General features: G+C 50.6%; 2 protein-coding genes and 1 non-coding gene across 6 annotated transcripts; 2 read left to right on the top strand and 1 right to left on the bottom strand.

Annotated features, from left to right (window-relative positions):
• The first annotated feature begins 14834 nt into the window (after positions 1-14834).
• On the top strand, positions 14835-14941 carry LOC118677818. Its single transcript, XR_004974544.1, has one exon. It is a non-coding gene; the product is annotated as a U6 spliceosomal RNA (small nuclear RNA).
• Positions 14942-18297: 3356 nt separating this feature from the next.
• On the bottom strand, positions 18298-38237 carry ZBTB21 (zinc finger and BTB domain containing 21). 4 transcript variants are annotated; one of them, XM_036351400.1, is made up of 3 exons: positions 35763-37738; positions 24094-25691; positions 18298-23496 (listed from the first exon to the last, which is right to left on the bottom strand). In XM_036351400.1, the coding sequence occupies exons 2-3, from the start codon at positions 25676-25678 to the stop codon at positions 22502-22504; spliced, it is 2580 nt and encodes an 859-aa protein (XP_036207293.1). In that variant the 5' UTR covers positions 25679-25691; positions 35763-37738; the 3' UTR covers positions 18298-22501. The 4 variants fall into 4 exon arrangements, with proteins under 4 accessions (XP_036207293.1, XP_036207291.1, XP_036207290.1 ...); XM_036351398.1 differs by lacking the exon at positions 35763-37738 and adding an exon at positions 37745-38237 and having other exon boundaries at positions 18298-25691; XM_036351397.1 differs by lacking the exon at positions 35763-37738 and adding an exon at positions 37845-38237 and having other exon boundaries at positions 18298-25691.
• Positions 38238-71868: 33631 nt separating this feature from the next.
• On the top strand, positions 71869-125337 carry UMODL1 (uromodulin like 1). Its single transcript, XM_036351383.1, has 22 exons — positions 71869-71944; positions 75618-75860; positions 80249-80410; positions 81605-81726; positions 83789-83975; positions 85614-85754; positions 92740-92994; positions 93662-93774; positions 95241-95460; positions 98432-98569; positions 99668-100237; positions 101249-101506; positions 104412-104524; positions 107024-107237; positions 108668-108805; positions 110337-110674; positions 115058-115203; positions 115669-115905; positions 116175-116334; positions 118689-118773; positions 121846-122047; positions 124208-125337. Exons 1-21 carry the CDS (start codon positions 71869-71871, stop codon positions 122025-122027), a joined length of 4098 nt encoding a protein of 1365 aa, XP_036207276.1. The 3' UTR covers positions 122028-122047; positions 124208-125337.
• The last annotated feature ends 14690 nt before the right edge of the window (positions 125338-140027 follow it).

The following is a 140027-nucleotide window of genomic DNA, read 5'->3' as shown; positions in this document are numbered from 1 at the left end:
TCCATGGGGGCCTGGAATGGTCCTGCTGATCATTTGCGTGACTTACTGAGACATTGCTCATGGTGCCTTCCTCAGAGAAAAGCTGCCGTCTGCGTAACGCAGACTCCCCAGCTCAGCATCCGAAGGGCCGGGAGCAAGAGCCCGAGCCCGAGGCTGGACCACAGCCAGCTGGCCCTGGCAGAGGGCCTGGGATAGAGACGGAAGTCACCATCCAGCAAGTTCCTTTTCCCAGCAGCATCGCTGCACGTCCCTGTGGTGGGGGCTCCCACAGGTGCACCCCGAGAGGTGGGCAGTCGGGCACAGAAGTCATGGCTGTGTGTAACAGACAGCGTTGGACTTGCTGGGCTCACTCAGTTTTCATGGCTGCACACGGAGGAGGGCTTTTAAAGGTGAGGAAGCTGAGTTCAGAGAGGCTGAGTCCCTTGTCCAAGGCCACACAGCGGGAAAGTGGCAGACAGAGTCTGACCCCAGGGGAACGCTGACCCAGATGGAATTTTGTAAAGCAAACAGATCCTACTGAAAAGACAAACATGTTACAAGGTGGAAATGAAGGGGTCGCATTTCTCCTGTCCTGGAGCAGAGACCTGTCTAAGAAGATGAATTGCCTTTTGTGTTCTCAAGTCCAGGAGACACAAAGCCTTTCACAGCAGAGGGGAAGGAAGTTCACTAGGGTTCACTCCAGGGACGTGTATGGAACTTTTGCTGAGTCCCAAGCCTTTTCTAAGTAAGAGAGATGAGTCCCACCCCAGTGCCTGCCCTGGAGATGGCCGGGGGATCAGATGGCCACCCTGCATGTGCCCCAAGGAGGGCCCTCCAGGCTCATCCCACCGTAAGAGTGAACAACCACCAGCAGGCCTCAGTGGATGAGCGTCGACCTATGAATCAGGAGGTCACGGTTCGATTGCCGATCAGGACACATACCTGGGTTGTGGGCTCGATCCCCAGTGTGGGGCATGCAAGAGGCAGCCGAACAATAGTTCTCTCTCATCATTGATGTTTCTCTCTCTCTCTCTCTCTCTCTCTCTCTCTCTCTCCCTTCCTCTCTGAAATTAATAAAGATACATATTTAAAAAAGAGTGAACAGCCAACAGGTGCCCTCACATCTCACCATGAGGAGCCTGAGTCATGCTGTGCTGCAGAGTGGTGGCAGGCAGGGTCACAGGCAGGGCTGCCAGCCTGCTTCGGGCCAGCCCGTCTGCCAAGAGCCTGCCCTGAGCCACCCTATGGCGTGGCCCCTGCAACTCAGTGCCCACGCCAGGCAGGCGGAGGAATGTGACCCAGATGGCAGCCTCCCTCCCCGCCAGGTGGCTCAGTGAGGCCACCCAAATGATTGCCCAACAGCGAGGTGGTTTGGCAATTTTGCCTGCACCCCAGGCTGGGACCGGCCTGATGAATGAAAATACTTAACCTCGTATTTTCTATATGCTGAAGAAGCTCCTTCAAGGAGGCAGTCACCTAAATTGTATGTTTTCCCTTTCCCCGACATAAAGAGTGCTGGCCCTGCCCTTGTCTACTGATCCCCGAGCTCCCACTGTTGGAATCAGATGTGTCTGCCGTGTAGATGCTGAGGTTGTGGGGATTCCTTTGGTGGTGGTGGGGTGGGGGTTGTGGGGAGGGGGCTGGCGGGAGAGCATGCTGAGGAGGAGAGAGATGAAGGCAGGGAAGACAGGTTGCCATCCCCCCCCCAAACCCCCTCCCTCCTTGTTGGGACTTGGCTGTGGCTGCATTAGCGGCTCCAACTGAGGGTGGCTGCTGTGGGACCCTCTTGCTGGGGCCGGACCCCTGGGCCACACGGAGGGGCAGGGGCGCTGCTCCAGGCTTCTCAGATCCTGCGGGATGCGCCTGTTGAGTGCCATGGGTTTGGCCATTCCTGTGCCGACTTGAGAATAACGCAGGCTTGATGGATGGCTCAGCCAAGCCCTGTGAGCAGAAGGGAAGGTCAGAGCTCAGCACCCACTGTGGGGCCCCCGCCAGGCACATTCCGAGTGAGTAACGTTTGGGCCTAAGATTGTCCTTGGCGTTATGTGTCATTTTTTTTTTTTTAAGCCTTGCTGGGCACAAGGATAGAATCAACTCAATATCTGCAGGGATATTTAGCCTGTTGAACAGCTAAAGGAAACGACAATGAAAGGGCTCTAAAAATAGCCCAGCAGTAGCCACCTTCCTGCAAATAATTAATGTGCTCATTACAAAGGATTATTATCTACTGCCCTGGCTCGCCAGGCCGTCCAGGGAGACAGAGGGAACAGTTCTGCTGGTTCGGAAAATACCAAAGCCTGGAAACAACTGATCTAGTGATTAAGAGAGAAAAACACGGATGCCTTCTGCTTGCCCAGCACTTTGCGAGAATCCCTGTAAAAGGACACCCCCCAGGGACACCTGAGCCCCGGCTTCCCTGCCTGCAGCACGGCCCTGTGGGATCCAAGGGAGTTGACACACGCACTCGCTGCAGTGTCATTTCTCACCGATTCTGACGGAGCCACCCCGCCCTCCAACCAGGCCACTCAGGGTGGGGGGTGTGACTGTCCTGTGCACAGGTGAGGTCACCAGCATTGTCTTGATGCATCATTTCCTGGCAGAGTCACCTTTGGAAGCTCTGCCAGCTCCCGCTCAGAGAGCCCTGCTGAGCCCGAGCCCAGGGAGGAAGGAGCCAGCAGAACAGGGGACACCACCTGGAACCCCAGTTCCCTTCCCCATCCAGGTCACTCTGGTTCTCCATGAGTTAAGGAGCCACAGCAATGAAGCCAGGCGCTCTCAGGAGGGGAGCAGCCCCGCCCTTGCCCGCCAGGCTCTTCCCCAGGTGACAGGAAGGAGGCCACTGATGGGTCTCAGGGGGAGAAAAAGGTCCCTCTGCACCCCGCCCTCGCTGTTTTTGTGAGCACGTGATGGTCCTGCCTTGTGTTTGCGTTCAAAATGCCCAGCTCCTTCGTGTAGATCGTGTTCACTCCATGCTTCTCCGCCCAGCGAGAGGGAAACCAGCTGCCCCGGGAACCACCCTGTCCCCTCACGTCTAGGAAAGCGAGAGCCACACCAGCAGCCTTTCCAATCCACGGCCAAGCTTCCCTGAGCCCTAGGGGCCCTCAGGGCCTCCCCTACAGGCACAGGAAAGGGAGGGCCAGGTAATTTCCGGTATGTGCCCCCTGGCTCTGGGGCAGATCAGCCTGACAGGCTGGTGGCCTTGGTCACCAGAGAGCAGCATTTAAAGCCCTGGGTTGCAGATGATGGGGAACAGGCGGAATGAGATCCCACAGTGCACGGAGCCTTCCAAGGGAAACCAGAAAAAGAACGTGCCGGGACTAAAGGGTGATGTCGGGGAAGCTGGTCTGCTTTTGTTCTAACTGCATGATCGCAGGAATGCATGCAAACACGCCTGTACTAGTAAAAGGGGGTGTTAGGCTGGGAACACGGGGCATCCGCAAAGCTCCCCTGCCAGGCAGTGTCACCATCTTTGCATCCCTTGCAGCTGCCAACCCAGGCTGGCCTTCCTGGACACAGCCATTACGTTGTTTCTCATGTACTTTCAAAGGTGTTTCTTGATGTCTGACGCAGAGAAGAGTCAATGGGATTTCAGAATCTCATTAACCCACCCTAACTAGTTACCCGGTGCATATTAACCCATCCTAACTTACTAACCTGGGTATATTAACCCATCCTAACTTACCTACCTGGGTATATTGTTAACATAAAAAACCATAGAAACCTGTAAAGAATTCTTTTGAGTTTATTTGAGCCAAACTGTCCACATATGCCAAGAAGCAGAACCTCAATGAGTTGAGATAATGTTCCAGAGAATGGCGGGTTACATCTGTATTTATACATTGAAATCAAAGAAAAGGGACTTGGGTGGGTTACATGAAATCCATTGGTGATAGACCAGAGAGGCGGGAGAAAGCAAAGTGGGGGCAGGGGGGGGGGAACCCCTGGGATTGGATAAAAAGTAAAATGATGGACACATACTTAGGTGGGTGCAGGAACAATTAACATGATAATAAAGGAATTTGTGGTATCTGTCCTGGCACCCAGCACATTAGGTTATGCCCCAGGGGGTCCAGAAAAAGGGAAGTTACAAGTTACCCAGACATTTCAAGGTTATGTTATTACAGATGCAAAAAGACAGATAGGCTCAGTTAAGGTAAAGGTTGACCTAGTCAGTGAAGATACCGGCCTAGGATGTAACTACCCACCATAACTGCGTTTAGTTAAAGTTTAATTTCAGACCATCCTTTGTGGTTACTTTAGGTCACTGAGTTTGCAAGACTGCCATGCAGGCCTCCCCTGAGCTTGTCAGGTCAGCATGTGGCCCCTTTCGCCCACAATATTAACCCACCCTAACTTACTAATCTGGGTCTATTAACCATCTTAACTTCCTAACCTGGCATATTAACCCATCCTAACTTCCTAACCCAGCATATTAACCCACCCTAACTTACTAATCTGGGTCTATTAACCCATCTTAACTTCCTAACCGGGCATATTAACCCATCCTAACTTACTAACCCAGCATATTAACCCACCCAAACTTGCTAACCTGGTATATTAGCCCACCCTAACTTGCTAACCTGGTATATTAACGCACCCTAACTTCCTAACCTGGTATATTAACCCACCCTAACTTCCTAACCTGGTGTATTAACCCACCCTAACTTGCTAACCTGGTATATTAACCCACCCTAACTTTCTAACCTGGTGTATTAACCCACCCTAACTTGCTAACCTGGTATATTAACCCACTCTAACTTGCTAACCTGGTGTATTAACCCACCCTAACTTGCTAACCTGATGAATTAACCAACCCTAACTTCCTAACCTGGTATATTAACCCACCCTAACTTGCTAACCTAGTATATTAACCCACCCTAACTTCCTAACCTGGTATATTAACGCACCCTAACTTCCTAACCTGGTATATTAACCCACCCTAACTTGCTAACGTGGTGTATTAACCCACCCTAACTTCCTAACCTGGTGTATTAACCCACCCTAACTTGCTAACCTGGTGTATTAACCCACCCTAACTTGCTAACCTGGTGTATTAACCCACCCTAACTTGCTAACCTGGTGTATTAACCCACCCTAACTTGCTAACCTGGTGTATTAACCCACCCTAACTTGCTAACCTGGTGTATTAACCAACCCTAACTTGCTAACCTGGTATATTAACCCAACTTAACTTCCTAACCTAGTATATTAACCCACCCTAACTTGCTAACCTGGTATATTAACCCACCCTAACTTCCTAACCTGGTGTATTAACCCACTCTAACTTGCTAACCTGGTGTATTAACCCACCCTAACTTGCTAACCTGGTGTATTAACCCACCCTAACTTGCTAACCTGGTGTATTAACCCACCCTAACTTGCTAACCTGGTATATTAACCCACCCTACCTTGCTAACCCAGCATATTAACCCACCCTAACTTGCTAACCTGATGAATTAACCCACCCTAACTTCCTAACCTGGTATATTAACCCACCCTAACTTGCTAACCTGGTATATTAACCCACCCTAACTTGCTAACCTGGTGTATTAACCCACCCTAACTTCCTAACCTGGTATATTAACCCACCCTAACTTGCTAACCTGGTATATTAACCCACCCTAACTTGCTAACCTGGTGTATTAACCCGCCCTAACTTCCTAACCTGGTATATTAACCCACCCTAACTTTCTAACCTGGTGTATTAACCCACCCTAACTTCCTAACCTGGTATATTAACCCACCCTAACTTGCTAACCTGGTATATTAACCCACCCTAACTTGCTAACCTGGTGTATTAACCCACCCTAACTTCCTAACCTGGTATATTAACCCACCCTAACTTGCTAACCTGGTATATTAACCCACCCTAACTTGCTAACCTGGTATATTAACCCACCCTAACTTCCTAACCTGGTATATTAACCCACCCTAACTTGCTAACCTGGTATATTAACCCACCCTAACTTGCTAACCTGGTGTATTAACCCGCCCTAACTTGCTAACCTGGTGTATTAACCCACCCTAACTTGCTAACCTGGTGTATTAACCCCCCCTAACTTGCTAACCTGGTGTATTAACGCACCCTAACTTCCTAACCTGGTGTATTAACCCACCCTAATTTGCTAGCCTGGTGTATTAACCCACCCTAACTTCCTAACCTGGTGTATTAACCCGCCCTAACTTGCTAACCTGGTGTATTAACCTACCCTAACTTCCTAACCTGGTGTATTAACCCACCCTAACTTGCTAACCTGGTGTATTAACCCACCCTAACTTGCATAATGTAGACTGGCACAGCCGTTCTTTCTCGGGCGTCCACTAGGTTTTTCCTTTTTAACTGTGGCCTTGCCCATGTTCGATTCTGTATTCTTCCAGCTTTGATTTGGTCTGTAAATTTGATCAGTATCAGTATGACGTCAAAGACTTCACTCAAGAAATGGGGGTGAGCGCTGGTTGCGGCCTGGGAAGAGGTGGTACAGGACAGTCACCAACTGTGGCCTGGATCCTCAGCCTCCCTTCCTGAGGCTGGTTCTCCAAACCAGAGGCCTCTTACCATGAATATGTGTTGGGTTATCGTTCTGACAACCAGATCCACAACGAAAATGAGGATATTTATTTTCATTCACTTGTCTGTTCGTTCGCTCATTCAGCATCCCTTGGGCTCGCAGCCTGCGCTGTGCCAGGTGCTGCGTCCCAGGCCTGAGCCACCCTGAGGAGCTGCAGTCCCCACTTCCAATCCTTCCGACCCACTTGCCTCAACTCCGCCCTGGCACCCAGCTGTGCCCGGGGGGAGCCTGGCAACACTTTGCCTCGGTGGCACCAGGTGTCGCTGCCCTGGGTGTCTTTGTCGCCTCCACATGGGACTGTCACAACATTCTGGAACACAGGTAAACCTTGAAATGACAGGCATCAATAGGCTCTTGGACAAGCCTTGAGCAGTGGTGACAGGAGATGAAGGGCAAACACTGCCTTCTCGGTGTCTCCCCTCGGAGGCCTCTCCACCTGTCCGTAGAGGACTGGGCAGGAAGGGGCCCTGGTGCCCACAGCATCTCCCCTGTCTTGCTCTTCCCAGCCCCCACCTGTTCCCTGGAATCGCTTCCAAAAATAGACCACGGGGGGGGGGGGGAGACGCTGTTGTTCCTTGGGGAGCCGGCTAAGGCCTCCCTGAGGGGCTCATGGCGGCCTAGTGGGACAGACAAGGTTACCCCCAAACCATTAGACACCAAACAGGGGTATTTCACAAAGCGTGGGGGGAACAGAGGAAGGAGAGCCCCAACTCTATTAGGGGGCAGTTGACCTGGGCCTTGAGTGTAAGCAGAAACAAACAAGGTTGAAGAGGAAATGGGGGTGGGAGGGACAGGCACTCTAGACCTCAGGTTCAAAGGCCAGGAAGCACCCCCCGCTGTGTGGGTGGTTCTGGCTGGATCTGGATAGATGGTAGCAGGTTTGGTTGGCCTGAGATGAGTTTGGAAATGAAGGCAGGGCCTGGTCAGAAGTGGGCTTATAGAGAGTTAGGTTTTGTCCAGAGGAGAACTGTCGGAGGGTTGGGGCACAGGCGGCATCATCAGTTTGTGTGTTGCTCAGAGCCTGCTGGTCAGGGTGGGCAGGGACAGGCGGCTTCAGGGCCATCTGGGAGCTTGTTAGAAATGTGGACTCCCAGGCCTCACCCTGGAGCTGAGGAGTCAAAACCTGCATTTAAATTAGAGCCCGGGAATGTCAGTGCGCGTTGACATTTGAGAAGACTGTCCCAGGACACTTTGCAGTGGGGGTGGAGGTGTGGGGGCGTAGAAGTAGGGGGTGGGGGAGTGAGGGTGGAAGTAGAGGGTGGGGTGGAGGTGGGGGGGTGAGGTGGGCTGGATGGAAGTAGGGGGTGGGGTAGAGGTGGATGGGATGGAGGTAGGGGATGGGGTGGAGGTGGGGGGTGGAGGTAGAGGGTGGGTGGAGGTGGGGAGGTGGTGGGGTGGGGCACTGGAGCTCAGGGCTCTGCTGTGAGACTTGAGGAGGCAGAGGGCTCGGTGGCACCTTAAGGAATCTGGCAGGGTGAGACAGGAGGAACACCGGCAGGTCTCACCAAGGGTGGGGTGACATACTTCAGGGAAATGTAGGGTGAGAGCAGCTTGGAGGGGTGACGGTGAGTTTTGATGGGACAAGCCACACTTAAGGTGCTGGCGAAGGGGCTGGAACTTGAAAACCAGAGGTGTCCACTGGGAGCTGACCTGAGTGAACTGCCGGCTCGGGGTCGTCACTGTTTTCTAAATCTTTGCAAACTGGATGCTGAATGATCCCGTCTCAACTGTGGTCAGGGATCAATGTCCGTATTATCAGACTAAAATTTTCCGTGTGAAAAAGCAGGGTATTTACACTTTCTCCTTTCATTGGCACCTTATCAAGATCCCAGGGTGTGGCCCCCAAATAGCACCCCTCTTCGTCACCGGGGTGCTAAGTTGGGAGTGAAGTATGAGTGAACAAGAGTGCAGACTGTCACCATCAGGACCAGTGAACTGAGCTGACAGCCTCTTAGCTGAGCTGGTTTGTGAGCTGAGCCCCCAGATCAGGTAGATCCAGGCACCGCCTTCCTAGTTACACACCTGTTCCTCAGGAATCTGCCAATCACAGAGCCACACCCCCTTCTCCAGGGGCAGCTTGGGAAAGAGAAGGGGCCACGGGAGGCCACGAGCCACGTTAATGGGTGCTCCATCTCAGGAGGGAGATGGGTTGGGGAGATACTTTCCCACCACATACCTGTCTCTGCTCACCTGGCTGGGGACAGTGATTCTGTTGTCACACCTGCAGGCTCTCGGGCATGTTTATGTGACTCCCCTGGGCCTGAAGACCTGGCCTGAGTGCAGTCCGAAGGGCTCTTGTTTGGCTACAGGGCCCCATCCTGACCTGCTTAGTGAGGTGGGGCCCCAGAGCAGCAGGATGGGTGCTCTCCCTCGGTCCCCCAGCTCCTGGGTCCCCCAGCTCCCGGGCCTCATTCAGGGACAAGCTGGAAGGTCCCCGTCTGTCTCCATCTGGCCCTGTGTTCTCTGGAGCTCTGTGGAACCTTCCTGGAGATGAGGGGGTGTCTCTGGGGTCCTGGTTTCCACTTCTCCATCCCCCACTGTGTCTCTCAGGCAAGTCTGTACACCTCCCACAGAACTGCTGCTCTGAGCCACCTCCCATCATGGAATTTAAAAATATACATATTTTACTAGTATATGTATATAAGATATATCGTATATGTATTAATACATAAAAAAATAGAGAAATATGCTAATTAACCATGACACTGTAACGGGCTGACCGGACAGGAGGGGGTTGCGGTGCAGCATTGGGGGTGGGGCGGCAGGGGCCTCGGCGTGCCTGTGCTGGGGGAGGGCCTGATCAGCAGCGGCCGCGGCTGCTTCAAGGGCCAGAGAGGGAGGCAGGGCCGGACCCGCGACTCTAGGGTAGGCGGCGCCACGCGATTTCAAATAGCGCACTGGGCTCCTAGTATATATGTAATTGATCTCAGAGAGAGGAAGGGAGAGGGAGAGAGCAGTAGAAACATCAATGATGAGAATCACTGCTTCCCGCACCTCCCCCCACTGGGGATCGAGCCTGTAACCCAGACTTGTGCCCTGACCGGGAATGAAATTGTGACCTCCTCGTTCATGGTTTGACACTCAACCACTGAGAACACCGGCCTGATCTTTCTTTAAAATTAATTTTTATTTATTTATTTATCTTTAAATATATATTTATTGATTCCAGAGAGGAAGGGAGAGGGAAAGAGAGATAGAAACATCAATGATGAGAATCGTTGATCAGCTGCCTCCTGCATGCCCCCTAATGGGGATCAAGCCCACAACCAGGGCATATGCCCTTAGCTGGAATCGAACCTGGGACCCTTCAGTTCGCAGGCTAACACTCTATCCACTGAGCCAAACCAGCTGGGGCTAAAATTAATTTTTAAACAGCCTCACTGCTCCTGTGTGGGGCAGCAATGGGCCTTGGCTGGAAGCTGTTCTCAAGACAAGAATGCAGAGCCCTGGGCCTTCCCAGCCCTGGAAAGGCAGAACTGCATTTTCACCAGATGCCCCTGTGACGTGCATTCGGATCTTGGCTGCACACTAGGATCTGTAGAGGCATCGGAAGATACAGAAAACTCTCTCATGCCTGGAGCTCACGCAAGGGTTTCAGATTGGTCTGCAATGGGCCTGGTATTGCTCACTTCCTGTTTACTTTGGATGTTTACTGAAGTTTAATATGCATAAAGGAAAGTGCACAAATCACGTGTTCAGCTCCCTGAGTTTCCCCCAATGGGCCGCACCCCTGTAACCCAGATGAGGAATCAGAGCGTGACCAGCACCTGGGAGCCCGCAGACTCCCTCCTGTCACTAGCCTCACCCTCCAAAGGTAACCAGAAGCTGACTTCTCACAGCCCCGGTTCTGCCTGTTTTGCTCTTGCTGTAAGCCGGGTCAGACGGCCTGTTCTCTCCATGTGTGGTTCCTGTAGTGTGGTGTGTGCTGTGGTTGATCCATCCCTTGCTGTGTAGAAGTCCCCGATGTGGACACACCACTACCCTTCTGTTGCCCATGGGACTATCGTGAATGTGGCACCTGGGTTTCTTAACGGTTCCTGTGGTGATTTTAATGTCCAGCCAGGTTCAAGAGCCACCGGCCTGCACAAAGCTGCCACACCTGTTGGGAAGGAGCGTGCACCTTTGCAATGGCACACAGTAGGCACCTTCTACCTAGCATGCTTCAAAATCCCATACTCCCAGGAGGGCAATGTTCAGCATAAAAAATGTGGTCTGCACAAACAGCTTGGGCACAGTGAGCCACTCTTACCGGGGAATAGAGAGAACCCTCCCCAAGTCCAGGTTCCCAGACACCAGCCAGGGGCCAACCTTGTCAACTTTCTAAAGCAGCCTGGTTATAGGGACACTCTTCTGCACGCTCTGCCCCACCCTGCAGAGTCCCAGCTCAAAGTGACAGCCACGCTCAGTTCCCTACCCAAGGCTCAGGGTTCCTACTAGTAGATAGTAAGGCCAGGAGCCTCAGACAACCTGCTCCTGAGTTTGTTAGCTTCTTAGGGGCAGGCTGGGGAGGGTGCTCAGGAAATCCCCCTACTTCTTATGGAGCTGGTAATTCATCAGACAATGTGTCTTATTAAAAATCCAAGTGCTCCAACCGGCTGGTATGGCTCAGTGGTTGAGCGTTGACCTACGCACTAAGAAGCCGCCGTTCTATTCCCGGTCAGGGCACATGCCTGGGTTGCAGGCCTGCTCCCCAGTGTGGGGCGCACAGGAGGCAGCTGATCGATGTTTCTCTCTCATCATTGGTGATTCTCTCTCTCTCCTCTCCCTTCCTCTCTAAGAATAAAAACATATTTTTGAAAAAAAAGATTCCAAGGGCTTCCAAAGTAGGAAATCTCCTTGGAGCAACTAATTCATCACATGTCAGAAATGAAAGTACTTTCTATTTATTTTAAAGGAATTAAAAAAAAGCCCAATAGAATTCCTAGTCTGTTATTGGGCTAAAAAACAAACATAAACTTTGGGAGGCTGTCATCCACGGAACAGCTTTTCTAGCAGAGATTTGGACGCTCAAGTTTCCATCTCTCTATCTGGGGTTTGTTTCTCTTGGCCGGTGTGCATAGCTGCCTGCCTCGTTTCTTCCTTTAATCGGGGCTGACTTATCCTGTAAGCATGGTGTTTAGGGCCTATGGTGCTTTCAGGGAACCACAAAAATGTTTGGGGTTTTTTAGGAACCACAAGAGTATTTAAATTTCCTTAAAAACCAGAAAGAAGAAAATGTGCTTCTGGGTGGAAGAACATATTTTAATTTTTAACCCAGCCTGGGTTGTATTTTTCAATGCAGTTGTAAAATAGAACTAACGTACATATTTTAATGGAAGAAAGTTTCCCCAAAGTGGCCAGGGCCCACAAAAATTATAACGTGCCCTGCCTTTCATATATTTAAAAATATGCCACTTATTGGGAACATAGTGTTTCTAGTGTTCCGCCCTAGCACTGGCACTGAAATCCGGATATTTCTATGAGGAAGACTTCCCGAATTGTATACAGTATAAGACTGTTCCTGAGCCCTGGGACTCTATCAACTGTACCTCCTGGGACCAATCAGCATTGGTTCCTCGGGAAAGAGCCTCAGCTCTGGATAATGTAAAGCCTTTCCTTAGTAACTGCTACAGCCATTTCCAGCTGTTCTGTGAAGAAACCCCCACCAACAAATTTATACCCCTATAACCATATATATATGAAATCAGGAAACATTCCCTGGGTGTTTCTAAAATATGGGTGTGTGGGGGCTAGCAGCAGAGCCTAGCCCTCCTCAGAGACCCAACAACACTTGGAGTCAACTTTTTTTTCTTTTAGTCTTTATTGTTGAAAGTATTACATAGGTCTTCCTTTTCCTCCCATTAACCTCTTCCAGCCCACTCCCATCCTCCCCCCTGCCCCAGGCCCTCACCACCCCATTGTCTGTGTCCATGGGTTATGCATATATGCATACAAGTTCATTGGTTGATCTCTTCTCACCCACCCTCCCCTGCCTTCCCTCTGAGGTTCAAGGCTGTTCATGCTTCTATGACTCTGGGAAATTATTTTATTTTTAATGAAAGGGCTAGTAAGGTATATTCTACCTTATGTTCTTTTCTTTTACTGAGAAATCAGACAAAAAATAACATCAAACATTACATGCTATTTGCTAACCTATCTCTGGTCACTGATTTGTGAACAGAAACTGGTCTTCACAGATCTCTGAACTCAACTTGCTCCAGCAGCTGCTGATCAACATATGCTTGTGAGGTGACGACATCTGAGGCTGGAGAAGGACCACCTGATCGCAATACAGGGAACAATCCCAGGAGCTCACACAGTGCCTGAAATAATCCGTGGGGAATGGGTAGGAATGTGGTTTCAGTGATGGAGCCATAGATCTCAATTAAATGCTACTTTGATACCACTTAATACAGTTTAGGAGCAAAACCTAAAACGATAGAATTGATTCTCACTAAGTTAATTATGTCCCCCAAACAAACCTCCATAACTTTTTAAAAACTTTTTTGTTTTGTTTTGTTTTATTAATCATCACCAGAGGATATATTTCCATTGATTTTCAGAGAGTGGAAGTGAAGGGGAGAGACAGAGAAAGAGAAACATCGTTGTGAGAGAGACTCATCAATTGGTTGCTCCTGTAGGCACCCTGACCAGGGCTGGGGATCCATGCAACCAAGGTACATGCCCTTGACTAGAATCGAACCTGGGACCCTTCAGTTTAAGGGCCAATGCTCTATCCACTAAGCCAAACTGGCTAGGGCCCTCCAGAACATTTACTAGTATAGGGATACAGAAGTACCCAGCACTCAACAAGGTAAAGTTCACAATGTCTGCCATCCAAGAAAAAAATTACAGGATATGCCAAGAGGAAGGAAAATGTTACCCAGAATGAGGAGGAAAAAAAAGAAATTGAAGCCATCCCAGAAACTGAAGAAATGCAAGAATTAGTATCTGAGGAGATTAAAGGTCGTTATAACTGTATCCCATGTGTTCAAAAAGCTAGAGGCAAGAATGAACATGAGGAGTATAGACCTAGAAGATATAAATAAGATCCAGCCCTAACCAGTTTGGCTCAGTGGATAGAGTGTTGGCCTGCAGACTGAATGGTCCCAGGTTCGATTCTGGTCAAGGGCATGTACATTGGTTGCAGGCACATCCCTAGTAGGGGGTGTGTAGGAGGCAGCTGATTGATGTTTCTCTCTCATTGATGTTTCTAACTTTCTATCCCTCTCCCTTCCTCTCTGTAAAAAAATCAGTAACATATTATTTTTTTTTAAATGGCAATAATTAATATATATATTTTTTAAAAAAGATCCAAACCAAACTTCTGGTAGATAGGTCTAGACCTGTGGTCAGCAAACCACAGCTTGTGAGCCACATGTGGTTCTTTGGCCCCTTCAGTGTGGCTCTTCCACAAAATACCACGTGCGGGCACACACATACAGTGCAATTGAAACCGTGGCCCACGTGCAGAAGTCGGTATTTTGCGGAAGAGCCGGTATTTTGCGGAAGAGCCAGTATTTTGTGGAAGAGCCACACTCAAGGAACCAAAGAGCCGCATGTGACTCGCAAGCCGCGGTTTGCTGAGCCGCAGTTTGCCGACCACTGTTTAGACCAGGGGTGGGCAAACTTTTTGACTCGAGGGCCACAATGGGTTCTTAAACTGGACCGGAGGGCCAGAACAAAAGCATGGATGGAGTGTTTGTGTGAACTAGTACATGTTAACACTGCTGCTGGTGAAGGAGCGGAGGGGAGAGCAAGAGAACCCTCCGCTCTTTCGGCTCCGTGGGCCGGATAAACAGCCGAACGGGCCGAATCCGGCCCGCGGGCCGTAGTTTGCCCACGGCTGGTCTAGACAATCTCTCTATATAAAAGCCTAATATGCAAATTGTCCCCTCGGAAGTTTGATCGCTCACTATGATGTGTGCTGGCCACCAGGGGGCAGTGCAGAATGAAGGAAAGCCCCAGCCAGCAACTGGAAGGCCCCGATTGGCCCTGATCACCAGCCAGGCTTAGGGACCCTACCCATGCATGAATTTCATGCATTGGGCCTCTAGTTCAAAAATAAATGCAGGTGTGTGTGTGTGTCTGTGTGTCTATTCTTTCCCTCTATGCCTGCCCACTGAAGGGACTGGGAACATACTTAATGCCAGTATGTTGGTTTTCAAACAGTATTCTCCACTAAAAGGAATCATGTTCCTTGGCAAAATGGCTAATTTCAGGGCTCTGGCAGGGAAAGAACAAGATGAGTCTGGAATATCTAGTGTAAGAAAGTAAGAAAATACTCAAAGAATAAAGGGGACTTGTGAGCTCACTTCGGCAGCACACATACTAACATTGGAGTGATACAGAGAAGATTAGCATGGCCCCTGTGCAAGGATGACACGCAAATTGATGAAGTGTTCCATATTTTTAAAATAAAGAAATACCAGGTTAAAAAAAGCGGGGGGTGTGGGGGGGAGGGCATGTCAAAAGTCAGAGAAGTCAGTTCTCACTGGCTAAATCGAGGACAATTCTATATAATAAAAGGCTAATACGCAAATCAACCAAATGGTGAAATGACCAGCTGCTATGATGCGCACTGACCACCAGGGGGCAGACACTCAACGCAGGAGCTGCTCCCTGGTGGTCAGTGCTCTCAACCAGAAGCAGGGCTCATGGCTGGCAAGCACAGTGCCGGTGGTGGGAGCCTCTCCCGCCTCCGCAGCAGCGCTAAGGATGTCCGACTGACAGCTTAGGCCCGCTCCCTGTGGGCTCCTGGACTGGGAGAGGGCACAGGCCTGCCTGAGATACCTCCCTCCTGCAAGTGCATGAATTTTGTGCACCGGGCCTCTAGTTTAAGAATAAAAACTTTAAAAATGATGGCAACTGATTATAACCCACAGAATGGGTTATGAATTCATGAATCCACAACACTCAAATAGGTGAATAAATTAATATATATATATATTTTTTTTTGCAGTTAGAGTCCACAATAAAGAAAGCATGGAGGTATGAGAAAATCTCCATTTGGCAACGACTATAAAAATAATCCAGTCAAGAAACATTAACAGATGCTAAAATTCGTGGGTAAAATGAAGATGAGGAATGGATAGTCTCAAAAATACCTCCCCACAAAATATTAAAAAGGGCGAAAAGCCTCGTGGAGAAATCTGGCAGAAATGATCTTAGTGGAATGATCAATAAGGGACAACCAGGTGTAGTATGCCACCCATAGGTTGAAGTACAAAAATACAGCCTCTGTGATGTTCTGGTACAAAAATGCATAACGTTGGTCCAATCATGTGGAAACAGCAGACAAACTCCAATTAAGGGATGCTCATAAGGTGACTGGTCCATAATCTTCAAAATTACCGAGGCCATGAAAGTCAAAAAACGACTGAGGAATTTTCCAGATTGAGGGGACGAGAGATTACAGGGCTGAAAATGGGGAAGTGTGGGAAGAGAGGAAAAGTAAGAATATGGGAGGAAAACCAGCCTGTCACTACTTTACACACATGGAACACACATGTGCACAATGCTTCCCAGGTAGTGAACACTGTTAGCTGTTACTACGATACTAGTAATAACTAGTCATTAGCTATTACTATTCTTACGTTTACTGATGAGTTTATCTAGACAACTTGCCACACTGGGGGTGACATCATGGGCACCTCAGTAGTGCCAGCGACACTCACACGGCACGTACACACCCAAAACAAGCGCATGGCATTTACAATCCAAAGGACTCGCCATCTAAGACCAGCCACCTGAACATTCCATTCCTCCTCGAGTTTACTGGGAACCATATACAAACTAAAACACTCTCTGGGTCTCTCACTGAGTAGCTGAAGGAAAATCTGGAGAGTACCAGGTTATATGCAGGTATTCAGCAAGTTTCCTTCTGATAGTAGTGGAAAATAAATGGGCTGGTTGTCTCTCGCCTCTGACAAGAGTTCTTTGCTGCATTTATTTATCAAACACTTACTAGGCCCAGCCATGGAAACACAAAGCTGACCAACAGTCCCTGCCCACGGGCCAGTCCCGTTCTTGTTGGATAGACCACAGGTTGGCAAAATGGAAGCCACAGAGTGACTGGGCTATCCCAGGGCTTTCTGGGAACACATAGGGGCACTACTTTAGCCTGGAGTGGGGAACGGGCGAGTAGGGGTTGGGAAATAACTCCTAGAAGAAATGATGCCGCCAGGCTAAGACACTCAGCTGGGCAAAATGCAGGTTCGCACTACCATGAGGTCAGCCACCCAACCAAAGGACCCCACTGCCAAGGATGGGGGCCCATGGCTGAGCATGACACCTGAATCCATGCAAGTAGGGCTGCACCATGCTTTATTTTCAAAGTGCTTCTATGACAACAGGGGGACATTTTTCTCCAGACATAAGCCTTGTACAAAGAATACCTTCCACTCAACTCCATAGTTCATAAGAGCTGACATTAACAGAGCCAAGACTTAGCCTCTCTGGCTAGGTGAAAATATCACCCGCTGGACATTGCCTTGCGTGTGGGCCCAAGACCCAGGAGGATGTGACAGGAATGCAACAATCTCAAACTTGGAAAAGCTTGTAATTTACTAAGAAGGGGCAGATGTAAAATTTTAAGACAAATCTATTTGGTGGAAATGGAATAAGAGGGCTAAAGGAGATTCAAATAAAGAGTTTGCCATTTATTCCTGGTGAACTGTGTTCAAGAAACTTTTAGCCAGTCGCTCCCCAGAAAGGCTAGTTTAGGGTATCAGGCAAGGAAACCAAAACCATCAGAAGAGGCAAGTGCAAACCTGGGTGGAGCAAATCGGTAAGGACCATCTGGTCTCTCCTTCCCTATTTCCACAGCCACTGGCCATCAACCGGTAGCTATGATGCACACTGACCATCAGGAGGCAGACGCTCAATGCATAGGCATGGAAACATGGAACAGACTGATGAATCTCAGAGGGAAGAGAGGAGGGGGGAGGGTGGGAAGAGATTAACCAAAGATCTTATATGCATACTAGAGGCCCAGTGCACAGATTCGTGCACCAGTGGAGTCCCTTGGCCTGGCCTGTGGGGATCGGGCCAAAACCAGCAGTCTGACATCCCCTCAGCAGCGGTTCTCAACCTGTGGGTTGCAAACGATGAAAATACATCCTGCATATCAGATATTTACATTATGATTCCTAACAGTAGCAAAATTATAGTTATGAAGTAGCAATGAAAATAATTTTATGGTTGGGGGTCACCACAACATGAGGAACTGTATTAAAGGGTCACGGCATTAGGAAGATTGAGAACCACTGCAAGGGGTTCCGGATTACCAGAGGGCGCAGGCCAGGCCAAGGGACCCCACTGGTGCACAAATCCATGCACCAGGCCTCTAGTATACCATAATGAAGTTAATATATGCCCATGTAATGGAAGAGCCACCTTAGAAGGAAAAAGGATGCTACAACATGAAAGCCTTATAAAATTAAGAAACAGTTTATCACTTGATATGAACTTTTTTATGCCTTTACCGCTACATTTTGTAAAAATACTAATTTGAACAGTAAAGAAAAAGGTGCCCAGGCAGATTACTGCTTATATGGTTTTAGTTATATTTCTGGTGCCCAAATTAGTGAAGCTTTAGTGCAATCAATTCTACAAGTAACTTGCAACTAATGGGGAAAATTAAATCTCTTACAACTTGCAGGTGGTTATTCATATTAGCCAATTAGATGGGTTTTATCTTCACTTTCATACATTTAAATGCTATCGATCATTAGCATCAAAGTCTAAAACATACCAATGAGACTGAGACTCCAAACAAAATACAGTACAAATTTATTGACTCCCATCATTCTTAGTCAAGATTTAAGCAAAGTAAACAGACAACAGAATTGGATACGAATAAGCAATGGATTAACATTCCACAGAAATCCTATTTGACTATGAATTTTCAGTCCAAAAAAGCTTATTCCTAAATAAAATCAAACAATGAATTATTCTGCTAAGGATATAACAACAAAATACACAATTACAAAACCACATTTGTTTTTCTTTCAACAATAAGCATATATTTAATAAAAGTTTTGAACAGTCTTGGATTAATGTCAATAAGAAATGATCACTTTTGGAAAATCAATATTAACCAAGTATGTAACAGGAAAATCTGGATAGCACTAACAAATGACCAAAGAGCACTGAATTCAATTATTTTACAGATTTACAGCAGAATACTTTGGTTCACAAATGACTGCCTCTATAAGGAATTTTTGAAAAGCCTTACATTAACTCATTTTTCTCCTCCAGATCTAAACGCTGACGGTTCGGTTTCTTCCTAGTTGCGTGGAAATGCCGTAGCCAGAGTAGCACTGAACAAACATGGCAAAAATTAGACAAACATCAAACTTCTTAAAGTGCTAAAGCCACAAGGGAAAAACCCATCTTTAAAACTTAAAAAGGCCAGTGTTAAAGAACTTATTAAAGAATGTGTTAGCATTATTTAAATCAATGCTTTTCACAATTACTGCAAAACACTGATACATCAGAAATTGATATAATGTTCCAATATTAATTAGTGCAATTTATAAAGAGATGTTATGAATGACATCTAATTATTTTTTGTAGTTAAGAAAAGGCAAATAATTTCACTTCCCACAGTTTCAGATTATGGAACACACACACACTTAGAGGGAACAAGGCCAACTTTAGATGAGTTAATCCTGTCTCCCCCTCACCGTGGCCAGTTGGCCTGTGGATGAAACACCCCTTACCTCCAGGGAAGGCCATGTTTTATTCTTGTCTGTGTCTGTTCTCAGCACCAGGGGGCGCTGTGTGTGGATTAGAGTATAACCAATTAAGTGCTGGGGCATATTTTTAAAGAGAAGGTTGTTACGACTTGTTCCAGATCAGAAAACCAAGAACCACTTAATCTCCCCACAAATGCACATGACATCACTGTTGAATCATTAGCTGAATATTTTGATAAAATTATAAATACATACAAACCATAACCAGTTTTAAAGGTAAATATTCTATTATTCTTGAAATATTACTATAAAAATGTGCACTAATGTTACCTCCATTGCTTACCTTAATAAAAACGTGTTTTATGATGTTCCTCCCTCCTTCCCCAACATGAAGAAAATGATTCAATAACAAGTTCTCAGATTAACAAAGAATATATTAAAACATCTTACATTCTTTCCACAACTGCATAAAAAAGCAGACATCCTGAATACTTACAAGGAATAATGAACTTTCTACACTTCCAAAACTAATTACAATCAGAAAAATCTTTTTTCAAGAATATATTTGCTAGCTAAAGAGTTGCAACAATGAAAGACCAAGTCGTCTTACACCGAGTATTTGACTACTGAGATATTCTTTAAAAACCTGTTTACTGAATAAAGCAATAAACTTGTCTTTCATTATTTTACTTCTTAACGCTTAAAATAGTTACACGAGTGGAAGCATATTTTATTTTTTGACCACCAAAATAAACTCTTTCCGCCTAATGCTTTTAAGATACAGTATAAAAAGTAATAGAAAAACCAGAACTGCATTATAAATGTTTTTGGTTCAAAATTTTATTTGAAGTTTTACGTTCCTTGCCTAGACAAAAATGTGAACTAACAAGACAAACCACTGGCAATTCTTAAAATCTAACAGATTCGCAGCGCCTATATTTAGATCAAAAATATCTTACTGGTCAACTTTATTTAAAAAACCTCAAAAAAGTGGCATAAAGGTTCAAGTCCTAGGATACTGAATTTACAATGCCAAGATACTGTGTGTTGTGGATTTATTAGATACTCAAACAGCCATAAGTAATGATTACTCTGAGGGAAACTGTCTTCTACTAAAGGGATAGATCCCAAGGTGTTCAGAGTAAGAAATACCACATCATACAGGGAATGAACTCAATGGACAATCATTCATCCTAATGTTTGACATTAAATTATATGCTTTAGTTTTGTCTCTAAAATGCAGACGTAAGAAAATATAAAGATTGTAATAATCATTAATTGTAACTTAATTTTATTTTCCTTTCACCATCAAATTTAAGAACAGAAACAGGAAGTAACCACTCAAATATTTTGGGACTTTTGAGTTTTCAAATCCTATATAATAAAAGGATAATATGCAAATTGACCTAACAGAGGAAAGACTGTGCACTCTCACAGGGGGAGTGCTGTTCAGCAAGAAGCCAGGCTCACGGGGAGCGGGCCTAAGCTGTCATCTGGACATCCCCTGAGGGCTCCTGGACTGCAAGAGGGTGCAGGCTGGCCTGAGGGAGCCCCCCTCAAGTGCACAAATTTCGTGCACCGGGCCTCTAGTGAAAAAATAAAACGCAAAATTTCATATGTAATTTACATAATGTACAAAGTCAATTAGTATTTTATAAAAATGTTTGTGTTTCAAATAAAGAGACTGTCCTTCCTACCTTTGGTCTGGAATGTGGGTAATGAGGTTGATAAGGACAGTTCTTTTCTGCTACAGCACAAATTTAAGTACTCAGCATACTATTTCTTAGTCACAGTAGTAATTTTTCTTTTTTGAAAGAATAGCTTGTAAAAAAAATTAATAAACTTGGTGGTCTTAATCCACATCACTACCTTAAAAGGATTTTGTAGATTCCCCAATTTTTCTACTTTTATATATCTGACCACCCAAGTAAAATAAAAATTGTACCTTTTGAAACAGCCCCTAGAACTTTGGATAACACCTATAAGAAACCAAAAAAGCTCAAACCTTATGGGCCAAAAGAAGTTAAAAAAAAACAACCACAAAAACTAATTTTGGACCCTTGATAGTACTTAAACAGCCGTTTAGGAAATGCTAAGCAGTGACTTGAAGCAGAACCACGTGAACACTTTACCACGATAAACTCCAACCAATTCTAACAGAACTTATCACAAGACAAAGAGGTAGGAAACTGTATACTGTCAATATCATTTTTGAAAAGTATGTGGAGACTGCAGTGTGCTGTTTCTCCCTTTGCTTCACGTCTCTGGAAGTGAATGGTAATTCAGGATTCAGAGCCCCTGGGCTGACTCTATGTAAATATAGGTCCTGACCTTTTTGTTATACTAATATTAATTTCAAAATTAGTGCCACGTTATTTTTGTCCCAAATACACTCAGATTTTCAACTTGTGGCAGCATAAGCCAGAGGAAACCAAACATCTAAGTCCTTCCAGTGCTGGACTGAACTTGCACTGTGATGTGGACACAGCACAGCAGCCATCTGATCACAACACGTGTCCCCACTGAAACCTTTGTAAACTGACCTTAGGGGCCTTCCAGAAATCTTAATATTTTCATCTCCCAAGTCTTCCAGCAATAACTACACTAAGTGACCCAAGAGAAAGTTTTTATTTTATAAAAACCTAAGTATTACTATTGCTGATTTAAATTTCTCACAATTTTCATATGAAAAATTCTACATGACCACAAAATGCCAAATATTTTTATCAAGTGTCAGGATAACTTCTTAAAGTTGAGGTTTATCACTTTTTTATTGCTAGAGTATTCTAAAGACCTAAATCAACACTGCAAACTACTCCACTTCTTCCAGATAAGTTTTGGACTTAAGAACATGGCTGAGATTTAACTAGAACTTATGTGTCTGATATAATTAAAAGCAGAAATCCTTTAATAGTATTTCACTAGCTGCAAATCAGTAAGAAAACAAAACCACCTCAAATTAAAGATTATACTGACACTGTGGAATGAGGAACCATGCAAACAACCAAGACCAATCAATTTCAACATTAATGAAGTCAAGTTGTCCTGTGACTGTAAGGTCCAGAAGCACAGTATTTTTTAAGTGTTTTCCTAAGTTGAGTAGACATTATTAATTAATGTCAGTTTACCTCCAACTTATACTCAAGAATAACAATTTCCAACCTTTATTATTTTTTTGTAAAAAATATTTTTGTTTTATATGACACATTTCACAACTTAGGCTGAAATCTGGAGACTGCTCCCATTTCGTTATAGGGAAAAAGGGGAGGTCTTTTAATTATGGGTTTGTTCATGACTCCAAAGACTAAAGGCGGTCTTGAATGTCCTATGGCAAAGTTTACACATAAACTGGCGTTTGAATGTGATCGCTGAAAGGGGTGGGGCATGGTAAAAAAGTGTGTCTGATTCTTGGGGCACAAACAGTTTATCCGTGGCTGGAGCTGCATTTTCAGGCAGACCCGTTGGACTGTCAGGCTCCAGGGGCTGGATCTTGGGCAGCGGCGGTGGTGGGGGCAGAGGTGGTGGTGATGGAGAGTTTGTGGGAACAGGGCATACTTCAGATTCTTTATGCGCTGAGTCCTCTGTAGCCTGAGACATATGGGATTGGAAGTGACTCCAGAGCCGGAAATTGGTGCGAAAAGCTTTGTTGCAAACGTGACAGATGAATGGTTTCACGGAACACAAGAGCTCCTGGTGCCGCTCCAGTTGCTTGTGCGAGGTGAACGTCTTGCCACATTTCTCACAGGGCCACAGGCCCGGGTCCTTGCTGGAAGCTGCTTCTTTCGGAGCTGTGCTGGCCTCAGGCGCCACTTCCTCCGCTTCCTCCACAGGCTCCTCTTTGACTTGGATCTTCAGTTGCTTCGAAAGGCTAAGGTCTTCGGGAAGACAGGAGGAATCTTCCGAATCGAAGTTGACTTGCTCTGAACAGTCACTGAATGCATTGTCATCTTTTGGTGTGACCACGTGGTTTGCTTTCTGAGGCTCGGGCTGGGCCTGGGGCTTGGAGGAGCCGGTGACTTCACCGTTGTGGTCCTGGATGGGTAAGGAGAAGTTTTCGGCTGGAGCCATGGTGTTCTGATTGTGGACTTCGACTTGGTGCCGCCAGATGCTGAAGGAGGACTTGAAGGTGCGCATGCACTCGAGGCACGTCAGCTTCTTGTACTCACACTTGCTCTCGTGCTCGTGCTTGAGCTCGGGCGAAAAGAACCTAAGGCTGCAGTAGGGGCACACGGTGGCGTTCCGGCACAGTCGCTCGTGGCTGCCTTGCTCTAGGAGAGAAGAGAGCTTAGCGTTACAGAGGCGGCACTGGAAAACCTCCTTGCTCGCTACCGGACCATCAAGAGCGAGAGCTTTCGGCTTAGCGACCTTGTGTCCTCCAAGAGGCTTCTCTCCGGGGTGCATCTTTATGTGCTGTTTGAACTGAGAGAGAAAGCGATAGGCCTTTCCACAGTAAGTACAAATGTACACGCCTTTGGCTCGCGACCTCAAGTTCCTCTTGATGACTTGAGCTGGGGAACTACTCTGCCCCTGAAAACCGGGCTTGCTGCGCCTCAACTTAATGATCAGGGCCTTCTTAATCTCTCTCTCTCTCACTATGTCAATCAGCTTTCTTTGGAACTTTTCATCCAGAACGGCATGTGAACTAGAGGCTGGTGACGGGTTCTTCACTATGCCGTGCTGGGTCTGACAGTGGGTCCACACCTTGAAGTTTGTGTGAAACCGCTTGTGACAGATGTCGCAAGCGTAGGGCTTTTCTGGGTTGTGGTACATGTTAATGTGCCGGTGAAGACCTGCTGTTGATCTAAAGATCTTAAGGCAATGTTTGCATTTAAATTTTTTGTTTGGTCTTGTTCCCTCCAACTCACCAAATTCATCTTTGCTCAAGTCAGAATCTGGAAAATCTGCTTTGAGTGTGGGGCTTGAGCCTTCCTCGAGATTATCTTCTGACACCAGAGAGCCGTGCTCGTCCACCTTTAACTTCTTCAAGGGCAGTCTTCGATCCGCCTGGAACCTCCTTTTTGCTGGGAGTCTGCTCATGTCTTTTTGGTTGTCTTCTGTTTTCAGAGAAAGGTCTCTCGAGCTGGATGCTGCCGAGGCGGCATCTCCCACAGTGACCCGAATGATGTCGGAGGGATCCGCCGATGGGCTGCGGGGCTCTGTCTTGATTCGAACCTCAGCAACAGGGGGTGCACCCTCCCTCTCTGTGGACTGAGAAGCACTGAAGGACCGGAGGCGGTGTGGCTGTGCAGCTGGAGTCCCATCTTCTGGGGTTGGTTTTTCACTACCCTCTTTTAAAGATGACTTTTGAGATAAAGCACAAAACACATTCCCTGGTGCATCGCTTTGCACTGCAGACGACCCCTGGGAAGATTTCAAATCTATTGAGGGTGAGTAGACAGGAACCTGACTGTCCATCGACAGTGACCGTCGCAGGAGACTCTTAACAAGCGGGCCACTTCTGTCAATGCTTTGGTTTGCAGAAGCAGACCCACTGGACGGGATCACCAAGCCCAACTTTGAGTAGTACAACAAGTTTCTGTCCTCGCCCGGGCCATTTCCTCTGTTAGTTTCTTTCAATAGATAGGGAGTCTCTGATGAGCTTCGAAGAGACAGAACAGGTGGCCGGGGCCTTTTCAGGGCCAGCTCTATAGCTTTTCCTTTGGGCAGCTGACTGCTTCCACCTGGTTTGTCATCCACTGCCTCTCTGTCTTGCAGAGGTGCGGAAGACAGGACTGCATTCCTTTTCCCCAGGCTGCTTCTGTTAGTATCATCCAAAGAGCCAGAACACTCAAGAGACTTTGTGTATCCCACAGAACCATCTTTTGGCCAACTCTTTTCAGTCAATGACAAATCGTGAAGTGGTTCGGCTGGTTTGGAAACCTGTGGCTTACTGGCATTGGCCTTGACTGCAATGTTTGGGGAGGGCTGGGAAGTATGGCTTATATCGGACGGACTTTGACTAACCGTTTTCCCTTGTGCCTCGTTCCTGCTTTGACAGACAATGACACTTCTCTTTTGAGAACTGTTTTCATCATGTTCCACGAATATTCTTTTTCTGTTGGGACACACTGGAAAGGGTGCTTGAGGTGTTTTAGAAACGATGTTAGTCAGAAAGGAAATCCCGAGGCTGTAGCCTAGTTCTTGCACAGCAGCAAGGCTGCCTTTCTCGACAAACAAAGACGAGGAATAAATGTAGTTCAAGACGTTATCAAAAGCATCTGGTTCACAAAAGTCAAGCTGGAATACAGTTTGCAACTCATTCTCCTTATTTGTGAATAAACTATGAAAATATTCACTGCTAGCAGCCAAGACATTTTTGTGAGCTCGAAATTTCTGGTCTCCAACAATCAGAAGCACATCACACAACTGTCCTTTGAGGCGTTCCTCATTGAGTGCGCTCAGGAGAGAAATGGCATGTGCTGGGTTGATGTAATGCTGTAATCCCTCCATTGCTTGGGTTTATCTGAAAGACAAAGTATAAAATTATAAACAATGCAGTGAAAAGTTCTCCATCAGGTGAAATGCTCTGCAAAGGCAGGGACCATTAACTGTCTTTTCAGAGGTGCCAATATTTAGCAGATTATAGGCACACAAAAGTCTTTGTATAAACAATCTTATTTAAATAACATGCAAAATATGAAGAAACAGGTCTCATGGCATAAGTAGATCATCAATTATTAAAATTGAGGGATTTTAGAAACTACAGACTGTAACACAGGCATTTTCACCCATCAAAAAAGTTGTTAGACCATGGCAAGTATGGAAGGAAGAGATATTTAAAAATAATAGTTTATTATTTAGGGTCCTTATCCATCTCCTGTTTGGTTCTATTCTTATTAGTTCAGAGAAGTAGTTATGATGTACTGAAATGCCTGACATCTATAATTCTGAAAGGAATCCTTTTATCACTGTGTCGGGGTTCAGAACGAGTCACCCAAGTTGTGTCTCTGAGGTATGTGGATTATTTTGAGTTAATGGCAACAGATACCCCAAGAGAAACGTTGCCTTCCGAACAACCTAGAAGAATTGAATTAGGATAACCTTTCTGACTTCTCTATATGGCAGGACAAACTACTAATTACTGTACATCTGCTCTTCTTATCATCCTACAATGAACCTCCTCTCCTCTGAAGCCCCCTGGTGCCTTACATCATCCTTAGTTCAGAATATCACATAGACCTCATTTCCCCAGTCTGTCTCTGGACCTCTCATGTATGCAGGGTTCCCATACGTAATTACATTTGGTTATTTGCTCATGTTAATCTGTCTCAGGTGGATCTGATTAGACCAGCCCAGAAAATCTAGCAGGGGTCCTCAAACTACGGCCTGTGGGCCACATGTGGCCCGCCGAAAACATTTATCTGGCCCACCGGGTGTTTTTGCCGCCGCTGTGTGCATAGGAATTTGTTCATAGTTTTTTTTTAAACTATAGTCCGGACCTCCAACGGTCTGAGGGACAGTGAACTGGCCCCCCGTTTAAAGTTTGAGGACCCCTGATCTACAGAGTAGAGGAAAGTTTCTTCCGCCCCCCCACTACTGGATATATTCATTAGCAATGCGATTTAACAATGAGTTGCAAAGTAGAGGTCTTACCAGACTGTTAAAAATAGGCATAAATTTGGAAAGTGAAAAATCACCTGCTAATGACTACTGTATCCTAATTACTATTTAACAAAGGTTAGAAATGGTAAAGAATAAAATAATTTGTTTTCTTATGTATGATAAACACCTTGTAATCTCCTGAATATTATTTTCTTACCAAAATCACATAGTCAATAATAGCATAAAGGAAACTTTGACCTAAGTCTAAACTAAATTATTACTAATTCAAAATTAAGGGATTGAATTGGGATTTCCCTGACATTCTTCTCAAATCTAAAGGTGAGACAACCTAGTGGTTGGGTGCAGGCTCTGCCCAAGAAGCTGGGGTTCGAAAGCTGGCTCCTCCCTTGCTGTCGATTAGCCTGATTATCAGGTGCCTCCTCTGAAATGGGAGCATGGACCATGCCCTCCTTTAAGGTTGTTGTAGTGATTAGGTGAGCTAACATCTCATACACAGTAAGGACTAGACAAATGATGTGCAATTAATTTTCAGAAATCGCAGGATTAATAGGCATTTAACTCAATATCAAAAAAGGGGCTCACTTGAAACCCACCCATGTTCTGGACAAAGAAAGCCATTTCATAAAGAGATAATGTTACTGTAACACATCTCTTTGGTTCGATTTTATAATGCCATCTTTCTTTAACACATTAAGCGCCCAACCCGTTTTGTCTTCCTGACGGAAAGTATAGCGTCAGTCACCGGTGACTGACTGTTAAAACGTGTTAAAAGACTTATGATATTTATTTTTAATATTAAAATGGATTCAAAGTAATTAAGACTACTTGTGACAGTTTTATCATTCTCTAGAGGGCAAGCTGTGGATGTACCAAACTCCACACCCAGCACATGTGCAGGTTGTCCCCTGGCTTCAAAGGACAAGCCTTTGCAGGTCAACCAGATCTGGGCTCTTCAGAAGAGCCCACAAGAAGAGTCTGGTAAGTCACCAACCTGGAGCGACCAAGCATCCTATACCATGTCCTTAATATTACTCTGACTCCCTGTTCCGGTGCTGACTCAATTTAACCAACTCAGACGCATGGCTTTGCTTCTGGGACAAAGCCTGTGGCCTGTCCACAATCACTCACCTCGGTCGCACTTGTCTGATTTTCGGTTCATTTCTGACTGCCATCATTTCATATCAGTGGTAAATTTTAGTGCTTGTATTTGTGATTGCTTGATAAAGGTATTTTTCCTTCCTTTCCTGTTCTGTTAGCCATCTTAATTTCTCCCTTAGCCCCACTGTACTGTCTTTATAATCACACATCTATTTATGTGCAAAGAAACCCGTCATCTTTTACAAAGGTCAGCATAGAAAGAGATAAGCTTATAATACCACACTTAGCAACTTAGCTGAGTACTGAACAGTTTGTAGTGCTAATGATTTTTGAGAAAGCTGGTTCAGATGTTGCCACAGGGGAAAAACAACAGATTAAGAATCAAAAGCTTGGACAAGTATTTTTCAAAGGTGTTTCTTAAAATCAATTTAGTGGTATAAAACTAGTAATAAAATAACTAGAGCAAAGTGAAAAATGTCAGAATGTCTCAAATGTAGTAAGGCTAACTAAGGTCTTGTGGAACTTCTGTCTTGCTTCTATGTACACACATCCAAACATGTGAGTAAGTACTGGGTTGGGATGTATAATATACTCCTTCCTGTGGGCCAGAGTCAAGACAGTGTGAAAGAAAGTGCTCTAGGCTAATCAACCTCTGAACCTCAACAATGCTACTGTGAGAATTAAATGAGAAAGCAGTAATTGTTACCACTTACTCACTCATTCAACAAAATGGCATTTGAGAAGGCCTGAAGGTGGCAAGGATGAGCCATGAGGATGGTCACTGAGGAAGAGCATTACAAGCAGAGGGGAGCGTCAAGATAACAGCAGGGATGGAGGTGAGAGCCGAGGGAGGCATGGAGGATGACATCAGAGAAGCATGAGAAGAGGCTGTGCAGGGCTGGGTGGACGCATGGAAGAACTACACTTTTTATTGGGCAGCCATAGGAAGATTCTGAGCAGGGAATTATGTTTAAAAGGATCGCTCTGGCTACATTGTTGAGAATGGACCATGGAAAGTAGGGAAAGAGTGGAAGCTGGAAGGCCAACTAGAATGCTGCTCCAATGATGCAAGTGAGACATGATGGCAGCCTGGACCAGCTAGGAGTCCACTGCAATGATCCATGTGAGACACTATGGTGCCTGGGCCAACGTGGTAGCAGGGGAGATAAAGGCAGTCATTAGGAGTTCTAGTGGATTGACTGTAGAGGATAAGAAGGTGAGCAGTTAAGGATGTCTCCAAGAATTCTTCCAGGACAACTGGAAGGATGCCCGTACTCGAGACGAAATTTGATAGAAAAATTGGTTCAGATTTTTTTCAAGAATTCAGTTTTGATATATTAAATGTTAGCAGAAATCTATTTATTAATGTACCTTTTACTGGCACCCTTTCCTGCTTCACTTTCCCTATAATCTTTCTTGTGCTTCCTGGGATCACTTCTCAAATAAACTTCCACATCTGAATCCTTGTCCAGGGTCTGCTTTTTTCGGGGGGACACATAACAAGACGCAATGGAAACTTGAAACTATAGGTATAGACTGAAGAACTGTGTGAAGACTAAACCGAATGAGATTTTGTCCTTGAACATGAAGCAAATGCTATTCCACATAGCATCTGCACCCTATTCCTATATGCTAAAAGTCAACATTTTCTCACTTTTCATTGTTCAGAAGTTTCCTTCTTTTGCTTTCTTCAAATTATCATCCCTGTTTTTGTTCTAAGTAAGTACTTCCAATCCCTTGAACCACAGGCTTCTATAATCTATAATAAAAGCATAATATGCTAATTGGACCGGACGAAGCTGGGGCTGCGAGGGAAGCCCAGTCCTGGGTACCGGAGGGAAGCTGGTGCTGGCAGCCGGGGGAAGGAAGGCGTACTCTTGCAGGAATTTCATGCATCGGGCCTCTAGTCTTTGAATAAAAACATCTGGTAATTAGGGAACAATAAATCACTCAGAGTTGAGTTGTAAAAGACATAGTCATTGTCCCTGAAAATTATTTGGGGACTAAAATCTATTTGAGTGTAACCTCCATTTAGAGTTATCGATGAGATTGTTTGCCCAAGAACTGGCTAAGTATATCCAAATTCCTGATATGCTTGATAAACAACTCTATAGTATTTTACAATCTATTCACTCAAGCACTAATTGAACATTTACTGCCACACATTACTGTAAACATTTTTCATTCGTTAACTCAATATTTACAGCAAAGGCAGTACCCTATACTATAGGTAATAATAATACCCTACACTATAGGTACTATTATTATCACCACCCCCATTTTATAGATGAGGAAACGCAGGCACAGAGGGATAAGGTACATGCTCAAGGTCAGAGACTTACTAGTAAGCAGCAGAGCAGGACTCAGCTTCAGAGGCCACACTCTTAATTCATACATCACCTGTCACTAGTTTCCTCTTTTAACTCTCACATAAACACCTAAGCTAGGCACTGTCATCATCCCTGTTTTACAAATTAGGAAACGGAGAGGTCAAGTAATGTACCCAAGGTCACCCAGTCAGTTAGTAGTGGGTCTGGAGTCTGGCCCCAGAGCCTGTACTCTTAGTCATCATGTTACATGCTTCTCATTACTGGGCATCCGTCTAGTATGTGCCAGAACCAGCTAGACGTGGTAGATATCTATCTGACAAGCATGGACCTGCCTTATGGGCACCTGAAATCTTGCGTGGGAACAGAACAAGTCAATCTGTCATCATACTCCAATATGCTAAGCACCAGACAGGTACACAGAGTAGAGACAATATAGGTGATGGCACTGATCCAGGTGAGAGGAAAGTCAGAGAAGGCATGCAAGGTAAGAGGCCTCATGAACAATCAGGTGTTAAGAACATGGGAGGAGCCCTGGCCGGTATTCCCAATGGTTAAAGCGTTGGCCCACGCACTGAAGGGTCTCAGGTTTAATTTCTGGTCAAAGGCATGTACCTTGGTTGCAGGTTTGTTCCCTGGTCCCAGTTGGGGCGTGTGGGGGAGGTAACCAATCCATATGTCTCACATTAATGATTCTCTCTCTCTTTCCTGCCTTATCCCTTTCCTCCCTCCCTCTAAAAATCAATGGAAAAAAATATTCTCAGGTGAGGATTAACCATCAAAAAAAATAAATAAATAACATGGGAGGAGTCAGGAAGGAAGGGTGAAGGGCACTTCAAGGACAGGAGCAGTATGTCCAACATAATAGGGACAAGACACAGTGGCGGGCTGGAGCAAAGGAAGGACACACATAGGGGAGGGCAGGTGAGTAGGGAAGGCAGGCGATGAGGCTGGAAAGAGGATAGAGGCCTGAGGGCCCTGGGGGCTACACTCAAGGACTGTAAGAGGAGTGTGACCTCTTCCACCTTTCCAGTAGCCCAACACTCCGATGCCTGCAGCAACAGGACAGAGAGCACAGGGCAGGGCAGACCCCTCGCAGGTTGAGGCCTTTGCTTTTACCTTCAATTCAATTACTAAAACTGAAAAACAATGGCTCCTTTCCTGGTAGAGCTGCAAACAAGTAACATTCTGAACTTCTGTGTTTTAATGGAACTTAACAACTAAAAATATAAAATGCTATGCTAAAGATGCAGGCAAAAGGGGGGAGAAACCCACACTGTGAAATGTCATGAAATAATCCAGCAAAACCCTGTGTGGTTGGTGGGTGTGCAGGCTGGATTCTCAAAACCCACTGCCTTTTCTGCTCTTCTGTCAGACGAGGCCAGCTTTGTTACTGGATGCACCTTCTCTCCAATAAATCTGCCGGCTTATCACACTCCGTTTCTCACGCATGTTTTAATTATGAATAATCAGCCTCTGACTTACAGAAGACAGTGCATCGTAAGTTTAAAAGCTCTATGTACACACATTGCCACTGTACCCACGTCCTGTACCTTTCCCTTTGCTCATTTCTACCTTACTCATCAGTGCAAGAGCTCCTGCTACCAGCCATGGTGGAAAAACCTCTGCCCTCTTAAAAGAAAAGTGGGTGAGATGGGAAGAAAAGTCCCCTTTATGAGTGGCAGAAAAGGCTTGGAGGAAATCCCCCGGGAAAACCAGATTCTGATACAGGGCTGGCTTGCTTACCACTGGGTCCCGTACACAAGTATCTTCCCAAACTCTGCCTGAACTTTCTATTTCATGCTGTTTCCTGAAATTTCCAAATGAGAGAATCTTTATGGTTAACAAGTCATGGGAAGACTTTCAAATCTGTGTACTTGCCTGAAATCCTGGCATTGCCACCTACTAGATATGTAACCTTGTAAAGATCACTCGACCTTTCTGAGTCCAGTACTAGTGGTTTTCTTAACCTGATGAGCGGGGCTAACACTACCCACCACAAAGGATTTTCACGATGAACGAAAGACACAGTATGTTTGAAAGTTCCTAGTATATATAGTGTTTCCGATATGGCAAGCACACATTTTATTTCCTTCCTTTCCTGAATGTTTATGTGGGCCTGCTACATGTCACGTATCACAAGAGGTGCTGGTGACGGCAGATGAATGAGCTGGCCGGCTGCCTGCTGCCCAGTAGCACACATTCCTGTCGCAGGACATGCATGATGAAGGACACAAGAAGTGTATAATAATGCTGATTTCAGGAAGCAGTTAATTGGGCCAGGGGTGGGAGGGTGGATGAGTGAACAGGGGGACATCAGGAAGGTTTGGGACTCACAGCTCACTTGACTAGTAGTAACACTCACTTGATTATTAATACAGGTTTTCTACTACAGGTACTTTTCAGAAACACTCATTTGATCCTACCAGGGCTTCAAAACTCCCGAAGGCTTGCCCTGGCCCAAAGCCCTTCAAAACTGGATTCCAAAAAATTAATTCATATCAGCACCTCAAATTCCTCAGATACTAAATGCTCAGAGGAGCGGGGAATTCATATTTTAATATAATTTATTTCAATGCAAATAATTTCCTCTTTATATCAAATGTAGAGGAGTTGCAAGGAGTTAAGATTTTTAAGGGGATGGGTGGAAGGCAGGCTCTTTTGGAATACACAGCTTTCTGGGGAATTGAAACAGAAAAAGGGAAGCACGTAACCACTTAGATGAAAAGACACTTGGAGCTGAGTAAGGCACTCAGAAAGGAAGATGGGAAGGGACCAAAATAACCCAACTTTCAAGTTCTGGAGACTAAAACTCAGGCTGGCATTAGAGCTAAGGTACATTATACATCAAATTGGCTCCAAGACTAGCACACAAAACCCTTACTACCAGATTTATAGAGAAATGTCTCTTTATATATTAACCTAGACTTGAACTCTGAGCACAGAAGCCTTTGGAATGTTGGGGACTGCTAATATAGTCCTAAAAATGACACTGGAAAAAAAGAAATGCATGTAACAAAAAGCACACACACAGAGAAACAACGCACCTACATTTGACACTCACTCTGGGACAATATAGACATCCAGACATTATTTGAAGTTCCTCTGATTTCAACGCCAGCCTTGCTTATCTGATCCTTCAAGAGAGCAATGTCACTCACTCCCTTGGATCGCCTCTCACCACATTTTCAGTCTCTTGAGAAGGTGTAATTTTGATTAAAGGTGTGTTCTCTGCACCTCCAGCTGAACGGCTCTGCTGTAACTCAGTTCAGGGTGAGTGGAGACTCTCTGGTCTTGGCAGCTTAGCAGCCACTCTCCTCCTGCTGCAGGAAGCCCCTTGATTTGGCTTTGGAAGAACTACCCTCGTCCCCCTAAGTACAGTCTGATGCCTATTCTCCCTTGCTCAGGAGTAAGTACATAACCAAAGCCAAGCTGATTAGAAACGTTCTCTCTGGAACCTGGCCTGAGACGACGACAAAGGCAGTAAGTGGAAGCTGATTTATTCAGCAGTGGTCTGGGAGTGCAGCCTGCCAGGGCCTGGCTACACAGATTCCTGCAGTTACATACCATGGTTTTTCTCTTTCCGTCCAATTCTTTAGCTTTTCCTTAAACCTCAAGAGCAACCCTGTATCTTTATAATAAATTCCCTTTTCTATTCAACCCAATCAATCTTTTCCTGTTCTTGTTATTAGATGATGCTAACAACGCATTTCATGTGCTATTCATTCTTCCTGTCTCCCCTTCCAAATGCATGGATAAACTGCGGCTGGACTGAGCTTTCCAAAACAAAGCTTTGATCGTTCATTGATTGAACACATTAAGTATCAGCACTATTAATTCACTCTAACTGAGCTCCTATTAGGTGGTGAGACATACCGGAAATACAGGGGTGTACAAAACAGACAAGGCTCCTACTTTCTAGTGAGGTAAATCACATGATAAACAAGGAAACAAAAAAGAAGAGTTCAGACTGTGCTGTGTTATAACGGAAAGAAATAGGGTGCTTTGACTGAGTAGAGTAACTAGCGGTTTGGAGAGGAGGGCAAGGAAATGCCTTAATGTGATATTTGAGCTGAGACGTAAGACCTAAGTGAAAAGAGCCAGACTCGACTTTGTTTAAAAACAAAATAATAAAAACAATGGTTCTCCATTAGGCTAAAAGGCAAGATTTTAAAAACGTGTGCTCCAAGGTTCTGCAAATTTGGTTTCAAACTAGTTTTTAGAACCCTGCCCCCGCCCCGCCCCCCCCCCTTAGTTATCCTGGTGTTAACTTCCTGCTTCAGACACTTCATCTCTGAGACACAACCTGCACGTCCTGCTTCTTCTATCACCCACTCCGTAATGTTCTATACCTCATGGAGCCCCCTCCCCAGGTCTCTACTCAGCTCAACATTATCTTTCAAAGCTCAGCTCAAGTTCCAATGAAGCCTTCTGTCATGGGCTGGATTGTGTGACCAGTCCCCCCCCACCCCCCCATATGCTGAAGTTCTAACCCCCAGTACCTCAGAATTTAAGTGTATTTACAGATAAGATCTTTAAAGGGGTAATTAAGTTAAAAAGGTCTTTGGGCCCTACTCTAAGCTGACTTATAACAAGAGGACACAAACACAGAGGTTCAACGATATGAAGACAGAGAGAAGATGGCCATCTACGCACCAAAGAGAGGCCTCAGGAGAAATCAACCCTGCCTATACCTTAATTTTGGACTTGCAGGCTCCAGAACTGTGAGAAAATAAGTTTCTGTTGTTTAAGCTATCAGTGAGTGGTACTTTGTCATGGAAGCCCTAGAAAATGAATTAACACACCTTCCCTGACTACTTCAGTCTGTAATGAGCAAACACCTTTCAACTCCTGCATTACACACAGTGGCATCATTGATGCAGTGTTTATTCAGTGCCTTACACTGTTAGTCATCTGTGTCTCCCCAGCTGAACTGTCAGCTTTTGAGGACTGAGAATCTACTTAATGTCTTTTGACACTCTTCACAATGCTCAACATTGTATCTTGCACAACAATAAGTATTGATTTTTTTCAGTACTCTGACATTCCAATTAAGTGCAGGAGTGGAAATTATGCTTTTTTATTTCCTATCATAAAGCTGGTCCCTTATATTGATTTTCCTATTATTTCCTAGATAAAGTCCAAATGCTGGACTGACATACAGGACTCTTCATACTCTGGTTGCAATTAATTTCTCCACCCTTATTGGCTTATTGGACATTTCTTACCATCCACCCTACAAACTTGCACACCTGGTTTCTTACCATTTCTTTACTCAGCCAACTTCCACAGAAAGATCCAGCTCAAATGCACTGTTCCTGTACAGCTTTAGTAATTTGCCCCTATCCAGTAGCTTAGTCATCTGAACTACCATAATACTTATCCTCTCTCTGCAATAATACAACTACTTCGAGTGATACCCTTCATGGGAGTCCCTAAAAGGGTTCCGCCTGTTATCCCTAATGATTAGCACAACGCCTCGCAGGTATCTAATGGGGAGAGAGAGAAATTATCACACTAAAGGCTCAAGACCTGGACTTGCTCACCTTTATTGCTCCAGCATCTGCTATAGAGCTCAGCTCGTGGCAGCTTTCTTTGCCGTGTGTATGAGTTCCTGTGGCTTTCATTTACCACTGAGCAATGACTCTGAAATCCGTTATCTCTGCTTGGACTTCTCCGTGGAACTCCAGCCTCTCAGGTGCCCAATGAAGACTTCCATCGCAGGAAACCCCCATGTCCAGGACTGCAGATATGAGCCACACCTTCTCGCCCCTATCCCCATACCTGCTTGTCTTCACCTATTTCCTATTTAGTTTGGTGTGCTGACAACCACCAGTTCTCCTAAACCAGAAACCTCTTCTCTTTCCTTTCTAGCGAGTCCCCAGGACCTGTCAGGCCTCCTGCATAAGCAGCCCGAGATCTGCTCTCCCATCCCCACTGGCTTTGGGGACATCTAAACTTGCCCCTTCAAAAACCTCTTCCCCCGGAGATTCCCTCAGGAACTCAGCCCCTTTTGTGTTACACACCTAATCCCCCTGCATAAACACTGTAACTTCCTCGAGGGCGGGGGTTATAACTTTTCCAACTTTTATTTCCACAGAATGAAGCATACTATATATATTCAATAAATAGTGTTAAAAGAAATGAATTAAAGTTACTTTGAAGTAAACCAAAGCCCCAAGTTTCTGCTTTCTTTTTATCATCAATAGTTAGGGATGCTTCAATTTAAATGCAGAGGACGATTAGTCATTCCAGATGAATGAGGAATTTGCTCCAAGGACGGAGGGAAACGTTTTAAAAAATAACTGTCAAGGAGAAATCTTCCTAAAATGGATTAACCCATGTTCCTGTCCCCTTAAACGAGGTAAGCAGAGCACAATGCGGGCTCCTTACTGATGACTCAGGGTCATCATGATGAACAATCGCTGGACTATGCTGTAATACACGGATGCCCTCCGATGCTAGTGCTGGCTCTGGCACGGAAAACCCCTGGCTGCTACACTGTGCGGAGTCTGATGAGCATTTGCCCCGTCGCCCACTGTCAGGCAACCCTGCTGCAAAACCTGCCTAAAAACACCCCGCCTCCAAGCGTGCTGCTGCAGAAGCCCCCTCCCCCGCCGCCCTCTGCCCCAGGCCCACAGCCCCGCGGCTGGCGTGCACAGTCACCGGGTAAGGGCTAGGACGGAGGGGCTCTCCTGCAGTCAAAGGCACGATCTTATGTAGTGAGCTACAGAGTATGTTCCCCGTAAGTAATCCGGGCGGTAGGAGCACCCATCACAAGATGACGGGGACTAGGGCCCACGTAAGTCTCTGGGCCGGGGTCTCCGGAGCCGCCGGTCTGAACCCCTCCCCTCCCCCCTTCCCCACCGCAGGCCGCCGACTTCACACCGGGGTTTTCCCAAGCCGAGCAGCAACGCCGGTGGCCAGCGGAGGGGGCTGTGCTCCGCGGCGGGCGGTGGAGGCAGAGGAACAGGTCTTCCCCGGGGCCTGGGGGGAAAGGAGTGCGCTCCGGGGTCCAGGCGTTTGGCGGAGGCCCGGCCAGGAGGCAGGGCGCGCAAAGCAAAGTCGACCTGGGTTACAGGTCGGTTAGGCCGGCGGGGCCCGAGGGGACGGCGGGAGGGGGCGTAGGCCGTGGCAGGTGCGGGGTCCCACTGACCCTCCAGCTTCCGCGCACGCTCGCGCGCCCCTCAGCAAACACCGGCCAGTGGCCGCCGCCACAACTGCGCCGGACGGGAGCACGCGCCCTTGACGGGAAGGCGACCCAACCGTTCGGCGCAGCAGCTGGCTCAGAGGCCCGGCGCGTCCGCCCCCAGGGCCACCTGGCCGGGCGAGGGAAGCCCAGTGAGGGACCGAGCATGCGCAGTGGCGAGGGCGAGGCCAAGTGCGGGAAAGGAGCATGCGCAGTGTGAAGGCACAATAGGCTACGTGGGAGCCCAGGGCATGCTCGGTGAGGGACCGGAGCCGGCGCACGCGCAGAAGCGCCCAAAGCCCGCAACCCACAGGAGAGAAAAAACAGGAGAGAAATCACCTCAGAGTTACGTCAGGAAAGGCCGCGTTTTGCGGGGAGGCTGTGGCCTTCCACAGGGCCCCGCAGTTCTCCTAGGGCGAGGGGCGTGACAGTTACTCACCGGTCTTCAGCCCGGAGGCAGACGCCGGGTCCCTTTCCGCTCACACTCGGCTCGCGCGCGCCGCAGCCGCCGCTGCCGCTGTGATTCCATCCATCTTGAATTTGACGTCATCCCACACCAGGGATGAGGTCATCGCAGGCAGCGCTCGTCACGTGCGCGGTGCTGTGATTGGCCGCCGGGCGCTCGGGGGCGGAGCGAGGGAGGTGCGCGGCGCCGGGGGCGGGGCAGCGTCGGGCCGACGGGAGGACAGCCAGCGCCACCCGCGTCCTCCCGCGCCCGGCTTCTACCGGGGCCGCCCGCGTCCGCCTCCTACCGCCGCTAGCGTCCGCCCGGCGCCCGCCTTCCTCCCGCTCCGAGCTCTCGCCCAGCCCGAGGCAGACTCCTGGCGGCCGCGAGGGGTGGCGGCGGCGGGAGGGGCGCGCATCTCGGGACGCGGCGCGGGTGGGCCCGGTGAGTCCCCGCGCCGGAGCGACGCGCGCACCGCGGAGGCTGGCAGCGGACGTCCGCCCCGCCCCCGGCCCAGCGCGTGTGGCGGCGCCTCCGCACGCCCCTCGGAGGTCGCTTTGCCAATGGAGGCGCGGGCGCAGGAGCCGGCTGGGGCCCTGGGTGGGCGTCACTGCGGTCGTGGGCACAGGCGCCGGCGATGCCTGGCTCGTAGGGGCTCTCATCGGGTCGCCCCCGCAGGAAGCTTGCGTGGAAGTGCGCCGCGTATGAACCTGCTGACCTTGAGAGCTAGCGTCTCCCACCAGAGGGTCTGATCACGAAGGACCACCTGAGAGTGGATTGGCGTGAACGGGCCCCAGAGTCGCCCTGCTGGCACAGGTCGGGGTGCTTGCTCCGATCACGTGCCTGATGGCCTCTGCTTGTCCACTGCTGCTCACCGACAAGACCTCCACTGTCAGCAGCATCCAGCTAAATGGGCAGTTCACTTACTTTCTCTAATATTAATTTTAATTTCATGTTTCTTGGGCTTAGTTTTCCTGCAGGAATATTACAAGCCCATTAATTAGAAAACGCACTTCACCTTTTTTAAAAAAAGGGTTTTTTTAAAAAAAAAATACAGATTTTAGAGAGAGAGAAACATTGATTTGTTCACTTATGCATTCATTGCTTGATTCTTGCCTGTGCCCTGACGGGAGATTGAACCCACAGCCTTGGAGTATCAGGATGATGCTCTAACCAACTGAGCCGGGGCCAGAGAACTCACTTCGCTTTTAGTCAAAAGCCAGAAAGTTAATGTAACAAATGCCAAACTGTAAACACTAATTCTAAAGAAAGAGTCTGCTAGGCAAGCTAAATAGAACATCATATTGTTTGATATACTTCAAATGGTAATTTTCAAATAAAATTTTAATTTCTTTCAAGTTGAATTTATGCACATGACCCCAGCTAATTTATAAAATGTTTGAGGAGTATGTGTAAGAAATAATTTTGCATTAGGCTAATAAAAACTAAAAAATTGTTTCAAAATTACCAGCTCTATTATCAGTTGTTAGAGTTTCACTAATTTTAAGAGTACTCTTAGTCTCAAAGGAAGAAGCTTGGACCTAAAATTTTTCTCCTACAAGTATTTATTTATTTTTTATTTTTATTTTTTTAAATATATTTTATTGATTTTTTACAGAGAGGAAGGGAAAGAGATAGAGAGTTAGAAACATCGATCAGCTGCCTCCTGCACACCTCCTACTGGGGATGTGCCCGTAACTGAGGTACATGCCCTTGACCGGAATTGAACCTGGGACCTTTCAGTCCACAGGCCGACGCTCTATCCACTGAGCCAAACCGGCTTCAGCACCTACAAGTATTTAAAACTTTCAAAACGGGCTTTGACTTAAGATAGGACGCAGCAGTGATTGTAAGTCTTTTAAAGGGCCTGGGGTTTTAGGGTCCCCTGTGTTTAGGCTGGGCGAGCGCACATGTTTAGCCCAAGAAGATCAATACAAAGCTATGCAGCAAAGCCTGAGCTATTAGCTAGGTTTTCCTGTTCACCGAGTACTGTAACCATGTGCCAAAAGCAATCTCTCTGAACTTATATCTCTAGCTGCCTCGGGAACATACACAGTGGCGTCTCCGCTTTAAGCCCTGTGACTGGGCTTTTGCCCTCATCATTTTACTACAAGGCACTTGACTGCTAAATCCGGCAGAAACTTGTCACTCTTTCAGTCGGCCTCTTTGACTTGTGAGTCTCTGTACAGATTCATTTTTCAAATCTACTTGCTTAGTGACGCCTCATTCCTCTGGATTTTTCTCCCTCTTCTCTGACCCTGGTTCTTGGCCTTCTGTGTTGGCCCCTCTGCCTGTGTCCAGCCTCATTCATACTTTGGGTTTCCCCAGGTTCTGACGTGGCCCTCTTGTTACACTCACCCGGTGCAGTCGCAGCCATCCCTGGGACATTAGCCCAGCCAGCTGAGCTAGGGGACTTGGACACCATCTTTGCTCCTCTTTTTCTCCAGTGTTCCCCCTATCACCAAGTCTGGTCCATCAACCTCCTGAATGTTTCTTTGATAACATAACCACTTTCCACCCCAACAACTTCCTAACTACTCCCCAGCCTACAGGTCAGTGATGGTGAACCTATGACACACGTGTCAGAGATGACACGTGAACTCATTTTTTGGGGTTGATTTTTCTTTGTTAAATGGCATTTAAATATATACAATAAATATCAAAAATATAAATCTTTGTTTTACTATGGTTGCAAATATAAAAAAATTTCTATATGTGACACAGCAACAGAGTTAAGTTAGGGTTTTTCAAAATGCTGACACGCCGAGCTCAAAAGGTTCGTCATCACTGCTCTAGGTCTTTCTTTTGTAATCTACCCTCATATTGCAGTTAGTGGTTTTTTTTTTAAAGTAAAAGGTATGCCATTCCTTAGCTTAAGTTTTTGATGGCTCTCAGTTACCCCTATGGAGGGTATGTGCCTATCTATATATGTAAAAGCCTAAGTGACCGAACGACAGAACGACCGGTCACTATGATGCACAGTGCTCAATACAGGAGCTGACCCTGGTAGTCTGTGTGCTCCCACAGCCAACTTCCCACAGCTGGCCAACCTCCCGAGATCACTCCCCCTGGCCGCCCTGATCACCCAGATCAGAACTGGGTGAGATGGCCCTATTGGCCCAATCGCCAGCCAGGCCGAGGAACCCCACTGGTGCATGAATTCATGCACCGGGCCTTTAGTTACTTATAAGGTGCTAAGAGTGGAGGTCACTCACTTATGGGCTCAACTCTAAGTGGTGTTTGTAACGTGGGAAATTGGGGTGGGAATCCTAAGCTCAGGTCCTTGCTAAATGTCTGGACGCTGGGTGTGAGCAGGGTTGTCATATAGTAAAAATACGAGGCCGAAACTCAAAATCACTGTCTTGTCCTCCCAGCCTGCCAGTACCTTCTCATCCCTCTCGCTTGCTCTGAGCCCAGCACTCTGCCTGACCTATGTTAGGAACGCCACATGTTTTTATGAGTATATTTTCCATACACGGATGCATCCGAACAGGATTGCTACCATCATATGTGTATATTTATACACAGGTCCCAACATTTATATAGCCAGCTTCTTGTTAGCCCCATCTGGATAACCCACACTGCTCACTGAGCAAACCCACAGCTACACTTCCTGTCTGCATTCTCTCTTTCCTTTACCTGTTCTTCTTTCCCAGTCTCTGTCCTACTGAATGGGGCTGCCACCTACCTCATTACCGAAGCCAGGAACTTGATGGTTATTTTAGAGACCTCTCTCAACTTCTGTATCCAGCTATCACTAAGTCCTATCAACCTATCTCTTAAATAATGGCCCCTTAAATCTGTCCTCACTAGCCCTCCTGCTGTTCTTGGCCTCCATGGTCTCTGGCCAATCACTGTAGCCCCTCCACTAAGTTCTTGCTTTGGTTTTGCTCCTTCCCTTCCCAGCAGTCAATCTGCTTTCAGTCAAATTATCTTTCCAAATGCAGAGCTGATGTCTGCTGGGGTGGCCTCAACCTGCGGTTGAGATGGCTTCTCTCTGCTCCTCCCCTTCACCCACTTTGGCCACGTACGGCTGGGACAGGCACTGACTCAGATGCCCTGTTCCTACTCAGTCTTCTGGCAGATCTGATCGCTCTTCCAAGCACCAGCCCAAGGCCTCCTGCCTCTGTGCTTCGTCGCTCTGCCATTCATCATCCCCGGCTGCTCGCAGGCCAGCCTCTGCACTAGCTCGTGGGCCCCTTAGTGCGGAGACCGTGACTGTTAACCTGAGTATTCCCAGGGCTTTGGGCCCGTTGCTAGGGCTGTCCCCGGCGGCCAGTTCCCTGATTCTGTGGTACTGGTGATACTGTAAAACCTAGTGTGTTTGCATTTCCTGTGCCAAACAAACACAGCCCTTTCATAAATTGGGGGAGGAAGGTCTCTATGGGTTACAAGCCTAAGCCTCCACATTTTTGGAAGTGGAAATTTTTCATCATCTGCCATTCTCTTAACCATGTGTTTCATTTTGAACATGCATCCCGATGTCCAAATTTGCCCCACCTATAGGTTGGGAAGTTGCCCCTTTAAAAAATTAGGTTGGGGTAGAGAATGATATATTACTTGTTAAAAGATTTTATCTTATTGTTGATTTTTAGAGAGAGAGAGAAACATTGAACTGAGAGCGAAACATCTATTGGCTGCCTCCTGCTCGCCCCCTACCAGGGATCAAACCCACAAGCTGGCCTGTGCCCTGACCAGCAATCTAAGGGGCAACCATTTTTATTGCTGGTGTCACAAATGACCACAATCTTGGTGGCTTAAAAGAGCATGATTTATCCTTTTACAGTTCTGATGGCCAGAGGCCCAGCATCAGTATCACTGGGCTGGAATCAAGCTGCTGGAGGACCCTCTCCCTCTGGAGGCTCGAGGGGACAAGCCATCCCTGCCTCTTCCAGATTCTAGTGGCTGCCAGCAGTGCTTAGCTTGTGGCCACATCACTCTAACTTCTGCCTCTGTGGTCACATTGCCTTCTCACTGAGTGCCATCTCTTCCTTCTGTCTCTCTTATAAGGACTTTTGGGATGGCATTTAGCCACCCCCCCCCTCCAAAAATCAAAGATAATCTCCCCATCTCAAAATCTGTAACTTAATCACATCTGCAAAGACCCCTTTTTCATACAAGGTCATGTTACGGGTTCCAGGGATTAGGACCTGGTATCTTTGGAGGTGAATATTCAACCCACTACAGGTGAGACAGGTTTCCTGTGTGCATGTTAGCAGTGAGGGAAGGCTTATGATAAAAGAGAGAATGAGAGAGCGAGAGAGAAAGAGAGGAACTGGACTGGAGAGTGATGACATGGGAACTGGACTGGAGAGTGTGACATGCTAGATTGCCGTGTGCATGGTTTAGGACTGTCCCCTTTATTGTGAACACAATGCTCAATTATGAAATGCTCAATCAGGCTGGACCTGAAGGGGCCATGGCTCTGTCTTCAGCATGGTTGGTATTGGGTCAGGCTAAGGGTCAGTCCCACTGGGACTGTCTTTATAAGTTACCGTAAAAAGGAAGGGGGATACTAAGATGAGTGCCTCCCCAGCCAGAAGCACTGGTCTGCTGTGTGCTTCCCTTTCTTAGAAGGGCCTGATTGCCTCTTGCTGTCTCTGATCCCTACCTTGGTCCTTTAAGATCAAGGACACTTCAAAGTCCTCCAGTTCAGACTGAGAGTAACTGAATTGCATCAACACCTCCATACCAGTTTCTAGCATCCCTTTGCCTTGAGCAAGATTGGAGGACTCTTGTGTGTGTATGCAAGCGTGTATGTTTGTAACAGCAGTAGTAATTCTGGGTATTTGATTCTGGACTGTAAATAGGACTATGGGCTTAGATGGGGTTGCTTCTGTAATAATCCATAAGTTGCTATCATGAAAGGAGCTGAGGAATACAATTTCTTTAAAATGTGCACCATGGGATTTCTTGTGTAAAGAAAGACAGATCCCACCTTCCCAAGGCTGAGAGATGGGGTGAAGATTGACAGCTACTGTTGAACAAGCATCTGCCCTCAACTGTGATTCGATCCACACAGCCACTATACTCTTGAGGAATAATAAATCCCATTTCACATACCAGAAAAGTGAGGCTCATTAAGGCTAGGAGGTGGAGAATGGGGATTGGAACCAGGTCTGGCAGCGAAATCCATGACCTTTTAAATAAGCTGCTCTGAAAGTATTTCCGATGTGTTGGGTGGCATTTGCTCCCTGGTCACCCCTTTGTCTTCTCTCCCTCCTAATCGGAAGGGGGGAACCCAGAGCACAGAGCTCTGGGTAGAAGCTTTGGGAAGGGAGCAGGCATGTGCAGATGGGGATTAGCTAGAAGGAAGCCAGAAGCAGAGGATTCATACCCCACAGCCTGTCCGGTGACTGAGTTGCAGATGAGCTACTATAAAGAGTGAGGTGTGGCCCTTTCAGTGTGCTCAGTGGTTGAGTGTCGACCTCTGAACCAAGAGGTCACGGTTTGATTCCCGGTCAGGGTACATGCCCAGGGTTCGGTGATGGTCGGGTTTTGGCTCGATCCCCAGTGTGAGGCATGCGGGAGGCAGCTGATTAATGATTCCCTCTCATCACTGATGTTTCTAGCTTTCTCCCTTTCTCTCTAAAATCAGTAAAAAAGAAAAAGAAAAAGAATATAAGGATCCTAGGATTCTTTAAAATAATTTTTTTAAAAAAGAGTCAGGTGTGTGGGATAAGGTCCAGGTCTGTTTCTTGCCCATTCAACCTTATGATTTATGTACCTGATATGGCCTAGGCCAGGGGTGGGCAACCCCTGGCACGCGTGCCGAACATGGCACACCAGTAACTTTTGCTGGCACTCAAAACCCTCTCTTATATAATCTTCCATTTACAATTTTTTTCTTAATATCGATTTTTTTATTTTTCAGATAAATTCAGTGTAGGTGCATCTTAGATAAATAAATAATTTTACATAACAAGTTATCTTAAAGACCATAGACATGGATTGACGAGAGAGGGGAAGAGCAATTTCTATGCCTCTGCCTTAACTCTCCCTCCCTTCCTAGATCCGACCAGTGTTTTGGTTTCATCCACATATGCTTGTGAATCTTTGTTCTCAGTGATGAATTTTATTAAGTCTCGTAATAGGAGTAGCCTGACGGATGAAAGTAGTAGCTCGTGCATATCTCTGAAGGTCACGAAATATAAACCTGATGTAAACTCTCTGTCATCAGTGATGCAGCAGCTGATAATATAAAACGGAGTCATAAAGTTTTCTGTCGGACTATCAGTGTACATGTATACATTAAAAAATAAATGTATTTTTCACCATCATATACTGTGTTTTTGTCGCTTGAATGAATTTTATTATTTCTTCAAGGTTCTTCACATACGTACACCTTAAGAGCTATCAAGTAGGTGTAACATGTTCTCAAAAAATTAGGGTTGGTACGCAGAAGAATTTTGAGTCAGAGATTTTGCTGGTTTTGGCGCGCACTCACAAAAAGGTTGACCACTCCCTGGCCTAGGCTTTGTGACAGAAAATGAGTACTGCCCTCAAGGGACTGCCATTCTCTCCAGGGAAACAGACGTGAACCATCGTCCAAGTGGTCAATACGAGACTTGTGTGTGCTCAGGACTGAGACACGAGGGGAGGAGGTTCTGTGGCCTGGTGGCCATGCCAACCTCAGTCCACCCAGTGCCATCCAGGGAGCTCTGGAGTCCATCAGTGCAATGGCCACACACCAGGGGATCCAGCTTGGTCCCTGACATAGGCTGTGTTGGTGCCAGGACAGGCAAGAGGGAGCTGACCACAGTCGTCCTGGATTTCTAGACCGAAACACCAGATTGTGGGAGAAAGTGATGAACTCACCACAGAGCCTTGGTCTGGGCAGCCCTTTCCAAGCAGCTGTCCCCGCCCCCAAGCAAAATGTGTTTTTTCTTATCACGACATTTCAGAAGAGCTGAGCACACTTGTCCCATGTGGACCTCAAGCCTCATGTGGTTTTGTGCACATAACAAGAGATGGCTCAAAATGCTGACTAAATTTATCTGATCCTGAAACTATTCTTAAAAGACCAGAGAGGTGACTGTTTTTTTTTTTTCTTTTCCTTTTTTTTTTTTTAAATTTTGTCGACTTTAGAGCATTACCCCATCTCTTTTAGTAAGAACCCGTTGTCCTCGTCCAGATCATGAGTCACCTACTGAAAAAAGAAATGAACATGCATTCAGATCTCATTTTAAGAGGACTTTCTGTTACTTAATCAGCTCCAAGGTTTATGTGAGGATTTGGCATATTTTCTGCTGTTAAACTTGACACATTTAAACATCAATATTTCCCCCCAAATTTATATTAAAATAATGATTTTAGAACTCGACTGGATAAAACATTCGAGAACTTGAAGTTTGCTTACGGAGCACTATCCTAAAAACTGGGTCAAATGACTTAATCTGCTTTCTCCATTACTGAGCAGCCCCCTACCCCCCATCCCCCACCCCGGTTCCACCCACCATGTGACTCAGTTGATTTGGTACACTGTCTGGTTCCGTAATATCTGTGAAATTACTACCTCAAAATAGCCTGTTCCTTTTATGCTTTTTTTTTTCAAAAGGTTGGCAAATTATTGTCAATGTTCCCACACTTTGAAAAGTGACAGGTGGTGCTGACCCATGGCCAAGAACTCCGATGTCATCTGAGCTTTGACCAAGTCTACATATTTAATTCTGAACTTGATGGCATATCATTTGCTATAAGAAGTCTAGAATTTTCAAATAATGGTGGAAATATTCCCAAGAATTTCTGACTTATAAAAATCAAGTAAATTTAAAAAATGACATGTTTGGAGTACATGCTGGGGAGGTAAGGGTGGAAAACATGTTTGGCCATCCCTCCGAAATCGGATTTCCTTTTCAGATTCAGTTCCCCTTTGTCAAAATAAAAACATTCAAATCTGTAAATAATTTTTGTGAGTTTATTTGAGCCAAACTGTCCACATATGCCGGGAAGCAGAACCTCAATGAATTGAAATAATGCTCCGGAGAATGGTGGGTTACATCTATATTTATACATTGCAATCAAAGGAAGGGACATAGGTGGGTTACATGAAATCCATTGGTGATAGACTGGAGAGGCAGGGAGAAAGCAAAGTGGGGGGGGGGGGGAGGAGGGAGAACCCCTGGGATTGGATAAAAAGTGATAGACACATACTTAGGTGGGTGCAGGAACAATTAACATGATAATGAAGGAATTTGTGGTATTTGCCCTGGCGCCCAGCATATTAGGTTGTGCCCCAAGGGGTCCAGAAAAAGGGAAGTTACAAGTTACTTAGACATTTCAAGGTTATGTTACTATAGATGCAAAAAGACAGATAGGCTCAGTTAAGGTAAAGGTTGACCTTGTCAGTGAAGATACCAGCCTAGAATGTACCTACCCACCATAACTGCTTTTAGTCAAAGTTTAATTTCAGACCATCCTTTGTGGTTACGTTAGGTCTTTAAGTTTGCAAGACAACCATGCAGGTCTTCCCTGAGCTTGTCAGGTCAGCATGTAGCCCCTTTCAGTCAATGGGTTGGAGCCCATTTCATCATGATGTCATTCTTATCAGGATAGTATTGCCACTGTTATCAGCAGTGGAACCATTATTCTAAAAGTAAGCACTGGGCTCTTTCCCTGGGATTGAAGTTAGCACACCAGAATTCTGTAATAAAAGTAAAATCCTCTCCCAATGCTACAAGAAGGTGGCCCTCACTGCTTTCGTTGCCCTTTACTGGCCTAGAAAGTGAGTGGCCCATCTTGGGCTCAGGTGCCAAAAAATCTAAGTGGCCACCAAGACAGTTATACTATAATACAAATTCTTGTTCTATGCCATTTTACCTGTACTCATTTCTCTAGTATCACAGGCTGGGGCATTAAACAACAGAACTTTATTCTCTTCTAGTTCTAGAGGCAGAAGTCCAGAATCCCAGTGTTGGCAGGGCCCTGGGTTCTGGGTGAGAATCCTTCCTGCCTCCTTCAGCTTCTGTGGGAGCCAGCACTGCTTGGCTTATGGCTGCATCACTCCAACCTTCACTCCTGTATTCACACGGCTTTCTTCCTGTGTCTCCTCTGTGTCTTCATATAAGGGCACCAGTCATTAGATTAGAGACCACCCTACTCCAGTCTGACCTCATCTAAACTTGTCCAAATCAGGGTGCCCTCCATATCCTTGTCCCGGTACCCAGGAGGGAGACACGCGTGAATTGAATTTCTGTTTGTGTGTTGCTTGTGGCCGGACCTGTTGGAGCTTCCATGCTTCTCCACCTCCATTCTGGGTGTGAAGGACAGTGTTCTCAACAATGTTCTTTGGACACACTCACTGATGGTGGCTACCATGCCCACGGTGACCCAGGGTATTATTGACAAAATTCAAAATCTTTGTGAAGGGAATAAAGGCCAATGTCATGCGAATAATCAGGTGCTTGCCACTGCATATGAAAAACAATAAATACAGTGCATTACTCAGGGTTCTCCAGAGGAACAGAACCAGCAGGGTGTGTGTGTGTAGCACCTGGAACTGTCATACCCAGCTGGTGGGAATGTGAAATAGTTCAACCACTTTGGAAGAGAGCTGGGCATATCCTCATGTAGTTAAACATATGCTATCCTCCATGACCCAACAATGTCATTCTTAGACTGACATTCCCCAAGAGAAATAGCCAGCAGCTTTATCACCTAAACCTGAGAACAACACAAATAGCCATTAACTGGTGCCCCATACAGCAATAGTGTCGTGTCCGTACAATGGAACACTCCTCCTCACTAATAAACAATTACAGGAGAGTGGATGACCTCAAAAGCATCATGCTGCGTGAAAGAAGCCAGACACAAAGGCTACATCTTGTATGACTATTTGTATGACATTCTGGTAAAGGCAAAACTATAGGGATGTAAGTCAGGGGCGCTGAGAGTGGGGGAGGTGACTGATCGCAAAGGGACACAAGGAACTTCTGGGGGTAATATCTTGACTGTGGTATGATGGCGTGACTGTCAACAATTCCGGAATGGCGCACCCAAGAGGGGTGAGTTTTACCACAGGCACATTTATTTCACTTCAATAATTCCGTCTTAGAGAGAAAAATATCAAGAATGCCAAACAAGCTTTCCTTCCAAAGGTCTGAAAGCTCACCTTCACACGGTCCTGGCGTCTTCTGCAATCTTGCTGTGCTCCCCTCAACAGCCCAGAGGACAGAACTGCAGAATAATCCCTCCTGACTCTTTAATTAATTTTGGGTTTGGGGTTTGGCACATAACCCACACAATCTCTACAAGTTAGAGGCATCAATCCCTGCTGGCTTCCTTCACCCGGGGACGGTCCCTCCAACTCTTTGCTGTTGCTTTAGTACAGACACTTAATTTCCCTACAAACAGGATGTTAGGAAACAATAATTTTGGCAGGCATTGTGGTGGAGACTGGTTTTCTTTGCGACGTTTCTATTAGCAGAAATGTAGACGGTGAAATCAGTCTGTAGTTTGGGCGAATGTTTGTGAAGTGAGGAGTCCAACACTATGATGTTTATACACCTTGAAATAAAATGCTAGTTGGAAAACGGCATCGTTTGGGAGCCCAGGTTTAATACTGAATCCTAAGAACATGGAAAATTGGGGTTGGTTATGATCCTGTGGGGCAGGCGGGTGCTTTGCCCCTGCGTCTCCCCTGGTGGGCTTGCTCCTTTGCCCACACTCTTCCCAAGTGCCCTGGCCCAGGGAGAAGTGCCCGTGCAGTGCCACAGTCGGCAGCAACGTGAGAAACCAGGATGCCAGGCCCTGGTGTTCTGCCCAGAGCTTTGAGCCTGGCTGCTTAAGGACAGGACAGAAACTCTGGGGAAGACTAAGCCGTGGGGTACAAGCCGGGAGGTGTCCCCCACTGATGCATGCTGTTTAAGTTGAGTTGAAATATTTTGACAAAGTGCCCTGGTATTGGCTAATCGACTTCCTCCGGTCTCTACGCCGCCTCCCTCTTCTTCAGTTACTGGGTCTATGGAGTGATCATGAACTCCAAACACATAGGTGACATCATTTTACGCTTTTGCAGGTTGAAATGTCCTCGATGGCCTTCTCTGTCCTGAGCTTTTGCTTCCAGATCTGATGAACGCGCTGAGTTTGAGGGTGTGCAGTGCATGACTGCTGGGATTATTTTTGTCTTTTTAGTCATCGTTAAACATCTTTTACCGTTTTAACTGTGCAGGCTTTAAAAAAAACAACAACCCTTTTTCCATATAATAATCGTCTGAGCTCAGAAAAGCCAGTGTTGTTACTCATTGTCACCAAACCCCAGATGGTATTTTCATTCTGAGCTCAAATTGGCTTCTCGCTTCTTTCTAGGCCTGGACGCGCCTTAAAATTTCCATTTTATTGGGTCAAGCTGTTCTTTAATCAACCAGAAAGTGCAGGGAACACGTGATTCTTAGTCTCTTTCGAACTGAGATAGATACAGATTTTTTTTAAAAGCATGTGTAAGTTTATATATCTTTTAAGATGAGAAAAGAAAGGTGTCCTCTTCTAAAACTCCCACGCTAGATAACGTTTCATAAATTACAGTTTGCAGACGGCTGAGGCCAATGGAAGAGGGGCTGTGTCCTAGCCCTCCCTGTAGCTGGGGTGGGGGTAGCACCCCAGTGGGGACAGGGCCCCAGTGGGGACAGGGCCACGTGGGACTCGTGGATTAGAAGGGCACAGTTGAATCGCACAGACTGGCTAGCAAATCAGTTCCTCTTGGTTCCCAAGAAAAAGTCATGGGCCTCTGGAGATGGAAAAGCAGTGTGCCCCCTTTCCAGATGGGGAGCCCTGAGCACACAGCCCAGGGGCGCGTCAGAGTCAGAACACGGACCTTGGACGCGGGGGCTCTAGGCTCCCAGGGTTGGGAAGCCCGGAGAGAGCCCTCTGCCTGTCTCCAGTCTCATGGGACTGGAATCAGTGGGGCAGGTTAAAGCCTTCGCATAGGAAGCTGAACTCAGATGTGGGAGCTGCGGTGCCGGGCCCCCAAGGATGGGGCAACCTTGTTCTGCGGTGGTGTTTTCTTCCCAGCTCTGGGTTCTTTGCAGACGCTGGTCCCGGCACCACGGGCCGCAAGTCACCGAGTGGAGAGCATTCTCCCTTCCCTACATGCGGTGCCCGTCCACTTCCTTCCCAGTATTCGCAACGCGTGGAACAGCAGCGATTCCAGGTTGCCAGCCTCTGGTTCCAGGCCTCCAGGACCTGCACAGCTGCGCGTGTCCCTCTTCCTGCAAACTCGAGGTCCACCTACTGGGCTGGCTCTGCGTGAGGAACGCGCACAAGATGCAGTCGAAACGCGCAGACCCGGGGCAGAGGCTGGTTTGAACGTCTTAAGAGGAAGCTGAAACTCAAGATCGGGAGGAAACGGATTTCAAGATACCTGGTTCAAAATGGGGGTTTCTACATCCATCTAGGAAAATGGCAAATTCGCTAAAATGTTATTTTTCCAGAAACACAAAAAGCCTGGTAGTGGCACATAGTCACCTTTTGAAGCGTTGAAGCTGTTTATTACAACTTCCAGGAGCCAGTCACTCGAGACAGATGTTAATGTACCTCTGAGCTGGTGAAATGGCAGTGAGTAGAGGGAATGTTTTGTGGAAATTGGACGTATAGTTCCATTAAATTATTAGCGCTGCCTTAAATAGAGAATGATAGTCGTCAGGCTCTGAGGGGTGTTATGGGCTGACTCTGTTCCCTTCAAAGTCATATGTTGAGTCCTAATTCCCTGTACCTCAGAATGTGGCTGTATTTGGAGACTGGGCCTTTAAAGAGGTGGTAAATTGAAACAAGGTCATTAGGATGGACCCTAATCCAATCTGACTGGGTCCTTAGAGAAAAGATCAGGACACAGGGACACATGGGGGGACAACTACCTGAAGAGGCAGCAGGAGGGGTGGGGGCGTCTTCAAGCCAAGGAGACAGGCCTCAGGAGAAACCAGCCCCGCTGACAACTCGATCTGGGACTTCCAGCCTCTAGACCGTGAGGACATAAATCTCTGTGGCTTAGCCACCCAGTCTGTAATATTTTGTTATGGAGGCTTGAGCTGACTAATACCGGAGGGAAGTGTTTCATTCCCAGGGGGGCAGGATATGGTGCAGTTTTAGGCACGATTCCTACCAATTGCCCAGTGAGAGGACAGGAGAAGTAATACGCTGATTTCCGTGGGGTTTAGTCCAAGTAAAGAAAGCACAGGTGAGAATTTTACTTTACTCTGCTGGGAAAGGTTTTGCTCCAACGATTGTTTTTCTTCAAATCCTCATCTGAGGACATGTTCATTGATTTTAGAGAGGAAGGGGGAGAGAGGGAGGGAGAGAGAGATCGAGAGAGATCAATGTTTGTCTCCACTACACGTCCCCACGGGGTATTGAACCCAAAACCTAGATATGCGTCCTGACCTGGAATCAAACCTGCAAGCCTTTGGTGTCCAGGAAGATGGTCCAACAAACGGAGCCACCCGGCCAGGGCCCAAGGATTTTTAATGACTGTGTTTGGGTGTGGGCATCGGAGCAGCAACTTACATCATGACATTTTGATAGGCGTTATGAAACTGATCCTTGAGTTTACAGACACTAGCACTGGTGAATGGCCAGATTTCGTGGCAGGATTCGGTGAGAGCACAGCCATCGAGATGTCAGTCCCACAGCCACAGCACTGCCCAGGCCCGCAATGGCTGCCATCCACCCTCCGAGCCTCCTGCAGGCCCCTGAGCTGGTGGTTGGTGGTGACGTGGGCTGGATGGATTCACCCCAGGGTCCTCAGGGCCAGGGACATGAGTGCATGGTCAGGCCTCTCAGAAGAGTGGACCTGCTGAAAATGCTTACATTGTATTTGAGCTGACGCACAGGCCACCGGTGGCAGGAACTGGGTTCCCGGGTCCTTGGATCATACACTAAGCAGGGCGATGCTGGTCATAATTTCCCAGAGATGAATACCTGGGGTGCTTCACAAAGACCTGGGGTGCTCCCTGCAGTCCTGCTGAGCAGACAGAGAAGGGGCAGCAATGGCACCACCCCAGAGCGTGTTTCAGTGCAAAGGCGCTTTCCCGCTGCGAGCAGACACAATTAATTCTCTGTGAGAACACTGAGTGCAAGGAACAGCCGCAGCACGCTTCTCTCGAGCCAAGAGGTGGGAACGGCCCTGCTGGCGCGGCTCAGTGGATGAGTGTTGACCTATGAACCAGGAGGTCACGATTCAATTCCCAGTCAGGGCACATACCTGGGTTTCGGGCTTCATCCCCAGTGTGGGGCGTGCAGGAGGCAGCCAATCAATGATTCTCTCTCATCATTGATGTTTTTAGCTCTCTCTCCCTCTCCCTTCCTCTCTGAAATCAATTAATTTTTTTTAAAAAGGTGGAAATAATCCACATACCCATTGACAGACAAGTGGGAAAATGAAGCGTGTTCTCTCCGTACAGTGGAATATTGCCGGGAGCCGGTCCATCCTTGCTGTTTCAAGGGACCTGGCATATATGGCATACTGTTCTTAATATGTTTGCTCACCTTCTTGGCACTATGTGTTTTAACCAAGGTCTCTGAGAAAGGTTGTTTCCCCAGGTAGGGATTTTCCCCTGAAGTTAGGGAGGGAATAAAACCTCTTAACTAAGTGCCAGGCGGGTAATTAATCACTTTAACTACGAACAATCATGCTTAAGCTACATAATCTTTACTCCCTGGAATGGAGATAAGAAACGCCCTAACCTTTGAAATAGAGATTGATAGGATTGGAATCAACTGGTATAAATACAGATGTAAGAAGACAGAACGAGGAGAGACAGAACCTAGGCACAGAACCTACACAGAACGTTCTCTAGAGACAGAAGAACTTCGCTGGAGAGAACATGGCAAAAGATCCTGGACAGAAACTGGCCTCAGATCCTAGAGACAGAACCTAGGGAGAGAACATGGCAAAAGATCCTGGACTGAACCTGACTACAGAAATTGGCAAGAGAACCTGACTAGAACCTGGTAACTGAACCTGGCTGGAGAACCAGGACAGAACCTGGCTGGAGAACCTAGCGAGGGAACTTGGCTACAGAACCTGGCTGGAGAACCTGGAGAACCTAGCAAGACAACATGGACACAGAACCTGGATGGAGATCCTAAGCAGAACCTCTCTGGAGATCCAGACCAGAACTTGGCTGGAGATCCTGGCTGGAGATCCTGGCTAGGCTGCTGATCAACTGAACGCTGTCTCCGTGTCATTCCTTCTTCGCCGACTCCGTCCACACCTTTGGGGACCCCTGGACCTGCTGGGGCTGGACCCCGGCAGAATATTATTCAGCCATAAAAAGGAACACAATGCCGATACCTGCAGCAACATGGGTGGACCTTGAAAACAGTCTGTTACATGAAAGAAGCGAAATACAGAGGCCACATGTGTATGATCCCTTTTATATGAAATGTTCGGAAGAGGCAAATCCACAGAGACCGAATGTAGGTCAGTGGTCACCCAGGGCTGAGGGGTGGGAGTGGCTTGGGAAGATTGGGGAGGTGATCGCTAAAAGGTTTCTTTTTGGGTTGACGAAATTGTTCTAAACATGATTGTGGTAATGACTGCACAACGCTGTGAATATACTAAAAAGATGGCATCTTAACGCATTAAATGGGCAAATTATATGGGAGTCACCGTAAAGCTGTTACAACAAAAAGAAGCAAGAAACACAAGTGGGCCGACTTGGGTGGCCTGTGCAGGGTCAGCTGACATCATGGCCCTCCTCCCTGGCTGCCAGCACAGCCCTCCTGCCCCCTGTGCTCCATCTTTGCGCTCGGTGGCCTCCCAGGGAAATCCCTGTGCTGTCATTTCATCTGGAGAGAGCCGGCTTTGATGCAACTGCTCTTCCTGGTGGAAATGGTGGCACAGAGGCCCCGAGGCCCTGGGCGCAGATCAAAGGTCTGTGAGCAGACTAGGCTCTTGGGGATTGTGCAACTGAATACACGAGTGACAGGAATACAAACATGCAACATTTCAGCATCAAGGTTCCACATTCCACCAAGTCTCATCATTTTTAAAAAGTTTCTTTTTTATTGATCTGAGACAGAGGAAAGGAGGGAGAGGGCAGGAGGGGGAGGGGAGAGAGACAGAGAGAGAGAGAGAGAGAGAGAGAGAGAGAGAAATGCTGCTGACCACCTGCTTGGTACCAGAGGGAGGGAGAGAGAGACATCAATTTGTTGTTCCACTTATTTATTTATGCATTCTTGGTTGCTTCCTGTATGTGCCCTGACCAGGGATCGAACCTGCAACCTTGGTGTATCCGGACGACTAACCAACTCGGCCAGGACCACAAGTTCAATCTTGAACTGACGGTCAGTCTGTCAAACACGGTCATTGGCATGAAGCTCATTCTTTCCATGTGGAGTCACACCTTCTGGATGGTAGAGAATGGAAACAAACGCGGCAGCTCTCAGTGCTGGTAGGATTCTAAAGCCCGACTCCAAGGCGATAAGGGTGTGTGCGTTACGTCCATCTAGTTGGAAAATCAATAAGGGAACATTGTTACAGGATCCAATCTATTCCTCGTGGTCTTCGGGTAATAACAGGGCATCTGGACCAGTTCTTCTGATGTTAAAAAACTTGTTTCTAAATTAATTTGCCCTAAATAATCAATGCAGGCTTCCTGTTGCCATCCAATCTGCATGGGGGGGGGGGGGGAGACCCAATCCGATTGGCAAGGATGGATCTGGGGTGGGGTGACCTTCCTAATGGATTGAGGCCCCATCAGGAGGCTGTGGCTGCACCAGAAGTCAGCCGTGATCTTCCTGCCGAGAACTGACTCTTCCCCTCACCACAGTCAGCTGGGCGAGATCTGAAAGGATAAGACGCGGAAGCTGTGGAGGCAGAAAGCAGGTGGCTGCAGGCGTCCATGCATGCTCCCACCTTCAGACTCTCAAGACCTGTGGATCCCAGTGTCCTTGCTTTTACCGCCTCCCCACCCCCACCCCCGTGCCCACCTTGGGAAATCCCCCTTTCCCGAGGTCTGTGTCACGGCAGCTAAGTCCAGTGTTCCCTGGAGTCGGCCAACCAGTGCTGGGTCAGCCTCGTAGAGGGGAGGGCTGAGAATTCAAAGTCAGCTTTGTTAGCTTTGAAAATGGAAGTTTTCAAGTGCAGCCAACTCCTCTTCGATATTGGAATCCGGCCGAGAGTAGAGATTTGTGTTTGAATGCAGGCATTCCCCCGGTAGCCTAGGCTACGGTGGCCCCAATTTGTCCTCCAGAACAACCCCGAGAGGGAGGCGGGGAAGGTGTTTGCTCAGCTTGTGACATGGAGACGCAGGGCAGTGTGACCTGGTTTGGAAGCTGATGGGGGAGAGTGATGAGTGAATGCATAGCACTGCGGGTTTCCGTAAGGCTCAGACGTGGCCCTTTCCACAGGGAAGTAGGAAAACAAACAAACAAACAAATAAGTGAGCCAAAAAATAGCAAGTGAAATGGGAGGTGTTTGCTTCCTGTGATTATGTCTAGGTAATAAAGCCCATTCCTGCCCCAGCTTCCCTAAGGATTCACAGGTGGCTCCATTATCAAGGTCCCAGCACTTGCCAGGTGACTTGTAGGTGTGGGGACCCTTTTATTCCGACACCACAGCAGCCCCCATGTCCACTTTGCCTAATCCGCACGAGGCCAGCTGCCCAGCATGTCTGGGAGCTTATCTTGGGAGTTTTCCTGCTCATCCCCTGGAACTGAGGCTGACCTCCGCTCAGCGTCCGCCCGTCTGCCCACCGGGGGGACAGGACGGGTGGCTCCGGAAGACACATCTGCTTCCTTGACTCAGCATCACTTCAGGACAAAGATCAGCATGGAAGACTTGTCTTCTCTGTGTCCCACATGGCAAAGGGAAAAACCAGGCCATTCAGCAGATTTCGGTGCGAGATGGGAGAGCACAGCCTTTACAACTTGTTTTTGAAACAATAAGGCAGAAACTGGCAACCGACTTTTCCATGTTTATCGGAAGCTCGGTGGAATCTTTAATGGCAGCATTTATTCAAAATGTGTGTCAGGGAAAAAACATATTTGGCTTACCAGCGGCTGCGCTGGAGGAGGGAGGAGAATTCTGGGAAACCAAACCTGGGTTTCAGCATCTCTAGTCCAAACAGTTGGGAGCCATTCGTTTCCACGTCTGCGGGGAGCTGGGTGACCTCATCGTGCTCAGTCCAGTGTGGCCGCCCTGTGGGATGGGCTGTATGTGGTGGTGGCGGCGGGGGGCAGGAGAGGGGGCATTTTCACCACTTCTTATCCATCCGAAAGGTACCCCTTGCATATCGTAGAATTTAGGAGGCAAGTAAAGCAATACCAAGATACACTACTAGGCCTTAGCAACTTGACTGTGGCCGAGTGAAATTTATTTTAAGATCCTGAGGTCATCGCCACCGTATTTCATTTGTCTGAGCAACGCGCCCGTCCTGAAGCCGGAGACACCCCACTCCAGTTTTAGGTCATTACCACACAGCTCAGACACAAGCCAGGTGTGAGGTCACCGGCGGGCGGCTGCCAAGGGCAGATTTGTATCAGATCCGCCACCCCGGCTACAGGATTGCACTTTTTGATCCCACGCCATTCAGGGTGCTGGGCTGTGAGGAGCTGAGGTCCAAGGGAGCAGAGAGCTCACGGCGCCGCCTCGCCCCTGCTGCCATGTGAGGACACAGTGAGAAGACGGCTGTCCAGGAACCGAAGCAAGTCGTCACCAGACATCGAATCTGCCAGAGCCTTGGACTTGCCAGCCATGGGACTGTGGAAATAAGTTTCTCTTGTTTATACGTCAGTCTGTGGTATTCTGTTGGAGCAGTCCCAAGACAAGACAAGACACTGTATATATATCCTTTCATATGAATATGTACACATGTATATATAATTTTTTCTATGTATACATCTTTTCATATACATAATGTCTATGTATATATTTTCATTACACATGTACTACATTCTCTTATAGCACCAGAACACAGTTATCAAAATCAGGAAACAACATTACTCATCTAATCCACTGTCCCTGTTTAAATATAGTGCCCCTTTTAAACGTTAAAAACATGTAGGTCTGGTTAACATTTATTTTTTATTTTATTATTTTAAAAAATATTTTTATTGATTTCAGAGAGGAAGGGAGAGGGAGAGAGAGATAAAAACATCAATGATGAGAGAGAATCATTGATCAGCTGCCTCCTGCACGCCCCCTACTGGGGATTGAGCCTGCAACCCGGGCATATGCCCTTGACTGGAATCAAACCAGGACCCTTCAGTCCACAGGCCGACGCTCTCTTCACTGAGCCAGCTAGCCAGCGAGGGTAGTCTGGTTAACGTTTATTGTGACTATCTGAGGCTGCTCGGTTACCACCTCCACCATCAGTACATTTGAACAAATAGAAAATGATGGTAGATTTTGCTCAGGACCAGGATGGCTTGAAATGGGGCAGCTTCAGGGGACACCCTCCTGGGGGGTCGGTGCTGCTGGCCTGGCCCATTGTCATTGTCCTTGCAGGTTCCTTCCCTGGGATGAGTAAGGGAGGCTCTCGCCGCCCTTCCCATTCCACTGAGAAGGTCTGGAAGGTTTGAAAAACGTTCAAATAATGACTAGTCCAGAGATGACTTCCTCTGGGGGACAGAGGGACACCTTTCTGGGGGGAGGGGGAGCTGTAGCCGCCGATGATGAGTGAAAATGGAGTCGTACAAACGAGCTGCATGCTTATGTCGTCTACAGCAAATCCGATGCCCCGCTCTGGCTGCTCTTCCGGTTCAGAATCCTCCCCAGGATCACACGTGGCACTTAGCTGTCAGGATGATGAGGATGTAGAGCGGAAGTGTTCCTTTCACTTTCCTCAGTAAAGTATGGACAGGAGCCAACGGCAGAAGCCTTGCTTTCACTGAAACACCTGGAATCCGCAAATCCTTTCCATCAATCAGCAGACAAAATTAAATTCCACAAAACCGCCCGGGGCATCTCCCGGGGCTGACAGCAGGGAGCATGGTGCGGGGCCCGTCTCCAGGCTGCCGTTTGAAGCACTGTGGGCCTGACCCCACCTGTCCGGCATCTGTTATTTGGATGGAAGCACCTGGTTCTGTTCTTAAACCTGGTGTCAGGAGCTGTTTTTGTGTTCAAAGGCAGATTTCTAGCCATGTTCTTTGCCCGTGAATTTAATTATAAAATTTCCCCCTAGCCATGAAGGAATGAAAGGCTCCCAGCTGAATTAAAGCAGTGCGTTGCCAGGTTTCAACTGGATCAGCCTGTCTCTCCATAACTGAGTAATAAATAATGCTTTGTCCCGAGCGGTATCACCCCAACCTCAAAGCCCTCTGTGGTGGCTTTATCTCCCAGGGCCTGTGTGGTGCAGATAAGGGGCCGGAGAGGTGATGATGAGATTGCTCTTGGCCACACTCTCCAGGTCTCAAGCCAGCAAGGCATTTAGACCAGAGCCTCCTGACCGACGCAGGCTAAGACCTCCTGTGCCCCAGCCTCCAGCAGGTGAGACGTGCTGAGAACCATGAGCAAAAGGAAGGTATGTTTTAGCCAGCCTTTCACCTAAAATAATAATAATAATAACAATTTACCATTGATAACGTTTTTTGCCTCACAGCAAAAGGTCCAAGACATTTCATGGGTGACTAGAAGACATTACAAATTAAGTAAACCCGGCCTGGGCCACACATTTGATTTTTCAACATGGAGTGTTGAAGGTGGTCTTGCCTTCTTAAATGTGCTTTAATAGTGGTAATAAAAACAAACATTTCTGGAAAAGCTGTACTTACCTGCAGGACAGGAAGATGAAGCTCATAGTGTATAGAAAGCTTGTCCGAGGTGACTCAGTGGTAACGGGTGGAGCCAGGCTCTTTCAGAGGTCAGCAGCTCAGAGGTCAGCAGCTCAGAGGTCACCAGGTCAGAGGTCAGCAGCTCAGAGGTCAGCAGCTCAGAGGTCAGCAGCTCAGAGGTTTCCACCTTATAGAGGTCACCATTCCAGAGGTTACACCTTTTGAGGTCATCACCTTAGAGATCACCATTTTGGAGGTCATCAACCAAGAGGTCACCACAGTGGGACCTGTCCCAGAGAGCCGTCAGGAAGGCCTGTGGACAGAAGTCAGCTTCAGCAGGACTCTCAGGCAGCTGGCCAGTGGCTGCACGGCCTCCTGCAAGCGGACCTGATTTCCAGGTGCTGTCGCTTTATTCATTAACAGCTGACGCCTCCAGAAAGCCACTCCCTGGAGCAGTGATCGGTCGCCAAACCGTGGTCCGTGGACCACTGGTGGTCCGTGAGGTCCGAAAGGTTGGCGACTGCTGCCCTGGAGAGCATGTTTCTGTAAAAAGCACCGGATTCCCTTTGGAGTCAGGATAGGAGGATAGAATCAGCTGATCTGAGTTTGCATCCTCATTTTCTATCAGGAAATGAGCATTGACACCTTTTTCTCTCAATTTTTGCAGTTGCTTTAAGGATACTCAATGTCGAAGATATAAAAGCAGGATTTTAACAGGCGCCCAGTCAACACGACAAAGTCCCCCATAAGAGGAGACGGGAGGCCTTCTGTGGCTGCGGAGAGCCATCTGTGCCCATGATCCTCGGAGCAAGGGCTTCCCAGGAGCCAGCTTTCCCCCCATATTTATTATGAAAAATTTTAAACGCACAGAAAAGTTGGGAAAACTGTGAAGGTGAACACCCTGGATTCTCCGATTAACATTTTCTATATTCATTTCATCATGTCTCTGCCCATCTATTTACCCTGCATCCTTCAACCCCTGTTTTCTGGTTTCTGATGAATTTCAAAGTCACTGCAGACATCAGTGCCTTTCACCCTAAATACTTCACCACCGTAACATCACCTAGACTTTAACATTTGTCTATGCTCTTCTGTTTTTCAAGGTAAAATTTAGGTACAGTGAAAAGCACAAATGTTAAGCATATACCCACTGGGTTGGGACGAATGTGTAAACTTGCATTAAGGTGCAGAACGCCACCAGAACTCCAGAAAGTTCCCTAACGTTCCTCCCCAGCAGAACCCGTGCTCCTCCTGCAGAATCAGTCGGGCTCTGGGTTCTCTCCACCACAGAGAAGCTTAGCCCCCTCTAGAATGTTCTACAAAGGCCGTCACAGAGTGTGTACTCAGTTGTTCTGGCTTCTTCCATTCAGCATACTGTTTTTCTGAGGCACCCATGCTGTTCATGACTCAGCGATAATTTCTTTTTGTTACTGAGTAGTGTCCCATTGTAAGAACATAGTACAATTAGTTTACCCACCCCCACCCCCTTTTAATGAACCTGTAGGTTTTGGCCTATTATTAATACAGCTGCTGCGAACATTCAAGAATACATCTTTTTGCCTGTCCAGCATGGCTCAGTGGTTGAGCTTTGACCTATGAACCAGGAGGTCATGATTCGATTCCTGGTCAGCACATGCCCATGTTGTGGGCTCCATCCACCATGGGGGGCATACAGGAGGCAGCCGATCAATGATTTTCATCATTAATGTTTCCATCTCTTTTTCCTTCTCCCTTCCTCTCTAAATCAATAATAAAAAAAAATATTTTAAAGAAGAATACATCTTTTTGTAGACATATATTTTCACTTGGGTAAATGTCTAGGATTGGAATTGTTGGGTTTAGGATAGGTGTGTGTACAGTTTTATAAGAATCTTCCAGACCCTTTTCCATTTCATACTTCTGCCAATAATGTTGTGAGATTCATGTCCTGGTCAGCATTGCGTGGTTTGTTTTCTTTAAATGTTGGCCACTTGGGAGAGCTGCTTCATTAGCCTTTCAAAAAGCCCAAGGCCATACTCTGTTTTGTCCTCATCCGTTTTTTTCTGTGTTTTTTTTTTCTTAAATATATTTTTATTGATTTCAGAGAGGGAAGGAGAGGGAGAGAGATAGAAACATCAATGATGAGAGAGAATCATTCATCAGCTGCCTCCTGCACGCCCTACCCTAGGCATGTGCCCTGACCGGGAATCGAACCGTGACCTCTTGGTTCATAGGTCAACGCTCAAACACCGAGCCTCGCCGGCCGGGCTCGTCTTCATCTGTCTTTGAAGGCCGCGAAAATTTATCTAAATCCATAGCTCGAGAGCCAAAACTATATAGAACCTAAAATGGACCTTTACCGCGGCTGAGATCCCCTGGCTGGCACTTCTCCGCTTGACGTTGCGGTTGTCATCTCTCCCACTGTTTCCAGGACAGGGTCAGGGCCCAGGTGTTCACATCGTGGTGTGAATGAGTTTGTCACTGGCTCACTTCTCTCCAGGGGAGGCCTGCCAGCGCTTTGGGCAGAATTCCTTTAATTCTCCACTTGACATAAAAGGAAACTGAGTCAGGTCTTGGCGTTGCTAAGCAGCCAGGCGGAGGCTTGAGCCTAGGCTTCTCCCGCCGACCGTGTAGCCTCTAAGCAGGAGCTATGTGGCTGGCGTGTGGAAGGCGTGGGCTCAGGTGGTGCCCTCATCCTGTGTTCACGCTGGTCCTGCTGGCCCCCTGCCCTCTTGCATTTTCTGTGGCTCTGACCCCAAAGGCTTCCAGATCTAATGATTTTGGAGACAGCCTGCGAACGTCTCGGCCCATGGATCAATCTACTCCGGCTGCCCACAGTGAGGCTCAGCTTGTCCACAGCCACACAGGGCCTGCCTTCACAATGCTCCAGCTCACAGGACTTTACATGGCTTTTGGTCTGCTTGAATACTCCCGGTGTCAGGGAGCTCATTAGCACACCAGGCACCCTTACTGCGCAGCTGGAATTATGAGAAACCTTTCTTATTGAGCAGAAGCGACCTGGGGGTAACCTCCAGTCATCATTCCTTGTTCTAATTTTCAGCTTTCCACCGAATTAACATGTGCTCCTTCCCCACGACAGACCTTCGAACACTTGCCCTCAGGCATCACGCCTGCCTTTGGTCTTTTCCAAGAGGAATCTTCTTGGGTACGGCGCCAGGCCTGCTCTGCCCGTGCCCTGCCCCCTCCAGGTGCATCTATGGCCCATCAGTGCTTTTACCTCCGGCACAGACGTCAACTAATTAGTGGAAGGGCCTGCAGACGCAGGAAAATCTGACTTTCAGCTGGTGTTAGCCAGATGGAGTGGGCAAGCAGGGTGGAGTGGGTGTCCAGGGCAGAGTGGGGGACGGTGTGATCAGCAGCAGAAGCTGGGCCTGACCTTCTGTGCCCTCACCCTGCATCACGTCTGCATGTGGGCAGGTCTGGCTCCTGGGTATGGAATACATGGTGGGGGAAGCAAGGGTTTGTGAGCCTGGACAGGCAAGAAGCTGCCAGGGAGGGGGCAGTGAGACTGCAGTGTCTGCCTCACAGCCCTGCCTGGGGTGCTCTGGAGCCATCCGGGACTGCCCAGCGGCACAGGGTAGAGCAATCCTGAACGAGCGGGAAGGCCCATCACCGGAAACTTCCTGTGCGTGGGGAACGCAGGGCGAGGGGGCAGTGCAGCGTGGGGAGGGCCTTGCTCTCCTGCCTTTCCCTAATCTCTGGGGTTTCAGGTCGCAAGTGGGAGGGTCTCATGCAGGCTCCTGGCTGCAGAGATAAGGCACAAGGGCAAAGTCTCAGATGTCCTCCCTGGAACTCCAAACACAGAGGCAGCAAAACATCTGCGGGTCCAAGGCCAGAGCTGGGCTCACTAACGGGAGGCCTGGGGGTGGGGAGGCAGCGTGGGGGGGAAAGGGAAAGAGTGAGAATGTGGCCCTCAACCCCAGGCCATGCCCTTCCCTCTGGGATTCCTGCCAGACTCCCTTCCTCCTGCCTCCTTTCCTCCCTCCCTCCCTCTCCTTCCCTCTCCTTCCTACCCCCTTCCTCCCTTTCACTTCCCCACTCCCTCCCTTTTTTCCCCTCCATTCTTCTAAGAAACAGTATTTCCAAGAGGATCAATTGGAGGACAACAGCCATTTTATTTCTAGTTTATAAACGTTGAGAAAGGAGGATTTGAAATGACTGCATCTCTGGGTTTCGCTCTGGAAGGCCCTGGAGGGTGTGGCCGCATCCCTGGGTTCACAGGTCGACGTGAGGGTCCTGTGTGGTTGTGTCCCTGGTTTCAGCCCCTTCGGGTTGTGGCGCAGCCAGATCTGGCCCGGGCTGGTCCGTCCCCCGGCCACGCTGCCTTTCTCCGGGCACTCTCTGGTCCAGGGCTGTTCTGCTGGGCTCACCGGCCGGGGAGGAAGAGAGAGCGCAGCTTGGAAGTGAAGCCAGGGCTTGCTTTCAGCATGTTTCTGGCCTGCTCAACAGTTTCCTCACCTAATTTTCTCAAAATAGTTTGGAAAACTTGAGGCAAATTATTTAAAAATCTCTTGCCAAATTTAGCACCCAGAGGCATCGTCTTCTCTGTGAGCAAGCGGATCTCAGCAAGAGGTCATTTCCTTCTCTGTGGTTTGCCTCGCGCGGAGCGAGCATTAAACCAGCATCCGCGTTCAGGTGTCTTGGGAGGAAGGACAAGCAAAGACTTGGGCAAGGACCCGCCTGAGCCCCGTGCGATGCGTGCGGTCCTTTCCATTAGCGACGGTGTCCCGTGGCTGCTGTTCACAAATCACCACAAAATATGCGGCTAAGAGCAAGAGAAACGCGTCTTCTTGCAGTTCTGGAGGCCAGAAGTCTGAAATCAAGGTGTGGGCAGGGCCTCGCTTCCTCCCAGCGCTGCAGGGGACGGTCCTTCCTGCCTCCTCCAGCTCCTAAGGGTGGCGTCCTCCTCGGCTTGTGGCTGCATCACTCCCGGGTCTGCCTCCTCTCTGTGTCTTCTGCCTCCTAAGGATTCAGGGCTCAGCCTGACCCAGGATTAGCACCTTATTATTCTCCAGCCTCCCCTCAATCACATCTGCAAAGGTCCTACTTCCTAACGGGGTCACAATCTGAATCTACGGCTGGACATGAATGTTAGGGAGACTCTCCAGCTACTACAACTGCTATTCTTGCTTGCATTGCTTCCTTCCCAGGGTGCCCTGACTGGTTTGTGTTCTCTTCCAACACCCTGGGGACACTCACAGGAAGCCGTGGCCTCAGGCGTTGCAGATCTGGTTTCTCCCTAACGCATTCAGCAGATCCCGGAGACGGAGCTGGAAACGCTGCCTCCTCTTTTTCCTTCTGGGATGGAAAAATGTTCTCCGTGGCTCCACTGGCCAGGGAGACATTCCGAGCATTGTGTTGTGCTGCCGTCACGGGTTTGAATGACCAGGCCCAGTTCTCCAGTGGGTCCTTTTGCTTGCAGAAAGAGCCCCCTTGCAGTGCCCACCCTGTACCAGGGCTCTTGCAACGCTGGGGGAAGAGGGGATCTGCACATCTGGAAAAGCAGGTGACGAATGGGGAAGGCCCGCTTCCCAGCCATCCTCCGTCCTGGGGTGCGATGCGCATTCTTTTCTTGGTCCGTGATTTGGAAAATGTTCTGATTTAGAGAGGACTGCTGCCCCTATAAGAATTTTAAATATATTTCAATATTAAATGTAAATATACTCCCAAGACCAAGTGCACCCATTCCGGGGCATCCATTTCTCATCTGGGATGACTTCCTATCACTCTTGGATTCCCTCGCCAGGAGGACACTGGAGAAAGCTGCCGAAAACTAACGTTCCCCGTTTCTGATCTCCGTGGGAAAGGGGGTGCAACCAGTCGCGCCAGCAACACCGGAATGCAGGTTTTCCTGAAGGCTCGTGTCTATTCTGGGAAGTGGTTGTGGTTCTGTTAGGCTGTCTACTTACCAGAAAGTAAGGTGTCCTCGGGCAAAGGGTGGGGGAGGCTGCAGTGGAGTCCCCTCTTCTGTGTGTTTGTCTTGGTGATTCCCTACCATACATGGGGCTGACTCCAGGCCATTCAGGCCACAAGCACTTATTGAGCACCTACTGTATGCCAGACACTGGGCTGGGTATCAGGAGAGGTAGCTTAGCAGTGATTCCTCCTGTTGTTGTCCAACGTCTCTCAGGGAAGAGGAGCCCTTTGCTCACATGGATATAAAAGATAAAGGGCCAAAACTGTCAGAGGACAGAGGGCTGGGGCTGGGGAAGGGCAGGAAGGCGCAGGGGTAAATCTGTGTTTGAGCCGGTGCTTACTGGACCATATTTAGTTCCCTGTTGGTCCCACCCTGACCAGATGGCCCTCTTGTCTTTCCTAAGCATTTGCTCCTCAGGCCAAGCCCAACTGAAAGCCCAACTGAAATATCTGACCTTGGCCTCTGACCCCGTCCAGCCTGGACCCTGGACCCAGCTCCTCACTCAGCTCTGCCTCTGTGTTGTGGTTGTGATCTGTTCAGGAGCTCACCTGGTGCACAATGGCCAGGAGTTCCTGGGCCAGGGCCAGCCCTGCCACCTCTGGCGGACCTCCCTGAAGCTGGCCAACCGACCCCGACCCTGATTCCCATCTGTGCCATTCATGTGCTCATGGTCCACACTGTCCTGTCTGCCACACTGTCACCTGCATGACTGGCTACTGCTGGGCACCCTTGGAAGGCCTGACCAGACCCAGGTTGCTGAGTGTCCCCTTCCTGCACCACTGGTGGGGACAGTTCCCCCAGCCTTGGCCAGCTCTCATCTGGGCCCAGTCTGGGTCTACCACTAGGCCAGGCCTTCACTGCCTGCCTGTCTGTCTCCAGATGACCAGTGACAAGAGGTCTGTTTGGCCAGCAGTTCCCATGCATGGACAGTGACTGCAATTGACAGGGTACAATTCCCTGTACACACGTCATCTCGTGGTCACTCTTGTACTTGACCTTCATAAAGAGGAAGCAAGGACACTGGCCTTGATGAAGCACCAGCTGTGAGCAAGCAAGCCCTAGGGCCCCCCTGAGCAAGGGCGTTGTTCCCTGTTTGCAGGTAAGGACACAGCCCAGAGCCTTCCCGAGTGAACGGTGGTGTCAAGGTGGAGCAGGAACCTGAGGACCATGGGCGGTTCTTTCTCCTCCTCCTCCCAGCGCCAGTGGGTCCCTCCCGCCCTGTCTCCTGCTCCCTGGAGCGGAGTGCCTGTTCACTCTCATTGAAGCCACCCACTCGTGAAGGGCACCGTGATGGGAAGCTGTTATCGCAGGCACAGAGGCTGGATGGGGCGAGGGTGGGAGCCCCACCTGCGTCTGGCAGGTTCACACCGTGCCAGCTTCTCCTCGTCACAGTGCTTAGATAGATAAGGCATTCCAGCCTTAACAGCCCTCATTATCTGACCCAAATACCTCCTGCTGCAATTGAAGTCCACCCTGTGGACCCGGCCCTGAGTGACACGGAGGCCCCATCACACACCCTGAGGGGTCAGGTAGGGGAGGTGCCCGGGGCCCACCTCACTGGCGCTCTGCCTCGATGCCCACTTCAAGAGAGACTCGGCCTCAGATGCCCCCCTCTCCTGAGCTGGGGCTGGAAGGATGGCGTGATGGACGGGGTGGGGCCACACCAAGCTCCTGGCCCTGGAGCCTCTGTAGGCTGTGCCCTCTCCTTCAGGTGCCAGCTTTTATCCATGGACCCTGCTGTCGTGATGTGATCGGCTGTGAAATTAGGTTTGATGTCAGCCTTCTCCATTGCACTGTCAGAGGTTCCCAGGGCTGCTATCATGAAGTGCCACAAACCGGGTGGCTTAAAACAACAGAAATCCGTTCTCTCGCAGTCCGGAGGCCAGAGGTGCGAGATCCCAGCCTGGGCAGGGCCACGCTCCTGGTGGTGGCCGGGCGCCGTGGCATCCCTCGGCCGGCAGCTCTGATCACCCAACCTGTCTCACCGCTCCATGGCCCCTCTGTGTGTCTGCGTCCCAACTCCCCTCACACAGGACCCGAGTCCTATTGGATTTAGGGCCGGGAGAACCTCGCCTTAACTAAGTGGCATCGGCAAGGCACCCGCTCACGCAGGGCACCTCGCCCTGGAAGGCACGTGTGGGTGTCTGGGGAGAGGGGAGAACGAGCAGGCAGAGAGCTGACCCTGCAGCCAGACTGGAAATGAAAAGCCTGGGCATCCAAGAAAAGTCTGGTTTGTGCTGATGATTTCTCTCTTTTCCTCTGCCTTCTTGTATGTTTTGGTTCTTCTGTCTCAAATGTGAATTCTCTCAACTTCACCGCCCCTCCTCCATTCTCACTTCCTGTTTCCTGCCTCTCATCTGAGCTGTTTCAGAACTCGAAACCATCAGGGCCGAATAAGAAGCAATGGTGGGACTTTCTCCTGCGCCCTGACACCACACAGGTCCCAAGCAGCTTCCTGTGTCACCCTGGGGCTGCTGGGCATGGACCCTTGAAAAGTGCTGTCAGGGAGAGCCCCGGGGGCGTGATGCAGACCTGCCGTGATCCTCAGAGGCCAGGCAGCCCTTCTCACGCCCTGTTTTATTTCCACTTGTCTGCAGGGCAAACTCCTACACAGGCACCTTGCAAGGCCAGCTCTCACCTTGGGAGCTTTCTCCTTCACCCAAGAGGCTCTGAGCTCATCTCTGGCTGTGTCTCAGAAAACCAGCAAGACTAATAGTGCTGGGTGCTTACTGCCACCAACGTCCTGGCTAGCTCCTCCCATCACAGTGTCTTAGTCAGCTGGGGCCACCATAACAACATGCCACAGCCTGTGTGACTTAAACGCAGAAAGTTATTCATAGCTCTGGAGGGTGGAAGGCCAAGATCGAGGTGCCAGTACCGTCAGTTTCTGGTGAGGATTCCTCTTACCTTTCACATGGCCACCTTCTTACTGAGTCCTCACATGGAAGAGAAAGCGAGAGAGTGAGAGTGAATGAGAGAGAGAGAGAGAGAGAGAGAGAGAGAGAGAGAGAGAGAAAGTGAGTGAGAGAGAGAGAATGAGAGAGAAAGAGGGCTCTGGTGTCTCCTCTTGTAAGAGCATGGATCCTATCAGATGAGGGTCCCACCCTCATGACCTCATTTTACCTTAATCACTTCCTTACCCCTAATATAACCGCACTTGGGGTTAGGGCTTCAACCTACACATTTTGGGAACACACAAACTTTCAGCCCATAGCGTACACACTGTAGTGGAGACTGTTGAACCTCTGTTCATAGGACCACAGAACTCAGAGCCTGAGGTGAGAAAGGCCTCCTCCCTCCACAGGTGGAGAAAGCAGGCAGAGCTCAGCTCAGGTACCAACACTGAAAGCAGAGAGCACGGTTCATGTCCATAGAGACACTGGTTCCCGGGACAAGAAGCATGCTCATCCCGTGTGCTTGTGCATGTGTGTGAGCATGCTGGGTGTGTGCCTCTGCATGTACACACACATATGAGTGTGTGAGTGCGAGTATGCAGGGGCATGAGTAAATGTTCAAGCATGTGTGTCTGCATGTGCACACCTACATGTGAAAGTGTGAGTGTGTGAGTGTACAAGTGTGTGTGAGCATCTGCACAGCTGCATGCACATATCAGTGTGAGAGTATGGATGTGCATGAGTGTGCATAGGTGAGAGTGAAGGCGTGTGAGTGTGCACACATGAGTGTGAGAATGCGTGAGTATGGACATGTGTGAATGTGCCTGTATTATGTATACATACAAGAGTGTGAGTGTGAGTGTGAGTGTGTCTGTGTGCATGCATGAGTGTGAGTGTGCAGTGTGCATATGTGTGTCCTTAAATCCAGCATCGCACCATGGAGGCTGCACCTAGAGTGAACCGGGATCTTTGCTGGATGAACCTGTGGCCGAGCACACCCAGGAGGTGACAGATGTGATGTCCTGGAGGGTTATTTCCTCTTCAGAGTGTTTACATGAAAAAGGCAGATGTGGAAAATCCCTACAGTCATCATGCAGAAAAATATGCCTCCATAACAACTGGAGGAAGAGACCCCATCGTAGATGAAATTAACACACACACACACACAGACACGCACACACGCACACACATCCTTCTTGTGCCTGTATGAGAGGGAGGTTGAGGGAGGGCCAAGCTAGAAACAGACTGTCCATTTTGAGGGTTTTATTACATTATATGAGTTTCAATATAAACAGAAACTATGTGTGATGACATTTATTTTTATTTATTTATTTTCAAGTCAGATTATTCTTAATCTTTTTTTAATATATATTTTATTGATTTTTTAGAGAGGAAGGGAGAGAGATAGAGAGTTAGAAACATCGATGAGAGAGAAACATCGATCAGCTGCCTCCTGCACACCCCCCACTGGAGATGTGCCCGCAACCCAGGTACATGCCCTTGACCGGAATCGAACCTGGGACCTTTCAGTCCGCAGGCCGACGCTCTATCCACTGAGCCAAACCGGTTACTGTGTGATGACATTTAATGGAGAATTTCAAATTAGAACGAAGTGCCCAGCTGCTAAAATGTCGTGGTTTTGCTACCCTCTCTGGAGGCTGCGGCTGGATGTGCTGTTGGTCGGCACTGTGACCAGCCAGGGAGGGGAGGGGAGCATGAGGGACTCGGCCTTTGGGGCCGACTCTCCCACTCGCTGGCTGTGTGGGCTCTCTGACCCTCAGTGTCTTCGTCTGTGGCGTGGGGCTAAGGGGCCTGCTTCGGAGGGCCGTCCTGAGCATGCGGGAAATGGTGCACAGCACCAATTTCAAGTTTTAAAATGTATCATTACTCTTGATGTCACCTGCATATTTTATAGAAATGGCTATGCATTATTATGGAAGCCAAAAGCTCTAAGAGATGATCTGATAGAATGTCATCATAGAGAATCATCTCACATTTTTAAACATTGAGATTTCCCTAAATTACAATACATTTTGTATTTATTCTGTTAGTGCTCATTACATTTTGTTCTCTTGAATATTGTCTTATAGCTTTAAACTGTATTCTTTTCTTATCGAGACTGTTTTTAACCTTCGTTCCAGCACTATCTGGGTCGAGAGTCGATCCTGCTCGCCTGGTTCTCTGTGAAGGGTGCTGTCTCCCCGGAGACTCGCGCTGAGCCCCTTAACTGCGCGATTATTTCTAGCTCCCTTTTTTGGTGTTCTCGTCCTGGCATGTGCCTTTTAGCTGTTAACCATGCGAACGCAGCAGCCAGTCATCTCAGAGGCTAATCCACGGAGAATGGGAGACATAGCAACGCAGCCACGGTGATGCGGGCGCCAGGCTAGAAGCTCCCTCTGGAAGAACTGCTTGGTGTTTCACACACAGGGGACTTAAACTTCTGCACCTTCAGCCAAGATGGGTCTCTGTTGCCCTAATTGGAAGTTTTCTCAGCAGAATTAATGAGATCTTCACCTAACGTTCAACATCCTGCCTGGGTTTTCAATACCAGGCACCGAAAAACAACCCACCAGGTGAACGAGACAGCACCCACCAGGTAGCATTTCATAGATTTAAACCCGCACATACAAGATCATGGCTACTGACATAAAACGGAGATCAGCCATCATTCTGTCGCCCTCATTATGGCTCCTTTTATTCCCGCGGCCCTTTTGGGACCATGTCCACTGGTATATCATACAGAGTCGTGGTCTTTATGGGGACAGACTGTGTGAGCTGCCACGTTGACCTGGCTTCACCTGTGTGAAGTTTTGTCTTCCTGCTGCTAAAAGCCTTCAGGCGAGCCTGTCATTGTGTGGGGGATGTCACGTCCAGCTCTGTGGTAATTTACCCTCCCGCTCTCCTGCGATGCTCACTTGGTGCTTTTCCATGTTAAATCCTGACAGGGAATGAGCATCTCTGGGACCACAGTGTCCTGGCCCAGGCAGGTCCTCCGGAGCCATCAGTGGGTTAAGCTGAGGGCCGTTTTCAGGGCTTTTGATCTGTACTGTCCGCTTGTGGGAAGGATGCCTTTCTGAATCTGATGGACCACTTTGATTTGACGCTGTTGTCTCCTGCCAGTTCGCAATGATAAGCTTCAGAGAGTACTTTGTGCTTGATGGAGGGAGTCAGATTCGGGTCTGAAATGTGTTTCCTGCGTAACAACGAGATGGGACCCAGCGATGCAGCCTGGGGGGTGGGTACTCGCCTTTCCTCAAAGATGCCGTCAGCCTGGAGGGAGAATGGGCTGTGACATGCAGGCGCCCCCGGGGACGCGGCCGTGGCAGCAGCAGGCGCTAACGAGAAGGCATAAGGGACTGCTCCCTGGGAGCACATCCTCTGAAGCCATTGCCACTGTCGGCGGTGCAGGGAGCAGAAGGGCCCTCTCTCCAGCCCAGCGGCCCAGGCCCCTTTGTGCTTCTGCTCAGGAGAGGCCCAGAGCCGCCGCCACTGCCCGGCCATGCTCAGGACCCTGGGGCTGGCCCTGCTGCCCCTGCTCAGCACCGTGGGCTCCAGCCAGGCCAGCAGCTTCACAGGTGAGGGGTCCCGGCTTCACAGTGTAGGTGATGCTGGAGGAGGGAGCTCCCTGGGGGAGGGTCTCCATGAGTACGGGCAGCCCCGCTGAGAGCTGCTTGGAGCGGGTAGCATCTGTTCTTCTCACCAAACTTTCTTGCAGCCACACAAGAGGTGGCATGTGCGCCTCTGAATCCCCTGAGGGCCGTGGTTCAAATGCAGATTCTGAGTCAACAGTCCGAGTGGGACCCGGAACTGTGCATTCCCGCCGGTGGTGGGGGATGCAGGGCCACAGCCACCCTGAGAGGAGGTGCAGATGAGGTCTCCGAGCCTTGGGTCCTCGGCTTACAGAGGAGATGGCGGCCCAGGGGGTCGGGACCTCGCCCAAGGCCACACAGCCGGCGGAGGGCGGTTTCCACGGGGGACCCTGACAGGGGGCCCTGAAGGGGGCTCTCCGTCCAGCTGCCCCTCACTGTGGGCTCTGCCAGCCCCCATTTCCTCAGTGGTAAGTGAGGATGGAGGTGGCCCACCAGGGAGCGAGGAGCTGAGTCAGGGCGCCTGTCCAAAGCCTTTGCCAGGCACAGGGTCAGCTGCTGAAAAACATTGATTTCTGAAGCCCCAGATTTCAAAGAACTGAGATCGGCAACCTTTAAATCATTGTCCTCATTCAGCTGGGAACTCAAACAGGTCCATTCTGTCCCCATAATCAACTTCAGTTTTGTTCAAGTTTGAAGTTTTTTGACCCACAGGAGGATTTTGGTTTAGTTGTGATTGTTCTTACTCGATTTCCCCTTTGGAATGGGTAGCGTGTGAACCACGCAGCTCAGCCCAGAAGGAGCGGGACTATCGCGGAGCTACAGGAGACCTGGGAGATGTTGCGTGACCCCTCATGGTACATGTGAGGACCCGGGGACAGAAGCTCAGCGATGCTCAGAGTCCCCATCTACTTGGTCTTAGGGGCTGGGTACAGCCTTTGCAGGCATTCATTCAGTTAATCCTACAACCCAGGGCATAGCTAGTACTTTACAAGTGACAAGACTGGGGCACTGGGAGGGCATGAAGCGGGCTCCGTACCACACAGCTGGTGATTGTGAAGCTGTGTGCATTGGGTCCTCTGACCCCAGGGCCCAGGCTCTGGAGCACGAAGAGATCCCGTCTCTGAGACTAGAGCCCAGGACCCCTGGCTCCCACGCTGATGGCTCTCAAAGGGATTTATTTTTATTTTTTAAATATATTTTATTGATTTTTTTACAGAGAGGAAGGGAGAGGGATAGAGAGTTAGAAACATCGATGAGAGAGAAACACTGATCAGCTGCCTCCTGCACACCTCCCACTGGGGATGTGCCCGCCACCAAGGTACATGCCCTTGACCGGAATCGAACCTGGGACCCTTCAGTCCGCAGGCCGACGCTCTATCCACTGAGCCAAACCGGTTAGGGCCGAAGGGATTTATTGAATGGCAGGATCTGCTAAGGGGTGTCTACTCCGGGCTCTGCCGAGCAGCTGGGCTCGGAGAGAACCCGGTGGCCTCTGGGAGAATGTAAACAACAGAACCAAACAAGTCGCTCCCAAGTGCAGCTTCACAGGAGATGTGTGTGCGTGTGGCATGTGTGCTAATGACCAGCTGGGACCTTGCCATGACCAGCTGGGACCGGTGACTCTCTGGAGATAAGGATGAGGTGCCAACCACTAATGAAGGTTGGCATCTTGTCTCAGGTGAAGACGAGAAAAACAAGATCCAGGTCCACCTTGCCGAATTCTCCGTGCAGGAAGTCCTTGTGCCTTGTCCTGTTAGTCCATCACTTTCACGGCGGCCATTGTCCCTAGCCCCTCACCCAAGTCACCTCTAAGCTCTGGGCTAGGTGACCTTGGTCTCAGAGGCTGACTTCTCCTGCCCCACCCACCTACCAAGGGGCCTCCCATCCCTTCCCAAAGCTTACTGTCGCCCACCCTTTTGGCAGAGACGGGCAGCAGGTGTCTCCACTCCCAGAGGCCCTGCCACCCCCAAAGGTGACAAGGAGGCAGCCAGTGGGGTGGGCTCGCTTTGGGGTGGGGTAAGTCAGCACTGCATTCACCCCAGAGTAAGGCTGTGGGCTCTCCCACTGGCCCGGGCCAAGGGCTGGCTCAGTCCATTTCTTCCCGGGGATTGCTAGCCCGCTGCGTCTCGCTCTCTGCACACTTGGACACTGTTGTGAGGCAGACCATCCAGGGGTGCTGCCTGTTGCTGGGGATGAAGATGATTTATGCCGCCATCCCTGAGTTCCTCTCCAGAAACCCAGCTTCTCCCTGAGGGTTGTATGCTATCAAATGGAGCACCTACCCATTGGCTGCACAGTCTCATAGAGCTTGGCGCTCAGAGGTTGAGAATCTGAAAGTGTGAAGTATGTTCAGACCTTGCATTCATCCTGCCCTGAGAGCCCCATGCTGGCTGCGTGAGCGCTCTGGGGCTGGCGACCTGAGCTCCCTGGGGCTGCCTGGAGGAAGTACCACAGGCTGGGAACTAAAACAGTGGAGATTCATTTCCTCACAGTTGTAGAGGCCAGAAGTCTAAGATCAAGGTGTCAGCGGAACTAGTTCCTCCTCTTGGCTGCGAGAGAAACCCTGCCCCACCCTCTCCCCAGCTCCTGCTGGTGGCTGGCCCTCTTGGGGCTCCTTGGCTGGTAGAGTATCACCTGGATCTCTGCCTTCATCTTCATGTGGCCTTCTCCCTGTGCCCATTCCTGTCTCTGTGTCCAAATTTCTCCTGTCCTATTGGATGGGGGCCACCCTACTACACTATAACCTCATCTTAATACCTAACTGTATCTGCAAAACCCCTATTTATAAATAAGGTCACCTTCTAAAGTACTGGGAGTGAGGACTTCAGCATATGAACTTTGGGTGGGTGCGGGACATAGTTCAGCTCATAACAGTCCCTGCTACGTGAGACAACAAGAGCTCCCTGGGCAGATGGGATGCCCCAAGGCCACAGTGTCCATGACAAAGAGGCACAGGACTGGAGATGGTAGTGGGCACTACAGGGTCAGAGCCTTGAGTGATCATGCCGATGAAGGGGCCATGGGCACAGAACCCAGTGTCATCCTACAGCGGGCACTATGCCCTCATCTCTCGATGACGACAGTAACAGTCAGGCGGAACTTGACCATCTATGATTCCTCACGTGTGTTTGAGATTTCTCTTTACTTACCTTCCATCTCATTCCTTAAAAGGGTGTGAGTGCTCTCTGAGTCTGGTGCATAGTAGGCCTTCAGTATATAGTTATTGTGCAAATTGTTACTGATGCACTTCTCTTGTGACAAACTGTGGCTCATGGAGATTGAGATGTGCACAAGATTCTCCTGGCTGCAGGATCACAGAGCATGAAGCTGAAAATGGGCCCTGAGCCCTAGAAGTCTGACTCTTCCGTGTCTCCCTCCTGTGTACCGGGGGCTGGGCACGGCGCGGTTCGGCCTTGTGGCTGCTCCGTGTTCTGTAGAGGAGGGTCTCTCAGTGGGCAGGTCTTTGTTTACACTTTATCCCTTTGAGTTTCCGCTGCTGCACTGACTTCTCAGTGGGGCGGTGGGCAGATTCCGAGGGTACCCGAATGCAGAGATCTTGTTTCACTCGCTTCTGCAGAAGCCAGATAACCCCTCACTTCGATTTGACTCTGGCGTTTGTTCTTTCTTTGGCTCCTGCATCCTCCCTGCTCCCTCGTAGACAAAGGCCTGTCCTTGCTGAGCTTCCAGCTGTGCAACTACAGCGTGACCCAAAATGTCCAGAAAGTGGAGGCCGTCCGGATGTCCCACGTGACCTACGCCCCCTGCGGCGGGTGGATCCCATGGAGGCGGTGCCCCAAGACCATTTACAAGACCCGGTACCTGGCCGTGGACGTCCCTGAGTCCAGGAACGTGACCGACTGCTGCCAGGGCTACGAGCAGCTGGGCCTCTACTGCGTCCTGCGTGAGTCCAGGGCTGTGGGTGGGCTGTGGGCCACTCCCCCACTTCCTTCTCCCTGGCATCCTGATGAGTCTTGGGATGGTTACTGATCACATCCACTAGCCCCGAACTTACTAGATCTTTGGGAAACACTGGTTCCTAACCTTGAGCATCAGGATCGTGTGGAGGGCTTGCCCAAGCACACATCACTGGCCCACCCCCGGCTTTGGATCCAGCGGGTCGGGGTGAAGTACAAGGTCCCAGGTGGTGCTGATGCTGCCGGCTCAGGGTTCTGGTTTGAGAACCTTTGCTCAGGAGCCGTGGCTCCCAGACCTCACTGCACACCGAAGGCCCCTGGGCAGCTTTAAAAACACAGCTGCCCGGGTCCTGCCCTTGGAAATTGTGATGGACTTGGCCTGGGGCATGGCTTGGGTGGTGGGATGTTTATAAAGCTCCCCAAGCTACTAACTCATAGCTGAATTTGAGAACCAATGTTGCAGTCACCTTTTCTTTTTAAAAGTGGTAGTGGATCCCTTTTTAAAATCTGAAATCCTAATCTGAACTCCAATATATGAAAGAGATGGATGGAAGGGGTCCCCTCAGTACCCCCTACCTGCTCAGAGGCTCCAAGCCCTCTTACTTCCCCAGTATGGTTTGGAAGGTTCTCGGGGCGGTTACCAGGGTGACCGGTGCGAGTGCGCTGGGCCAGTGTCTGAGGCCAGGTGGGCTGTGCTGTGTTGGGGTTCAGGGCTCAGCCTCTTGGCAGGAAGTGAACTTTCCAGAAGACCTCTTCCAGGGGAAAGGGTGCATTGTGAGTGTGTGTGGGTAGTGGTGATTGTTACATCTGAGTCAATACCAGATCTCAAATGAGTTTGAGCAGTCGGAGGTACCTCTGCCCCCATCCGTCATTTAGGGGAAGTGGGAAGGGTGTGACTTCAGTGAGTGCCAACGGGGTCACCCTGAGTTTCGAGGGCTACCATCTCCAGGGTGCAGAAGGCACCACTCAGGCGGGTTGAGAGGGGATCCCACTTGATCCATCCTGGGCCCGAGGCTAAGGCGTGGCCATCACACCCCAGGGGCCACAGGATGCAGCCTGTGCCCTGCAGACCTGCAGAAGGCTGCGTGGGCTTGGCCCGCTGAGTCATGCCGAGCCCCCTCCCGCAGGTCCCCTACACAACTCAGCAACCAAGGCCTCAAAACGGGAAGAGCACTGAGGGCACGTACGATATTTCTTTCAGTCTAAGTGACTTTAAATTTTATTTTTAAACTCAGCACTAGGAATGCAGCGGTAACTCAGACATCACTTTATTGAGATGTATCTTTTTACTCTAATTACAAATATGAGTATACGAGCCATGTGGAAACTCTGGAAACAAAGACGAATCTCCCAGGGGCAGGGATGCCATTTTCCACGGACCTGCTCAGAGGGCCAGGCACAGGGATGTCCTGACAGCTCAGGGCTGTGTCTTCAAATGAAACCATTGTCACCAACACTGCCACCACCAATAAAAACCAGATAGGGCCAGCTGACCTCAGGGCAATGGCTTAGAGCCAGTTGCACATTCCCGTTGATTCTCTAAAGGGGTGCTGAAGGGAGGGGGGGGGCTCTCCCCTGGAGATCCCGCCCGCCCCGGTGCTGGGTAGAAGGAGTCTCTTCCTGTGCTGACACCTGCCCCCTCTCCTCTCTCCGTGTCTTCAGGGCACATGCGCGAAGGGGTAGCCAGCTGGGCTGCTTGCCCATGCCCTGGGAGCCCCTCTCTTCCTGGGGGGCGGGGGTTCCATTGTTTGTGAAGACCTTGGGGCCCATGAACCTTGGTATGGAGCATCAGAATCCACAGAGAAAAGGCAGGTGTGGCCCTGTTCCATTTGTCTTCACGTGTGAAGGCCACCCAGGTCAAAACCTGCTGGCTGTGGTCGGGGCTAGTGAGGTCACAGGTCCAGTGGTCTGGAGGAAGGTTCAGGATTGGCTGAGCCACACCAGCCCCGCCCACCATAGGGTGACCTTTCTGTAAGGGCTGTTGCCCTGCAGAGCTGAACAAGTCAAGTCCCAAAGGAGAGGAGGCAGGGAGGGCTGGTGCTCCTCCCCCCCCACCTGCCTCTCATCTTTCTTCCCCGAAGCAAACCAGCCACCAGGAAATGACTCTCATGGGACATCAACCCCACTTTTAAAGTGTTAGCACCTCTAATTAGAAGCTCACCAGGTGAGAGTCCCATGGGCAGGGCTGCTCTGGGGAGTTACAGTAGAGGTGTGGCTAGAATAAGGAGAGTGAGGATATGGGGGGGGCAAGCTGAGCACCTCAGGGCCAGCACATTGGCAGCTGGAACTGCCCGTGGTGGAAGCATTTACACCAGGGGCATTGGCAACACAGCCTCCACCTCCTCCTCCTCCTTCTTCAGAGCCTGACTGTTCGATTAGCGCTCATTCGGAGCAGCCTAGCAACAGGCTGGCTCTTTGGAAACTGAAGCGATTCAGTCTCTGCAAGGGATCCCCCGACCCACTGGTTACTTTGCACAGGTTGGGGCAGAGGCCAGACCCTGGATGCGGTAGCTATGGGGACAGCCTGGGCATCTGGGGAGGACAGGTGGGCCTCCAGGTCCCCCTGGGCCTGGGGAGACTTGTGTCTTGGCAACCCAGGGCTCTCAGCTCACAGGTCTCATCTCCAGGCAGCAGGGAGACTCAGGCGAGCTTCCTCCTTTCCCCTCCCACTCAACAGCCGATTCACTAAAAATGGAAGAGCGTTATGAGAACACAGTGACATGCCTTTCGGTCTAAATGGCTTTCGATTTCTAGAAACCCAGCCTTTGGAAGGCAATGATAACTCAGACATTATTTTTTTTTAAATGTATCTTTGTGCTATCATCACAAAAAAGAACGCACACGCCATGCAGAAAATCTGGGACACAGAAGAGATCACAGGGCCATCACCAGTCAGCTGCCCCACTCCCCAAAGCAGAGCCACTGAGAACATTCTCCTCTATCTCCATTCAGGGCGGGCATTCTACGGAAGGGGGGTCACCCTGTTTGAGATTTTTCTGTAACAGGCTTTTACCACTTGGCAGTGTATTTGGGCCACGTTTCATGTCAATAAATACTGTCCTGCAGCATGATTCAACGGGCACATGGCATTACCTCACATGGATGTATCAGCATGTAGCCATCTCCCACCACTTCACATCTAGTTGCTTCCAAGTGTTCATTATTGTACATAATGCTGCCATGAGTGTCCAATGGTGCAAACACCGCTACACACAGCTGGGTGTGGCACGAACTGAGCATCTTAGCCGATGCTAGCCAACTGCAGTGACGCCCTGGCTTCCCCTCAGCCTGCCTTCACCACGGGCCCATCATTGTGGCAGAAGGACCCCACTGCTCCCAGAGACTACCCCAAACTCCCCGTCCCCCAAGCTGAGACCAGGGCCCCTTTGGGGAAGGAGTTGGCCTGGGAAGGTGGTGGGAGTGGGAATGACATTCCAGAAGGATCACATTTCTGAGCCGAGGCGGCCTCGGTGCTGCCACTCAGACAGAAACCTCTGTGGGTCGTCCCCTAGCACCGTGACTGACCTTGGGTTGCCAGGCACGGAGCAGTCCTGTTTCATTGTCCGTAATGAGATAGTGGAAAGAGAAGCAGATTTCTGAGTTTCTACCAAGTTGGGATTGTGGACTGTACTCTTGGGCTCTCCGCGAGCACCAGCCCTGTGGGGAGGGAGGAAGGGAGTCCCCACAACGGTCAGGTCAAGATGAACTTGAGCTGGAAAACACGTCTGTTGCGATTGACAACCATTCTTGGCTGCTGTTTCTCTTGGTGGCCTATACTTTCTTTTCACTTAAGTAAACCTTTCAGTTTAGAATAGTTTAGATTGACAGACAAGTTGCAAAGGTGGTAGAGTTCCCCATACCCATCATCAGGGTCCCCTGTGTTAGTGTCTTGTGATACCATTGTATACACGTCCCCAGGAAGCAACCCACCTTGGTGCATTGTTGTTCATTCGACTGCACACTATTTGGATTTCCCTGTTCTTCCTCCTAATGTCATTTTTCTGTCCCAGGAGCCACCTCACATTTAGTCTCATGTCTCCCTAACTGTAAGGCCGTTGGCGTTTAGGATGGGGAGAAAGCAATCCTTGGTTTTGGGCCCCACAGGGACGCTGGAACTTCTGTCCCAGTGGCTCTCTGGGTGGCACCACTTGCCCATTTTTTATGTCCCCAAAGCCAGTCCCTGTGTGGCAATTTCTCCAGGACTTTAGATATCAGAATGGCGCTGCCCAGACCTGGCTGTCACCCTCGAGCAGCTGCCCTGTGCTCTCCTCGGTCCACAGAGGGAATGAGTGTTGGAGGCACCTGGAGGTGCGGCCTGAGTGGCTCACCTGGTTTTTGTTGCCGACACCATTAACGGCTAATTGCTCTCCCCCAGCCCTGAATCGGTCCGGGGAGTTTGCATCAAGACCCGGCGTCTGCCCGCAGGAGGGGCAGGGAGCATCCACCGCGCCGTGTACCCTGGACGCCGACTGCCCTGGACTTCAGAAATGCTGTTCCTTTTCGTGGGGCCACCGCTGTGTGGCTCCTGCACCCCAAGGTGGGACTGAGACCTGCAGCAAAGCAGGCGCCCGGTGAGGCAGCTGCCCCTGGGCTGGGCCCGGTCCCGATCTGGTGAAGGTGGGGGGGGGGGGTGATTTCCAGGAACCTCAGCCAAGGTCATGATTCATGGGGAGTCCACAGCTGTGTGCGGGCACATCCCACTCCCACTCGATGCAACGTCTCTGCAATGCCTCTGACACTGACGCCTCAGGGGACGGAGGGGGAGGAGCGCTCACAGGCCTTCCTGGCAGAGCAGTGACCCGTTTCCCCAGTTGCCTGGGGCGCCCTAGAGTCAGCGGCAGGTGGTGCTTATTGGAAGCGGGCTGTCTGGTAGCTGCTCCTGAAACGCCACAGGGGCCCGAAATCCTGCTCATAGCACCTGCCTGGCAGGCCCGTGGCCCAGCCCTCAGGGCATGCCTGTCTGGTCTGGGAGGTTCTCCTTGACCGTAGCTGCCCCCAGGAGAACGGGTTGGTCAAGGTTCAGAGCTAAGGATGAATATATCGTCCTCATTGCCCTGGCTGGGTGGTTCAGTTGGCTGGAATATTGTCCTATCACCAAAAGGTTGCAGGTTTGAGTCCATAACCTAAGTATGTGCTGGGCAAGGCACATACCTGGGTTATGGGTTTGATCCCCAGTTGGGGCGCATATGGGAGGTAACCTATGGATGTTTCTTTCTCACATCAATGTTTCTCTCTCTCTCTCTCTCTCTCTCTCTCTCTCTCAAAATCAATAAAAAAACATAACCAATGCATATCCTCTGGTGAGGATTAAAAAAGAAAAAGAAAATATCATATACATTATATGTTATAATATAGTCTAGTATTAGTATAGTATAAATAATGTAAAGTATTATATATCACATATATTAATTATGCTATTTTACTATATATCACAGTATACATATCCTATAAAATACATATTACACACATTATTATCTAGTATACATTATCTCCAAAAGTATAGTGTGTAGTATATATAAGATTACAAATGTTATAATGTAAGAGACGTGCGGGACAGGAGGTGGGGGAGGTGTCCCATGCCGGCCATGCGGCAGCCCCCCTCACGCAGGAGGGTGAATGCAGATGGGCCAGCTCCTGCCTCCCAGGCCTCCTGTCCCCCTTCTCAGCCCAGGGCCTCTGGTGGCCCCACCTGGCCCTGGGCCTGTAGCTCATCAGCCTGTGGCCCCTGCAGCTCCCGAGGGGACTTCGGTGCATTCCTGGTACAACGTGACCGTCCTGGTGAAAATGGACTTCGGGGAACTCCAGCAGGTGGACGCCAGGCTGCTGGATCACATGCGGCTGCTGCACTCCATGGTGGGTGAGGGGCGGGCGAGCCTGCAGGCCGCCCTGCTGGCGCCAGCGCAAACCAGGGTTTGGGGAGGGGTTCCACGAGTGAACTTAGAATGCCCGGCTCTGAAGCAGATGTCAATTCCTAATTTAAAAACAAAGCTTCAAAGAGGTGTGATTTATGTGCAACAAAGGGCACACACAAACGTGTGCAGTTTGAAGTTTGACACACATGGCGTTGAAGCCGTACACCATCATGGGGTAGAACACGGGACCCCAATCTTCTAACGGGCTGTTGCTTAAACCAAAGGGTGTCCAGTGTAGATGGCCTGGGCCCCAGAGCTGTGCCCTCACTGGCATCCCCCTCGATCCCCAGTGTGCTGGAAAGTGCTGGATGGGGACCTTCACCCGGCGCTATCGCTGTTTGGGGCTGCATGGCTCTCTGTGGTGGGGGCCGCCTGTCATCATGGGGCTGCACAGCATGCCTGGCCTCTCTGCACACACACCCAGATGCATGCCTAGCTGTGACAGCCACACATGTATCTGAACAAGGCCACATGTCCCCTGAGGGGCAACCTGTTCCTGCTGCAGACACAGCTCACACTTGCTGATACTGCAGAGCCTTCCAGCCAGGATGACTTTACCCGGCGGTGGCCGGGCCATTGCCCATCCTCACGGATGGAGGTCTCTCCAGGGTGTGGTCTGCCCTCAGGGCCACGTGGGCCCGTGTCCCCTGGAGTGAGCCCAGGCTCAGAAGGTCCCACACTGTGTTTAATGCTCTGGCGTTGCCCCTTGAGACGCTTCATACTTGTTGAGCAAGGCCCTCAATTTTGCTTCTGCACTGGGCCCCAGCACTCTGTGGTTGGTTTTGCCTGACCTTCAGATCCCACAGATGTGTCCCATGGGTGACGGGGAGGGGGTAGACCCGGACTTGGGTTCCTTTCCCACTGAACAGGTAGCACACACACTTACCTTGCTCTGGGCTGTCCAGGAAAGTGACTTGAGAGACATTCTGAAAGGTCACCATCCCCCAGAAACCTCCTTACCTGCCCCAGCTGGAGGAGAAGATGGCCCAGCTAGGGCAGGTAAGAAGATGGCCCAAATAGCCAGTGAGAGCATGGCTCAGGAGCCAGACTGTCTGGGTTCAAATCCCAGTGCTGCCACTCATCAGCTGTGTGGCCTTGGGCAAGTTACTTAACCTCTCTGTGTCTTAAATACCACTTCCTTGAACTAGAAGTGGTCATAATCCTGTCGGAGACAGTGGCTGTGAGGTTTAAACAGTGCATGGAAAGAGCTTAAAGAGATATAAGGCTGGAGCAAAAAGGATTCGGATGAAATGAGAAAAGGGGTCATGAAAGCTAAAAAAGTCAGATGTGCAACATGAGACCATGGCTTGACGTCCGGTTCTCTAATTCCTGATATAACCCTCTGTCATGAGCGGTGAGGATGGGGACCGCGGGGCCCGGGGGCTGACCGGTGTTTTTCCCGGGGGTGGCTGTGACAGAGCGCCACAGACTGGGGGGCTTATGTAACAGACACTTAGGGTCCCACAGGTCTGGAGGCCTGAGATCGAGGTGTGGGCAGGGCTGCTCCTTCCGAGGCAGTGAGGGAAGGGTGCCTCCCAGGCCCCTCTCCGTGGCTTGTAGGTGGCTGCCTTCTCCCTGTGTCCCCACTGCGTTTCCTTCTATCGGTGTCTGTCTCTGAGTCCAAATCTCTTCTCTGTGTAAGGACACCAGTCACACTGGCCAAAGGCTCACCCGAATGACCTCATCCTAGTCTGGTTACATCCACTGAGACCCTATGTCCAGATAAGGGCCATTCTGAAGTCGGGGGGGAGGACTTCTACATAAGGACGTGGGGGTGGGTGGGTGGCCACTATTCAGCCCATGGCAACCAGCGTTGCAGAAGTATTTATAATCTGGTTTGCAGGCTTTCACGGGGCTGATGACAGAAATAAACTACCGTAGGGGTTCTCTTCTGCAGACCAGAATGGCGCATGCGCAATTAACGTAAATTCTCCGGGCCTCCGTCTCCCTGCCTGTCTGATGGGGCACTTTCCCTGGGCGACGCTCTAACTCTGGCTTCACAGGTGACCAGTGCCCTGCGGCCGATGGACGCCGCCGTCTACCACCTGCACTCGGCCTGTGGGGACACCTCGACCACAGTGTCGCGGCTGCTGCTGGGCCTGCCGCGGCCGGTGCCCGTGGCCAACGTGTCCACAGTGTTGGACGGCATCGTGAAGCGTGTCTATGAGGTGATCAACATCCAGGTGCAAGGTGTGCTTTCCCTTGGTCCTCTCCTTGGGGCGGGGGTGGGAGGGTGGGGAGAGGAGTAGAAAAATAATCTGGCAGGTGAGGGCGGGCTGACCCACCTCAGGCCATTCTGGTCCAAACTGAGTTAAACTGTGTCTCCGCCACACGCTCCCACTCCCGGCTTTCTCCTTCCATCCAGGTGGGCGCTGGTGAACAGACCCCAGAACACACCAGGATTTCTCCCTTCAGTTCTTGGGTTCCTACACTTCCCCTTCTTGCCTCTTTCCCACCCTCGCCAAGGACATCCTTGTACCCAGAGGCTTTGCCAGCAGAACTCCTACGAAGTTGGATTTGGTGAAGCGCACAGATGTGGACTTGTTTCTGGAAGAAATGACCTGGTGTTTCCTTCTTTTTCTTTTCCTTTTTCCCTTTGGTCTATATCAGGGGTGAGCAAACACTTGAACAGTGTCAGGCAGTAAATGCTTTGGGCGGTGGACCACATGGCCTCTGGCTCAGCGCTCAGCTGCCGTGGGTCGTGGAAGGAGCCGTGGTAGGGTGTGAGCGCGCCCACGGCGCCAGCAGCATGTCCTGTCCCAGGACAGGAGGACCTGAGTCCCCTGCTCCCCTGGGAGGGTGGCTGCTGCTGTGGGGAAGCTCCTCCCAGGACAGTGAAGGTCACACACAAGGATGCCAGGCCCGGGATCTTTAATTCCCCTGAAAATCCACACATGTGCTTGAGGACCAAACCCACTCGTGCCAATAAGAGAAGTGCCTGGTGGTCTGTGAAGGCCCCCAGCCGGAGACAGGAATGCACCTATAGGTGAACAGATTGGGGTAGCACTGGAGGGAGGGAGGGAGGGAGGGAGGGAGGGAAGGCCACTGGGTGAGGCAGGAGGGGTCAGGTGGGAGAATCTGTTATGGGATGTGGGCTTTGACTGGGTGGGGTATTTTTTTGGTGTGTGTGTGTGTGTGTGTGTGTGTGTGTGTGTGTGTGTGTGTAGCTTTGATCCAGGGCTTTGTTCTAGATTGGATGCTGTCAGAAAGTGGGGATGCTATGCTTGGGTATCTCAACAAGAGGAGCAAATTTGCCTGGAGATAAGCTATACTTAGTAAAAAAACTAAGAGCCACTCCTTTTGCCCAAGGGGTGAGTGTGACATTCTGTGGATAACAAGGTGGTCTTTTTGTGTGTGTGTCTGGCTTTGGTAAAACCATGCAGAGGCATGGCTCTGTCTCACTTTATCCTGGCCGCAGGGTAGCCTTGTGTGTTCTGAGATGGTTTCTGTCGGTAGGAGAGGGAAGGACCCAGCTGTGAGGGACAGGCCACCTCCGAATGCCAGGGGCTGCTCTGCTCCCTTTCTCAGTCCAGAAAGGAGCCCATCCACCAGACCCGTTCTCGGGTAGGATGCTTGGACCCATCATCTCATGACCCTCAGACTCAATACAGCCCCAAAGCGATTGGCTCAGGCGACCGCAGCCACCCAGCGCAGGTGACGGCTGCAGGCGAGGGCGGCACGTGTCCTGAGACGCGGGCCAGCTGCTCTGCAGGCTTTCTGATACACCGGGGCCCACTGCCCCGTCCACTCCTCAGCTCAGAGGACACACACTGGGAGGCCAGTGAGAATGACCAGTGGGTGCCACTCACCTGCTCTTCTTTCCCATAGATGTAAACGAATGTTTGCATGAGGAGCTCAACGCCTGCTCTGGAAGGGAACTGTGTTTAAACACGGAGGGCTCGTACCGGTGTGTCCGCCACCCAGAGGCGCCGGCCTCGTCTCCGCAGAAGCTGGACGGCACGTGTGACGGTAAGATGTCACAGGTCTTGGCTAAGGAACCTTTTCAGATGGACCGTGGACCACAGACATCCTCTCTTCTCGCAAAGATGAGCGGCTGGCTCATGGGCAGAGAGCAGTCCCTGGTTCTGTAGATTGCTCTGGCTCTCATACCTGGCTATTCTCACCTTCTTTCTTCAATTGAACCAATCTGTGAGATGCTGGTAATAGAAACACGTATGAGTAAATCATCATTTCTGCTCTCAGGAAACTCGGTGGAGAGCATGCCAGATGCTAGGCAGGCGTGATGCATATGAGTAGGATGCCTGTGGAATTTATTGTTTAAATCAGGACACTGAGAGTGAAGGGGCCTCATTAATACTTACACTGGGCCCAGGAGTAACCCGGACCACCCCTGGGAGTACTGATTAATTAGATATAAGAGAGAAAGAGAGAAATGAGGCAGCATGCAGATGTTTTGGCCGAACAGTGTAATAGATGGCAATTCCTGAATGAGTTGGGGGGAGACTAGGGTTATAATTATTATTTTTAACAATAATTGTTTAAATTGAGAAGGGGTTGAAATTGAGTGGAGAGGCCAGGATGCGGACTGAGCTACATATTGGATGTTGGAGCTCAGAGGGGGCTAAGCTGCATATGGGAATCTGGGGTCATCAGCGTCCAGGTAGCATTTCACTATGGGCATGGTTGGGGGTCCGGAAGGGGGGCCTGGTGCCTGGGGCTGAGGAACCCTGCTATTTAGAAGTCAGTACAGGAGGAGGAGGGGCTTGCAAAGAGACGGAGTGAGATGGGAAGAACAGGAGGAAAGACAGTCTCAGGAGTGTTTACAGGAGGAGGTACAGAGCCTGGAGGAAGGGCAGACTCCCAGGAGGGCCTTTCTGGAAGATGGAAGATGGCTGATGCCAGAGCAGGCTCGTGTGCTGATGGGAGAGACCCTGGTCGGTTCTTGCAGCTCCGGCCCCCAGTCAAGCTTTCTCTCTTCTGGGAAACTGCTCTTGGATGTCTCCCCTCCCCCCAGGGCTTCCCCAGCTGGGATGAAGGTCACCTGCAGCTGCTCTGGTGGCCAGCGTGTGGTCAGGGGAAGCTCGGTGGCCACAGCCTGTAGGGCTGTCTGCAGGTGAGTGAGGCTGCGGGTGCAGCTGGACGGTGAGCTGGACAGGAAGGGGCCAGTTAGTGAGCATTCATTCATTCATTTATAGGACACATTTTACTGAGTTCCTATAATGCGCCAGATGCAGTGCCTGCTATGCTGGGTGAAGAACAGACTAGAGGAGTCATGGCAGACCACAAATCCACTCTTTCCTTCTTTAGTGACAGAAGTTAGATTGCGTTTTGTGTAGAAATGTTAGTTGAAGAGATAGGTTTCCCTACCTCTCTTGCAGGCAGGTGGCCATGTGACTTGTCTTAGCCAATGAGACCCGGCAGAAGTTTCCATGGAACGAGGAAGACTGCGTAATGGTTATAGGCCCTGCTAAGACCAGGCTGAGCACAGGATTATGATGGCTGAGGCCACCCTGGCCATCTGAGCCATAGGGTGACCTTGAGGATAAGGCTCAGACACTAGTGATGGGGAAGCAAAGACAATGAAGAGGCCTGGGCCTGAGGTACCATAGATGTTTCCTACACAAAGGGTCCACCTGACGGGGGTCAAACCCTGTTATGTGGTGGGGTTACCTGTTATATGGAACAATTTATCCCAATGCAAGTGGCTTGGGGTAAGGCAGGAAAGTGCAGGCAGGGTCCCGGAAGCAGGTGGCTGGTGGCAAGGTAGTGGGTGTGGCGGGGAGGTGTGTCTGCTAGACAAACACCAGACCTCCCAGGACAATGGGGCGCAAACGACAGACTGGGCGTTAGTGGGACAGGAGACTGCAGGATGGGACTCCATGGACTCGGTACCTCTCTCAGAGTTCAGCCTAGAGCAGATTCTGCTTATTCAATTTGGCCACTAAAACTTTCTCTTGTTATTGCAGAATCTGATTTATTACTTTAGCAACATTCTAGCAACAACGGAAAGATAAGTCACCCCCAGTCTCAACGTGCCAGCGAACAGTTTTCTTTTTCCCTCTTCTCTTCCAGGTTTTCTACCCTATTTAAATCCTGCTATGCGTGCAGTTTCGTATTCTGCTTTCTTCACTCACCATTATGTCTTGTAAAGGCTTCCAAGAAGCAACCTGGTCTTCATCATCCTAATTTCGATGGTTGAGTAATAGTGATGGCGTATGGCAGTGATATAATGTCTTAGCTATTTGCCTCATGGGGGGCATTAAGGTGGCTTCCAACATTCTGCTATAGAAACTAGAACTTCCATTAGCGGTGTGAAGCGGTTATGGAGAATACTGTCATACTCACGTTTGAATCACTTCATTTAATCCGCATGTCCTATCCCCTTTAAAGGAATGGAACAGTTCATAGTAACACAGTCAAGAGCTGCTTAGCACGTAAGTCACGCGGGCTCTGCAATAAGCACCTTTACAGCATCACCTTATTTAATCCTTAGAACAACCCTGCCAGGCAACTGCCCCACGGTGCACCCCCCAGAGGCTGCCCTCGCACAGCGTTGTGCCATCCGGTGGCCGTGCCCTTTCCTCCCCCATTCATGTGGAGGATCGGGAGCTGACCAGGGTTCTAGGGCTATGGACTGTTTCCTCAGGTGACCCAGAGCTCAACGGGATAATGAGTGCAGGGTCCTTGCTGACTCTTCCCGCTTTGCCATGGAGGGGTGAGGGTGGAGGCTGCGGGATGACGCGGGGAAGACTGGAGGGTCAGTCTTCATCACTGGAATGTTCTACTTCTTCCAGGATGAAGCTCCACGGGGCAGGTCTCCTGGTCACTGCCAGTGAGTCCTGTACTTGGCAAATAGCGGACACTCAACACATCTATATATATAAAAGCCTAAGCAACCACTATGACCAGACGATCAGAGGACTGGCCAGTAGCTATGATGTGCACTGAGCACCAGGGGGCAGATGCTCAATGCAGGAGCTGCCCCCTGCTGCTCAGTGCACTCTCACAGCCAACCTCCCACGGCCAGCCAACCTCCTGTGGTCTCTCCCCCCAGCCAGCAGGCCCTGATTGGCCCAGATTGGGACTGGGTGAGATGGCCCTGATTGGCCGGGAGGGACCCCATCTGTGCACAAATTCATGCACCGGGCCTCTAGTATCTAATATTAGTGAATGAAGAGGGAGGTTTGAATGGTGGCTGCTCCTAGGATCTCTGAGTGTTGAGTGGTGAACATACCAGCCCACCTGTAGCAACAGGGCACTCCTCCACTATGCGGGTCTAATTAGAACTGTGCGTGCCCTCCACGTACAACTGGGCCTGCACAGACTCCCTTGCAGACCACCCTGGATCTGCACTGTGGCCTCTGGGGGGAGAGTCCTGTCCGTCACTGAGAATAGAAGACTGGAATCAGTTCTTGAAAATACTCTGGTCAGTAATCTGAAAAAGACATTAGGCTCTATTTATAGTTAGGGATGTTGTCAGCCAGACTTTGCCATGCTGCCCGGACACTGAGTTACAAGGTTCCGTCCAGATAAAGGGCTGTCCCACAGGTGAAGGGAAGGCTGCCCTGCCCGGCTTCACTCCCTACCGGGCGGGAAAGGCGAACCCAGCGTGGCCAGCTCCGAAACAGAGTGAATTCCAATCGCATATTGCTAAGGGAAGCGGCACATGGTTTAAATTTAGAAGCTAATATAAATGAGCAATCTGCTGGAACGGTTTAGAGGTACAAACCCGTGGAAAATACAGCACAAATTTCACATGCTTTTCTCGTGAAATTAGTCATTCGATTAATGACACACGGGACAGCTGGATTCTTGCACAAAACAGAGACCGTAGGAAATGTTGCCTGGTTGGCATGTGACGTTCCAGGAACACGCTCTGCTTTTCGGACGGGGTGGAACCGTTCTCGGACCCTCCTAACTCCGTCTGCCACGGTCCCCTTCTCCGCTGGAGCCGCATAGCTGGCCAGCACCGTCAAGAACCGTCTCCTGAACGCGTGCTTGACCAGGGCAGGGCTTGCCCGCTCCAGAGCGGCCAGGCTGGCAGGCCGTTCACCGAGCCAGGACCCCTCAGCCCTAACTGAATGCTCAGGCTCTTGGCTCGCATCCTCAGCATTTCTACCTTTACGGGGTCAGGTCTCAGGGTGACAGGCCCCAGGGAAAAGAGGAGCAGCCTGACCGGGGTACCCTGGGAAAGGCAGCATCCCGGCAGGCTCCTTCCTGCTTCCCCAGAGGCAGGTCAGGGCTGCCCCAAAGAAACAAGGCCCAGACCCAGGGACACAGGGACTCCAATGTGCTCACCGAGATAAAGGTCACGTTCCCACATGAAGGTCGGGGAGGCACATGGCAGCAGTGTCCTCAGGTCGCACAGGCTCAGGGGTTGGGTGTTATTTTCAAGGGCCTCATTGTACGAGGGGCGTCAAAAAGCTAAAGGGCCGCGAGAGCAGGTGTCCTGGCTAATGAAGGACTAAAACCCGGGTTCGAGCACAAGGGGCAGAGGCATCACATCCAGTTTAACACCTCGAGCTCTGATTATAGCAGAGGCCTTGGGCCGAGTGTGGCAGGGAGCTGGCTGATTCTGCAGCAACACGAACAATTTTCCAAGTGGCTCTCCAGCCAACAGCTGCCTTGAAAACTCGTTAAAGAAGGCTAGGAGGTGGATTCGTTTCCTGTGGCTGTTGTAACCAAGGGCCACACACCTGGTGGTGTCAACCAGCAGAAAAAAGGTAAAAAGAAAAGCAAAAGAAGGTGATCAAATGTATTTATTTATTTATTTTTTAAAAAAGACTAAAAGAGCAGTCATGTATTCTCTCACAGTTCTGGAGGGCAGAAGTCTGAAAAGGACAGATGTGCCTTCCTCAGACACACTCTACCTCCCATCCTGGCAGAGTCGTCAGGGCACAGTGAGAATTTAGGTGGAGGTCCCCGGTCCCATCCAAGTAAGGCCGGAGGGAGGGCTGGGCTCACTGTAATTTATCTCCACCTGCTTTGAGGGGGATCCACAGGGGCTCACAGGAAGGAAGCACACACCCACGGGGCACCCCCACTTATAAGAGGCAGCTCCGTGCTCCATTGGAGGAAGACACAGCAGGGCTGAGTCATAGGACTAGGGTGAGGCACTAACCTTGATTCTGAGCCTCTTGGCAGCCAAGGCAAAAAGGAAAATGGGTTGAATTACACTGGTTTTTATTCTTATTTTTTTTTACTGAAAGGAAACATATACATTTGTTTGGAAAGATGGAATTTTTTTCATGATCCTAGAAAACATGTTTTATGAAGCCTTTCTTGAAGGGCTTTGGGAAACTTTAGTCACTTCTTAACTCTGTCCTTTTACTATGGTTTTGCAAAAGGTTTTTTTAAAATCCTCATGATTGCTTTTTTATAGCACTCAGATTCTGATATAAGAATTATTGTGCCTAGACTGAGGGCTAAACTACTTTTTACATAATTCATATTCCTTAGGTGCCTGTTGTATGCCAGAATTTTTCTTCAAAAACAGAGATTAATTATATTTGAATATAAAAATATATGTTAATAATTTTATTAGAATACTAGAGGCCTGATGCATGAAAATTCATGCAAGAGTAGGCCTTCCTTCCCCTGGCTACAGGCACCAGCTTCCCTCCAGCACCCGGGATGTGGCTTCCCTCCTCTGGCCGCCTGCAGGCACCCAGGACCCAGGCTGGCTTCCCTTGGACTACCCACAGGCACACGGGACCTGGTCTGGCTTCCCTCTGGCCCCGGCTTTGTCAGTAAGGACATCCGGAATGACGTCCGGAAGATGTCTGTTCTAATTAGCATATTACCCTTTTAATATTATAGATTACATGTTATAAAGTGTAATATTACAGTTTTGCTCCCCAATACATGGATTTTCACATGAAAATGTAAGAAGCCTGGTTTCTGAATCTGGCTCTCCTTCATAAAAGGACACAGTCAGCCTGGCTGGTGTGGCTCAGTGGTTGAGCATGGACCTTTGAACCAGGAGGTCACAGTTTGATTCCCGGTCAGGGCACATGCCTGGGTTGTGGGCTCGATCCCCAGTAAGGGGTGTGCAGGAGGCAGCCGATCAATGATTCTCTTTTATCACTGATGTTTCTAACTCTCTTTTCCTCTCCCTTCCTCTCTCTGAAATCAACCAAAACATTTTTTTTTAAAAAAGGACACAGTCAGATTGGAGTAGGGCCCAGCCTAATTACCTAACTTTAACTTAGTTACCTCTTTAAAGACCTGTCTCCTAATGCTGTCACATCCTGATGTACTGGGAGTTAGGACTTCACCCTGTGAATACTGGGGGATGCAGTTCAGCCCATGACACACCATAATGACCACAGCTGCAGCGACAGCTTAGGTCGTTTCCATGTCTTGGCTCTTGTGAACGATGCTGCAGTGAACTCTGAGGCGCACACATTGCTTGGAGATAGCGCTTTCATTTCCTTCGGGAAAGTACCCAGAATGGGCTTGCTGGATCATGTGGCGGCTCTATAGTCTTAGTTCTTTGAGAACTTCTGTACCGTTTCCCATAGTGGCTGCACCAACAGTGCACAAGGGTTCCCTTTTGTCCCCACACCCTTGCCAGCACTTACCTCTTGTCTTTTTGATGACAGCCATTCTGACAGGTGTGAGGCGATATCTCATTGCAGTTTTGATTGCATCTCCCTGATGATGAGTGATGTTGAGCATCTTTTCGCGGGCTTGCTGGCCATCTATATGTCTTCTTTGGGGAAATGTGTACTCAGATCTCTTTGCCCATTTTGTAATTAGATTATTTGTTTTGTTTTTGCCGTTGAGTTGTATGAGTTTCATACATATTTTGGATGCTAACCCCTTACCAGATGTGTGATTTGCAAATACCTTCTCCCGTTCCCTAGGTTGCCTTTCGCCTCGTGGCTGGTTTCCTTAGCTGTGCAGAAACGTTTTTGTTAGAGGGGTTTCACTTGTGGACTTGGCTGCCTCTCTGACGTCCTCCGATTCTTCTCTTTCTGTGTGTTCACAGACGGCCCTCCCATCACAGACTACATGATCCTCAATGTCACCAGCAGCAGCTTTCAAGTGTCCTGGGGTTTAAATTCCACCCAGAACCGCACCTTCCACGTGCAGGTTTCCAGGGGCGAGGAGCCGCTCAGGAGCGCCAGGACCCAGGCGACGACCCTGGAGGTGACGGGGCTGGAGGCCGGGGTGCTGTATTGGGTGAAGAACAGCTACCAGGCCTGCAGGACCAATGTCACCGCCACGCTGACCGTCAGAACCGGTGAGGCCCTCGTCTGAACACCGTGTGTTACCTGTGAGCTGGTCTTTCTATCCCGATGCTGTTGCCCCAGAAACTCAGACTGTGGCTCTTCTTCTAACCAGGCAGGGGCAGGCCTGGGCTTGGCCCCACCGTCCTAGTGGGGCGGCGGGCGCTCCGTGTCCTCTGAGCAATGTCTGGGGGTCACGGCCCTCATGGCTCCCTCACTCCCCTCCCTGCGTCCTGCAGGCATTGAAAGAGCTTCTGTGACACTTAACCCCTCAGGCTGAGTGTGTAACTTCCCCAAACCAGGACCTGAGCGCCATGCAAAACCTGTAGAAGGTGCACTTCATTTCCCACACGGTGCATGTTTCAAGGGCATGCCCCACCCACTGTGTCGTTGCCAGGAGAGAACTTTTCCCCAAACACACACGGGTAAGAATGAACTGGGAATTCTGGCGTCCGGAAGGCAGCTGGCGTGGCCACATGACTCTGCCAGGTGGCTGACTCCTGCCCGGCCCCATGGTTCGAGCCCCCCTTGGCCTGGTCACGGTGGAACCTGGGTGGTGCAGGCCTTGATCGATATTTTTAAATTTCCCTCAAAGCACAGGCTTTATGGAAAGCGTTGACAGAAAACCGTGGGATGCTGGGTCACTGGGCTTCCGCTAACGTGCACGATTGTCTGTCTCAGAGGCCCTTGTGTTTGGAGTCACAGTGAGGATCCTGAACCGCACCGTGACCGAGCCGCTGCTGGACCGCGGCAGCCCCGAGTTCCGGGACTTCTCCCGGCAGCTGCTTCAGGAGGTAAAGCCAAGGGCGGGCGCGGGGAGCTGTCCCTGATTTTCCGAGCGAAGAGCCCACATAAGCCGTTGCTCAAACACTCCCCCCTCCTCGTTTATGGGGGACTTAATCTAGATTTGGGGCCAAACCGTCTTTGAAATACGTGTTTTGGATTCAAATGGTCTACACCACTTGATCCTACAGCTGGGTTTCCTGTCAAACTTCCTCCCTGGGATCTGGGGGCTCGGTCTTCCCACTTGGGAGCGGCTTCATCAGGAACGCTAAGCAGGGATCAGGCATCCATCCCCCTGTGGCTAACGGGGCACGTTAGCACCCGGCCTGGGAGGACCAAGAAAGAAGTGACTTCATAAACAGTCAAGAACCATGAAAGGGCTAAGATTTTACCCTCCCTGCAAACGAATAAGTTAGCCTCTTCCTGTTGCCTGGGTGCTGGCCGGAGACACAGGATGCCTGGGTTAGAGACAGAGGGCTTTGTCCAGCCCAGCAGGCAGTGTGAGCATCCCGCGGGGGCCAGTTCCCCCTCTGCCCCTGGGTCCCACAGGGGTGACTCAGGGGGGCCCAGGTGGGTGATGCACGCAGTAGGTCTGCATCACAGCAGGGGAATCCCCAAGCTTGCGGAGCTCGAACCTTTGTAACTGGGCTGTGAGCAACCCCGACTAAACCTTACTCCGTAAGGAGACATTATCTTTATTCTCTCCGACAGGGAACAAATCTGCCCTTTTTGTGCCATGATCTCTCTCCCCTAAGGCTGTTCATCATACAAACAGAATGATATTCTGGAACAAAAGGGCAGTTATGGCTTCTGCTTCTGCTTGCAAAATGTGTAGAAATGCGAGAGACCAGAGGAGGGCTGTCTCTCCACAGTCACCTACAGGGAAATATGGTTTTTGAACTTTCTGAGAGAAGCCCCTCTGCTTTGCACTGGGCTTGGTGTGTGTGCAGGAATGGTGTGGCAGGAGCTGGGGACAAGGCTGCTGTCTCCCTGGCTCCGGCAGGGCTGGCCCTGAGCCCCTGGCTCTGCCTGGGGGAGACAGCCCTGTAAGTGGGGGACAGTGCCAAACAGCCATGAGATTGTTCCTTGGCGGCCCCTTGGCCAGTCAACCCATCCGTCCATCAATCCAGCAACCCCCTTCTCTCTCTCTCACACAATTTGCCTTCACACCGATGTTCAGAGCACCCAGAGGGCACTGCATCTCTCATGCTCCACGACAGAGAGCCGGACTGTAGTGGTCACTGCCCGTCCTCACCAACGCCCGGTCCGCTGTCCCAGGGGAAGCCCAGTTGGGGTGCAGTGAGCTGGGGGACCTTTGCTTGCCCCAAGAGGTTGGTTGCTGGGTGCCTCTTCTTGGTCCTGGAGGGGACACATGGATCCTGTGCCCGGTCTGCAGCCACACCTGGGACTGCTGGCGGTGTGAAGGATGCTGATGGAAAATCGGGTCTCACCAGGGCTGTCGCCTCTCCCTGGCCAGGTTGAAAGTGCCTTCCCGCCGGCGGTGTCGGACCTGTGCAAACGGGGGAAGCTGAGGCTGCAGATCGTGTCCCTCCAGGCCGGGAGCGTGGTCGCGAAGCTCAGAGTGACGGTGCAGGACCCTGAGTTCCCCGTGGGTGTCTCCACGCTGGCCCCCATGCTCCCGCGGCTGTGGGCAAGCACAGTGTTCCAGATTGACCAGAGCGGGACGCTGGTGCAAGGTAGGTGAGGAGATCCAGAGGCCACTGGTGGCTCTACCTGCTGCAGGCCTGCCTTCTCCCTCGGACCTGGAGGGCCGCCTGGCCTTGGACTTTAATACAGGGCCAGGTAAAGCTGTGCCGCCTTCCTGGGCTCGCTGCTGAGCTGTGTGCTGGGGGAGCAGGGGTGAGGGGTGGGGGGGAGGGAGGGGGAGGAGGGGAGTCACCAGCACTAAAAATAGCCACCAGGTGCTCTGCAATTTGAGCCCAGATCTCAACTGGGACCTTGAGCACCTCGGGGCCCTGCTGCCTGGCCAGCCTGGGCTCCGTTCTGGCCTCCACCCCCCAGCACCCTGGCGCTGCCTGCGGGCTGGTCGGGCTGGTCATCGGGCAGGGTTCCAGAACATCTGGGGGCTGGGCCAGCAGGGCCCTGTCTGCAAAAGAGCCCAGGCAAGGTGTGTGTGTGTGTATGTGGTGTCTGTGTGTGTATGTGGTGTCTGTGTGTGGTGGTGGTGGTGTGTGTGGTGAGTGGTGTGTGCGTGGTGTGTGCGTGGGGTGTGCGTGGGGTGTGCGTGGGGTGTGTGGAGTATATATGGTGTGTGGTGTGAGGTGTGTGTGTGTGTATGTGGTGTCTGTGTGTGGTGGTGGTGGTGTGTGTGGTGAGTGGTGTGTGCGTGGGGTGTGCGTGGGGTGTGCGTGGGGTGTGTGGAGTATATATGGTGTGTGGTGTGAGGTGTGTGGAGAGTGTATGGTATGTGGTATGGTGTGTGTGTGTGTGGTGTATATGGTGTGTGGTGTGGTGTGTGTGGGGTATGTGGGGTATGTATGGTATGTGTTGTGTGGTGGTGGTGGTGTGTGTGTGTGGTATGTGTGTATGTGGTATGTGTGTGGTGGTGGTGTGTGTGTGTGTTGAGTAGTGTGTGTGTGGTGTGTGGTATGTGTGTGTGTATGTGATGTGTGTGTGGTGGTGGTGGTGGTGTGTGTGGTATGTGTGTATGTGGTATGTGTGTGGTGGTGGTGTGTGTGTGTGTTGAGTAGTGTGTGTGTGGTGTGTGGTATGTGTGTGTGTATGTGATGTGTGTGTGGTGGTGGTGGTGGTGTGTGTGGTGTATGTGTGAGGTGTGTGGGGTATGTGAGGTGTGTTTGGTGAGTGTGGTGTGTGTGATGTGTGTGCGTGTTGTGTGGTATGTGCGCGTGGTGTGTGTGTTTAAGTGTTGCATCAGCTGACAAGTGAGCCTGCTGGTCTCCGGGGAGCTGCTTCCGTGAAGATCACATGAAACAAAACTGAAAACCACAACACGGGCCCCTGAGCATCAGCTGCAGTTTCTCTGCACAAAACTGACCCCGTCCCTTATCTTGACTTGACCCCAGCCCGGCCGGCTCCTGTGGCGCATTGGGCACGATCGGGCACGCTGCCCAGGCTCAGGGAGGCATGTGCAGAGGGCCTGGCAGCCACCCCCACGCGGGAATCCAGCCCCTCTCGGGGCCCTAGCGTGCCCTGCCAGCCGAGGTGACTCTGCTTGGAGCCACTTGTTCCCCTGAGGGAGGGGAGGTGGGGCAGGCAGTGACCCCAAGAGCTGGGTGGGAGGAAGGATGGAATTCTGGGCGTGTGGGAAACTGCCTCCCGGGCCCCCCCCAGCCTGGAAAGCAGTTTGAGATATTCATTCCTGGAGGTTTGTTGTGCTTATTGCACGTAGCCATGTGTCCAAACGCACGAGACCATCAGATTCTTTCTTAAGCAGGTAGGGAAGGACGGGTGGTGGTACCAGGGGTGCAGGAGAGGGGAGCAGAGAGGGTGGGAGAAAGAAGTGAGTGGTGTTCCTGGTGAATTTTGTTTCTCACTCTGGCCTGATGCCAGTCCTGGCTGCAGCCGATGGGAAAAGGCAGGGCTGGGCTGGGTGTGGGTGGGTGAGCCAGGGCCGGGGGCCACTGGGTGTTTACAGGGACAGGGGCTTACCTAACATTTCCTTGCCCGAATCAGAAGCCTCAGGGCTTCCTGGTGACATGGGGACTTTGAGAGTCATTTCCCAGAGGGGGTGCTCCGGGGCCATTCCTGTCCATGTCAGAGAAAACTCACATGATACTTAACTGGGCATCTGGCTCCGTCATTGTCCTATTTCTTTCTTTCTTTTTTTAAAAATATTTATTACTGATTTTTTTACAGAGAGGAAGGGAAAGGGATAGAGAGTTAGAAACATCCATGAGAGAGAAACATCGATCAGCTGCCTCCTGCACACCCCCCACTGGGTATGTGCCCACAACCATTACATGCCCTTGACCGGAATCGAACCTGGGACCCTTCATTCTGCAGGCCGATGCTCTATCCACTGAGCCAAACCGGTCAGGGCCTATTTCGTTCTTGAACACCAAGTATTAGGGCATGTTGACACATTAGAGAGATTTAGATCTGGAACAAAGAATAAACAAGGAAGAAATATATTCACATCTGTGGGTGTTCATACTTTAAACCAGTGATGGCGAACCTATGACACACGTGTCAGAGGTGACATGCAAACTCATTTTTTTGGTTGATTTTTCTTTGTTAAATGGCATTTAAATATATAAAATAAATATCAAAAATATAAGTCTTTGTTTTACTATGGTTGCAAATATCAAAAAATTTCTATCTGTGGCACCAGAGTTGAGTTAGGGTTTTTCAAAATGCTGACACGCCGAGCTCAAAAGGTTCCCCATCACTACCTTAAACAGTAACCACCATCCCCTAATCTTTGCTGCATATCAGCCAGCCAGCGGGGAAGGTCGGCGCATCAGGCTTAGCCCGTGGCCTTGGTGCAACTGCAGGCCCCTGGGGAAGGATCTGTGCAGAGCCTCCTCCCAAGGGTGCGGGACACCCGGGCACTTCACTCACCCTGGCCTCGCCGTTGGGCGATTCCCTGAAAGACAGTCAGGAAGAACTTTGCTCTGCTCCCATCCATTTCCTGACCAGCCTCTGGCCTTTCTCCCGGGCTCCGGTCCGTCTCCCTCCCTCCCACAGACTGGGACGAGTGTGCCGACAGCCTGGAGCACGACTGCTCGCCGGCCGCCCAGTGCCTCAACCTGGAGGGCTCCTATACCTGCCGGTGCCTGACGGCCAAGGACGCCAACCCCTCCCGAGCTGGCCGGGCCTGCGTGGGTGAGTCCTCCACCCACCCCTTCCCCAGCGCGGGGCTGGCCCCCACCCTGCAGGCCTGCGTGTGGGGTAAGGCCACTTCTCCATCAGGCACAGCGTCCAGGGCTCCTCATACAGTTAGGAACCACAGAAATGTTTTCATTTTTTTTAAATCAAAGGAAAGGAATGAATGTAATAATAGTAGTGACTATCAATAATGAAGCCTATCTTCATACCAGTGCAGTTTTAAAATATAATGTTTCATCTTTTTATGGGAGAAAGGGTTCACCCAGCAGGGGCCCTCCCAGGTGGCCTGGAGCCCGAGGCTAGGGAAGCCCAGGCAAGTGTGGAGAAGGCCCTGATGTGGGACCCAAACATCTGCCCTGAGTTTTGGGGGGGCCAGTTCTGATTGATTGGTTGGAGCACCTGGAGAGCCGAGTGAGAAGCAGGAGGGCCGTATGGATGCACGTGCTGTGATGGGCCAGCTGTGTGTGCCCTGGACGGGGGTGGGCCGTGGAGGGCTCGGCCGCCTTTGCCGTCCCAGCTCAGGCTCTGGCTGGGAGCCCTGGCAGAGAGCTGTCCTCAGGAAGGAGCTTGTTCCCTGCCCACTGGGCCCCTGGTCCCACCCCCCCACATGGCAGACCTTCCCTTCTCCGTCTTCTCAGTCATGTGTCCAGTAGGTGGGCACCGGTGCCAGCGCCAAGCCTGCCCCCTGAGCACACATCTGGGGAAATCACTCCATTTCCCAAAGGCGGATGGATTTGTGTGAACTTGTAGGAACCAAGCCCTGCATCTAGGTCCTGGCTCAGTAGCTGCCCCCCCACCCCGCCCCCGCTCCCACCCCGGGGATGTGACTGTGGGGCACATCCCCCAGCTGTGTTGGGCCCCCAACACCTGCTCTTGGTGCCCCAGCACCCTCATGTATTAAGTGGAAAGGCTCCTCTTGGCCCTCCATGAGAGTTGCTTGGGTGACGCCACATTAAACATTCCTGGTCACCGAGACAGCCTGTGGCCCCACTTGGGGTCCACCTGGAGTTCTCTCGCTCATCAGTGGCATCTGGAGGCATTGCTGAGATGTTGGTGGGCCAGACACCCCATCTGAGAGTTCCTGTGTCCCAGCAGGTGACATGGCGAGCCCCCTGGAAGGTGCGCTGTCCCTGGCGACAAGGACAACAGCCCCAGCTGTCAGCACAGAAGCAACAGCCCTTGGCCTGGAGACCCCTGCCTTGTCTCCCAATCCTGGGCACTTGTGGGGCACCCCTGCAGCAGGCCAGGCCCAGACCCCAGGGCCCCCGCCCAGGAGAGGGGACAGTGGCGTGGTCGGGCAGGACAGGAACAGCACAGGGCAAGGCGTGGAGGAGGCGGCGCCCGGCGAGGCCCCAGGTCTGGGGACGAGCCAGTGGACGGCCAGCAGGGCTCCCAGGCCAACCCGCAGCTCCCTTCCCGGGCCCATGGGCAGCCTGTTGGAGGCCTCTGGATGGTTGCTGAGGAACTCCACTGCAGAGTCGCACGCCCGGCCCAGCCCCGCTGAGGGCCCTACTGGCCACGTGTGGCACACCAGCCTCCCCACGCGGGGCACAGCGCCTGCACCTCTGGACCCTACATGGCCACAGAACACAGACCCTGGACACTCCAGCTCCCCAGACCTGCCCTTGGCCTCCACCCCCACTTCTCTGAAGACCCCGGCCTGTGGTGAGTGCCTGGATGGTGTGTCCCAGGGGCACTGGGACCACGTGGTCAGCGCGCGTTCTGGTGGCACAGGCTCAGACAGCTGTCGGCTCAGAGACCTTTTAGCAACACTCAGGTGGATCTCTCGTTTTAAGGCTTGGCAAGCTGAGTGCAGAGCCGCCCTGTCCCTGGGCGGCCGGCTTCGTGTCTAGTTAGGACGAGAACTCGGTCTCCTTGTTCTCTCTAGCCCTTCCTCCCTCCTCCGAAGCCTCCCATTTGCCAACATCTGGGGCAGGGATTCAGGCATCTGGAGGAGACTGTGGGGCACCTTCCCCAGCTGTGTTGGGCCCCCCACATTTCTGCCCCTCCCCAGCCTCGCTGACCCCAGCAGCTCCACATTATACATTCCATGTAGAGGGGTTAGCCTCGCCAAGGCCCACGGGTGACAGCTCAGGAGCCAGGAGACAGCTCTGGCAGGAGATGGCCTGGCCATGCCGCCTCCCTCAGGGCGGCCACGCTGGCACCTCTGTGAGCTCCCTCGGCTGGCCTGGCTCTGGACGGCATCCAAGTGGAAGTAGCTGTTCAACGCAGTTCCTCTGCTGAGCCGGCAGCTTCTAAGACTGAACTGTTCAGCCCGCGTAGCCCAGTGCTGTCGCGTGCCCCGGGGCCCCTGTAAGAAACGATTCTGCAGCCAGCAGTGGCCATGGTGCTGACTCCTCGGAAAGTCTGCCCAGGGGGTGAGGGGCATGAACCCTCTGGAGGAGCCGCCCACAACCTGTTCCAGAGGCCTTCGTTTTGGGGAAGTCCGGGGACCTCAGAGGCAGACACCAAACCGAAGGGGCAGGGGTGCTGTCCGGGGACCTGCCCCCCGGGCTCTGCTTGCAGCAAGGCCTCACAGGACTTCCCTGGGCCGGCGTCCCCTGAGGACGTCCCGAGCGAGCTGTGCAGTGGATTTTAGCACGGGGGCGAGGCTTCTCCTTTCTTCTCTCCTTGGAACGTTTGTTTTTAATCTCAGCGTTTATATCCACTTCCCAGTTCCTGCCCCCATCGGAAGGGTCACTGTCTCCAACGTGACCAGCACCGGCTTCCACGTGGCGTGGGTGACAGATCTCGCCCCGCGCCCCACTTTCCAGCTCACCCTGATGTCCACGCGGAGCCCCGCCGTGCACCTGGAGACGCGGAACACGAGTCTGCAGCTGTGGGGCCTGGAGCCCGCTGTCTTGCACCTGGTTGAGATAGTGGCCAGAGCGTGTGGGGAGGAAAGTGCCAGGGCGCACCTGAAAGTGAGGACAGGTAATGGGCTTCCAGAACGCTGGTGGCCACTTGCTCTTTAAGGGAGGGGAGACGTATGAAAAAGGGTTTCCGTGGGATCAGGGTTGAAAGAGCTGCATTTACGTGCAGGCTGCTGGGTTGCCATAGAAACATGGGGTTCACTTCATGCTCGGCATGGGACAGCCAGACAGAAGGCGGCTCATTTTGGGAAAAGGTGTTAGAGGTGGAGTTGCAAAGAGCTCCAGGCTCTGCCGCAAGATTGTGGACGCCAGCCTACCTGTGCCCTCCATGTGGGCCGATGTGGGTGGTGCAGGCCTATTGGGCATCAGCCGTTCCTCCTGATCACTCTCACTCTCACTCTCACTCCCAGTGGCAGAGCGCCCAGAGGTCCTGACACAGTCAGCTGTCAGGACCTGCATTTGGTTTTCAGGAGTTAGGACAACAGACAGATGGACACACAGTGGGCCTATGAATGGCCCCCAGAGCCTAGGGCTGCAGAGTAAAAGGGATGGGAATAGAATTGAGAAAGTCACACGCAGACTCTGATAAGCTGCCGCTGATCGCTGACCACCTATAATAATAAAAGCATAATATGCTAATTAGACCAGACGTCCTCCCGAGGGAAGCCTGGGTCCTGCGTGCCAGAAGGAAGCCGGTGCTGGCAGCTGGGGGAAGGAAGGCCTACTCTTGCACAAATTTCATGCATTGGGCCTCTACTAGTCATATCCCATATAATAAAAGGCTAATATGCAAATAGGCTGAAAGGAGGAACAACCGAACAACCGGTCGCTATGACGTGCGCTGACCACCAGGGGGCACGCACGGAACATGGCCGGCGTCAGCTGCGGTGGGATGGTGGAGCAGGTAAGTGGGGGTGCCAGACCAAGGCGAGGCACCAGTTGGTGTCATTGGGACGAGCCTCTGGTGGTTACTGAAAATTCTTTGCTCCCGTGTGCCATGGTCCCACCCGGCACACACTCACACCTGCTTCCAGCCCTAATCGCTCAGCGCTATCAGTGGATGCGAGTGGCCGCTGCTGGCCCCAATTGCCCCTGAGGGAGTGGTGGTGGCAGGAGCAGGGCTGCAGGCAGACAGGGCACTGGGCAGAGGGGGGGGGGCACAGCAGGAGGGGCTGAGCAGGGGTGTGGAGGATGGGCTGAGACCCAACCCTGTGCCTACCACAGACTCATGGCCCACAGTTCCTTTCAAGGTGCATGAATTCATGCACTGGGCACCTAGTATACAGATAAAATTCCTCTCTTCTCCTCTCTGGCAGCTGGCAGCAGATGTTTTCTTGAAAGTCTAACTTACCTGAACAGCCAAAGGGCAGGCCTGATATTGCGGTTAGTCCTCAGATCTCGGGCGGCTGTCCGGGAGGTGATGGCAGCGTCTCTAGGTGGGGTGCACCCCCTTGGGAGATGCCTAAGGTGACCTATCGGAATGCAGGCAGAAAGTTTAGAATTTTTGTTTATATCTTTAAAGTTCTAATTAGCCATGGGCTGGGAAATAGAGAAAAGGTGTTCGATGATGCTATTGTGCAAGTTGGTGGGACCTGGAGAGGGGGGTGACTGTCGGCCGGATGGCCCAGCAGGGTGGCCTCAGGTCAGCATCAGTCTGGCCTCTGAAGGCCTCACCCACTGGACCTTCACTGGAGGGAGGAGCTGCTGGTGCCGGAGGTGGGTCGGCATCTGCTCTCACCTGTGCACTGTCCGGCTTCTAGGTCAGGCCGCATGCTCCCGTTGTCCTGAGTCTGGACCGGTGGCCTCAGATGCAGCAGTGACCCCGAGCAGTTGGGGGTGTAGGCTCATCCAGAATGTGGAGTGAGATGGCACTGTGGCTTGTCTTACACGCGGGGGGAGGGGGGGGGGGAGCAGCAAGCCTCTGAGGGGGTGCCTCTCAGCTCCAGGGGGAGAGCCTTGTCCTCCGCCTTCGCTGCCCAGAGGCCTGGCCCGTAGCAGGGGCCTCCCAGACGCCCGGGGAAGGGCTGCATGAGAACAGACGGCTGCTGTGCAGGAGTGGGATATGGCCGGGTGACGTCCTGGACCAGCTCTGTACCCGCACCCCTGGAAGTCCTGTGCGGAGGAAGATCCCAGTGGGACTGGCCGGTGCAGAAGCAGGGCGGCCTGGACCGCAGAGGGCGGGGCTGTAGGGGCGAGGAAGAGCTGACTGTGTTGTGACCTCTGGGCGCTCTGTCCTGGGCACAGGGCTCTAAGCAGAGGTTTGGCAAAGCCACCTCATGTCCAGGTTTGCCAGGACAGCCGGTGTGCACCTGAGGCCCTGGCACAATGGACTATGTACATGCCTCCTTTCACTGTCAAAGCTGTCCCCACTTGCTGGCAAATTACCTGGTCAGGCTGTGCACAGAGAGTGACACAGGCAGGGAGGAGAGAGCTGCCGGGGCTGAGCTGGTTCCACAGCCTCCACAAGGTTCTCCCCTGTGCCCCGGCTCTGTCCTGGTGTCCTCCAGTCTGCGGGCCGTGTCTGGGAGTGTCGGGCGCTGTTCCTTCTTTGTAGAGTCCAAGTCAGCCTAGTTTGATGTTCTGCCCGGCCAACATGAAAATACTATTATTAAGTTAGAAGTGGCCATGGCTAGTGTTGCTCAGTGGCTAAAGCAATAACCCATCAAATCCTCATGGGTTCAATTCCCGGGCAAGGGCGAGTACCTGGGTTTCAGATTCAATCCCCAGCCCCAGTTGGGACTCGTGCAGGCAGCAACCAATTGATGTGTCTCTTTCACATCGATGTATTTCTCTTTCTCTCCCTTTTTCTCTCTCTCTTTCTCCTTCTTTCTCTCCTTCCCTCCCTCCTTCTACTCTCTCTAAAAAGCAATGGAAAAAAATCCTCAGGTGAGAATTAAAAAAAAAAATGTGGTCATCTGTTCCCTAACACATTCCTGTCCCAAACATGCTTTTTCTTCACCCTGCAGCTGCCCAGAAGCTCAGTGGGAAAGTCAGAATAGCCAACGTCACGTATTCCGAATCCTTCCGCAATACCAGCAGCAAGGAATCCCAGGATTTCCTAGAGCTATTCTTCAGGATGGTAAGTTGGTGAAATCGTCCTTACTTCTTCGCGGATGTGAAGGAGGGAGGCAGGTGGAATCCTAGCTGCAGCTCAGCAGGATTTAGACCTTCTTTTCGGAAGGAAGCTGGGACTTCTGGCTCCGGCGTGGGGCCTGGGTGTCCCTGGGTCTGCTATTAAATAGACACATCAGTAGATGGGAGACACACCTTGTCCTTTGCTGCCTCCTTGCCTCACACTGTTTCCTGCTCAGTGCAACTTTATCCAGGTGGGACCCCTTGAAGCAGAAAGCCCCTCCCCTGCCTTAAAAAGAACACTTAAAAAAAAGAGAGAGATCTATTTCATATACCACAGGACGCAGGGTTTTAAAGTGCACAGTTCAGTAGTTTGGACTGTACTGTATTCATAAAATTGTGCAACCATCACCACCTTCTAATTCTAGAACATTTCATTACCACCCCCGCCCCCAACCCTACCCATTAATAATCACTTTCTATTCCCCCTTCTCTCTGCTCCTGGCAACCACTAATGTGCTTTCTGTCTCTATGGTCTTGCCTGTCCTGGACATTTCATAGAAACAGAATCATACCATATGTGATCTTTTGTGTCTGGATTATTTCACTGAACATACTGTCTTCAAGGCTCACCCATGTTGTAGCATGTGCAGAACTTCATTCAGGAAACCATTTCCTCCGAATGGCTGAAGAATATTCCAGCATGTGGATGGGCCACATTTTGTTTATCCTTTCACTCATTGGTGGGCATTTAGGTTGTTTCCAAATTTTACCTTAAAAAGTTATTTTCCTGCTCCTTCTTGCCCTTCCTCTGCCATCTCGTCAGCATTCTTTGGGATGGTATGTTGTTACGACTTAGTCAGGGTAGCAATCTAAGTGTTATTTTTGACGGACGTTAGACTTCCCTTTGATGAATAGAGAACACACTTGTCATGACCTAGTGACTTATTTGCACAGAAATCTCATGGATGCTAGCTTTTCCGTATCCTGGGCATTTGAGATACAGAATAGCCAGAGTTTAGCAGCGCCATCTAGTGGTGGAGTGTGAAGACAGGCCGGCGCCTTGGCAATGCAGGTGGCTCACCTTTGATTCTGTTCAACCCTGTCAGCATCACTTAGTGATAAAACGGTCACACAGCCTCCAGGAACTGTCTGATTGAGGTTCCCCAGGTTCTGGGACTCCACATTATTTATCCTGGGGCCCCGAACTCCTGGTCCAGTGCGTGGGTTCCAGAGCTGTTGACTCATTCATGTATCCATCTGCTTTAGGTTAAAGATAGCTACACTGAGATTGAGCAAACACCGAAATCAGTCCACATCAGAGAGCTCTGGGGGTCACGTGAGGGAGCTCCATTTCCACCCCGAGTTTCTTGGTTAACATTTCCCCTTTAAACCATTTCCTCATTTGTCAATTTTGGGGGATAATTTTTGTTTGTTTTTTATTTAGAATTTCAGGATAGCAAATAAGGGTGCCACTTATCTCATTTGTAGGACTTTAAGACAAGTTTTTGGAAGTTGTGGGTTAATTCAGTACCTTGTTCTTTGTAACTGCCTAGCAAGGAGCCTGGAACTTGGTTTGAGATGTATTTGAAAGCAGTTGAAGGTGGCATTGATCCAAGACTGTGACAGATCCCTCTTAGGAAGTCCCAGAAGAGCAAAAGAGACAGAGAGAGGGAGGGAGAGAGAGATGATTACAGATATATGATTGCTAGCTAGCTGGCTAGATGACAGATAGATGATAGATAATAGATACATAGACGATAGGTAGATAGATAGATAACAGTTGACTGTTCAAATAATAGTGTCAGCCATGTGACTGCAGGCAGCTCCTGGTCTCTGGGCTTCTGCAGCCTCTGATGGGTGACACTAGATTGCTCCGGTTGACTGTCCCCAGGCTGGGAAGTGAATCCTGGGCTTGAGCGCCTCCTACAGGGCAGAAGCGGCAAGGCTTTCTCTGTGACAGCAAAGTCTGGAGGTGCGCTTTCCATAGACGATTTCGATCCTGTGGGCTCCTTAAAGCTCATCACGATGTCCTGTCTTCCTGGGCATTTCGGCCATGATGGGCTGGACTGGAGTAATACCATGTGTGGTGTAAGGTGCTGTCCAAAGTGATAGAATAAGAAACGGCTTTCAGAGGCAGGAACCGCCTGCCCCAGCAGGGTGCTCACGGGAAGCAGTTTTTGGAAAGGCAGGGAGGAGGATTAGAGGGGAAATGTGTCATATCAGGAGCAAAAGGATTATTCTAGGAAAAACAAAGTGAGTGACCACTCATCCAGACCCCGGACCCCATGGTTCTGAGCTGATGGGGGCGGATCCCAAGTGCCACTGTGAGTCCCCTACCAAGTGAGATGCCCCTAGGGTAGGGCTTTTGCACCAGCCCCAAACGGACAGCTGGTTAGGGGCAAACAGGGCTCTTCTCAGTATCTCAGACCCGGCCTGCGGCTTTGCCCTGCTGCTGCCTGCAATCCCAAGAGGAGTTCTTTTCACCAGCTCTGTCTCTCTGAAGGTGCGCGAGTCCCTGTCACCCACCATGCGCCAGCACCTGGACGCGGGCGGGGTGCGGGTGGAAGTGACCCGCATCACCAATGGCAGTGTCGTGGTGGAGTTCAGCCTGCTGATCCTCGCGGACTTGGAGGTCCCGGCGGTGTCTGCCGCGTTCCTCGCCGCCTTTCAGAACGCCTCTCTGCTGGAGGTGGTCGGAGGGGACACCTTCATCGCGGGTACGTGTCGGTCTGGCCTGGTGGAGGCTCACCGGGTGTGGAACGCGAGGCAGCCAGCGCCCAGCTACTGCCTTTGTTTCTGAAAGAGGTCCCTCCGGGGCTTCCCGGCATTCGATGAAAACGGGAAGCAGGACCCTCCTCTCGCTTTTTGCTCCTATGTTGTTATTTGTATTTATGACGTACGGGTTGAGAACAGCTCCGGTGAACCGGGGATGCTGCTCCCTGGTTGCAGGCTGTGTCCTGCCCCCGCCCCTCCTCCACTGCTGTTGCCATGGGCCCAGGGCAGCCGCGTCCCTCTCTGCAGCCAGACTCCCTCCAGAGCACGGTTGCCAAGGAGATCCTAGTGGAAATAATTGAAAAGCAGGGAGAAAGGGCAACTGAGATGCTTCCCTCAGATGGTCTTAGTCAGCTCAGCTGTCACAATAAAATACGCAGATGGCTGGCTCACACAGCGGACATTGGTCTCACAGTCCCGGCGGCCAGAAGTCCAGGCTCAGGTGCCAGCCAACCTGGTTTCTGAGGAGGGTCCGCTTCCTGGCGTGTGTCCTCAGAAGGAGAGCCCCTGGGTGACCCTTCACGTAAGGACACCGATCCCACCAGATCAGGACCGCACCGCCATGACCTCCTTTAACCTGAATTACCCCCGAAGGCCCGTCTCCAAACACTGTCACATGGGGGTTAGGGTTTCTGCAGGTGAACTTTCAGGGGCACAGGCCAGTCCACAGCACGTATCCCACATGAAAATCATGATAAAGGGCTTGCAGGTACCTGTATAACAAATCAAAGACAACATAGGTGAATATTTTTCTGAATTTTTGGAGTAAGAAGTGTTTTCCAAGATTAAAAGCGGAAGGAAAACAAGCCCACAGAAGAAAAGACTGGAATATTTGATTCCATGAAAATGTATATCTTTTATGTCAAACAAACAAAACAAAGGCTCGCTTGTCACCAAGCAACAAACCAAAGTATAATTTCAATAATGTGACGAGGAATGAAACCCTAAATAGAGAGAGAGGTCACGTGCATCGGTCATATCCATTTTGTTCAGCAAACCTGCACGACTGTTAGTACGTAAAGTAACTGAGCACAGGAACCAAAGGCAGGTGTCTTGTTTTCGGGGCCCCTCGCCTGAGATCAGTTGGGTGGGGCCTGCTCACCTCCTGGTTGCTCTGATCTGACACTGCTTTGCCCAGTGTCTCGCCCCCCAGCCCCAGCCCCGGGACCAGGAATTCTTCTAGAACAGCCCCTGCAGCCCGCTGACACCTGCCCCCACCCCATCCCTGTCTCCAGAATGGATAAGTTGGATAATTTTTAACTTTCTCTCAGATGTGCTTTCCATGCGGCTGTCTGTAAACAGCCGGCAGGGTACCCCTCTCCGCAGCCCTCAAGCCCACTGAGAAGGTCTGTTTTGTTCCCGAAATGTCGCACAGATTTCGATGAGTGTGAGAGCAGGGAGGACGACTGCAAGCCCGGCACAGCCTGTCGCAACACTCTCGGGTCTTTCACCTGCAGCTGTGTGGGAGCTGCCCCCGACTTCCCTGTAGAATATTCTGGAAGACCCTGTGAAGGTAACATCCTCCCGGTCCCTTTTCTGGAATGCTGTCGGTAATCTGTCCTGTGAAAAGAAGCAAAGTGCCTCTTTTCCAAATGAGGTCGGCCTATTTTATGTCCTGGGCAAGTTTCCTGGTGTGTGTGTGTGTGCGTGCGTGTGCGTGCACATGTACCCATGTGAGTGTGTGCGTGCGCACATGTACCCATGTGCATGTGTACATGTGTGTGATGCTGTCCCTTCACATCCTCTCATATGTCTCCAGCCTTCTCGGTGGTGCCTCATATCCCCAAATGATTCTTCTGATGACTGAGATGAGAAAACACACTCAGAACCAAGGTGTGTTTTCTTGCAAAACGTACAGCCCATGAGACAAGCACCATGCGTGAGACGTTTCTACTCAGCCCCTGTCTCCACTCAGCACTTTCCCCGTCCAGTGGGGCTGTGGTGAATTCAGCATTGACTCTGAGGTGATGCCTGCCATGCAGGGATCTATGGTCAAGTGGAGGGAGACAGACGTTTATATGAGTAAACACAGTGTCACAGGGAATCTGGAATGTTCCCCACTGCTTGAGGTAGAAACAGAAGGCCCAGAGGAGACTAAGTTGTTTCAGCTCCATGTGTATGGTCAGGGAGGGCTTCCTGGAAGAGGTGCCTTAGAGCTGGTCTCAAAGGATGGCTAAGATAAGCACTGGGCAGAGGGGGCCGTGGTGGGTGGGGGCAACAGTGAGAACAGAACTGTTCAAGGTGGGCATGGTCCAGGCATGCAGCTGGGCTAGCTTCAAAGTGGGTGCCTGCAGGAGATGGGTGGGAGCAGTGGGAGGCAGGCTGCCAAGAGCAGTGGGTGAGGCCAGTTGGGAAGGCTGCAAACGCCAGGAGCAGTGATTTGGACTGCAGGCTGGAGGCAGGGAGAGCTAGGTGAGGCGGCAGAGTGATGGGTGAGACACCCCATCCTCCACCTTGAGACAAGAAATAGCAGGTGCCGAGGTGGCAGGCAATGGGGCTGGGCCGTAGAGGAGGGCCCAGGGACAAGCTGAGATGTGTCTTGGGTCTGCTTCCTGCATGCCAGGGAGGGAGCCCAGGGAGAATGGTGGGCGCCTTTAAGGAGCCTCTTCATTCTTCCAGAGGGTGAAACCGAGAGTGCTTTGGGGGAAGCAGGGAGCCGGAGAGTAAACATCACTAACTCATCTTAGAGACAGGACTCGGGGACTCCTGAGGGTAGACGGCTTGTCCCCAGTCCATAGGCTTGGCACCTGCCCAGCCTGGGCCTGGGAGAGGCTGGGAGAGGCTGGGAGGGCAGGAGGCCCCTCGATTCCCTGGCCCACAGGGCCCCTGGGTAGCCAAGCCGAGCCCAGCTTCTTGGGTTGGCAGAAAGGTGTAACACGTGTGTGCATGCAGCCGTGGCTGGAATGTGCAGTTCCCAGGCGTGTGCTGCAGGGGCAGGGGATCCCCGTGGGCTCTCCACCCTCAGCGCCGGCCTCACAGTCCAGACTCACATCACAGTCTCCAAACGCAGACCCACCTGCTGCTTGTCTCCTCGTGTCTTGTAGGTGACTCTTCTGGTAACACAACCCAGGCCTCAGGGTCTTCCGTGGGCCCTGGCTCAGAGCAGCCCCCTACCCCCGCAGAAACCAGTGCGGCCTCCGTGCAAGGGGCCAGCCTGGCGCCCCAGGACCCACCCCCGCGGCTGAACCTGACGGGAGCGGTCAGGGTGCTCTGCGAGATCGAGAAGGTGGCCATCGCCATCGAGAGGCGCTTCCTGCGGCAGGAGTCCATCCCCGAGTCCTCCCTGTACCTGGGACACCCGTCCTGCAACGTGAGTGACAGCAACAGCACACACGTGTTCCTGGTGGCCGCGTGGAGCGAGTGCGGCACCCTCGTGCAAAGCGTAAGTCCTGGGCGGGACCGTCCAAGCTGTCCGGACCTCGATACGGGGAGGGCCCACACTGACCTGGGGACCGGAAATCCTCTGTACCCTGAGATCCTGACTCTAAGTGTGGGACCCGCAAAGGAGTCAGGATAGGGCCGAGTTCTCACTGCAGATTGGGCTGCACCTTAGAATCAGGAGGGACCTGAGAGCCCCACCCTGCCAGGATTCTGGTGCAAAGGGCCTGGGGCACATCTGAGAGTCAGGGTGCAAAACAGCCTCTGGGGAGTCTGATGTGCAGGCAGAGCCAGTGGGGAGGGAGGGAGGGAGGGAAGCTGGAGCCTATGTGTGCACGTGAGCATCCATGTGTGCACGTGAGCATCCATGAGTGAGAATATGTATGTGTGTATGTGTACGTGTGTGAATGTGTGTGTAACTATGGTTTGTATGAGTGTGCGTGTGTGAATGTGTGTGTAACTATGGTTGTATGAGTGTGCGTGTGTGAATGTGTGTGTAGCTATGGTTGTATGAGTGTGTGTGTGTGAATGTGTGTGTAACTATGGTTTGTATGAGTGTGCGTGTGTGAATGTGTGTGTAACTATGGTTTGTATGAGTGTGCGTGTGTGAATGTGTGTGTAACTATGGTTGTATGAGTGTGCGTGTGTGAATGTGTGTGTAGCTATGGTTGTATGAGTGTGCGTGTGTGTGAATGTGTGTGTAGCTATGGTTGTATGAGTGTGCGTGGGTGAATGTGTGTGTAGCTATGGTTGTATGAGTGTGCGTGTGTGAATGTGTGTGTGGCTATGGTTGTATGAGTGTGCGTGTGTGAATGTGTGTGTAGCTATGGTTGTATGAGTGTGCGTGTGTGAATGTGTGTGTAGCTATGGTTGTATGAGTGTGCGTGGGTGAATGTGTGTGTAGCTATGGTTGTATGAGTGTGCGTGTGTGAATGTGTGTGTAGCTATGGTTGTATGAGTGTGTGTGTGTGAATGTGTGTGTAGCTATGGTTGTATGAGTGTGTGTGTGTGAATGTGTGTGTAGCTATGGTTGTATGAGTGTGCGTGGGTGAATGTGTGTGTAGCTATGGTTGTATGAGTGTGCGTGGGTGAATGTCGCTATGGTTGTGTGAGTGTGGGCATGTGTTGGAGGATTTGCCATGGGCAGAGCTGTCCAGCTCCTGCTGGCGATGCTCCCGCAGGCTGTTCCCAAGTGTGGGTCCGCCGCGGTGGTGGGCGAGGGGGCCCGGGGTCAAGGCTGCCACGTGGGCTGGCTCCCTTTGGTTTTCTGAGCTGGGCAAACACCTGGCTTAGCACTTACAGCCAGCCGGGTTCAGGGCCTGGTCAGAGCAGAGGGAAATTCGTCTCCTATGAGTCATGCCAGCCCTGGAATCCACACAAGTTCTCCATGTTCTTTGACGTTTGTCAAAAGCTAAGTTTGCCTTGAAGACTTATTTGTACAAACTGATGGATTACACACAGCAGGTTCCACCTTCCTTTTTTTTATTATTAAGCAGTTTACATTTTATTCACCCCCAGGTTAAAAGAAAAAAGATCACAGCCCTAGCTGAGTTGGCTCAGTGGATAGAGCGTCGGCCAGCAGACTGAAAGGTCCCGGGTTCGATTCTGGCCAAGGGCACGTACCTTGGTTGCAGGCTCCTTCCCAGCTCAGGCCCTGGTGAGGGCGTGTGCATGAGGGAACCAATTGATGTGTTTCTCTCACATCGATATTTCTCTCTGCCTTTCCCTCTCTCTTCCACTCTCTCTAAAAATCAATAGGAAAATATCCTAGGGTGAGGATTAAAAAAGAAAAAAAAAAAACCAACAGGAAAAAGGTCACATTTCTCTGATTACTCTAAACAGGTCATGCAGATATGACTATGAAGAAACACAAATTCCTCCATGCCCCCAAAAGTTTCGCTGGAGAACAGAATCATTTTCGTAAATACATGTAAGATTCTTACGCAGATAGAAGGGGGCTTCTCTGTTTTTCCTGAGACACTTTGCAAAATGCTGACCAAGTCCTCCCTGTACCTGCTGTCTCTCCTCCGGCCCATCAAAGACTTGGCCTCGGGACTGAGATAAAACTAAGAGGAACAGGAATGTGTTTGGCTGAAAACCCGCAGGGCCTGTAAGCATCTCGCAGGCAATTCCTCCCAAATACGGAGATACAAACACAGGCCTTTTCTAAAGAAGCCAACACGAAAGATTGGCATAAATTCAAAAGGGATGAAAGGCTTCCGTGAGGGACCCAGCAGTTAAGAACTGCACACCTTTGGAAGCGAATGCATTGCTAGTCCCTACTCAGGAAAATGAATTCTAAACATGAACCTGGTTTTCAGTAATTCAGATTTTGCTCCTTATATAAAATCCTAAAGCAAATCTCATAGCTTTCAAAGACATGCTAGTGGCTCTGATGTAATCGACTTTACCAAAGTCTGTCCAGGCCTGTTTAGTACACAACAAAAATCTATTCGTTCTATAATTTTGTGTCCAGTAGCAACGAAGGAGCTGCAGAAGGGGAAAGAGACTTCTCTTCAGTGGCTCCCTCTTCAGAACCATTGAAAGCCGCCCCTTCCCCTCACACTCCGTAAGCCTTGCCCCCTCCAGCGTTCTGTTCTTAAACCCTCTCACGCTGGAGCCTGGCTGGCCACTGGACTCCTTGTCTCTCGGATTCCTGGGCCCCGTGAGCCATGTGAGCCTGGGAATTTTTACTTGCAGCAAACACTGCACGGACAGCCTTGTCAGGGTCAGACGTTTTGTCTTATAGTGCACAGTCGGCCTCGCTCGCGCCTCCTCCGAGAAGTCCAGCGGCTTCTCCTGTTCTTGGCTTGTTTCAACAACTCTAATTGGACTTCTTCACTGTCCCCAATTTTCAAAAAACCCTGCCCCTCGTTTCCTCCTCAGTCAATGGTTCTGACTTGCTGACTTCACACAAAATTTCCCTTGTCTAGTTCTAAACCGGTGAGGCTGGTGAGCTACCCGCAGGGCAGTGCCTACTGCAAACTGTGGCGAGCTGCTGGTCACCACGGCAGGTGACCAGCTGCCCTCGGAGGGCCCTGTGCTCTGTTCTGGTGACAACTTCGGGGGTGTCAGTAGGGAACACGGGAGACCCACCACCGTGACAGTTGGACTCCAGGCCACGAGCCAGCAAAGTGCTTCAAACAAATAGTTAGAACTTCAGGTATTTTGTCCAACAACAGACTTCAGTGTAGTGATGACATCCACTCCCCCCCCCCCCCCGCCCCTTTCAGGCCCTCCATCTGGTTTCCCTGTCTCGCTGCAGTCTCTTAGAAAAGCCCATTTCCAGGCCAGCTGTCCGCAATCTTCTCCTCTTTCTGCTCAACCTCCACATGCCAGCAACCAGACTTAACCCAGCAGACAGGGGAACAGGCCTCTCTGTGCTTGAAACCAATTGCTCCATACCTTTGTTCAGAGCAGGGGTGGGGAACCTCCACATAAGGCCCGAGAAATCATTTGGTCTGGCCCTGCCAAGGCAGCAGGAGCGAGGCCATTAAATGTTCGACCCAATAGAGCGGCTAATCTTTAGGGTGATCATTCTGTATGGCCTAGGAATGATGTGATAAATATCCAATGGCCCTTGGCAGAGAAAAGGCTCCCCATCCCCGGTCACTTCATTAACATTGACAGGCTTAACATTGTTCCCCGGAGACTCAAGTACACAATTTAGCCGTGTTGTCACTTGCACGCCTTCGCTCTCATCAGGATCATGTTCTTTCCTTCCGTTTCTCTTCTGGATCTTGGCTCGGTGCTGTTTCCCAGACTCGAGAACTTAGAATGAGTGCTGGCTGGCTCAGCCTCAGGCCTTTACCACGTTAACTAGATTCCTCCGGCGAGGGCCCTGTGCTCTCATTTTCAGAAATGTTCATGGGATAATCTGGTGGGGGGAGGGGTCAGATGTGTTATTGTGGGTACCCCCTGATCTAGGCCACCTCTATCCTCCTCCAGTGAGGAAGCTGGCACTGGACATAGGCATAGCCAGCCCCTGGACTTCACCCTCTCTATGACAGTTTATGTTAGAAAAAAATCATTTGGGTTTTTTTTTGTAATATTTGATTGATTTTTTTACAGAGAGTAAGGGAGAGGGATAGAGAGTTAAAAACATTGATAAGAGAGAAACATTGATCAGCTGCCTCCTGCACACCTCCCACTGGGGATGTGCCTGCAACCAAGGTACATGCCCTTGACTGGAATCGAACCTGGGACCTTTCAGTCCACAGGCCGACGCTCTATCCACTGAGCCAAACCGGTTAGGGCTCATTTGGGTTTTTATATTTTGGGGGAAAAAGCTTTTAAGAAGACCCCTCCCCAGCACTCCTACTGGGGTCCTGCTGGGGTCCTGATGGGGCCCAGGAGCTCGCTCATGCCCCACTTGGTTTGTGCTCAGAACATGACGAACACAGTGGTGAGGACAACGCTGAGGAACGACCTGTCCCCCGAGGGCATCATCCACCACCTGAAGATCCTGAGCCCCATCCGCTGTGCCTTCCGCAACGACCTCCTGACGTCATCGGGCTACACCCCGGAGTGGGGGTGAGTGGAGAGGCCCCCACCTCTCCCCAGTGCGCGTTCCTCTCTAGCACCACAGTGAGGGTTTTCTTAGGGTTCCAATCACTTAAGGGCCATCTGAGAGACTGAATACACAACAGATGGTGCCCGGACTTGGCTAAAATGGCCAGCTTTCTTCAACCTTGTTCCCGCTTCCAACTCAGGACCGACCCAAGGAAGTCATATATGTTTCTCTAATCAACCACATAGGACATCCCACTTATAGGGAGCCTGCCCACAGCTTCCCCCCTCTACTCTGCCTGTCGTTGAGTCTCCATCAGTCAGGTGATGGGACTGAGCCCCCACTGCTGCCAGTTCAGAATAAATAGCCTTTCTCGCTTGTCCTCATTTGGGTTTTATTTCCACGCTTCTTTGAGGTTGCTTTTTGGGGAGGAGTGGGGATGAGAGGGATCCCAGGAGGGACCCTCCAGCAAACTGCTCCCTCCGCAGGGTTTACACCATCATTGAGGACCTTCATGGCGCTGGAAATTTTGTCACAGAAATGCAGTTGTTTATTGGGGACTCTCCTATACCTCGGAATTATAGCGTGTCTGCCAGCGACGACATCAAGATCGAAGTGGGGCTCTATAAACAGAAAAGCAACCTCAAGGTGGTCCTGACTGAGTGCTGGGCAACGCCGTCCAGTAACGCCAGGGACCCGGTCATGTTTGGCTTCATCAACAACAGGTAGGGGTTCGGGTGGGCCTTAGGCATTGCTGGTGGCCTGCTTTGGGCCCTCTGAATTTCCAGACTTGTACATGCATGGACCTGGGTTTTAGGTAACACCCCACAGGAGACCCTTTCCTCTCAGGAGCTGGAGATCTAGCCATCCCTGCCTTCCAGGGAGCCTGGTGGGGATGCTCCATGTGCAGCCAGATGTATTGTAACTCTCTCGTTTGGAACAAGGATAGGAGGACCAGTTTATAATTAATGAGTCACCTTTTCTCTCCTCCCAGCTGCCCCATCCCCAACACACATACCAACGTGATTGAGAATGGGGACTCCAACAAGGCCCAGTTTAAGCTGAAAATTTTTTCCTTCATCAACAACTCCATAGTCTACCTGCACTGCAAACTCCGCATCTGCATGGAGACCCCCGGAGCCACGTGCAAAATCGTAGGTGTTGGGTGTTCTAAGTTTCTGTCTGGGTCCTTGCTCCCTCTTGTTATGAGGAGGGTTGCTGTGTTATCCCGGGCGTGGTTGGCTCTGAGAAGAGGTGCTGGGCCCTGCAGATGTGGCCCCTAAAAGGCAGGAAATAGCATTTCAACAGTGGGCAGCCTTTGGGGGAGGACTGACTTAGCTGGGTGTCACCTTAGTCCTTTTTGAGGCCATGCCATCTGCTGGCCGTCACGTCAGAGCTTCCTTGTCATGAGGCTGTTGCACTTCTCAAGGCGATTTAATGCATATTTAGGTGCAAAAGTGTTATTTTAATTTCACTTTATTTTTAGCTACTTTGACGGAACACTGCTGATTCGTAGCCACTGTGACATTCAATCAGGTGTTTTTTCTTTCCTCTATGCAGCATTCATGCTGGGATTATGAATAATTTTACATTCTCATTTTCTTTGACCTTTGAATCCAAAATGTGCTTTGCAGCCCTGAGATTTGAAAGCTCTCCTTCATAACAGTGACACGTATGAGAAGTGACTGTTGTGTGCTGTCTGGGGCCAAGGACAGTGCAGGGGGCTCTGTTGGCCGCTGATCGGACCACTGCGTGTCTCTGCATGTCTATGCTTGCCCCTCTGGTTTTCCTAAGGTTTTCCTGCACAATCCCCCTCCGAGCGTCAGTAGGTCATGGATGAGCGAAATCCAGTGACGGTCGGTTTTGTTGATGTCACTTTTATCAAGCAGTTGATCTGCTGGAGCACGGGAGGAAAGGGACACAGGCTCCCGATGACGGCCAGCTAAGGGCGCGGAGGAGTCTGCCCCTGGTTGCACTGGCCCCGCAGAGATGCTGAGCGTATTAATAGCCACAGTGGCACTTGGCCTCTGCAGGGAGCTGCCAGTCCCCAGATTCTTTACAACAGCTCCACACATTCCTTCCCAAGTTCCTTGAGGATGGCCATTGTATTGGTTTCCTGTGGCTGCTGTACAAAGTACCCTGGAAGGATTGGCTTAAGCAAGAGAAATTTGTTGTCTTCCAGTCTGGGGGGCTGGAAGTCCCAGACCAGTGTGTGGACAGGGCTGCTTCCTTCTGGCTGAAAAGGAGGATCTGTTCGGTCAATCTCCGAGGCTTGTAGAAGCCCATCTTCTTCCTCTATGTGTGTCTGTGTCTGTGTTCAAATTTCCAGTTTGGATAAGGACACAGTCATATTGGATCAGGACCCATGCTAGCGAGCTCATCTTAACTTGAACATCTGCAAAGACCCTGACTCCAAATAAGGTCACATCATAAATACTGGGAGTTAGGGCTTCAACATCTTTTGGGGACATATGAGCCCACAGTGGGTTTAGGCAAAGGCATTAAAAGGAACACATGGTTGCAGTAGGCTGTAGAGATGTGAAGGTGACTCTGAGAACTTTGTTGAGAAAGATCCCCGAACCATGGGATAAAGGGATCAGCACTGGTAACTAGAGACAGCTCAAGGGGCTGCTGCCTCTCATTGCTCTTGCGTACCTCCTTGAGGCCAGCCCTTCCTCCCTTTCACACTGGGCAGAGCATGTAGTCCAGGTGGTCCTGATGGTCCTGGTTGTCCCGGTGGTCCAGGTGGTCTCGGTTGTCCCGGTGGTCCCGGTGGTCCAGGTGGTCCAGGTTGTCCTGGTGGTCCAGGTGGTCCAGGTTGTCCTGGTGGTCCAGGTGGTCCAGGTGTTCCAGGTGCTCCAGGTGGTCCTGGTGGTTCAGGTGCTCCAGGTTGTCCTGGTGGTCCAGGTGGTCCAGGTTGTCCTGGTGGTCCAGGTGGTCCAGGTGTTCCAGGTGGTCCAGGTGGTCCTGGTGGCCCAGGTGGTCCAGGTTGTCCTGGTGGTCCTGGTGGTCCAGGTTGTCCTGGTGGCCCAGGTGTTCCAGGTGTTCCAGGTGTTCCAGGTGGTCCTGGTGGTCCTGGTGTTCCAGGTGTTCCAGGTGGTCCAGGTGGTCCTGGTGGTCCAGGTGTTCCAGGTGTTCCAGGTGTTCCAAGTGTTCCAGGTGGTCCTGGCGGTCCAGGTGTTCCAGGTGTTCCAGGTGTTCCAGGTGGTTCAGGTGGTCCAGGTTGTCCTGGTGGTCCAGGTGGTCCAGGTTGTCCAGGCGGTCCAGGTGGTCCTGATGGTCCAGGTGGTCCAGGTGGTCCAGGTGGTCCAGGCGGTCCCGGCGGTCCAGGTGGTCCAGGCCTATGCAGCCCTCCTTCTCCCTGGCTGAGCTCATCCATTGCGATTTCATGTCTCCAGCAGGGAAAAAATCCATGAATCAGGGTACCATTCCAGAGACTGGGTACATTTCTCATAAACGTTATTGCACTAATTGAATTTCTCTCCTTTAAAAAAAACAAAAACAACAGAATTGCAATGACTTTCGGTCGCTGAGAAGTGGTGAACCATCGGAAACACACCAGATGTCCTGGGGACCCCTCATTCGGTCTGACGGTGAGTTGGTGCCTTGGTTTAGAAAACTAAAGAAAAGACACCACCAATTCCATTTCATTAGCATGTAAACCGAAAAGCAATTCCTTGGAACACAGAGCTCATAAGATTTTCCCTAAAGACTCATAATTAGTAACAATGCCAGCTAACGCTCACGGAGAGTCCCGACCTCCCAGCACTGCACTCTGTTCTGTACGCACAGAATGTAATTTGCTCTTCTCAGCAGCCCTTCAAGGTCAGAGCTAGTACCGTGCCCATGTTGCAGATGAAAAGACCGGGGCTTCGGCAAGTGTGCACATGTTTAAATAATGCATGTTTGGGTAAGGGGCAGGCAGTTAATTTTCCTGACACTGGATAATTGCATGCAGTGGGTGGTTACCAGGAAGGAACTCAGTCTATAGGCAGGCCAAATTCTGTGCATTTGCATGTGTGTGCACACGTGTGTGTGTGTGTGTGTGTGTGTGTGTGATGTGTAAACGCATGTGAATGCGGAAGCTGTTGTATTTTAGGCTTTGCTAAATCAGAAGATGCAAAACAAAAAAAATGGCACTGTTGTTCTCTCTCAGTATAAAACTTCCATCAGCCAGTGTGAAACTCACCATTAGTTTTCTAGGAAAACATTTTCCTTTCTTTGTGATCTAGCCTATTTTTATTTTTATTTATTTATTTTTTGTTGATCCTCACCTCAGGATTTTTTTCTATTGCTTTTTCAGAGAGAGTGGAGGGAGGAGGAGGAGACAGAGACAGAGAGAGAGAGAGACAGCCAGAGAGAAACCTAGATGTGAGAGAGACACATCGACTGGTTGCCTCCCACATGCACACAGGTTGGCAACCTTGACTGGGACTTGAACCCACAACCTTTTGGTGCATGGACTGACATTCCAACCACTGAGCCACACCAGCCAGGGCTATCCTATTTTTAAAAAATGGTTTTGGGAAATTGTGTGCTTTGTGTGCTAGCTGTTCCCCAATATCTGTTCTCCTCTCCTTCCATAATAATAAAACTCCAACTTTTTAGCTGGGAATAAAAACTATATATTTTAAAATATGTAACCGACCTGGCAGCCAGGTGTGGCCATATGAGTAAGTGCTGGCCAGTGAGATGCCGATGGGAAGGTCCAGTGATGACCCCCTCAGGTTTGCTTCCTCAGAACATACCGTGCCCCTGCTTCACCCCGTCTTCTTCCTCACCTCCCCATCCTGCTTCCTGGCATGCAGGTGAGACGGCTGCCGCCGGTCCCCATCCTGGACCATGAGGACCACAGGGACAGGAGCTGGACGAGCCGGGCTCCCGAGGACACTGTGGTGCAAAGCTGCTGGGCCAGGCCTGGGCTCTGACTTAACCAGTTTTATGCACGAAAGAAATAAACTTCCATATTCTTTGTCACTGCTATTTTAGGTCTTCCTCTTTTTTGCAGCTACACTTAATCCTACTTGATTTTCCTTTTTTTGTTGTTTTTCTTCCGCATTTTGAATGGCCCTCCTTCCTCTTGATATTTTCCGGGACAAGAATGTCGGTGTTTTGGATGCAGGGTCTGAGCTGGGAAGTGTGTGCTGATCTGACGTGGACAGGGAGGGCCCCTTGCCCGGGCATTCTCAGCTGCTGGTTCTCATGCCAAGCATTTGGGCAAAGCGCGCTTCCACGGGTCCCAGGCCACGCCCGGCCTCGCCGGCTCTGGAGCTGGGCACTGGCACTGGCCCTCGGGTGACTTTGGCTTGGGTCCTAGGACAACATGCTCTTCCTCCCCTCCTCATTGTCTTAACACATTGTTTTCGGGTAGTTTTTATCGCGCGCTAACAGGTGGCGCGGGCCATTTTTGCTAATTTTTTGCGCAAATGGCAACGTTCAGTAAGATTACGATAACTTTAGTTTACGTATTTATACGTTACCCGCATTCTACCGCTAGTCTATAAAACACGTATTAATACGTGTCCCGCGCTCTACTACACTGGTAGCACGTATAAATACGTAAAACGCGTAAACACGTTTCCCGCATACAACGTGTTAAATTGCTGAGCAGAGCTGGGGCCCTCGTGTGAAATGGAAGATGTGAATTGCATTGCCATGTCTGTGCATGCCTCCTGTTTATTTGTAGATATTACAGAGGATGTAAAACCCAGAGTGGAAAAAGTTATGGGCTTGGCATTAGGAGGCCTGAGTTTGATTTTAGGCTGTCATACTTATGAGCTGTGTGGTCTTGGGAAAATTAGTGAACCTTCTGGATTCTATCCATCCACTCATCCACCCATTTATTCACCCACCTATCCATCCATCCATCCATCCATCCATTTATTCATTCATCCATCTACTGTCCTTCCATTCATCCATTCACCTACTCATCCATTCATCCTCTATCCATCCATCCATTCATCCATCCATCTGCCCACCCACTTACTATTTCATCTATCGACTGTATGTCAGGCACTGCTTTTTCTCTAGAACATGGATGTGTACCTCATTTTTATCCATTCATCCTTTGGTGGACACTTGGGCTGTTTCCACCTTTGGCTGTTGTGAAGAGTGCTGCTTTGAACATGGGTTGGAAAGTGTTTGAGTCCCTGTTGTCAGTCTTTTGGGTCCGCACTCCTGTGTGCTTTTGTGGGTTTTTTCTCCTCCTGGGAGGATCCGCCTGCACTCCTCCACACTGCAGAGTGTGCGAGCCCCCTGTGTCTCCCTGTGGGCAGTCCCACTGAGCCGTCCACCTCTTCCTGGAGGGCCTGTTGCTCCCATATGGCCTCCTCCTCTGGGCCAACTCTTATCCAGAACCCCGAGCAGGCTGAGCTGTGCTGGCTGCTGTGCTCCCCACGACCTCAGACACCTTCCTCGTCAGCTTTGGGAACCACAGGCACATGGCACACACCTCACTGCTACAGGGCTTCGGACGACTCACACTCAGACGATCGTGCTACAGAGTAACTGACAAAGCGGGGAGCTTGCCCTACCCAGGCTCCGTCCTGAGCCCCTCTACTCTCACAACAACATCTCAATGCTAGGACCAGAGGGAGACCCGCCAGGGAAGTGCTTTCCTCCTGCTTGGGGCCGACCTCCCACCTGTGCTGTCTCATCCTCTGCAGGTGAGTCTCCAGAGGTGAAGCCGGGCCTGAGACCCGGCTACATCGTCCTCATCGTGGTGGCCGTCTTTGCCGTGGTGACAGGGGCAGCTGCCCTTCTCATTGTGCGCTACCAGAGCGTGACCGGGAAGTACAACTTCAAAACCCAGCCGGACAACTTCAGCTACCAGGTGTTCCGGGACTAGGAGTCCTGGCTGCGCTGAAGGTGGGTGAGCAGCGAGGTAGCACACTCGGCTGGTGCACGTGACCTGCTTTCGCCACCGATAGAGGCCGTGCAGTGGGTCTCGGGGACTTTGGCAAAAGGTGGATTTGTGGGTGTCAGCATGTTGTGCCTGTGATATATAATAAGACATATATACATGGTCTTCGTTCCCTGTTCCTGGTTTTAGAGCTCCTGAAACCCTTGGCTTTCCTAAGCGACGGAGGCAGGAAAGGTGTCTTCTACTATGTTGTGAGATGACTTTTGGAAAGCACCCAAGGGTGGGGCTGGGTGCCAGGAGAACCAACCATGTGACTGGAGAGTTGGAAATTTTGGTCCCACGGCCTGATCTCGGGGGAGGTGAGGAGGGGTTGGAAGTTGAATCTATCACCAATGGCCGATGATTTACTCAAACAAGCCCATGTGATGAAGCATCGATAAAAAACACAAAAACGATGGGGTTCAGGAACAATTAACTAAGACATCCCCAGTTCTCAAGGTGGGGTACCAGGCGTCCGACAGTGGACTGAGCGGCTGTTGGGGTCAGGAGAAGAGAACTTTCCTGGGATCCCTGAAGCCTCCTGCTAATTGGAGTGCTCTGTCCCCCTCCCCCCCGCCCCCCTGCCGAGAGACCCAGATAGGGGAGTGAACAGCAGCAATTTCAGCTCACCTGACCCTCTAATCATAGAAAACGACCTGCCGCAGTGGGGTGCCTTAGTCTCTGGGTGGGCCCCCCGAGCTTTGGGCCATGAAGACCCTGTTCCATCCTGTGCTCGGTCTGGGTACTGTCGGGTGGATGCACCCACAGTGGCTGGCCCCTGCTCCCCATTCCCTCACTGGGCCAGCAGCGTCCCCAGCCAAGGCCGCCTCCCCTGTGCTTGGCTCCTCCTTCTCTTGAGGTAGCAGATCTTCAGGACAACTCAGCACAGAGTGGTAGATACTGGCCACATCCTGAGCATGAGGAAGTCGGTCCCAGGGAGCTCCGGGGACTCCCCAAGGTCACAGCAGAGGCGGATCACAGCACACTGCCCCACAGGCCCACGACCCTGCCGGGGCCCTTCGTCTCCACCAGAGATGGGGGGGATGTTCCAGGAGATGCCAGAGAGATCCCGCCATGGCTTGTCCTGCCCCCTCTGCTCCGAGGACGCCTGACAGCTGTGTACCCGTGATCCGGGGTCTTGGGACCCTCACAGCCCAGATAGATGGGAGGGCTAGGCCAGTCACTCCCCTGGGGAGACTTCCAAAAGGATTTCCATGGATTTCACCTAACATGTGAAGTGTGAATCCCTATAACCAGCCAGTGCTTGTCCTAAATGTCTCAGGAAAGCTGCGTGTTGGTGCCACGGCCGTGCTGGGTGCCCCCCTCCTTGAAATTACAACACCAAAAGAAAATGGCGTTTTATTTATTTATTTTTAAAAATTAATGTTCAGAAAGCGAGGTCTCCTTCTTTTTTTCTTTTAAATATATTCCATTGATTTTTTACAGAGAGGAAGGGAGAGGGATAGAGAGTTAGAAACATCGATGAGAGAGAAACACCGATCAGCTGCCTCCTACACACCCTGTACCAGGGATGTGCCTGCAACCAAGGTACATGCCCTTGACCGGAATCGAACCTGGGACCCTTCAGTCTGCAGGCCGATGCTCTATCCACTGAGCCAAACCGGTTAGGGCAGTGTTTTATTTTTATTCTTCATTTTTATTCTCCTGGGGCTTGTGTCTTCCAAACTGAAAACCATCTAGAACGAGTGTTCAGGTCTCTGCAAACCTCAGCTCTTTGAAAAACGGTAAACAAACAACCACCTCTCCACACACCAGATTGGCACCTGACACAGGAGCCCTGGGTCCGAGGGGGGTTCTCCACAGATAACACAGAGACACAGGTCCCTGAGGATGTGTTGTCCAGCTCGGGAATGTGCGCCAGGCACAACTGCCGCTGGCATGGGGGGCTTCACTCACAGAGGCCAGGCCACAGGCACCTCTGTTCGGTTCCTCTGTGCCTCATGGGAGTTGCTGTCCTTTTATTGGTGCAGAGTCCCTCAGTCTCAGACAGCAAAGGAATCATGTCCTCAGCTGCTGGTGACCCTCCACTCCCATACTCCACGGGTTTCCTGTATGAGCCTCTCCTTTGCTGTATGCGGCTGATCCAGCTGACCATTCCTATACAGGTCGCCGTGAATCAAGCTCGGTTCTTCATTCATCAAACATTGACGGACGCCTACTCTGTCCCATACTTGGATGAGCCCCAGAGATGATGAAAACATAACCTCTGCCCCCCCCCAGGAGGCCTGTAGGTTCCAGACAAGCAGGCTGGTGAGAGGAGCTGATGGAGAAGTGGGCATGGTGTCAGCGATGCCCGGAGCTCAGACACAGGGATCTTCAAACCCAGCACGGACACAGCTCTGCCATCACCCAGTCACCTCCACCGCCCCAGAGGTCCCAGACCCTTCACCATCTAATTTTGTCCACGTGGCCCTTCCTGGTTTTGCTCCCCCTTGACATCCATTCAGTTATCCAACCATCTTTCCATTCACTCATCCATTCATTCATCCTACCAGCCAGCCAGCCAACTATCTGGTACTCTTTGTCAAATAAGTAATATTCCTAATTTTCAAAGATATTTGACAATACACTTGAAGTTAGTTTTTTAACAATAGGTCAGTAATAAATATATTGTCTAGTAGACGTCATGCTCTTAACTTTTCTCCTGCATTACCAGGATATTATTTTATTCACACAGTGGTGGCTCAAAAGACACTCTATTAATATGAAAATCTTTATAATAAGTAGAAATAACATAATATATATTACTCTTTTATATTTTTCCATTTTCTCAGCCATTACAATATAATCCTACTACAGGGGAGGTACCCTTTAACCATTACACAATGGGAAACCAGAGAAGAAATGGGGGAGTTATTTACTTACGGTCACAACATGAATTCATGAGGAAATCAGTCTAGAATCTAAATAGCTTAGTTTAGAATTTTCTTCATTACACCACGCTAACAGGTAATGCTTGTTACTTTATTTAAAGCAAATTGAACTGTATTTGATAGTTAACACCTGAATGTGTAGTGTTTTTCCTTGAAGAACTTGAAATTGTAACATGATCTTTAGTTCTTAATTCATAAGATTAATTTTGTTGACTTTAATTAACGACCACTAATAGAAACATTTGGGAAAAGTGGGATTTTTGATGTATTGTATATCCTCAGAGTCAGTAAAGAGTTACGCTATGCACTGTTGTGGGTAACCAGTTTTGAACAAGTAGAATAAATTGCTTCTGACATTGAAACGTGCCTGTGCCGGCTGCTCTGTGGTCCAGATGCTCAGCTCGCATCCGTGAGGGCCCAGTGCTGTGCTGGGGAGACCGGGAGCGTGTCTCTGGCTCTTCCTGATGATGATGACAGCCATGCCAAGTGCTGAGAGGGACAAATGCATGTGTGCCGTGAGGCACCCCTGACCTGGTCCATTTGCTCCAATACCAGCTTGGGACCCATGGCATACTGTCCTTGAATGAGAGACAATGAGCGTGCAATAACCCGGCGTTGAGCCCTATGTCTGTGCGGCTTTTGGATTTCAGGGATGACATGCATTTTAAAACTCCATCTTGAAATCTTCTACAGTTTTCATGCATCTCAAGAAAGAGTCTACATGTATTCATGTGTGTTTTCCTTAACAATGAGAATTTGGTCTCCCCTCTCCTTCCCTCACCTGCCCCAGGGACAGTGTCACCCATCTCTCCTTTAACAAGTATTTCCCGAGCACACACCGTGCTCCAGGTCTCGGGCTCAGAGCTACTGATGAAATTGTGGGAGAGCAGACTGAGCCCTGCCCCTGTCGAGCACATGGTCTTGTTGGGGAGAGAGATACTCATATCAATCGATGATGACGGCCATGCCAAGTGCTGAGAGGGACAAATGCATGTGTGCTATGAGGTACCTCTGACCTGGTCCATCCATCTACTCACCCAACCATTCACCATCCTCCTCTCCACCCACACACCCATCCACGTACCCATCACCCATCCCTTTACCCACCGACCCACCGACCCACCCACCCACTCATCCATCCATCCATCCATCCATCCATCCATCTAACAAAGCAATGTTTACTGAGTTCCAGTTCTTATAGTGATACCAGGAAGACAAAAGGAATGTGGTAGAGTCCTTGCCCTTAGGAACCCAAAATCCACCTGGAGAAAGTCCCTGTGAAGACCACCGCCAGGAAGGCCAGGGAGGGAAGGAGAGAGGCAGAATAATGCACATGTGTGCATGTGGGCCTGCACATGCTCCCGTGCTCATGCCACTTCTACGGGAGGGTTCTGGGGTGCTGCTGTGTCCAGGCTGCTATGTAGGAATACACTCATAGTGCTTGCAATTCAAATCCTCTAACCTAGACTCTTTCTGCTGGCAGAGCTCAAGGCACTAAATCCATAGCATCTGAAACAGAAGGAGGAAGGGAGAGATCCCGGTGCCCTGGACACCCGTAGAGGCTGTTCATGGCTCCTGCTCTTCAGTGCAGATGCCACGCACACTTGGAGCTGGGGGTCTTGGGAAACCCCTTCACAGACCATTGGGCTCTGGGTCTCCCTGCTCGTGGAGGGGAGGGGATTTTGTAGGAGCTATGCATGTACTTTATAGCTATTGCCTTATTGAATCCTCATTACCAGCCTTCATGCATAATTATTCTCACTTTACAGTTGAGGAATGGAGACATTATGCAACTTTTCCACAGTCAAGCAGCTAGTAAAAGGGAGGGGCTGGGATGAAAGCCACGCCCGTGTGGCTGTGAGGGCGTGCTCCCATCTGCCTCCTGCCGCAGGCCCAGAGAGGACAAGGAACATGACCACCAAGGTTCTCCCCTCACTCGTCTAGTTGTCACACTAACCCTGTGAGTTAGAAGTTGTGGATCCCATTTTACAGATAAGTAAACTGAGGCTGAAAGTTTAAATTACTGGTTCAAGAGGCTCAGAATGGAAACGCAGATCTTCTTCCTCCTAGTTTAGGCTCTTGCTCCTCCAGGGAAGATGTAGTTGTTTTACTGGTGAGGGATGGGAGGGAGGACCTTTGAGGACCTTAGAACTCAGTGTACATTTGAGAGGTGGAGAGATAGCCCGGGCCCTCGCCAAGGCAGGTTGGCCTCAGGCAGCTGAGGTTCTGAGTCCTGGGTAGTTCTCATGTTCAGACACCACCTGGGGCCCCAAGTCCTTCCCTGCCCAGGAGCCCAGGCTGTGATCCCCTCTGTGGTGGCCGGTTTGATGGAGACAGAGAGTCTGATGGAGTTACCTGTGTGGTCCTCCCCCTCTCTGGCCCAGACTGCACCACCCCTTTCTGACCACTAGATGGCGGGCAGACCAGGGCAGGAGATCGCTGTGTTTCCTCAGCTTCCACAGCCCTGCTTTTCTTGTTTTCTTTTGCCAACAAACAAAGGGGAATTTGAAATCATTCCACCGGGCTTTGGGGTCCTGTGGGGGAGGGGTCCTGGGCGCCCTGGAAGCGGCTCAGAAACTGACATTGGTCATTCAGGGTGGACAGACCCGGCATCTTCAGAACAAGGAGTTATTGGATGCTCTGGCCAGTGGGCAAAGCCGGTGTGGACGCCACTCCCTCCCTCAACTTCCCACCAAAGGGAGTCACCTTCTTCCCCCTCCCTCTCCGTTGCTGGGAGGAAAGGGGCAGCCTTGCCAAGAATCAGTCTCTGTGCGTGTGGCAGTGTCCCTGGGTGAGGACTCCAGGAGGGACAGTGGTGGCTCCTGCAGCAGGTTCTCAGGGTCTGAGCAAAGCTGGAGATCTGGCCGATTGAGGAGGCAAGCGTAGTGTTAGAGCAGAAGTGCTTCCGGCCTGGACACAACTTCAGCATCTTTGGGGGAATAAGTGCTGGGAAGTTACGGTCTCACAGGGAGGGAGGTGTGCAGGGCATGGAGGAGAACCGCAGCCCCACTGGGTGCCCCACGACTCTGGATGTTGAGCCTTGGTTGGATGGGAGAGTCAATCTCTTAATCAGGGATTGCAGATCTCACTTTGGAGACTGGACACCAAAGTAGCTCTGATGGAAAGAAATCGGCAGTCAGGCCTTCGCTGGGGGTTCCTTACACCAGAGAAAGCTCAGAGTTTGCACCCCACAGCGTAGCGTGTGATTGATTGTCAGGATGATGTGGAGAGATGGCGCCTTTAATCTCTCTGATCCTCCGTTTCCCTGCCTGTAAAATGGAGATGGTCCTGGCATTGGTTAGGGAGCCTTGGGCCGTAAGTAATGGAAACATCAACTCCCACAGGCTTTAACAAGCAACGAAGAACATTTCTGGCCGATTGTCAGTGACAAGGCCCAGGCAGGGTGCGCGTCAGGTGAGGTTCGGTCCTGAAGATCTCAAGGACCTGGTTTTGTCCATCTTCGGCTCTCCTTCCATAGTTTCAGCCTCAACGAAAAGTTCCCTCTTAGTCCCCAAATAGCCGTGAGCAGTCTAGCAGAAGAAAGCTGGTGTCTAGCAGAAGAAAGCTGGTGTCTCCAGCTGTGGACCAAAGAGTCTGTGACTGTCTCGATTGACACCTCCTGGGTCATGTCCCCATCCCCAAGGCCATCCCTCTGGCCAGGAGGCAGGTGCTGGGTGTGGAATGATGCAAGGGAGCTCTCTGCCCGGCGCCTCCCTCACCTGCTGGCCTGCAGCCAGGTGACTCCTGTCACCTGGTGGGAAAGGAATGAGCTGGAGGCTGGGGAGGAGGTGGTCTCAGGATCAAGGTCACTGCCTCGGGCTTGTCTAAGGTCCACTCTGGCCCTGGGCTTCTCGGCCTTCAGATCCTGGGGCTCCCTGGCTCGGCCCCTGAGCTCGGGAAGGTGGCCTGGGAGACCAGCTCCTCTATAGGACACAGAGTCCAGTGTCAGGGCGACTCTTATGAAAGGTCTCATCAGCAGCCTCATAGAACCATCCAGAACATGTCATCCAGGTCCCAGATCCAGACCCAAATCGCTCCCACAGCGAGAGGGCAGGCCCGTTCCTGCTTGGGATGGGGAAGTTGTTTTGCAGGGAGAAGCCTCTTCACTCCAGCAATGTTTAGAGTCAGACGCAGGTGATCAGCCGAACCCGTCGTAGTCACACTCCCCTGTCAGGTTCGGGTTGTCTCTGTTTCCCAGTGTCCAAGAGGTTGGGGGAGGAAGGCGGGTCAGGGGCTCCGCAGCTTTTCAGAATTTATCCCTCAGGAGAGCTGGCTCCGGTTTAAAATGGGCCGCTCCTCATGGGCTGTTGGGTCCAGGCTGAAAGATGGAGGAGAAACAAACTAAGTGTGTCAGTGGATTGGCCCTAGAACCGAGAGCTGCGCGCTCCTACGTTCTGTCATCCATGTCGCTGGAGTTCTTTAAAGTGCAGGTGCCGCCCCGCCGAAGCGCCTGCCGAAGAAAAGGAAAGGCATAAAGTTTGTAAGCACAGTTTAAATTCATGCGCAAGGATGGTCAGTGAAGAGGATGGACTGGTGATGAGGGTTTCCACCGCTGGAGTTCATCAAACTCCAGATGTTCCCTGGAAAGATGGTTAAAAGTTCCCAGATGGATGAAAAACACACATAAGTAAAAGATTCATGAGCTGAATTTACTTAAGAAAAATAAATTGTCTCTGTAATTATCCTCCATAATTACATGAAATTGTCAGTAGCTTTGAAGGTGTTTTCAGTGCCCAGCAGCCTCCTGGGACATCGGGGCCCCCGACGGACACCTGCTGGGGAGGACTGTCAGTCAGGGCCCAGGTGTGCGGAGACGCTCTTCCAGGTGGGACATTCCCATCGCGATCCAGTGCTTTCTGGGAAGGTGCAGGGTTTGGACAGCCCAACCCGGCCGAGTTAACCCTTCACTGCACAGGGGCCTGTGGGAGGGAGCGAGTGTCTGAGGGTGCCCGTGGGCCCTCAGTGCCGCTGGGAGGCCGGCCCCGCCCTGCCTTCAGCTCAGATTGCCTTGCAGAGCCTGGAAGTCACCCTGAGACCCAGGTGGAGCTGGGCGGGGGCGGGGCTCAGCTCCGTGTCCTTGACTCCGGTCCAGCAGGGAGCGTGCTCAGGCATTTAGGCTGCATCACATTCACACTCTCTCTGAGTGTTTATACCTCTTCTTTTAAGAGCAGCCACAATTGCCACCAGCTCAGCAAAAACAAACATGGAGTAACCATGGTGACACGCGCATTTTGGCACAGGGGCAGAAACAGCCGCAGGCGGACGCGGTTTAATGCGTTTGCCCAGGTTTGATGCGAAGCACAACGGACCAGATGGAAAACCTTCACGGTGCCCGGTGAGCTGCGGCTCTCCTCTCTCCGCAGGTGTCTGTCCCCCTACGTCATCACAATGTTGAAGCCCAACAAGGGGTTGTGGTCACTGGCACCCAGGCCGGCCTCCCAAGGCCACGCCCAGCTCCCTGGTCTGGGAGAACACTGTCCAGCAGGCTTCCTTGCCTACAGCCCAGACCCACCACGTTCAGGTTTCCTTTTCACAAAGTTGGTGCCCAAGGATTGCAAAGGCAGGCTCTCCGAGAGAGGCCCAGCCGGCTGCCCTCTCGCAGGGCTGGCCGCGCTCGGCTCTCCGAGGCTCTGAGGCTTGGCTCCAATGCTCTGAGGTTGGCTAGACTCCAAGACTAGCATCTTGAATGATGTCACGCTTCACATGGGCAGGTCACACGCTTTGTTCTTGTGTTGGCAGTGATAACTTACAATGAGTCTAAGGGTCTGAGCCCCTGACTGGCCTACAGGGAACAGACACTCATTCCAAATCCCGCCCTTCCCCCCCCTCAATTCCTTCTGACCCATCATGGGCCTGGACAGAGAGCAGCAGGTACTGTGGGCTGGTTGCATTTGAGTGTACACCAACTTTACACGGAATTAGGAAAACATATTTACATATTCCACGGCGCTCCTATAATCAGGACCAAAGACCTTTTATCAAAAGGGATTGTATCTAGGGCTGTGCAAATTCAAAAAGAGTCCAGAGTCCATGCAACAAAATTGACCTGGGTCGCAGGGAAGCCCGGGTATCTCCACGATGGCTTCACAGGACAAGACCCTAGAGCAGTGATCGGCAAACTGCGGCTCGTGAGCCACATGCGGCTCTTTGGCCCCTTGAGTGTGGCTCTTCCACAAAATACTGACTTCTGCACATGGGCCATGAAGTTTCAATCGCACTGCACGTGCACGCCCACACGTGGTATTTTGTGGAAGAGCCACACTCAAGGGGCCAAAGAGCCACATGTGGCTCGCGAGCCGCAGTTTGCCGACCACTGCCCCAGAGTGAGCACACCAGGCCTCAGAGCCGAGGTGGACTCTGGAGGGAGAGGTACCTGTGCAGGTCACTCCATGCACCGAGGCTGGCTCCCTGGGTCCTGCTGGAAGGAGAGGTCTTGTTCATGGGCGCTGCCAGGCAGTTCCTCGGTTCTCAATGTGAGCCAGCAAAAGGCAGGCTGCTCCCGAGCAAGAGTAAGATCTGGGTGACAAATACCAATAAAGCACAGATGCTTGGGGCAGGGATGAGGGAGGCCTGGAGAAAACCCCCTGGACAGAAGTCCCAGGCCGTGGGCACTGCCTGCCGCTGTGCAGCAGTGTCACAGGCACCGTGGGGACCGTGGACTCGAATCCCGTGTGCGCAGGCAGGAGGAAGCCTTGCCCGGTCCCGCCAGGCCTCGTCATCTGTGGGAGGATGGGATGTGCGGTGACGCAGGAGCACTCTGACCCGAGAAGGGTCTTACCAAACTTTCACCAGCCCTAGAACCCCTGGAGGTGGGAGTGGGGGAGGAGGGAGAGTTGTATCTCAGATTCCTGGGCCCCACCTGCAAGAGTTCTGATACAATAAACTGGAGGGAGCCTCATTCTGTATCCACAATCCTTACAACGTTCAGGGGACCCTCCCACAGGGCCTGAGCACTGCTGGAGTCTTCTTTGCAGATTTCCAAATGCACACGGATCTTCGTTGCTCGGGCAGCTCAGGTGGGCGTGGCTGTAGGTTCTGCCGAGGACTGGAATGGAGGTGCCACCCCGAGGCCCTGCTCCTCGGGGCCGGACTTTATGGGGCGCAGTGGAGTAAATTGTGCAGCTCCTGGCGAAGTCGATGTTTGTTGAGCCTCCTATGTACAAAGCAAAGAGACGTTCTGGGGCGAGAAAAAGGAGCGAGACCCACAGCCGTGTCTCTGGGGACTTATTGCCGAGAAGGGAGGATGGGCGAGTTAGGAGAGGATACTGCCCAGGAGCCCTAGTGCTGGGAAGCCCCTTGGGGGCACAGCCCAGCAGGGCCGGGGGAGGCCTAATGCAGAGCCCTAGAGCCCATCCACTGTGAGCAAGCAGGGCATGTGTCCTGGCACCTGGGGGCCCTGCCAGGGGCCCATCTGCTCAGCCAGATCTCCCTGCCCAAGGCTGACCGGAGAGTCCCTCACCCCCACACGCACGCGGGCACCGTGGGGACTGGCAGCCGAGCTTTCTGTCTCCCACTGCCTGTGCGTATCCCACGGCACAGCTCGCTGCAGCCAACTTCTTGGGGCAGAGGGACGGGAGGGCGTTTCTCTTCCTTTGGCACGGAGACTGCTGGATGCCCCGGACACTGTGCTGTCCTGGCCTTGACCGCTGGGGTCTGATGGCCACACGGGACCCCCCTCCCCAGATAGAGCTCGGTCTGCAATAGAGCCCGTCTTCTCCCTGAGACCTGAACTTCCCTGGAGAGAGCCACTCTGGTGGCTGGTGTGGGGCCAGGGGCTCAGCTCCCTAGTGCCTCACACGTGGGCCTGGAGGCTAGTCCTCCTGGCCCGGATCTGGGATCTGCCCGTTGCTAATGAGACCGCAGAGGGAGAGGCAGCAGACGGAGATGCCAGACCAGGTCGGGGGAGGGAGCAGGAGGCACAGGAAGAAAGGGGAGCCTGGCACCCAGCTCCCTCCCTTGCCCTCCGTCGGCCCTGCAGCAGCAAGGCCTTTCTGGCATTTCTCCAGACTCCACAGCCCACACCTTGAACCTGGGAGCAACCTGGGATCTCTGGCTTGTAGGGACTGGATGGTGAAGGATCGAGGCAGGTGTCGGGGAACCTCGAGACCATGAAACAGTCCGGCCCGTGATCTTTATACCTCCTTCTCTCAGCAGGTGTGTTTGTGAAAACGACCCGCTGGCCCTGCCCCGGCCTCTGATGGCACTTACACCTGCACCTTCTCTCGGGTGACACTGAAGGGCTGGAGGCGGGCACCTCCACGTGAGCGTTCGGTGAGCGTTCAACTGGAGCCCTGGATGTGGCCCTGAAGGCTGGCACTCGTGGTCCAGCTGTGGCAGAGGAAAGGGGCATTTCCTGCTTTGCTGATCTGTTTGAAGGACATGATGCCCGAAGAGGGCTTTCTCCCAAATCACCAAAGGACGAAGGCAAACCAAGACACAGGCCAGGCCATCGTCGGGAATTACATTCTGCAGTCGCATCTGTGTGAGACAACGCACAGCAGGCCTTGCCCTGAGACCAGGCTGGCTTCCAACTGCTGCGGCTTCTGGAAAAAGACCCCAGGCGCCCCAGGGAAGCGGCTTCATCTGGACTCAGCCCTTCCTGCCTCTCGTCCCGGAAAACATGGCCGTGGCTCACAGCCAGCAGAGCTTCGCCGGCATTCATAATCTTATTAAATCCTAACAGCCGCTGAGATCAGTATCGCTCTCCTTTTTCCTCTTCCTGCAGCTAAGTGGCTGCCAAGGCCCCAGGGGGTCCTGCCAGGCCCTGGCTGTTGCACCTCAGGCCAGGCACAGAGGTCACAGAATGGGAGATAGGAAGGCTAGGGCTGTGGGTATACCAGTGGCTGCTGTGACAAACAGCCATACACTTAGTGCTCGTGTAAAACCACACAACTGCACTATCTCACACTTTGGGAGGTCAGACGTCTGACCTGTGTTTCACGGGGACACAACCGGGGAGCAGGAAGGGCTGGTTCCGCCTGGAGATTCTGGGGGGTGGGGGGTGAGCTTCCTTTCTGTCTGTTTGGCTTCCAGAGGTGCCTTGTTTCCTGGCTGGTGGCCTTGCCTCCAAGTTCAAAGGCAGAAGAGCTGGTCTCAGAGCCTCAGTTCACATCACCCCAGGTCTCTGCCTCCCTCTGCCACATCTAAGGGTCCAGGTGATTGCTCCGGGCCCACTGGGGGACGAGGGTAATCTTGCTGTTGTCAGGTGAGCTGATAAACAACTTCAGCTCCATCTGCCACCTTAATCCCTTCCAGCCTGAAAGGTGATATGTTCACAGGCTCCAGGATTAGGGAGACATTCAGGTCTGCGCCCCCGGGGCCTCCTTTCATGTCGTGACTTGGGCCAGGCGTCCCTCCAAGGCCCTGCCTCTGCCTGTGGGATGTGCTGGGGCTGGCTTACCCCGGTGTTTGGGAGCCAAGAGTTAAGTAGCTGTTATTAAAAGCTACATAGGCACACAATTAATAAAATAAATTGCATTAAAACGAAGGTAACGAATGCTCCAATTCATCACTTTCTAATTGTTTTCCTACATGTTACTGTCATCTACCCTCTGGGGGTGACTTGCCTCTATTATATCTAAGTGGCAGAAATTCTAGTACCTCCCATCTCTTTCCAAATCATGGTGGCAGCTTGAAATTGGCCACGATGGGAGTAGCCACACCATGGGAATGAGCAAACTACAGATCAGGGCTTGATTTATTTTTGTTTTTTGTTGCTGATTATTTAAAGTAATGGAGAAAATAGTAATATGCCATGTTCGCCATTGCTACATGGTGAATGATTTGCCATGTTTGTAACTGCTACACTGTGAATAGCACAAAAATGGTCAAATCATAATTGAACGGCAACTGTTAGTCGGCTACAAATACAAGAGTTTGGCAAAGATCCATGAAAGGGTTCTGTGTGAACTAGTTGGCTACATGGAATTTACAACCCAAAGCACCGTTTCACGATTATCTGCACGCTGCATGCCGCGCTCCCTCCATAGCAATACCCCGGAGAGTGAGCCGGTGGGCAGCTGCAGGGACAAGCTTCCTTCTGCCATCCCCCCCGCCCCCCTCTCGCCCCAGCCTCACCTCCCAGCACCACGTGCTCTGTGTTCTGCCCTCTGAACCTCTCGAATTTCCCAGAATCCTCCCTGCTTGTTCACACACTGTTTCTCAAGGTGGCAGGACCCCACCCCACTCCACCCTGTGCCATTGCCTGCCTATCCTGCTTGTCCTTCAGGCACAGCTCAGGAGACCCCGGGTTGGGTGGAATGCCACTCATTGCCCCCAGCTTCCCTCCACCTCAGCTCACGTCACACACACACACACACACACACACACACACACACACACGCACACACACACGCGTGCACACACACATGCACACACCCGGAATCAGGCTGCCCTCTGTCTTTCCTGCGGCCCTGGCTGTGCACAGAACAGCCCAGTTCCTACACAGCAGGTGCTCAACGAACGCCCACTCCGTGGAATGGGTAGAACACGCACGTAGGAGCTGGAGTTGCTCTCGGCTGGGTGCACAGCCTTTAAATCTCCCCCAGGACACGGCAGGAAGCAGAAGAGAGAAAGAAAGCACAGATGCAGACACAGCCCCGAAGAGAGCCGGCTCCCAGCAGATGGGGTCTCTGGGCACATGGAGGGCCCTGGGGAATGCCACATGCCAGCCCCCTGTGTCTGGAGGCCGGCATCCCTGACAAAGAGTTTCTTTGTGCAGACCCGTGGGAGGCAGGGAGCACAGCGCTCAGGGCAGATCAGTGTCCTCCCCAGCGGGCCCTGGGAGCTGGATCCCGCCCCAGGTGTGCTCAGAGGGTAAACAGGAGCCGGTGTGAGGCAGTTGATAGGGAGACAGCTGCCCGGGGACCCCGGCACAGGCAGCCCAGGTGTGGAAGCCGCCCTCGTGGGCTGCCCTGTCCCCACCCTCACCAGGGCTCCTCGGCAAACAGCAGGAGGCGCTGATGAGGGCATCAGGAGAGATGCCTGGTTGGGTAGCAGTAATGGTGGCAGTGCTGCCTGGAACCTAGCCATGCCAGGCCCAGGCTAGGCCCTTTCCTGGCACCAGCCTGAGTAGGAGCTCTCGGGATTACACCCTCTTTACAGTGGGGAGACTGAGGTTTGCACCTGGTGAATGTCAGCACCGGGACAGCCTCCTAGACCCTGAGATCACAGATGGTCTTAATGCAGCTGCTCGTTATTCGCCGGCTCCGGGCTGCTGAGCTCCCAGGGCCTCTGTCCACGTCCTCTCGGGCTCCTCTCCCGTCCTTGCCCCACTCCCAGGTGGAGGCACTCACCCTGTACCTCCTCTCACCTTACCTGGAGTCTGGAGACCACCTGGAGCCGTGGGGAGGCCAGGTGGGAAGCAGGGCCCTCCAGCTGCGTGCCTCCCAGCTGCCCTCACACAGGAAATGCCTGCCCCACAGCCGAGGACGGTGCCCGCCGGAGAGCAGGCCTCTCCTGGACTCCCTTCCCAGTCTTGGGAAGAGAAGGAAACTTCCCGGCCTGGGGTGGATGGAAGGAGAGATGGGAGGAAGGGAAATGACGTCAGAGCCAATATACTTGGAGAAGGTGCTGCGAGACTTCCGGTTTACAAACAGGGGGCCTAAGTCAGCATTCCCCTAACCTCGAGGAAGACCCATGGAGAGCAGGACCCAGGAGGACACAGGATCCGCTCCATCTGTAATGAAGTGAGTCCTCAGGCCTGGAGATGGGGGGAGGGGTGTAGGAAGTGATGGGGGGCGGGGCGTGGGTGAGCTGGAGAGAGGGTTAGAAAAGGCCACAGCAGAATGCACAGCTCAGGCAAGGTCCCCCAAATGAAGAGGGGAGGGGGGTTCACCTGCAGGCCCAGGGCATGTCCCCAACCTGATTGGTTCTGAGAAGCAGAGCATGGGGGCTACGTAAGGAATTAGTTGGCAAACCTCGCTGCCAGGAAGCCGTGTGTGGGTATCACGACGTCTTCTTAGAAGAGGAGAAAGCATAATCTTTGCAAACATGGGAGAACTCAGATTCACACACGTCAGGTCATGCAATGCAGATGGGACGAACTTAAATCTTAGAAACCCAATTCCGCGCCCCGTCCAAGAGACAGCCTACACCTATTAAAAGGCTGAAAATCCAAGGATGGTGGTTAATGTCAAGGGAGGCTGAGTTTAAGCTGAAAAGCATTGGGCAAGACCAAGAAGGGTCCTTTAGAATAATAAAGACGGCAACGCACATTAACCTGTCCCAGTGATGAATACTCATGTACCAAAAATGACTCGACTGCTACAAAGTAAAAAAGGAGACACGAGATAGTATATGTAAGCGCATAGTGCTAATAGGAGGTTTTTCAGGAAATAGCTGTTGTGATTTATTTGTTAACTTTTTTCTTTTGGGTAATTTACCCGATATTTAACCACTAAAAAGTTTCAGAAAAGTTCAAAGAGTTGTGCACTAAACACTCATATATCCAGCCTCCCCAGGTCAGGGGTCAGCCAACTCTGGCCCCAGGACTAAACTCACCCACTGGCTGTTTTGCATGACTTGTAAGATAAGAATGGCTTTATGTTTTCAATGGTTGAAAAATAGTCAAAAGAGAAAATATTTGGTGACATGAAAATTATGTGAAATTCAAATTTCAGCATTTATAAATAGGGTTGTGCGGGAACACGGGGTACGCATATTGTCCATGGCCGGTTTCTTGCCCCATAGATTGATTGGTTGAATAGAGCAACAGTCTACAATATTTACTACCTGGCTCTTTACAGAAAGGTTGACTGACCCCTGCCCTAGATCTAAAATAAGCAATTTTTTTAGTAATTGTTTTGTCACCCATCTGTCCATCCCTCTGTCCATTCATCAACCCACACTGTTTTGGATGCATTTGAAAGTTGTAGACATCAGTACACTCACTCTTTAAATGCTTCAGTGTGCATATCATTAGTCAGCATTCCTTACTAGTTTATGGGTGTTTTGTAAATGATAAGATGTACAAACAGCAAAACGTGTAACATTTAAGTCTCATCCCCTATCAAGGTGAAGTTCCCCCGTGGCCTTTCCCAGGCCAATCACCCCACTGAGGCTACCACAGTTCCGAGTTTTCACTCTCGGTTCGTTTGGCCGGTGCTGGACCTTCACACAAATGGAACTGCACAGCCTGTAGTCTTGTGTGCGAGGTCTTCCACTCCGCACAGTATTCTAAGAACCACGCTGCTGCCGTGTGGGTGCAGCCCCTCCTACTGAAGAGCATTGCATTGTATGAATATGCCAACATCTGTTTGCTCATTCTGATGACGGCCCCCACGCTACTCCAGTGTTTGGCTCGTTTGGATAAAGCTGCTGTTTCTTGTCGATGCCTTTGATGGGTAAATACCTGAAAGTAGAAGTTTGGCCCATGGGGTGCGTGGATGTTTAGTTTTATAAGACACCGTCAGGCTTTGTCCAAAGCGGTTGGACCATTTCACTCCCAATGATGAGAATTCTGGTTGTACCACGCCTTCACCAGCAATGGGGGTTGCCATTCTTTTCCATGTTAGCCATTCTGGTGAGTGTGCAATGACATTTTGTGATTTATTTGGGTTTTCCTGATTCCTAATAATGCTGAACATCTTTTCATGTGTTTTTTAGACATTCATATATCTTCCTTTGTCAAGTAAAAAATTAGATCGATTTCTGCCAGGTAAATATTTCGGTATCAACATTTATTTGCTCACCGATGGACATCATAAGACTAAGAATGCAGCCCTGGTGCAGTTGGTCGGAGCATCATCCCATGCATTGGAAGGTCTTGGGTTTGAGTCCTGGTCGGGGCACATATCCAGGTTGTGGGCTCGATCCTCTGTCAGGGAGTGTAGGGGAGGAGGCTGATAGATGTTTCTTTCTCTCTCCCTTCCTAAAATCAATTTTTAAAAAAAATCAAGACTAGGGATCCAGTGTTGTGGACATTTTTTTTGATTATGACATAATCAGTTAAAAATGAACAGCTCTTAAAAAATCTAAGTTTATTGAGTTAGAGTTTACATAGCCAATAGGACATCCATTTTAAGTGTCCGCCCAATAACTATGACATGAGGTAAGGTTTGAGGTTTATTTATTTTTTATCATATGGACATCCTGTCATTCTAGCACCATTTCTGAAAAGAAGGTCTCATCCCCCAATGAATTACTTTGGAATCTTTTTAAAAAATTAATTGACCATTTCCCTCCATGAATCTTTATATCAGTACTACAATGTCTTGATTACAGTAGCTTTCTAGTAAGTCTTAAAGTCAAGTAGTATACTTCCTCTAATTTAATTCATTTTCCAAAAAATTGACTCTTCTAGGTTCTCTGTTTTTCCTCATGGAATTTTATAATCTGCTTGTCAATTTCTACAAAAGAAAGAAAGAAAGAAAGAAAGAAAGAAAGAAAGAAAGAAAGAAAGAAACCACTGGGATTTGGAGGGAGCATTTGTACAGAATTAATATTTCTTCCTAACATGTTTAGTAGAACTCACCAATGAGGCCACCTGGGATTAGAGTTTTCTTAGAGGGAAATGTATAACTATAAATTCAATTTAAAAAATAGATATAGGGATATTCAGGTCATTTATTTTTATTTTTCAAGAAATCTATTCATTTTAAATAACTAGACAAATGTATTGACAGAGTTGTTCATAATATTCCTTTATTCTTTTAATGTTCATTGTATGTATAGTCCTATTTATAATTCCTAATATTGGTGATTTATGCTTTTACTTTTTAAAAAATTTCTGATTTTTCTGGCTAGAGATTTATCAATTATATTTATTTTTTCCCAACAATTTAGTTTTGCTTTCATTGGATTATCTGTTCTTTTTTTATCTTCTTTTTCAATCATTTCCGACTGTTATTTTCTTTTTTCTTAATTTGGGTTTATTCACTGTTGTCTTTCTAGTTTATTGACTTGCAAACTTAGATCATTGATTTGTGGCCTTTGTTCTTTTTTTTACATAAGTACTGAAAACTGTACGTTTCCTTTTAAGCAGTACTGTAGTTACATCCCAACATTTTGATATGTTCTGATTTCATTTTCATTCAGTTTGATATATTCTAAT

The sequence above is a fragment of the Myotis myotis genome, unplaced genomic scaffold (assembly GCF_014108235.1).
Source record: "Myotis myotis isolate mMyoMyo1 unplaced genomic scaffold, mMyoMyo1.p scaffold_m19_p_2, whole genome shotgun sequence".
Taxonomy (NCBI): domain Eukaryota; kingdom Metazoa; phylum Chordata; class Mammalia; order Chiroptera; family Vespertilionidae; genus Myotis; species Myotis myotis.
This window is presented reverse-complemented; position numbering and strand designations above follow the sequence as displayed.

Coding starts and splice junctions, on each gene's coding strand:
- UMODL1 (XM_036351383.1), top strand. CDS start 71,869: ATGCTCAGGACCCTGGGGCTGGCCCTGCTGCCCCTGCTCAGCACCGTG. Junction 115,906..116,174: donor TTTGGCTTCATCAACAACAG/GTAGGGGTTCGG, acceptor CTCTCCTCCCAG/CTGCCCCATCCCCAACACAC. Junction 116,335..118,688: donor CCGGAGCCACGTGCAAAATC/GTAGGTGTTGGG, acceptor CAAAAACAACAG/AATTGCAATGACTTTCGGTC.
- ZBTB21 (XM_036351398.1), bottom strand. CDS start 25,678: ATGGAGGGATTACAGCATTACATCAACCCAGCACATGCCATTTCTCTC.